We start from the raw sequence: 118,846 nt of genomic DNA, 5'->3' as shown, positions 1-118,846 counted from the left end.
TGATATGGGAGGAACTGGAAGTTTGGAACAGCCCAGGCTTTGAAGCCTTCTATTGTATTCACAAACAGTTCTCATCATATTTCACCAATTTCAAATTCCTTGGAGGTTACCAAACTCCCATTTTATAGATGAACTTCTGGCTTATTGAAGTTAAATAAACTTGCTGGAAAGTGCACAGTAAGTAGAAAAGCCAGGATTTGAGCCCACGCACTCTGACTCCAGAGTCTTCACTCTCAAACACTAAGTTACAGGGTTTCGTCTAAACTGTCAGAGTCCAGAAAAGAAACATATTGAACACTACATCACCTTTTCTATCATCTAACCAGCATATTAGAAGATGTTTATTTTTGTAATAGCCAGTGCTGAAAGAGCATCTAAAAGTGACAGACACATCTCTGTGGGTCAGAGAATAAAAATCCTTTTTTCCTATCTGTTCTAGAATAAGCAATAGTTAAAATAATCCCCAAGAAATTTCCAAAATGTTTTTGTAGGGAAGTAGTGTTATCGAAACATGAGAGAAAGTGGAAGAAACATTTGTTTCTGTAATGCTTATTACCCACTTTCTGTGCCCCAAGAGATGTAATTGGCATTCTAGGTAGGCTTGGGACCATAGGCTCCACTCTTTGTCCACTGGGAGTGACCAGGGCCCTGCTTTGGTCCCGGGCTTCCAGACAAGGGGGAATTGATGAAGGACCACAAACGGGAATTGTAGAGACAGGAAGGGACAGACTTGAGAGAACATGTTCTTGTTACCTGTGCCTTCCAAGGAAACTGGAGCCAAGCCTTAGTTATTTTAGGATAAGAAATCTGTGTAGTAGACAGTACATATGTTAATACTGTTTTTTGTTTAATTCCCCCTTAGTTTTGGCTTTATTTTATTGGTAATATTCCTTTAAAAATGTACAACTTTACTTTCTCTGAGCTAGGTGTCATCAAAGTCCACACCACCACCATCTTGTCTGTGCTGGTGAATTAGTTTCCATACTGGTTGACATTCTGTACTCTTACTTCCTGAGAAGCCATTCTCTGCAACCCCTCACCCAGAGCATCTTCTAAAAACTCCAGTCAGATACCCTCAACCCCTTCTAATGGCTTCCAATTTGCATATGGATTATTTCCTGCCTATCTCTCTGAGTGACCCTCCAGCCCTAGTGGCCTTCTTCCAGTTTTTTAAACATGCCTTGCTTATTCCTAATTTGGGGTCTTCTTATTCTTTTTCTTCCACCTGGAGACTTCTTTTCACAGTTCTAGGGGGCTGGCTCTCATCCTTTGGGATTTTACTAAAGTGTTGGATTTTCAAATCTCTTCCATGACCACCTGGTCTAAAGTGGTCTTTCACCCATCGTCCCTTCCAATGATGTTATTTTGTTTTGTTTTCTTCACGGTATTTATCTCTTTTTGATTGTGCATGTATTTATTTATGTCCTGTCTCTCATAATAGGTCCACCAGCTCCACCATGTATCATTTGAAAATAAGTTCCTTAAAGATAAGGACCTTTGTCTATTTTGTCCCTGCTGTATCCTAGATAGTGTCTGACTAGATCCCAAGAGATTACGAATCCAGGTGAAAATGGTAAGGGGAGCAGAAAGACCCACAGAACAGGAACAGCGGTGGGAAGAAGAGAGAGGTGAAAACCATGCCCAAGTGGTGCCTGAGGCCTGGAGTCTGTTGCTTAGCTCTCCTTTCTCCCTGAATTTGTCCCTTACAAGTTCTTTGTTTGGTGGTCAATGTTTGCAAGTGGAAAATACACAGGACAGAATTAAAGCCAAATGTGGGTGCAGCCGCTATGGAAAACATCATGGAGGTCCTCCCCAAAATTAAAAATAGAATTACCATAGGGTCCAGCAATTCCATTTCTGGGTATTTATCTGAAGAAAACAAAAACATGAATTTGAAAAGATATCTGTGCCCCTATGTTTGTTGTAGTGTTATTCATAATAGCCAAGGTATGGAAACAACCTAAGAGTTCATTGATGGATGAATAAATAAAGGAAACGTGGTGTGTGTGTGTGTGTGTGTGTGTGTGTGTATTTGTATGAATATTATTCAGCCATAAAAAATAAAATCTTGCCATTTGCTACAACATGAGTGGATCTTGGGGGAATTATGCTATGTGAAGCAAGTCTGAAAAAGTCAAATACCATATGATCTCACTTATATGTGGAATCTAAAAAAACAGAACAAAACAAAACACCACACACACACACACACACACACACACACAAGCACACAGAGAACACACTGGTGGTTGCCAGAGGTGGATGGTGGGCAAAATGGGGGCAGAGGGTCAAAAAGTACAAACTTCCAAATATAAAATAAATAAGTCGTGGAGATATAATGTACATACAGCATGGTGACTATTGTTAATAATATTGTATATTTGAAAGTTGCTAAGAGCAAATCTTAAAAGTTCTCACCATAAGAAGGGCACCTGGGTGGCTCAGTTGGTTAAGCGTTCAGCTCTTGATTTTGCCTCAGGTCATGATCTCGTGATTTGAGAGATGAAGCGTCATGTCACGCTCTGTGCTGACAGTGTAGACGGAGCCTGCTTGGGATTCTCTCTCCCTCTCTCTGTCCCTCCCCTGCTTGCACTGTCACTCTCACTCAAAATAAATAATCACACGTAAAATTTTTTTTAATTAAAAAAATTTTGTACAAGTTCTCATCACAAGAAAAAAATTTTGTAAGTATGTGTGGTGGCTGTTGTTAACTAGGCTTGTGGTGATAATTTTGCAATAAATATGAATTATGTTGTGTACCTGACACTACTATAATTATGATTTGGTTATAAAAACAAAAAACGGGTGCTTGGATGGCTCAGTTGGTTGAATGTCCGACTTCGGTTCAGGTCATGATCTCAGGGTTAATGGGTTTGAGCCCTGCTTCAGGCTCTGTGATGAGAACTCAGAGCTTGGAGCCTGCTTCAGATTCTGTGTCTCCCTCTTTCTCTGTCCCTCCCCAACTCGTGCTCTGTATCTGTCTCTCAAAAATAAATAAATGTTAAAAAAATAAATAAAATAAAAAAAAAAAAACAAATGTAGAATGTCTTCTGGGTCACATGTAGGCTCACTGAGCTAGGTGAATTTGGAGGAAGCATGGCTTGGAGAGGATGTTCTGGAAGGCTCCCAAATTCACTTATGTCCTTTTTTGATGAACAAAGCCAGAGACTGTTTTATATAGTTGTAGTTCATTTGAAAGTACAGTTTTAGGGGCACCTGGGTGGCTCAATCAGTTGAGCGTCAGACTTCGGCTTATGTCATAATCTTGTGGTTCATGAGTTTGAGCCCTGCATCGGGCTCGGTGCTGACAGCTAGGAGCCTGGAGCCTGTTTCAGGTTCTGTATCTCCCTGTCTCTCTGCCCCTCCCCTGCTTCTGTTCTCTCTCTCTCTCTCTCTCAAAAATAAACATTAAAAAAAGTTTAAGTACAGTTTTAGGGGTACTCTTGATTTCAGCTCAGGTCCTGGTCTCACAGTTTGTCTGTTCAAGCCTCATATCAGTCTCTGAGCTAACAGCGTGTGGAGCCTGCTTGGGATTGTCTCCCTCTCTGTCCCTCCCCTGCTTGCTCTCTGTCTCACTCAAAATAAATAAAAATAAACTTTAAAAATATTTCCAAATGAAAAAAAATAGTTGTATATTCTGATTTCTTCACACAGCATTGCCCGTACACATTTCCCTGCATCAGTATGATTTTTGTGTGTTTGTCTTCAGAGTGATGACTTTTGCTGCTTCAGTTAGAGCACTATGTAGTTGCCAGTCATTTATTTAAGTCACTCTCAATTTTAGGACTTTGCATTATTTCTAACTTTTCTCTGTTACACAAAGTGTAAACAGATGTGCACCAATTTACTCCTCCCCACTTGGGGTTATTTCTATTGAGCATATCTTATGGATATTATTGGAACTAGTGGATCACAAAGGGGGAGCCATTTTATAGCTCTTGTTATTGTCTGGTGAGCCAATATTTGGAGGGCAAGGGTCGTGAAACTCCCTTAAAATATTTCAGAGGTTGGGTGTGAAGAACAATTGGGTTTATTCTGTAGGGCTCACAGTGACTGGGCATCGGCAAATTGCTGCAGCGACAGAGATGTAGATTAGTTTCTATATAGGACAATTTAAAATATTTAGAGCTGCCAGAAAATGGCACAGGCTGTCTCCACAGGTAGTAGATTCCTCCTCTCTGGAAAATGTTAAACATAATGAGAGAGTTTTAAAAAAAAATTTTGTTTTATAAGCTTTCCAGATTTGCAATCTGTATATTTTCCTAGCCCCATTCCTTTGCTCTGAAAACAAGTTTTGTTAAACAAACACTTATTAAGATCTAACATGTGCCAGGTATACCTAGGGGCAGCCCGAACCCTCACTGGATGCCTCCCAGCAAAATCCTCCAGGGGCAGGCAATCTGGGAATTACAACAGCATGAAATCATCCGTCTACCCCACCCCCAACTTCAGAACTGCTAAGCCGGTGAGTGCAGATTTCTCTCCAGTTCCTTAACATCTCCTTTCCTGTGCTCATTGACTACTTGTAGGCCTCTGCCCATATTCTACCCATTCTTAAGAGCCCTTACTACAAAACTTTCTCTCTATGCCATGCCTCCAAACCCAGTACCTAACTGATTGATTCCAAGTAATTGCTACATTGTCTTTTTTTTTATTTCTGCCAAAAATATATCTGTATTTAAAATTGATATTTTTTTAAGAAATGGGGAGTTTTTGTCCCCACAGTATCTCTAATTGGTGGAATATAGCACGCTTGATTCCGCTCATATAACTTCACCTCATCACCCTGAACATGATGGGTATTTTTTACACATACAAACTCTCTCTCTCTTCCAGGCAAGCAGCCTGATATATTGATGGAGCCAGTTGCTTAACAATCTGTTGTTTTTTTTTTTTAAGTCCCCTACCTAGTAAAATGTAGTCTTAAAACTCCAAATTTGGCCAAGGAGGAAGAGCCCCAGTTGAGGATGAAGACTCAACCATAGTCTCTTGAGTGTTACTTTTTCTTGGAGATACTTTGCTGATGTCCTCTGCCAGCGCCACACTGGCCTCAGGGGAGTCCTGCTCCCCTTTCTCAGCTTCTCCGGAATGCAAGTCAGCCCAGTGAGCCAATGGGAGGCAGCGTGGGCAGAGGAGGGAGGGCACTGAGGAGAGATACAGTTCCAGGTTTTGTTCTGGTGCTGAAGCCGCCCGCTGTGGGTCTTGGGCCTGAGCCTGGGCCACTGCATCGTCAGTGACCAACCTCCCTTCGAAGTGTTCAGTAAGCCCAACAAACATGGGAACACCAGAAAACACAATTACCAAAGCTCACGGTTCACCGTATAGATGAAAACAGTGTAGAAAATGGACTGGTCCTATAGTGTCAATGTGAATTTTTAAAATGTCCTTTTGGTTCCTGGAAAGAAAAGATTCAGAGGGCTACTCTGGCTTTTAAAAATTTATGTTCCCTGATGCCTGGATGGCTCAGTCATTTAAGCGTCTGACTCTTGATTTCGGCTCAGGTCATGATCTCACGTTTTGTGAGATCAAGCCCCATGGTGGGCTCTGTGCTGACAGTGAAGAGCCTGCTTGGGGTTCTCTGTCTCCCCTCTTTCTCTGCCCCTCCCCTGCTCATGCTCTCTCTCTCTCTCTCTCTCTCTCTCTCTCTCAAAATAAGTAAACATTAAAAAAATAATCATAAAAGGGGGTGCTGGGGTGGTTCAGTCAGTTGAGCGACCGACTCCGTTTTGGCTCAGGTTATGATCTCATGGTTTGTGAGTTTGAGCCCTGCCTGCATCAGGCTCTATGCTGACAGTGCAGAGCCTGCTTGGGATTCTCTCTCTCTCCCCTCCTGTGTGAGCCAACTGTCTCTCTAAGTAAATAAATAAATAAACATTAAAAAATAATAATAAAAGAAAATTTATGTTCCTTATGTTAAAAATGCAAATCAGAAGCCCAGTTCTTCCTTAAGCTTTTATGTTTAATTTATAAACAAATATAATTTTTAAAAGGATTAAATTTTATTTATTTATTTATTTATTTGAGAAAGAGGGCTGGAGTGAGTGTGGGGGAGAGAGAATCCCACGAGGAGCAGAAAGAGAGAGAGGGAGAGAGAGAGATTCCCACTCAGGCTCTGTGCTGACAGTGTGGAGCAGGGCTTAATCTCATGAACCATGAAATCATGACCTGAGCTAAAATCAAAAGTTGGATGCTTAACCAACTGAGCCAGCCAGGTGCCCCACAAACATACATTTTGATAATCACTTCATATGCTTGTATTTGATGACTATTTGGTACTATTTATACATGTAGTTAATAAGACTACTTTAAACATTAAAAAATATATTTTACACATTTAAAATATTCCCTGTCCTTATAAAGTAATTCAGTCATCTGGCAAACCAACAAGGCATTCCTGAATCCCTAAAATCTAAACAATTTATAAATATGGTGATTCAATTTTGTTTCCTTCAATGTTCCAAAACTAATTTTATTTATTATTAATTTTTTTTAATGTTTATTTATTTGAAAGAGAGACAGAGAGACAGAGCATGAGCGGGGGAGGGGCAGAGAGAGAGGGAGACACAGAATGCAAAGCAGGCTCCAGGCTCTAATTGGTCAGCACAAAGCCTGATGCAGAGCTTGAACTCATGAACCATGAGATCATGACCTGAGCTGACGTCGGATCCCTAACTGACTGAGCCACCTAGGCACCCCTCCAAAACTAAATTTAAAGCAAAGTTCCACCTCAAATCACCCATCTAAACCAATTACACATTTTAAATTAGAATTGTAAGGCCAGTTTATTACTGTAATAGACTAAATTTTCTTAAATACTGCAAATACTTAAAATACCAAATATGCACAAATTACTTCATATAAACATATTAATGCTACGTGTTTGATTCTTTTAAATATTTCTATCCTTAATTTAAAAAGTTCTGCATGTTAAAACAAACTTACCTACTAAGAAGTAACTGTGTTGTCTTAGATGGCTGGGGAGCCCCTTCTCAAGTGACTTTTCGGAAACATGTTCTCAGTGGCCCAGCAGAGATTTTGTCCCAAGACTTTTGGGCAGCTTCTCAGGCCCCAAACTGCCCCTCTGAGCCCTCCTTCATGGATGCTGTGTCATTACACTCTGAATGGGCCAGTTTCACAGTCAAAGGCCCCCAAGGTTCAAGTTACACTTCATCTAATTCTTCAACCTACACACGGAAGTCAGAAACTCCCACCCAGGTTGCTGTACAACTTGTTTGGATATAATTAATCTATTGAAGGATTTATTCTTTTCTGAATTCTTTCCACACTCTCCAGCTTCTGAGGACTTCACTCTTATGGATACTGAATGGTCGAATTTCTCCTAGTGTTGCCTGACTCTGGTTATAGCCTCCGTGGTATCCCAGAAACATTTAACAGGGGGATTTGTATTTAACAGAGAATGGGTTTGCTTAGTTGGGATGAATGAGGGAAGTGGGAGAAAAATGTTATAGAATCTATTTGAGTCATTGTACTTTGTTATTGTTTGATGATGTTTCAAAGGTGGTGTTTTTATTTGCTTCTGAAGCTAGATAATGAATCCTTGATTGCAACAATTTATGTGTGTTTGTCTAACTCCAAATTACAGCTCCCCTCCAAAGCCATCGCATGTGTTGGGCACATGTTAGGAACCCAGGATATTTGGAAACAAACAAACAAACCAAGAGCTTTTGTGCCCTCTTAAGGCAGCACCTGGGATAAATGGTGAATTACCAGAGAAGGAAACAAGAATGAGTTGATACAGGTGTCTCTTAGATAAGGACCTTGAATGATTGAGTATGTTTCTACCAACCAAGACTGAGAGATTGCAGGAGGGGCAAGTTTGGAAGCCAGGAAGATCATGAGCTCAGTTCTGAGTGTTTTTCTTTTTCTTTTATTAAAAAAAATTTTTTTTAAATGTTTATTTAGTTTTGAGAGAGACAGAGACAGAATGAAAGTGGGTTAGGGGCAGAGAGAGGGAGACACAGAATCCAAAGCAGTCTCCATCCAGGTTCTGGGCTGTCAGCACAGAGCCTGACGCGGGGCTCAAACTCACGAGCTGTGTAATCATGACCTGAGCTGAAGTCAGACACTCAACCGACTGAGCCACCCAGGCACCCCCTGAGTGTTTTTCTTAAGATGCATACAGGACATTGAGGAGGCTAGTAACTGCAGCTAGACGGCTTTACGTGTCTGGAACTTGGGAGATCAGGGAGAGAGGTAAGATTTTGGGAACAGGTAAGTGGCAGTTGAAGCCCTGGATGTGCATCAAGTTACTCAAGAGAGTGTTGTTGTGAGAAGAAAAGAGAGCTAAGAATAGGACCCTGAAAAACACCATCATTTAAGGTGCAGACAGAGGAAGTGGAGCCTGCCCACGACACTGGGGAGATGCCAGATGGGTAGGAGAATGTTTTTCTCTCACTTCCAGTATGTCTTCCTTGGCCAAGAGCACAGGAGTGGCCAGATAGCGATGGTGATGGGCAGGGTACAGTATGGCAAGGCCATATTTGGGGTGCGCTAGCGTGGTGTGGTAGGTCACAGGGAGCTCTGCCTTAAATCTCTTTCTAGAAAGCAGGGAGGGGGGCTGGGAGTCAGAATCGTTGGATTCTCTTTCTCTGCCACTTCATGTTTCTCCAAACATCCTTTGCTTGTTCTGAGCCATAATCTGTGTAGGAAAGTCTCTTTCAAAATGTGAGAAGGAAGCAGAGTTGGTAGAGGGAGGGAGAGGGGTTGGTTGAGTGTTCATGTGTGTCGATGTATGTTTGTATATGTTGTCTACACACGTGCACATGTGTGAATGTGTCCCTGTGTATGTATATGTGTATGGATGTGTATGTCTTATATTAGTATTTATGTGTACATGTGTGTATAATATGTGTGTTTTTCTCCTGAAAACGGGAAAAGTATAGAAGAGGAAGCATCCAGAAACTCTTATGCCAATTCAATAGAGTGATTTTATGTTAATTGAATCTAATAATAAGAAATTTGGTTTTGTGTTTTCTTTTTTTTAAAGTTTAGTTATTTTGAGGGAGGGAGAGAGCGGGGGAGAGGCAGAGATAGAGGGAGAGAGAATCCCAGGCAGGCTTTTTGCTCTCAGTGAGGAGCCCGAGGCAGGGCTCAAACTCACAAACTGTGAGATCATGATCTGAGCCGAAGTCAGGAGTCAGATGCTGTTTTCTATATGTATATGTTCTATTTCATTTTTCTAGTAATTCACCTTATTGTATTTTACGAAAGCATGGGTCTGGCAGATTGCATACAAAACTGCTCCTTCATCACAGTTAGAAAAACACTAATTAGGACCAGATCAAGATTCTCGGAAGGTCCTGATTCTGAAATTCCCAAGGGAGAGAGACTCACTTCAGAAATCTGAGGTTCCTGCTCTGGGTCTTATTGGTGATCCATGAGGACGTACAAGGGGGTCAGACCTCAGACCTGACTGGCATCTGGGGGCATCACCTGCTCTTCCTCCCCTCCGTCTCCTTTACACGAGATGGGACCCCCAGGCAGGTCTCAGGTGGGTGGGAGACAGACCCTGCTGGACGTCCCAGCCCGAGCCTTCTCAGGATGCTGCCCTCCCTCCTGCCTGCAGAACAGGTACAGCTGATGCCTGAAAGATAAGGGTTTCCAAACCTCAATACTTTCCTGGGATAGTAACACACACTCGTGAGGAAGACCCGAATCTCTAATTGCAGCAAAACCAGGCACCTTTGTCCAATACAGGGAACCCGGTGAAGATTTTTCTGCCTTTTTTCCTTGGATAATCTCCCCTGCCTTGGTCCCTCTGAACTGTCCAAACACAGCCCTTCCAAGGCCCAAACTTGGTTAGCATTTGTAATTTTATATTCCTTTTCTTTAAAAGGGTCTTCAACATTATGTATGCCCTGGGCCCCACAAAACCTGGATCCGTCTTTGCTGAGGTCCTCTGTGCTTGACCCCTGAAGGGCCACACGGTATCACACGCAGGAAGATAAACAGCAGTGAAGGGCCAAAGACAATGACTTCTCTTTCTGCATCATTGGGAGCATCCATAAAATCCCCTATGCAATTAAGTGTGCGTGAAGTTGGGTGTGTGGGAGGGAAGTGGAATTTACAGAGGGTAAGGATTAGTAAAGAACTGGAGGGTGGAAATGTAGCAGCAATGTCCAGAGTCCGCAGAGCTTAGGGTGGGGCCTTGGGGGGTGGTGGACACCGGCTTTAGACAATATTATTGAAGTGCACAGTGACCAGTCGACATCAGCTGGAACCAGGCCGTCCTCCTGTTATGGAGAGACATGGGCCATGGTGCAAGGAGTGGCCAGTTGCTTCTCTCTGTACAGCAGTCTGGGTACCTCCCTGAAGTGAGCTCACATGTAGTTAAGGACACAGGCCCTTGGCTCAGGTGGCAGTTTTCACAGCCCTTCTTGCAGGCTACAGTGGGGGTCTGACAGGTGGCGGCCGATGAGGGAGCACGAGGCAGGCAGAGGGGCCAAAGCACAAGCTAACACCCAATCCCCTCCCCAGGTGGGATCTGTGTGATATTCCTTGGACAAGGAACAAGAACAAAGGAAAGGGGTTTAAGTGCTTGCCATGGTGATGTGGGAAACTAAGGCAAGTGGAAAATTAAATTCCCTTACTGCCTACAGCCCACCGACAAGTCCTTGAAACCGGCAGAATGACCTCCCTCTGGGAGCTCAGCTGCCTCAAGGATGACACTTTGCTGGGGCAAAAGAGAACCTTAGCTTAACATTATCCCAACCTTGAGGATCCTGTAAGTCTACTTCCTTTATCTCAACTGTCACAAGATATATGCTGGCAATCATACTCCAAGCTTATGCCCCCCCCCCCGCCATTATACATTGATATATCATACCGATGTACATAAAGGGTCTCATGACTGAGGTTTTACTAAACGGTAATAAATGGCATTTCCCTAGCAATAGCTAGTCCCTCGAGGTCCTGGAAACCTTGCTTCCAAATTTCTCAGGTCTATCCCTGACCCCCCTCCCAACCTGAAGATATATAATGAGTTACCATCAGGACCCCCAGTGCAGCTCTTCCTGCCCATGGGTCCTGTCCCCGTGCTTTAATAAAATCACCTTTTGCACCAAAGAAGTCTTCAAGAATTCTTTCTTGGCTGTCGGCTCTGGACCCCACGAACCCCCGTCACCCCAGAACTTCATCAGCAGCCACACTGGAGAGGCTTCACGCAGGAAAGTGTTGAGGTCTTTGCAGTGTTTTGTGTACTTGTCGATGTTGCCCATCGCGGTGTTGCACCCCTGCTGCATGTGCTGAGTTTCAAACCACCGAGCTGCAGTCATGTCGCTGGGCTTGGCACTGACTGGGACCTCAGCTGGCCACAGCCCCAGGAGCAGCTGCAGAGGGCATGATCCCCCTCTGGCTGCTGCCCTCTTTCTTAGGGGAGTAATGGCATGGAGGAGGAGGAGGAGGACGACACCATGCGGACAGCCCTGCTAGCCTTTCCAAGAATTTCATACCCCAGGGCAAGTATTGCAGACCTTCTACAGCAGACATTTAAGAACACCACTGGAATTTTATTGTTCAGTCTCCGCAGATAATGTGCCTTTTTATGCTCTCAATAAATACTGACATTGTTCACCCCTCTTAAGAGTTTTATGAGGCGAGTATGATTACTTTTTTAAATGTCTGAGAAAAGTTGAGAAAAATCGCCCATCATCACACAACTAAAGAGTGTCAGACATAAGATTTTAATCAACGCCTCTTGGTTTCCAATGCCCCTATTCCTTCCACGTGCCCATGTTTCTTCTTTGAAACTGAGACATCAGACCACAGGGGGAACCAATCTTGGAAGAAAAATGGGCTAAGTAAGGGTCCACACACCACTCTCCCAGGTTAGCTCAGGAGTTCCTGAAAGTCAGCATTAAGGCTGGGGAGTGAGGCTAATGCTTTTCTGTTCTTACAGAAGCTAGAAAAACAGTCATTTCCAGTAAGAGAATCACTGCTCCAGCCGGCCAAGCAACATGGTGAGTGGGGTTCTTTTGTGGCAGATATTTGCCCTGTTGGAGAGAGTCTTGGATAATAGAGGGTTAGAGCTGGAAGAGTCCTTAGAAATACCTCAATCAACTCCCTCTTGTACCAATGAAGGAGCTGGAGTTTGCGAAACATCAAGTGCCCTTCCCAAGGCCACCGAGTGAATGGCAGAGCCAGGGCCAGGAGCTTTCTGACTTTCAACCCACCCCTTTGGTGTGATGCCAGGCTGAAAAGGGAAGGAGAAAATGGTTCCCATGGAGGCAGAGCACAGTGAGTGTGTCTGTTTGTAGTCTTAGGTGGTGCATGAACATTGCCTTCAATAGTTCTCTTATGATCCCTGTGATAAAAATTTAGGAGGAAGTCTCGTATTAGAGCAGGGAGGTAAATAAATTGTTTGTTTCTCTCCTTTTCTAACAGAGACCACAGACTTCAGGCTGAGTCTTCAATAAAAAACATTATCTGGGTAGAATTTTTAAAAATTGGAGGACATTGGGGCACCTGGCTGGCTCAGTGGGTAGAACATAGGACTCTTGAACTCAGGGTAATGAGTTCAGGTCCCATGTTGGGTGTAGAGATTACTTAAAATATAATTTAAAAAAATCAACGGTGTTAAAAAAACCCTAAAAATTAGATGACATTCATTAAGCTTTTTTTTATTTACTAAAAAAATGTTTTTTTATGTTTATTTTTGGGAGAGAAAGAGAGACAGAGTGTGAGTGGGAGAAGGGCAGAGAGGGAGGAAGACACAGAATCCAAAGCAGGCTCCAGGCTCTGAGCTGTCAGCACAGAGCCCGACGTGGGGCTCCAACTCACGAACTGGGAGATCGTGACCTGAGCTGAAGTTGGACTCTCAACTGACTGAGCCACCCAGGCGCCTCTCATTAAACTTATTTTTACTTGTATTTATTGACACCAGTATTCCTTGAAATAAGGTGTTGCACAATTTCATTGAAAAAGGATTATCTGAGAGGCGCTCGGGTGGCTCAGTTTGTTATGTCCAGAATTCATGATCCCCAAAGACGACCAGAGAGCCAAGTCCCTGGTGCAAAAGCAAAGAGCCTTTATTCGAGCTAGCGGGAAGCTCAATCCCCTACCTGAACCAAGGCAGCGGTGAGATACCGGAAAGAGAGGGGGTTTCAAAAGCACAAAGGTTTTATAGGGATTATGGCCTTAGCCGATTGGCTGGGGAAGGGTCGTGGCGTCAGCCGATTGGCTGGGGAAGGATAGAACAATGGCTGCCAAGGTGTGGTCCCAGATCAGCAATTATCAGCGTCACCTGGAACTTGTTAAAAATGCAAATGTTGGGCCTGGTAGTCACAGACCTATTGAATCAGAAACTCTGGGGGTAGAGCTCAACAATCTGTGTTTGAACAAGTTTTCCAGGAGATTCTGATGCACCTGAACTTTAAGAACCACTGTGTCTGAGGATCTCTAACATGTATACAGAACATTTCTCACTGGTCACCCATTAACCATTGGCTGTCAGCCTTGCTGTGCTATATAAATACCTAGCACCAAACACCATCCCCAGAGACTCTGATTAATTGGTTTGGGGAGGGGTAAAATGCTCCCAGGTCATTCTAAGCCTGGACAGGGTTGAGGGCTCCTGCCTCTGGCCCCTACCTGAGAGAAGCCCTCCCTCTTCTACTCAAACTTTCCACGCCTCTCATATTCCCTTCCTCCCACTTTAGACTTCGGAAGAATGCATCAATCAGTAGCCTGCTTTCTTAGAAAACGTAAGTTACTCAAGGGGAGGAGGCGTGGTCTGAGGTTTGAGTGGGAACCTCTTTCTGCGGCCATGTCAGGGACATAGTCACTAGTTGGCCGGCCTACGTCTGCTTTTTCAAGTTGAGCATCTGACTTTGGCTTGGGTCATGATCTCCTGGTTCTTGAGCTCCACCAGAGTCAGGGTCTCTGCTGTCAGCGCAGAGCCAGCTTCAGATCCTACATCCCCCTCTTCCTGCCCCTCCCCGGCTCTCGCGCACACGTGCTCTCTCTCAAAAATAAATAAACATTAAAAAAAATAAAAAGAACTATTGGAGCTAAATGAGTACATATATATTCAGTAAATTATAATACTGACAGTAAGGGGATAGTGCAACAGTTGTCAAGGGACCGAGCAAATGACTGCAGTGGGGCGCTTGCTCTGGGCTTCTCAAGTCCGTGTTGCTGTGTTGGCTCTCACCCAGCATCTCAAGCTCTGGGATTTGTGTGACTTCACTGCCTTTGAGATAAAATGTTCCTCAAAGTTGCAAAAATCTCCAAGACTGCTAGGATCTGCATTGCCAGAGGCGAAACTTCTGAGACATCTGTCCCTCCGCCTCCCAGGTGGAGCCTGGTTGCCTTTTCCACAGCTGGGATCCCTTCAGGCGTTTCTCCCCACAAAGCTAACAAAACATTGATTTTTGTGCCCAGGAGAACATTATCCAGCAAACAGTTGACTTGGGCCCCAGGGAGCAAATATACATATATATAACTATATATATATATAGTTATATATATACATAGTTATATAGTTATTTATCCAGGAAGTCATTTCTCTTTTGCAGGCCCTCAGCTGAGCCTCTCTCATTGGGATGGGAGGATCACCAAGTGGTTATTCATCAACAGTCGCAGACTCAAGTGTCCTGGATGGGGATGGCAGCAGGACCCAAGTGCTGGCATTAACATTTTATGCTGACAGGGGCGCCCCGGGGGGCTCAGTCAGTTAAGCTTCCTCCTGATCTCATGGTTTGTGAGATCTCATGGTTCGTGAGATAAGACGGGCTCTGTGCTGACAGCTCAGAGCCTGGAGCCTGTTTCACATTCTGCATCTCTCTCTGCCCCTCCCCCATTTGTGCTCTGATTCTGTCTCTCAAAAATAAATAAATGTAAAAAAAATTAAAAAAATAAAACATTTCGTGCTGACAGAGATGGCTGACCACAGACTTTTCAAGCGCTGAATCCAATTAAGTTGCAAACATGCTTTCCCTCAGGTAGGTGCTGACCCTGCAGCTGGCCAGCCCCACTCAAGGAAGCCTGGGGAAGGGCTTCCTTTGTGTGTTTGATCCTAGTCATTCGTCATGTCTTTCCAACTGCCACAGTCTCAGGGCCCTTACGTCCATTAAGTGCTAGAGGCTCAGTGCCCAGGGTCTGGGAGGTTTCCAAGGGCCTACGCGTTCCAGACTGGGAAGAAAACTATATGGAGTATGGAAAGCGTCCACTGCAAAATCTCAGATTTAAAATGTGTACTTACCTGCTATCACAGGAACAAAGTCGACTTCATCTGTTTTGAAATTTGGCAGCTTTGGCAATTTTGGCAACTTTTTTGACAAAAAGTTGATCAGATTGCAAAAACAATCTTAGGTTAAATTTTCTCATCTTACAGGCATTCCCAGGTACAGCAATGGCAGAAGGAGCGGTGCCAGTTACAAATTATTTGCGGTCGATTTCAAAAATAAAGTTTTAAATATCATTTCAGATACATTTCTGCAAGAACGATGTTGAATGAGGGATATGTATATTAAATATATTCAACGTGATGCAGTGTTAAGGTGCCTAGGTTGGTATGGTGGCATGAAACACGGGCCTACTTAAGGGTCAGGTCAGCCCAGGGCTGACAACAGCAACAGAAGGAAAGGGATGGCATTAACCACCGTTTCGTGAAGGTCTACTGTGTGCTTGGCATAGTGCTGGGTACTTCGTGAAGAATGATAGCTATCATTTAAAAAAGTGTTTACTGGGGCACCTGGGTGGCTCAGTCGGTTAAACATCTGACTTGCGTTTTCGGCTCAGGTCATGATGTCGAGGTTCGTAGGTTCGAGCCCCATGTCGAGGCCTGGGTCGGGCTTCTCCTCCCTGCTTGAGTGGGAGTCTCTCTCCCCCTCTCTCTGCCCTTCCCCTGCGTATGCCCTCTCTCTCTCAAAATAAATAAATAAACTTAAAAAAAAATTAAAAAGTGTTTACTGTGTGCCAAAACATTGTGCTTTATATACAGTTTTATCTACAAAGCAATATTATGTGTTCCATGTTAATAGTCCCATTTTCCAGAAAAGGAAACTGAGGCTTGGAGAGGTTAAGATCACAGATTTAGTAAGTGGCAGATGTAGTAAGTGGGATTGAAAATGAGGTAAAGTCTGGCTCCAAAGTTACATTGTCTCTCTCTGTTGCACTGCCTTCCTGTTTATTGAATTTACCTAATGGGTTAAGGTTGGTGACCAAATTTCTATTCTAACAGACTGGTCTTCCTTTTGTCTTCTGAACATGTTTTGTTCTTTTTTGTTTCTTCCCTGAGAGCCCTTTGGTCAAATATTATCCATCTCGCAGAGCTCATCTTGATCGCCTATGTGAGCTTTCCTGAGGCCAATTAATCCCTCCTGAATCTAACCTTCTTCAATGATACTTCTGGTAGCACTCATTTGGGTACTTAGCTGTGTGCTACCTTGTTTTGTTATTTGATTCTTAGATTTGTATCCAGTCTTCCCAACTAAATGGAAGATGTCCTCTAGCTCTCCGCTGGCTCAGAGGGACACTCAGTGACTGCTGCCTCTCGGAATCCACATCATTTGTTTTTGTTTTTGTTTTTTAGTGTTTATTTTTATTAATTTTTTTAATCTTTATTTTTGAGAGAGACAGAGTTGAGAGGGGGAGGGGCAGAGAGAGAGGGAGACACAGAATCTGAAGCAGGCTCCAGGCTCCAAGCTGTCAGCACAGAGTCTGACTCAGGGCTCCATCCCATGAACCGCGAGTTCATGACCTAAGCCGATGTTGGATGCTCAACTGACTGAGCCACCCCAGGTGCCTCCCTCCTTTTTTTTTTTTTTTTTTTTTTTAATGTAATGCATTTTTTTTTAGTTTTTATTTTTGAGAGACAGAGAGAGACAGTGCATGAGCAGGGGAGGGCAGAGAGAGAGGGAGACACAGCATCCGAAGTAGGCTCCAGGCTCTGAGCTGTCAGCACAAAGCCCGATGGGGGCTTGAACTCAGCCCCAAGATCATGGCTGCAAGATGATGACCTGAGCCAAAGCTGAACACTTAACCAGCTGAGCCACCCAGGCGCCCCACTTTTTGTGGCCTTTGACTTACTACGAGCCTGTGTGCAGCATTTGGACCTCCCAGGGATGACAAAAACAACAGTGATAAAAATGATCATAGCTAATATTTATTGAGGGGTTTCTATGTTCCAGTCACTGTTCCAAATGCTCTATGTCTGTTTTCTTTTTCTCTTTCTTTCTCTTTTCCTTCCTTCCTTCATTTTCCTTCCTTCTTTCTTTCTTTCTTTCCTTCTTTCTTTCTTTCTTTCTTCCTCTTTCTTTTTTCTTTCTTTCACGCGTGAAGGACCTTCCTACTGCCCTTGCCCCATAACTATCTTATCTTCCTCATCTAGTTCTTGAAAAGAAATACTGGTCAGAGACTAAGGCCCACTGAGAGCAAGTTAAGGAAAATCCCATTAAGGCCAGTGTACTCCTACCCTTGACTGAATGCAGATGTATACCAGGTATACAAAGACACAACATAAATGTATTCTTTCCCAATTTTCCTGAAATTATTTTGGGGGGAGAGGAAGTAATTTAAAGCACTATTTTTACATAAAATAAAACTGTATGATGGAGTATGTTGAAAAATTCAAATAAATTACTGATTTTTTTCAATTTAAAATGTTTTTGCTTTGAAATAACTTCAAATTGGGGCGCCTGGGTGGCGCAGTCGGTTAAGCGTCCGACTTCAGCCAGGTCACGATCTCGCGGTCTGTGAGTTCGAGCCCCGCGTCAGGCTCTGGGCTGATGGCTTGGAGCCTGTTTCCGATTCTGTGTCTCCCTCTCTCTCTGCCCCTCCCCCGTTCATGCTCTGTGTCTCTCTGTCCCAAAAATAAATAAAAAACGTTGAAAAAAAAAAATTAAAAAAAAAAAAAAAAAAGAAATAACTTCAAATTTATATGTAAGTTTCAGAAAGAGTACACAGAACTCCCCTATACGCTCCAACCATATCCCCCAATTATTGACAATCCTGAACTATTGAGAATAGGTTACAGACATGATGCTCCATTACCCCTTCATACGAGAGTGAGTATTTCTCAGTTACAAATACCCTGGCCCACATAAACACAGCACAGCCATCAAAACCAGGAAATTAGCATTGATTACCCACAATGAAATTTTAAGATAACATATAAGACATTTATGCATACGTCTATTCTATGAATATTAGTTAAGTGAAAAAAGGAGGCTTCAGAGAAGGCTCTTGTTGCTAGGCACGACTTCAGGTGTTTTAATTAATTCTCCTCTGTCATTTCTAGCACATTTCTAGCAAAGTCTGAGAAACATTGCTCTGGGGGCTCTAGTTGACCATGAAAACCCAGCCCTGGGTATACCAACTTTGAAGGTAAGGAATGGTGACCCTTACCAAAGATAAAATATTTGGGGATGTCTCAGACCCACCTGGAGGTCCACCAAGTGGCATCTCTGCAATGTTTTCACCCTGGCCCCGAATAGCAGATAGGAAGTGAAGACCTTTGTTCCTGCTGCATGCCCTTACTTATGTGTCCAATAGCCAGTGACATGACCCAAGGACGTGCTTGACTAGTTTATAATCAAGTTCTTGGTACTATGTTTTTCCCCATCTCACTGACACAATATGAACATTCAGCTGAAGGGGATGTGGTCTGCGGGTGAGAGGCAGAAATGTAAACGTGTCAGGATTATGGACACTGAACACTCTTTGGGATGAACGTGCTTTTGTCTCAAGTCCAGGAATCTGCCCATTTGCAGATTCATTTGCCAATCCATGGATAGTGAATTTGACCTTGGAAAATGTCTGAGATCCATTTGGGACAATTAATTAGAATGTCAGTTTGTAAATATCACTGGACTGGTTGAAGATACCTGAGTACTTACTTAAATTAACACGTGATCTTGGACAAGGTGTTTAAGTCCTCTGGGTGTTACTTTTCTCATTTGCAAAATGGAGAAGGGTGAACTAGATGATGTCTGAGGTCAGTGGATACAATCTCTTGTAACATTATAATTTTATGAATATCTGCTGAAAGAGTCTAAAGCTATGAAGACATGTAGATCTGTCTTGTGCTAAATGCCATGGCCTGAGCAGGAATTTGTACTAATTTACACCAGGTCAGTTTACGTTTTAAATGTGTAAGCTCAACTAAGTTTCTATGTGAAGACCATAGAAAGTGACAGCTATGATGCTTTCCCACTGGAAGTCCATTGGAAAGCAGTGGAGGACGATGACCCATGGGCACTGGTGGCAGTTTTGAGTAATGGAAGACAAAGTATGAAAGGGAGCTGAATCGGAGAGTGGGAAAAATGTAAGAGGTCTTCCATGATGGAGGTGAGGGCATACCAAACTCACCTGAGGACTGGTTTAAATGTCTCAGGAGGGAAACTTGGAAATGTCACTAGAGTGCTTTCTCCATCAATTGCTGTGATACTTGAATCCTTTGGAGAGGAGCTGACATGGTGAATACCCTCAAAAGTTAGTGGCCCTAAATCCTATGCCTTCTTTTTTTATCTTTTGATTCACGGAAGGTAGAGTTGGGGGAAAGAAAAAAAAAACCCTTAAGTAAAGTAGTCTTAACAGAAATACTTGATAGCCACCTCCCCCCCCCCCCCTGCTTTTTTGGTCCCATTTGAAAGTATTGCTCCCTACCCCACCCCACTCCAAATTACTTTTCCTAGAGGGATGAATGCATATTGTCCTTTTTGTCTGACCTTGAGCCTTGCTTTATCCACTCTTGGCTAGGAACTACAATTGGCAAAGGAAGGGTGAGGAGGAGTTTGGCCTCTGTTGAAATCCTTTGTTCTTCTGTCACGGAAGTCACGCCTGCTCCATCCATCACAGATTTGGCCACCCAACATTTGACACCACTGTAATAAATATGATAACACCTCTTGAACTTTTCCTACATGCCAGCCACTGTACTAAGTACTTTAAACATATTGTCACATTTAATCTACCTGATACTCCCATGAAGTAGGTTACCTTTATATAGATAGGAAATTCCCATCTCCCTAAGTCAGGAGGATTTTCCATCAGAGTGTGTATTTCCTTTAGGGGTAGACATCTTTCCTTACCTCCCCTCTTGTGAACCAAGGGCTTCCTACAAGGCCCCGTTAGTGATGTGTTCTCATGCTCCTGTGGCTTCATGGATGCTCCTAGGCTTACTGGCTTTGGAGTCTTGCACAGGTAAGCATCCTGGCAAGAGCTGTATCTGCTCTTCTTTCTAACTTCCATGGTGGGATGGGGGTAGGAGGACACCTTTAAAAGACTGAGGATCTAAAGTCTTCAAAGTCCTTTTGGAAGCTGCAAGAGCATAAGAATGGGCCAAGGCTCTCTCAAAGGAACATCCCTGGATGTTATTGTCATTGGTGTATTTCTTGCCTTAGCACTAGAGTTATTCTCTTAGAGCCATAGATACTATGAAGAAAGCCATTGACACTATGAATCAGTGTGTGGAGAAGGGCCTCATCTCAAGGGCATTTCCTCTTACTACATTCTGCCCTTGAGATCAGGACCCTTCTTTTCACATTGACTCAGCTGGCCCTCTTTGTAATGTCTATGGGTCATTTACTTCAGTGTATGGAGACTTTGGGAAACCAGGGTGATGTAGAAAAGTTTCCTACCTAATATACCTCAGTTTTTACTTGTAGGAAAGTGAGTGAGCTCTAGAACCAGTTCTGGGGTTACTTTCTTTTCTTTTTGAGAAAGAGAGAGAGCAAGTAGGGGAGAGGGGCAGAGGGAGAGAGAGAATCTTCAGTAGGCTCCATGCTCAGCATGGAACCTGATGTAGGGCTTGATCCCATGACCCTGGGATCATGACCTGAGATGAAATCAAGAGTCATACACTCAACCAACTGAGCCACCCAGGTGCCCTTTGGGTTACTTTCTTTTCTGGATTCCATGTCTGCTCCATATTAGGTCTGGGTTGAAACAATTTTCTTTCTCTTTTTCTTTTTTATTTATTTTGAGAGAGAGAAAGAGAGAGAGCAAGCATGAGCAGGGGAGGGACAGAGAGAGAGAGGGAGAGAGAATCCTAAGCAGGCTCTGCTCTGACAGCACAGGGCTCAAACCCACAAACTGTGAGATCCTGACCTAAGCCAAAATCAAGAGCCAGATGCTTAACTGACTGAGCCACGCAGGAACCCTGAAACAATTTCCTTTAAAGCCACCTACACAAGGCTTGACAATGTTCCCCTACACAGTCTCCTACACACTCCCAGAAACAGCAATGTTATAACTAATCAGCCTCCTTTTCTCATCCTTCAGCCATCAGGTAGGACTGCATCAGGCTTCAGCTGGCCTTAGTAATTGGCCCAAACCTGTTATTCACTTTGGACCTCACCTTTGACCTTTGGAAAGTTGAATAGTCAAATGCTTATTTCAATATTATTCTTGGCATCTCTCAACTTGGCTGTGATCAAAGTCATGTGAAGGAATGGGTGACTGTCAAACCTAATCAGTTAAATCATCAGTGATGAGAACAAGCAAGTCATTTGGATTCATCGTTAATATCTGAATCACTTTCAAATATTAGTGGGCATTCTAGATGTAACTTACAGTGAAATTTTCCTTATGAATTTTTAAGTGTTGAAATTCTGTCAGTCAGTAGAAGTATAAATGCACACTTATTATTTTAAGAAAAATGCTGAATAATTAATGATTGTAAAAGATTATATTATATATAAAACAATGAAGAATTTTCACATAAAATAGGAAAATCAGTTGACAGTTAATATATGAGAAGAGATAGTGTATTAGCTGGACAACTTTAAGAAGAACCTCATAGGGGCGCCTGGGTGGCGCAGTCAGTTAGGCGTCCGACTTCAGCCAGGTCACGATCTTGCGGTCCGTGAGTTCGAGCCCCGCGTCAGGCTCTGGGCTGATGGCTCGGAGCCTGGAGCCTGTTTCCGATTCTGTGTCTCCCTCTCTCTCTGCCCCTCCCCCGTTCGTGCTCTGTCTCTCTCTGTCCCAAAAATAAATAAAAAACGTTGAAAAAAAAAAAATTAAAAAAAAAAAAAAAAAAAGAAGAACCTCATATACTTTTTGAGCCAAAGTATTTATAACAATTTAATAAATAGTATAAGTACTATTCAATTCAAAAAATAGTATAAAGCAGAGCAACAGAAATTCAACTAGATTATAATTCCATCTATGATTCCATTATATCATAATCTTTATAGAATTGATTGGTGTATTAGCATTTATCATGTTAAGTAAAATAATTGTTAAGAACTATACATTCAGAAGGATTTTTTATTGAGGTGTAATTTACATACAGTTAACTGTACAAATCTTAAGTGTACAACTCAATGGGTTTTCACAAAGTAAACATCCAGACCAAGAAAGAACATTTCCAGCTTACCTCTTACCCCTTGCCAGTTAGTATTCCCCAATATACCACTATTTTGAACTCCATCACCACAGATTACTTTTGAATTATGCTTGATTTTTAGTTACTTAGTACTATTTAGGTCATGAATCTTTTAAGAAAAAGTTTTATCTGGAAATTCTTTTCATTTTGAGAGGATGCACTAAAAGCATCATTATAGCCACTTCAAAATTTTGTGAGGAGGATGTCTTCAAAACCGTAATATCCATAAGAAAAAACATCAATACATATAATTTATATTTATATATGATATATATCAACTTATACAATTTATATTTATATGAATATATAAAGAGTTGTGAAAAAAAAGGGAAAAAGTCAATACCCCCAAGTATCTTGCTTTCTATGCACCTCATTGAAACCATCTATTTAAAGTGATAAATGGGGTGCCTGGGTGGCTCAGTTTGTTGAGCATCTGACTTCGGCTCAGGTCATGATCTCGGGGTTTGGTTCATGGTGAGTTCCAGTCCCTCATCTGGTTTGCCTCTGTCAGCACAGAACCTGCTTTGGATCCTCTGTCCCTCTCTCTCTGCTCCTCCCTTGCTTGTGCGTGTGCTCTCTCTCAAAAACAAATAACATTAAAAAAATAAAGTGATAAACGTAGAGTATAATGACCATAGGATATATAGATTTACACTTTGTAATTTGGAATCTGGCCACAATGTGTATTTAGTGCACCTCTACTTCCAAGACTCAGCAACGTAGTGCCCCACGTTCTGCTTGAATTGTTCAAAGTTCCACTCTTTCTTTTGACCGTCCCCTCCCTACCTTCCCTCCACCTCCTCTCCAAACACCAGCCCACCCAGCAGGACTCTGCAGACTTGTCCTCTAGCTACTCATGAACATCACTCTAGCAGAAGAAGGCCCTCAAGGAAAGTTGAGTGGGGCATTTGCCTTCTTCGGCATGTTTGCCACCATGGATTTGACTGGACAACTATTTGTAACTACTAGTGGTCATTATTAATTGCCTACCAGGGCTGAGGGCTGCTTAAGGCATCATAAATATCATTTCTAAATTTTCCTGCAATCCTATTGGGTAGGTGGTATCACTCCCATTTTGCTGTATGGAAGCACAGCTGCAGAGAGGTTCAGTAGTTTGCTCAAGGTCACTTGGCCAGGAACACTGAGCCAACCAAGATTTACACCCAATTTTATCCATCTCCAAAACTGACTCTGACTCTGGTAAGGAGTACAGGAGCATGGGTGGTGTCGGGCAGGGACAGGTAGGGAACAGACTCCCCAGCTGGGAAGGGAAAGTCTAACAAGGTAATTGGACAGTGAAGTAGGGTGGGCATGGGCATAGTCAGTTTAGGACTGAAATAGAGAATGTGCTGGTGATGGTTAGGGCTGCAGGCGATGTGGTGGTGGGGGGTGGGGGGCACTATCAGAACAGAGCCAGTGTAAAGCCACAGCTTCTCCAGTTCTGCTCACTAGAGAGGGAGAAGTGGTGTCTACACCTGGGGGGACAGGGAGATGGCATTTCCACATCTCAAGCCCTCCGGCCTGGGCAGACCGCCAGATTGGAGAGCCAGGGAAGCACCGAGGCAGGAGAGATCATTATCAGAGGAAGGAAGCTCTGGCAGCTCCCACCAGCCTGTTTGTGACCAGCAGGCTCTGGGCCACGGAAGTCCCTTGAGGTCAAGGGAAATGTGATCCTGGAGCAGGGGAATGAAGCTGGGACACTCCCCTGACCCTATGCCTTCAGGCCAAAGGGATCTAGCCACAGCCAGGCCCGGGGTGGGGGGGGTGGGGGGGCTGGGTCGGAAGAACAGTGGGCTGGAGAAGGGGGAGCCCGGTTAGAGAGGCAGAGAGAGAATGGATTAAGATCCCTGCAGCACCTCATAAACAGCTCTTGGCTAGAGACGTAGTGACCTTTATTGCAGCCAGCACAGGACAACTGGCTCTTCGGAGAGCTCTCAGGGGATATGGGTGAACTCTTACCTAGTTCTCTAGTCCCTGTAGAGGTCTCTCCTTTTTTGCACAATGGTCAAGTACAAAGTACACCGTATTTAGAATAAGGAGTCCTAAGTGCAAGTCCAGGTTCTGCCACTAACCAGTTTGACAAGCTTTTTAATGAATTACACTTTCTCAAATCTCAATTTCCTCCCCTAAAGAAGGCACATAATCCCTCTCAAGTCTATCTCACAAGGAACTCATGTGGCTCCACTATGAAAGCCTAAAATGCTACATAAATATGAAGTGGTACTTTGTTTTCTTTCTTCCCAGCTGCCTCTCCACACACAGGCCATGTCACTACCACGTTATCTGGGGAAGATTCCTAGTTTAGGAACTGGAGCAGCTCTGTCCATAAATCCCATACCCTCCTTGTCCATTTATTTCCCCCTCTTGTCATGCTGCCATGAAAAGAGGGGACAGGGGAGAGATGTACAAGGCACAGGCCAGGGAACCCATACTCTTAGCTTGCTCAGCCCCTCTCTTGAGGGTAAGCTTCCGGGAAAACAGCAACAAAAAGATGAAAGACCATCTCTTCTGGAGCTTAGCCCTCCAACCTGTCTACCTCAGCTCACCTTCAGCCTCTCAGAAGAGCTAGGAAGGGCCCTAAGAGATGAGAGGAAAAGAACATTCTGGACATATGAAGAGTGGCACAGAGGGGTGCCTGGGTGGCTCGGTCAGTTGAGCATCTGACTTTGGCTCAAGTCATGATTTCAGGGTTTGTGAGTTTGAGCTCTGCATTGGGCTCGCCTCTGTCAATGCAGAGACCACTTTGGATCCTCTGTCCCCCTCTCTCTCTGCCCCTCCCCCTCAGTGTCTCTCTCTCTCAAAAATAAATAAACATAAAAAAAAAAAAAGACTTGCACAGAGGCCTGGAGAGGGAATTAAGGTACAGCCCAACAGGGAGGAAGGCTGCATACCTAAAGGACCTAGTCCAAGTGCACAGGGACCAGCTTGAATTTCCCAGAGCCTCCTGCCTGGGGAGCGTCACAGGCTACAATGTAAGAAGCGACCAGTTGCTTCTTTTTGTACTTGCCGTTTGGATACTTCCCTGAGGTGAGCTTACATGTGCTCAGAGACACAGGCCTTTGGCTCTGGTGGCAGTTTTTACGGCCATTCTTGCAGGCTATGGTGGGGGTCTGACAGGCGGTGGCCACACTGGAGAAGGATTCATGCAGGAAGGTATTGAAGTCTTTGCAGCGTTTCGTGTATTTGTTGATGTTGTTCATTGCAGTGTCGCATCCCTGGGGTTTGGGCTGCACGTGCTGAGTTGCAAACCACTGAGCTGCGGTCATGTTGCTGGGCTTGGCACTGACTGGGACCTCAGCTAGCCACAGGCCCAGCAGCAGGAGCAGGAGCAGAGGGCTGAATCCTGCTCTGGCTGCTGCCATCTCTCTCAGGGGAACAGTCAGGATGGAGGGCTGGGTTTGCTGGGGACAGAGAACAAGAGGTGAGAAATTAGTCTTCCTGTATGTGCTCCTTCTATCACATCACCATTACCCTCCCCACTGCCTCCTTCTTCCCTCACCCAGGGGTCTCATCCCTTCCTCCCTGCTCTGGGTGCCCTTCTCACCCACTGTGACCCCATCCCCCTCACCTTGTATCCTGTCTTCCCTCATTCTGTCCTCCTACTCTTTGTTCTATCTCCTCTCCCTCAAGCCCCATCCTCTTTGTACCCTTATCCATTGGCTCTGTGTCTCATCTACTCCATGACACCCCCTGGCCCCCGTGTCCCCACTCTGTGCCTCCATCCTGGCATCACTCTCCTCTGTCCTGTGTGTGTGTCCTTATCCCTTCTTCCTTCCTCTATCTCATCCCTCACTCTCATCAGAGCCTGTCCCTTCTCTGTCCTCTCTCCTCACCGAGGTCCCTCCACAGGTCTCACCTCCTCACTGAGTTCTCGTGCTTCTGCAGCTGTAGCTTAGCCCCTGTTTAGGCTGCCCCTACCTGCCACTGGCCTCAGATCACTTGCCTTTTAACTCCTTAAGAGCTGGCCTGAGCTATGTTGCTTCTGTTTGAGGGCGGGCTGGGGAGCCATCCTGGATCAGGAAATGAATCAGGTTCATGCCTTTCCACCTACATGTCCCAAATAAGTGGATACCTATGGAGCTAATGTACCTGCCTAAACAGGTTTGGCAATGAGGAAGCTTCAAACCTCATGCTCAAAGAATAGATTTGGCCCCCAGCCACATGGTTTTAATGACTCTAATAAAGCACCTGACCCAGGTGTCAACCCCAAACGAATTTCAAGAGAGTTGCCATTTATCCCCCATATACACCTTTGGTTCATGATACTGGAAGAGCCAGTCCCTGCAGTGGTAAGGATGGCTTTTTCTCTGACCTGATGAGATGCAGAGAGAACAGCCTAGAATATTTGTATGATTTCTTGTCATCAGGACTTCCTGCTTATCTTTTGGAGGAGATGGAGGAGACAGGGAAGTGGATGATTCATCACAGTCACGATGCCCAGCACCACCCCAACTCAGCTATTCTGTGGTCGCTCACTCCTCTGGGCCCCTCAGTGCCAGGTGCTGAGCAGGGCCACCTGACTTTACCTGGAGAAGGCCCCCAACACCTTTCATCCCTCACTCTTTTCCTCCTTACTTTGTTAAAATTTTCAAAATTTAAACATCATCCAAATTTGAAAATGCCGTTGGGGGTGGCAGTTGCCTCATTCTGCCACAGGCCTTTATCTTGCAGGCCTTGTTCCTTGGGGTAGTTCTAGCTGTGTGGAAAGCCTGAGGTGGACGGGTCTGGGGGCTCTAGTGAGCTTGGCACAGGGCACTCAGGAGAACCGAGATGCTGAGGAATAGAATCATCACCATCTGTGGGTGGGAAGGCCTGGGAAACTGAGATGAACAAGAGTTTTGTTTTCAGGATTCACCTGTAAGTAGTAGTTGATCTCAGAATACTGAGTTCATGTTCATCCATGCAGTAAACACGTATGTATTGAGCGCTATGTGCTGAGGTGCATAGATCAGTGAATAAAAGAGACAAACATCCCTATCTGTGGTGGAGCTTACATTCCACTGGGAGAAAGATAGTAAAAAATAAACATATACTTTGCTTGAAGTGATAATTGCTAAGAAAAAAGGTAGAACAAGAGGGAAGTTGGTAGGCAGTGATTTTTTTTTCTTATTCAGCAAAGTGTATGCATTTCTTTTTAAATATTTAAATAATCTAAATCCAAGTTAGTTAACATATAGTTTAATAATGATTTCAAGAATAGAATTTAGTGATTCATCACCTAAATAAACACCCAGTGTTCATCCCAACAAGTGTCCTCCTTAATGCGCCTTACCCATTTAGCCCATCCCCACTCCCACAACCCTTCCAGCAACCCTCAGTTTGTTCTCTGTATTTAAGAGTCTCTTATAGTTTGTCTCCCTCTCTGTTTTTTTTTTTTTTAATTTTATTTTTGAGAGAGACAGAGATGGCGTGAGTGGGATAGGGGCAGAGAGAGATGGAGAGAGAGAGTCCCAAGCATGCTCCATGCCACCAGCACAGAGCCTGATGTGGGGCTTGAACCCTCAAACCGTAAGATGATGACCTGGGCCAAACCCAAGAGTCGGTCACCTAACCGCCTGAGCCACCCAGTCACCCTTCCCTCTCTGTTTTTATCTTATTTTTGCTTCCCTTCCCCTTTGTTCATCTGTTTTGTTTCTTAAATTCCACATATGAGTGAAATTAGATGTTTGTCATTCTCTGACTAAACTGACTTATTTCACTTAGCATAATACACTCTAGTTCCATCCACGTTATTGCAAATGGCAAGATTTCATTATTTTTGATCGCCAACTAATATTACATTGTATATATACCACATCTTCTTTATCCATTCATCTGTCGATGCACATTTGGGCTCTTTCCATACTTTGGCTATTGTTGATGGTGCTGCTATAAACATTGGGGTGCATGTGTCCCTTTGGCTCAGCATTTTTGTATCTTTGGATAAATATCTAGTAGTGAAATTTCTGGGTCGTAGAGTAGTTCTATTTTTAATTTTTTGAGGAACATCCATACTGTTGTCTAGAGTAGATGCACCAGTTTGCATTCCCACCAGCAGCGCAAAAGAGATCCTCTTTCTCCACATCCTCGCCAACATCCGTTGTTGCCTGAGCTGTTAATGTTAGCCATTCTGACAGATGTAAGGTGGTATCTCATTGTGGTTTTGATTTGTATTTCCCTGATGATGAGTGATGTTGAGCATTTTTTCATGTGTCTGTTAGCCATCTGGACGTCTCCTTTGAAAAAAACGTCTATTCATGTCTTTTGGTTAGGCAGTGATTTTTAAACAGGGACATTAAGGTAGGCGATGCTGGGACAAAGACCTGAAGATGAGAAAGTGAATTTGTGCTTATGTGGGGAACAGTGGTCCAAACAGAACAGCACTGCAAAGGCCCTAAAGCAGACAGATGCCTGGGTGTTGGAACAGCAAGGAAGCCAGCGTGGCTGGAGCAGGTGAAGGATGATCAGAGCAGGTGAAAGATGCGTCAGAGAGGGACAAGTGGCCAGATCATGGAAAGCCTCAGAGACCAGTAAAGGATTGTGACTTTTACTCTGCACACACTGGGGAGGCCCTGGGGTGGGGGTGTTCTAAGCAGAGGAAGTGAAAGGCCCTTGTTGTAGATTATAACTGTAGCGAAGCCATGTGAACGTTCTTGATTGTAAAGTTTGTGGTCTGGTCTAGAAGTCAGAATTTCAAGTCGAGAAGAGGAGGTTTTTGTTTTGAGGGCGGTGGAACATGATTTTAGTAGATGGAGTGACCTGCTGAGGGTCAGGATGATTTTTGGAAGAAAAGGTGGTGTTGGAGATGGGAAACACCACTAGATGGCGACAGAGAACCAGGAGCAAGTTCACACAGGTCTCTGGCTCCTGTGCTCTGCCCTCAGCGAGACCTTGGCTGTGGAACAGCATTCACTGCTTTGTTAAGGTGCCTGAATCTTTGCAGTTTGAACTTCTGGATAGAGAATTATGCCTCTGCTGCTGTAGAAATGCAAATGTTTGGAAATAAAATTCATGGCTTAAAGCAGACTGTGGACAGAATGTGGATCAGCACAAGCCTGTCCAGCCCTGGACTGGAGGCAGGCTGGGGGGGGGGGGGGGGGGTAGGTAGGGGGGGTGGGAAAGAGCTCATTTGAATTCCTAGCCAGGACTCCTCACTTCTCATTATTCTAGAGTGAGATGTTTCCAAACCACGACTTGCACTGCCCTGTGCTCTTGTGTTTTCCTGTCATTATAATTATCCTAGTTTGCTCTTCAAATCCATTATGCTGGGTTCTCCAGAAGGCCACCTTAGTGCTGCATGAAAGTAAAACACGGCCCTACTGTGTCTCAGGCCGAAAGGGAGAGACAGTAAAGGTTTAGGTTTGCACCCAAAAATTAAAGGGTTGAAACTACCATCTGTACAATTCAAGCTGAAACCCCTACTTTGCCTCAATTATTTGGAGAAGGCAGGTGATTTTGTTTATTTGCCCAAAGTATCCAGCTTCCAAGATCTGCTTCCCTTTGCAGTCAATGGGATAATTTTGCCAGTTCTCCTACACCACATGTAAGGGGCAAGAGAAAAAGATGGAGGAAGGGGGACAAGATTAGGGAGAACAAAAAGGGTCAGGTATCAGGCCAAGGACTGATCAGAGAGTCTGGCAGAAGGGAAAAGAGAAAAATTAGAAAGGGGTGAGCAAGAAGACAAAATAGTGGGAGAAGATGGGAGGGAAGAAAGCCCCTCACACAAGCAACCTCACCCCAGGGATATGAGGTAGCTACCCTCTGCTTTCTCATTCTATCACCGCAGCCACTGCTCTTTGCCCAACCACTCCCAGGCTAATGCCATGCTGCTGCGTGTGTGTGTGTGTGTGTGTGTGTGTGTGTATGTGTGTGTGTGTTTGTGTGTGAGTGTGTGTGTGTGTGTGTGTTTAAAGTCACTGGGGCGGGTGCTGTGAAAATCCCAGCAGTGCCAGGTGGACCTCTGCCTGTCTTCCCCACAGGACAACAGCTGCCACTTCCTCTCGCCTGGCTGAGAGGGGGTGAGGGGAGCTGGCTGGGAGGAGGGCCGGGTCTGGATTGGTGCCCACCCTTCAGAGCCCGGCCTCTCCCCCTTCCGGAGTTCCACACAGCTTCTGGATACCGATGGAAAGCCCGTGAGAGTTTCCCTACAAGCAGGAGCAGATCCAAGTTCTGTTACCCTAATTTTATTGCTCCTATAGGATAAATAAAGGTAATGGGCTCATTTCTGTAGACAGGGAAAGTGAAACAAACAGCAAGTTAGGGTCAGATGTGGGACTTGCTTTGGGTCTTTGAATTCTCATGACCTTTCCTGGAACAGCTGTGGATCTGGAGGCGGCACGGTACTGACAGAGGTTGGGATCTTTATAGCTCCCAAACCAATGCTTTTAGACAAGCTGGGATGTAGGAGAGGGAGACCTGCTCCGGGGTTGAGAGGCCTCATTAGGTCACTCTATCTCGGGAGCCACTGGCAGTTCCCCCTTTATCTGCAGAATAAGATTCAAATTCTGCAGCCTGATATTCAAGGCCTGCCACAATTTGGCAAACCCATCTTTCGAACTTTGTCTCTGACTTCTCTTCCACCGAGAGCCTCAATTCTAGCCAAGCTGGTTTTGTCTATTTTCTTAAACATACCTTTCATAATCTTCTTTATCTCGGTTTAATTATTGACTGTTCCTTGAGATGCATCCCAAGGTCCCAGGATGACCCTCCTCTCACACAGAAAATTTGCTCTGATCTTCCCAATTCAGAGGGATCTTTCTCACCTCTAAATTCCTACAGTTAGGGGCACCTGGGTGGCTCAGTCAGTTGAGCTTCCAACTTGGGCTCAGGTCACAGGCTCACAGTTTCATGAGTTTGAGCCCTGCATCAGGCTCTGCGTTGACAGTACGGGGACTGCTTCGGGTCCTCTGTCTCCATCTCTCTCTGCCCCCCACTCCCCGCCCGCCCCACTCTCTCAAAAAATAAGTAAACATTTAAAAATAAATTCCTACAGTTACTGTCTTCGAGATGTGTACTTTTCTGCCTTAAATCATTGGTTATTTCTTCACATTTATCATTTTCCTCCAGTTTAGACTATCAGTCTCCAGAAGACAAGGACCATCTGTTATACTTCTTTTGTACTTCTCACAGGGTGTAGCTTAGTGCCTTGCATATAAGTGATCTTAACTGATTTGATCTCTGGGTTAGAAGGCATTCATTCGGCCCCTGGATGACCCCAGTCATGCGTGGGACCCCCAGCAACCTGCAGCATTGGTTGGCAGATGGAGGAACTGACAAGGCAGCTCCTGGACTTCAACCCTGGGGCTGAGGTGAAGTAATGACAAGAAGGTTGAGATGCATGAAGTGATCCCTTTGGGTTCAAGGACAACCCAGGAAGTGCCCATGACCTGGTCTGCTTGTTGGAGGAATTTGGGTGGACAGGGCAAACAGTGACATTACTGAGATTGTGGTGAGCTCACTTTGGGCAGAATCTTGGGGTTCCTCTCATCCCAGGGAATCACCGTTGCACCTGCCACTCTAGCCAGCTGTTCTAGAAATGCTTACCACTAAGGAGAGGAGGTAGGAGAGAATGTGTAGAAGACTACAGGCAGAGAGTCACCTTGACAGGAAAAATGACTCAAAGTTATTTCAACGGTGAACTCTCAGTGCCCCTTTTGCTGGCAGAAAAACCCAGCACCACTAAAAGCAAAATCTAACAAAAACATTTCCAAGGTCTGCCTATTTACTGACCCTTTTCAATATATGAGGTATAAGTAATTCTGCCATTGTTAGAAAATCGGATTCACTCACTGGACCAGGGTTTTCTTTTCTATTTTTTTAAGTTTATTTTTTGAAAGTAATCTTTACACCCAACGTGGGTCTTGAACTCATGACCCCAAGATCAAGAGTCACATGCTCTTCTGACTGAGCCAGCCAGGTGCCCCAGACAAGGGTTTCTCAACCTCAGCACTATTTACATTTTGATCTTGATAATTCTTTGTTGTGGGAGCTGTCTTGTGCAACCACGGATGTTTAGAGGCATCCCCTGGCCTCTTACCCACTAGATGCCAGTAGCCCCTTCCGGTTGTGATGATCAAACATGTCCCCAGAAATGACCAAATTGCCTTCCCCTCGTTGAGAACTACTAAATTGGACATATGACTTTGAGCAAACTACTCTTTCTCTCTCAAACTTAGTTTCTTCATCTCTAGGGGAATTCTCGTGGATGTAAAGCCCGGAGTACTGAGGCAATGAATTCCACAAATCTCAGGCTGAGGGAGCAGATGAAACCATGACAAGGATGTCAGTGTGGAAACAGCAGGGCTATGGATCAGCACCTCGAGGACAGGATTTTAAAGACCGGGCCTCTAGAACTACAGTCTGGAACCTGAAGGCCCATCATACATTCACCCCCTTTCCGAGGCCTTTGTAACATATGCTTATATGTGTGTCTTTCCTGCTGCATTATAAATGTAATCTGGGCTGGAGCTGTTTTATTTACCTTTGTATTGCCCCAACGTTTGTCATAGTGCTTTTCAGAGGGTATTTAACAACTAAAAACTAAGTTCAAAAAATCTTAAGGTAATCCACACAGGGCCTGACTAATAATAGAAAGCTTCATGAAGATGAAGCTTAAGTCAGGTGTCAGAGGGGGCTCTACACTGGCAGAGTGGGGATGGGGGAGGTCACTTGGATCATTTGGGGAATATAAGGGGCTTTGCCAATATGGAGTTGGGGGAAAAGTGAGTCGGTGTAGAACCTAGGAGATAATATCCAGTTATAATTGTTTATACACTGTGTAATGGTTGAAAGTCATGTTCATGATGACCATCTCACTTTATTCTTGTAGTCTTATGAGGCAAGAAAGGTATTAGTCTCATTTTATAGATGAGGAGGCAGAAATTCCGTAGGTTATCTATATCAGGTACCGAAGTCTCTCCTCTACAATGTGCTGTTCCATTTCTGTAACTGTGTGTGCAGAGGTGAGTCGTGATAGGTGGGTAATGAATGAAGAAGAAGAAGACCAAGGGCCATGACAAGCCCTTTCCTCTTCTCAGGGAAGCTGCAGCCTTGAGCAAATAGGGAAGAGGAGGCACGCTTTGAGGTGGGGACCACAGCAGCAGACTTCCTCACAACAAAGATATGAGTCAGCCAGTCTCAGGAGCCACCCTGCATGGCTCCCACTTGGTGCTGGCTTGTAGACCCAGACTGAAGGATACAGGCGAGGCACCTGCCTGTGTAGGCTTTTCCTTCACTCGCTTGGCTGTGCACACTTCCCTGGTGAGGTCTTCCAAGCAGAGGCTTCTTAAACAGGAACTCTGGGTTGAGTCTTCACATGAGCTAGCTCAGTGGAGGTGATGGGGGCAAGAGTGGGAGGAGGAGAGGAACAGTATCAGGGGTAAAGGAGGTGGCATGCACAAGGACAAGGAGGTGGAGGGTGACACAAAGGGGGAAACAGATGGGGATGGGTATGCAGTAGGAGACATGGCAGGAGTCAGGTCATGGAGAGCCTTCTGTCTGTCCTATGAGATGCAGAGCCTTACTGGAGATGGAGAGCATGTGGTATCCAGGAAAGGGGGGAGCCTGAGGAGGGGCAGAGATAGGGATGGAAGGGACAGGTTCTTAGTGTTAGATAAGACTGTCAGGACTGTGGGATTGATGGACTCATGCTCATATTAAGTACTCACCATGTGCCAGGCACTGAGCTACAAGCTCTTGATATACATCTTAATGAATTCTAATACTGCCGTGAGGTATATAAAGTATTACCCCTATTAATAGATGAAAAATTGAAGCTGATAGTGTTTTAGCAAACTTAGATTGGGGATACACAGCCTGTAAGCAGCAAAGCAAGGATTCAGCCAGGATTTCTGGTCTGTTTTACTCAAAAGCCTTACTCTTACCCACCTTGCAACCACAGGTGGGGTCAGGGAGAATGAGGGGTCTAGGATCACCTGTGACAGAGGAAACAGAGACAGACAATACAGGAGGAGAAGCAAGTTGTGGGGAGGATGGGTTCAGTTTTGGACTTCAATTCATGCTTCCAGGAAGAGCAAGGCTAGGGGGAACATGAACAAACAATGCCAGTACCCCGACACCTCCAGTACTCTGCACCACCCCCAAATTACTCATTGGCCTTGGAACACTCAGGGGTCTGTGTTCTGACTCCTCCATCCCATTCTTCCTACTAGGAGGCCCACAACCCAGACAACATCCTACAGGGAGGCAAGGCTGAGAGGCATGTGGAAGTCAAGGACAGTGGCTGGCAGGCTTTAGAGGGCTCTTTAGTTCTGATGAAGGGGCAGGTATTGACGAAAAGAAGAGTCCGGCCCTTTCCCAGCATGACAAACTACATTGAGAGTCTGATTCTCTGGACTCAGATGGCCCATACTTCCTCAAGTCCAACTCAACCTGTGTAACCCAACTTGACAAGCCTGAGGCTTCAGGGTCAGTGTGCTTCAGTTTCCAGGAGTGCTCTGACTCTGACAGGGCCTGAAGTTACAGGTGAGGGAGCTGGTGTGACAGTGTGATTGTGACTGGTGGGAAGGTGATGATGGGGACTGTGGGGAGTCCACAACGAGGTCTCTGATTCTCAACCCAGCACTCTAGAGGGAGGCCCTTGAGTGCATGTGTGGCCTCCTGGGCCACGGTGAGTGGGATGAGTGGCAGACCCTCTGTTCTCTGAGGGTTAGGAACAAGCAGCACCTTGTTCCTCAGAAACACAACAGTGTTTTCCTCCTTACCTTTCCGCAGAGAGGGATCTATGGACCAGAGAAAACATCAAAGAAAGCCCAAGAACGTAGGGCCTTTTGGCAGGGAGCTGGAACTAAGTGTTCCGATGACAGCAGAAAGGAGGGGACCAGACAGCAATGTCCCTATCCTCCCACCCACCCAACCCCCTCAGTCCAGGGGCTCTTCAAACTCAGGGGACGTGCCCTCCTCCCAGACTGGTCTTTAGAAATTTCTGGCCTCTTCTCACCTTTGGGCTGTCTTTGGCTCCAGGCAAGAATTCCTGCTCCTGTCCCACTGGTCTTCCAGCTCCTGCCCTTTCTCCAGAGCAGTCAGAGAATTGTGCTTCAGCCTGTTCCTTCTGTCCCCTTTGCATTTTTTTTTACCGGAAAGGTTGACCAGAGCCAGGGATGATTGGGAAGAGTCACTCACCCAAGGACCAGTTGGACCTCTTCTTCTGTAAGTGTTACAGCTCATGGACTGGCTGAGGCTGAGACCCCAAGGTGGACCAAGGGAGTGGGGGGAATGGCTAATATAAGGTGGACAACCAGCAAGTGTCTCCTCTCTCTGGGGCATGAGGACTTGGGCTAGGTGATATCTGAGATACAGTACAGCTCTTAGGGTATAGGGGAAGGCTGCGGGGACACTGGAGACTGTGGGAAAGGGCAGACAGCCACTCTAGGCCCACCTCTGCCTCCAACCACCTTAACTCTACCAGCAGGAGGAATGGCAGTAGCTGTGGCCTGGCTTGTGTTTCTCCAGCTTGCTTTCGGGACAGCTCTGGTTGTGGACATCGAGATGCAGATTGCCATCAAGGACTTCCACATGTTACACGTCGATTATCCCAGGGTGCACTACCCAAAGGGCTTCCAGGGCTACTGTAATGGTCTCATGGCCTATGTACGGGGCAGAAAGCAGAAGAGCTGGTATTGCCCGCAAATCCATTATATGGTGCATGCCCCCTGGAGAGAAGTCCAGAAGTTCTGCAAGTACAGTGAGAGTTTCTGTGAGAATTACAACGAATACTGTACATTCACAGAGGACTCCTTCCCCATCACGATCTGTTCTCTGGCCCCTAATCAGCCGCCCACCAGCTGCCACTACAACAGCACCCTAACCAACCAAAGGCTCTACCTGCTCTGTTCCGGAAAGCGTGATGCGGAACCGATAGATATCATTGGTGTCTACTAGGAAAGGGAGGCTTTCGATTTGAACCACCCCCTACTGCCACCATACACCAGCCTGTTCCCATTCCCAAACCTCTGATTTCTGATACAAGGCTTCCTCCCTGACTTCAAAGGCAGGCAGGGCCCCCTCCCAAGAGACCAGGGAAGTAGGACCAATGTCCAGAGCTTCAGTCATCATGCAAATTCATACTGCCTTGTAGACCCTTTCCAACTTGTTTACCTCCTCTTTTCCCCCGTCATCTTCCTTCTCCCACAGACAGCCTTACCCACCCAAGAAGCTGACTGTGTCCAGTTGGCAGTGACGGTCCTTCCACTGGGCCAGATCCTGAATCCTGGATGGAGGCCCAGAGCCTCAGCTCACACCATGACAACAGGCACCCAGCTCCATGTCTCAACTCCCCATCCCCGCTACCCTTCTCTCCTCAGCTGTCTCCATCTCTCTTATGATTCTCTCCACTCACTCACCTACATGGTAGGTACCTCTAGCTAAAGGTCCTCCTCAAGACCCTTAGAGTCTTTCTAGCCTCACTTCTCCAGAATGGCCCTCAGTCCCCAGTCTGTTCCTCTCTACGAAATCATTGCTCTTCTCTCCATGTAACCTGTTCTTTCTTCTCTCCTTCTACCACAGAGCCCAGGGTAGTTTCTCCCCTACACTCCCCTCCTTTAGTCTCCCTGTATTCCTCTCTCTGACTTCTTTTCCTTCCATTATTCTCACTGTGGCTCACTGGAGTTTCAAATGATCTTCTCTGACCTGTTACCCCCAAGATGACTGCATCCCTTTCCTTCCCAAAGCTCTTCCTGACAACCCGCCCCCCCTCCAGTTACAGGATCTGCCACTGACAAGACAGGTGTGAGGTGAGCCTCGCTGTGGTCACAGAAGGTTTTAAAACCACACCTTGAGTTATAGAAGATATAACCACTGGATGAAACTGGGTGAAGGGTATGTGGGACCCCTCTGTACTATTTTTGCAAACTTCCTGTGAATCTATAATCATTCCAAAATAAAAATATAAAAATATATCTGAAGCCATTCTGATTTCATTCCTTTTTCTTCGGCACACAAGCACTCCTGCTCTGGGAGTCCTGGAGGCACTCACCTCTGGCCATCTTCCTGGGCTACCCTTAGCAGTCAGTGGGATTTTCTGTTCCATGTCTCCAACACCACCTGGGCTGCAACAGGGGAGGGAGGTGGAGGGACAGGGAGGGGTCTAACAAGTGGTGTCTGGGTCATACTAGGTCCAATCGAGAATTGCTACTTCCCTTTGGGAGATAAGAAGGGTGGATACCAGAAATGTATGAGTGCAAGGAGCAAATGCTTTTGTCTCCACATCTGGTTTATCTCTTATCCCCAAATATATTCCTCAGCTCTGTTCTTAGACGCAGTTGTAGAGGGGAATGCTAACCTAGGGCTGGGAGGCATGAGGTTAACTAGAGAAAGGGTGCAGAACTCAAAACCCTGACTCGTGGGGTCTTCTCTTCTCTCTCTCTGCACCAGTGGGTCTATCTATCCCTCTCCCTGAAGGAAAGACAGAGCTCATTGGCTGATGCACACACAGGTGTTTATTATTCCCTATGCTCCTCCGTGGTGTGTAAGATGCTGGGTCGAGGACTAACTGACCCTAGTTGTTGAGGCTACTTCTCATTTGCTGCTCTTCTTATCATAGGTGCCAGCACCCTTATAGCCACTCACATAGCCTGACTTGTCGGTCATCTCTTCCCGTCCTGCGATGCCTTTGCCTTTGCCACTCTCGTCAAAGCGCTCCTTGTGGGTGCCGGTGTACTTGCTGGTGTCTGTCAGCCGGCTCACTCCACCCACTGTTGTTGCCTTCTGCAAGCCAGAGGATGATGGGTCTGATCCTTCTCTCTTCCCCTTTGCTGTCACACCCCTTGTCTAAAGATGGACTTTGGTTCTGCTAGGACCCAGTGCTCTATTCTACTGTTGGCATGGGGCTGCTTTCTTTAGGGCCCAGATGCAGCCATGGGTAGGAACGTGGCAAGAGCCATCCACTCACGAGGGTGGAGGAGTCTGGTGTCTGGGAATGAATGGGGTGTGTATGGAGTTTTCTGCTTCCAGAGGAGCTATTTTGACCAGACTGCAGCCAGAGGACTTCAACCCCAGACCCAATACGCAAGGTCCCTCCAAGTGGGAGGGCCCTATTTGAAACCTAGAATAGAAGGGGCTTTAAATAGAGAGGGGACAGGGGGCACCTGGGTGGCTCAGTCCATTAAGCGTCCTATTTTGGCTCAGGTCATGATCTCACAGTTTGTGAGTTAGAGCCCTGCATTGGACTCTGTGCTGAGAGCTCAGAGCCTGGAGCCTGCTTTGGATTCTGTATGTCCCTCTCTCTGTGCCCCTCCCCTATCATAGTCTTTCTCTCTCTCTCTCTCTCTCTCTCTCTCTCTCTCTCTCTCTCTTTCAAAATCAAATAAACATAAACAGAGAGGGGACAAATAGAGAACAGACGGTGGGTGGGAGGCAGGAGGGCAGATATTACATCTTATACAAGAGTGGGAGGAGGAGTGGGGATCAGATACCAAGTCCTTTGCACTCAGTGTTCCCCCAGAGCCCTCTGGACACTTGGAAACAAGGCTTAACTTCATTATTAAAATAGATGTGGACCCTTCTCTCAGCCACAGTCTCTTCATCCCTGAAATTACTAGATGATCTCTAAAGTCTGTTCCAATCCCAACAGTGCCCCAGAGACTTTCTGCCTTGTCTCCCTACAGTATTACTAACGACAGAGGTTAGGGACATTGGAAGGGGGAAGGGAGATAGGAGCAGCAGGGATTTAGAGAAGTAGAGTCAAGGGTTAGGGATGAAGAATGTCACTCACAGTAACACCAGTGGTAGCTGGATCCTTGCCTTCCATGAGTTTATAAATGTTTTCCAGAGCTTCATCTGGCTTCTTGTCTTTGAATCGTTTCTGGCCCAGCTCCTTCACTGCTTCCTGGAACTGCTGAAATGTGATGGTTCGGACATTCTTGGCTCTGGTCAGTCAGACAGAAATCCAGGAACTCTGGAACATGAATTCATAACCTTCCAAGGCCCAACCCTTCCCTGACTGAGATTTGGTCTCTTGACACTGAGGGTCCTGGGACAGGGAACAGCACAGGACCAGGTACCCAGCAGGTGCTCAGTAGACCCATTATTGTGTCCTCCCACATGAACCTTTCTAGGTCCCACTGCCTTGTGTGCCTGGCCCCCATCTCTGGCCCCTTACTTGACTTTGCTGAATATGATGTCCACATCAGTGGAGGTGACTATCTTGCCATCCATGATGCCACAGTCTTTGCATAGCTTGGAGAAGTTCTTATTGTTCATTTCAGTGCCACTGCTTGATGATTCTCCAAAGACAGCAAACCGCTGGAACGTTTTCTCTGCTTCTGATGCCATGATCAACTGGAGGTGGGGGAGGGCCGCAGGGAGGAAGACTTGGGGGTGAGGGAGGAGGAGAAGGGACGACTGAGGAGTAATGAGGATGGGTGTTAGTCAACAAAATAAGAATCAGCAACAGGAACAAAGTCCCTCCTCCCTGTTCTTCTCTTTCCTTTCCCCCCATCGCTCCCATCCCCCCCTACTGTTCCCAGCACCAGGGATACTAGTATGGATCCTACATACTGAATAATCACCACTACCACCTATGTCTTCACCACTTTTGTGCACCTGAGAGTAGCCGGATGGTGTCTGCCCCTTCTCAGCCTTTGTTTATAAGTGTGTGCAGATATGTGGGAGCCAGCTGGTTGGGGAGACTATGTGGCAATGGGGAAACGGGAGGAGAGGGAAGCTTCTATGACCTCAGCAGTGTTTATGTGACATCAGCTTGAAGCTACAGCCTGTCTTGGGAGAGGGGTCCTTCATTTCCCCACTTTGCATTGAGCAAGTTGCCACCCTTCTGATCTTTCCAGCTGATCAAACTTCCCTCATCATTCCCCCCAGCCTGACACAGTCCTCTGGGTCCTGGTCAGATTGGTTTATGGTCTGTCGCACAGTGCTGAGAGGAGCCCAGGGAAGGGGTTAATGGAAACAGGTTGGCATCAGTCCAGCAGTGCCCTCCTTTCTAGTCTCAAGTCCAAGTTAGTGACCAACATGGAGAATCCCAGTGGCTTTGACACACCAACCTCAGTAGGAACTTTAATGTTTTTTTTAATGTTTATTTTTTGAGAGGTGGGGAGGGGCAGAGAGAGAGGGAGACACAGAATCTGAAGCAGGCTCCAGAGTCTGAGCTGTCAGCACAGAGCCCGACACGGGACTTGAACTCACAAACTGTGAGATCATGACCTGAACTGAAGTCAGACTCTTAACTGACTGAGCCACCCAGGCGCCCCCACAAAACTATTTTTTATACATTAATCCTGCTCAAGAATGCTCTAAGGATCTTCAGTGACAAGACAAAAAAAAAAAAAAAAAAAAAAACTGTCAAGGACTTTCACACTTGGCCCATGCTTTTATCAAACATCACCTATCTCTCATCAATATTATTCTTCATCTGGGGGCCATAATGACTTTAGAGGCTAGCTACCTCATGGTTGAAAGAGAATAGCCTTGGAGTGGGATGAATCTGGGTGGGGATTTGAGTCCTAGATTTGTCATTTACAGCACTGGTTGGTTGGCCTTGGGCAAATCACTGAAGCTTCTGTTTCAGAAATGTCTGAGCTGCGGTTCCTCACCTGTACTGTGTAACAATAAAACTTACCTTATAGTATTGTGGGATGATATATGGGAAGTACCTTGCACCTACTAGCTACTATTCAATTCTTCCGAGTAACTTGTGTATTTCTTCTCCCAAGCTTTCCCTCTTGCTCTTTTCTTCCTGGACAGAACGTTCCTTTCTCCCACTCAAATACCCTGTGGTTGTACTCCTCATGGGTGGTACACTCTAGGAAACAACAACAAAAACCCTTTTCCTCTGAATTATAGCAAAATAATGGTTCTTAGTCTGTGGGCTGCAGTCTCCTGGGGAGAGGATTTCTGATTTATTGCAAGGGACCCTGGGATTTATATGTACAGAAAATATTGTCAAGTGAATAAATAGCACACTTTGCACACGTAGATATCACTACATACATAGGTATTAGGAATATCAGAATTCCGTACAAACGGCGGAGCCTGCCTGGCTTGGTCTATGCAGCACGCATGTGACTCTTGATGTTGGGGTTGTAAGTTCTTTGTAGTTTGAGCCCCACATTCGGTGTAGAGGGTACTTAAAAATAAAATCTTAAAAAAACAACCTTATTTAAAAGTATTGTTGAGGGGCGCCTGGGTGGCTCAGTCGGTTGAGCGTCCGACTTCGGCTCAGGTCACGATCTCGTGGTCCGTGAGTTCGAGCCCCGCGTCAGGCTCTGGGCTGATGACTCAGAGCCTGGAGCCTGCTTCTGATTCTGTGTCTCCCTCTCTCTCTGCCCCTCCCCCATTCATGCTCTCTCTCTGTCACAAAAATAAATAAATGTTAAAAAAAAATTTATTTAAAAAAATAAAAGTATTGTTGAATTCATGGTTTGTCTCCGTCAAGGGATACTAAAACCATCAAGCGGTAATGGAAATCTCTCATCTCCCAATTGAGAAGAATGGGAAACACTTGGCACAGGATTTTTTGTCTAAACAATTAATCTTCTATAGACATCATTTTTCTTAACTTTCTGTCTTTATTCCTTCTCCCACCTACTTCATCATATGCTTCTAGAACGGATATGACCACCCTTCACACTTCTTTGAATTGCATCTATACAGTGGCTGGCACACAGCAGGCTCGCAAAACTGTTGCTTAACTGAAGGTACAGTTTGAAGCTGCTTCTGGCCCAAGAGAAGGGAGTTAGAGATTACTCTGGTTGGGCGACTTATGGCTGGGCTGGGACCTACCCTGACAAAGGGAACCCTACCTTAGGGCAGAACCAGCCTCATTTCTGCCTGCAGGAGCTGAGACCCCTAGGCCCCGGAAGCAAACAGATCCCAGTGGAAATTTCCCACCTCCTGCCCGCCCCACGCCCCTGCGTAGGCCCCTTATCAGGTTCCCCCTGAGTCATCCTGACCCAGAGACGAATTTAGATGCTGGAACCTCCAGGTCCTTCCCTCCCCCACTCCAAGACAGACTACTTTGTACACATCAGAGAACACTGCAGGCGGAAGCTCTAGGCATTCTTTCTTCCCCAGCTCCTGGGGGGTTGGTAAGACCTCTCTCCTGCCCTACACAGCTCTGTCTATGATCCTAAGGCCAGCAAGCTTTTCCTTGTCCAGGAGAGTGTTAAACTGGCGTTCAGAGGGGAGAGGGGACTAGGCAAGCTGCCAGGGTGCCCAGCCTCTGGGCCAGTTTCTGAGGGAAACAGTTATGAAGAGGGTGGGGGGAGGGAAATGAGGAAAACTTCGATGTTCCAAATTGGGAGAAGGTTCCGGGGTCCTTTAGATACGAGGTTGTTGAGACCCGGGGTTTGATCCTGACCAGTTCTCCTACTCTGGGTCACCTCCTCCCTCTTGGCCCCTCCTTCTTTCCAATAGACCCTGCCAAGTGGGGATGAAAGGGGCATTGATGTTCCTTGGATGGGAGGGGGTTGTGGGTGGTGAGGGGGGTGGGGGGGGGTGGTTCCCAGGCAGGAGGGGGGAGGGCAATTTGGGGGTCTTGGGGGGGGCAGCTTGTGCTGGTGTTGCGGTTGGCAGCTCCAGTTCCATTGGCCATTGTTCCCAACTGGCCTGCCGCCCAGCCCCCGAAATGGTAACTCAGGAACCAGGCTGAAGGAAGATGGGGTGAGAACCCTGGTGGGGTGGGGGTGGGGGTGGGGGCGCTGGAAGGGTGCAGGTGGGGAGGAATTCAATCTGGTTTCCTTTTGTCTAAGACAACTTAGGAACCCCTCGGCCACCCAACTATCCCATTCCAGGTGGCCTTCCTCTAGGGGCACAGGGAGGGTGCATCTAGGGTGGGGCTCGGATGGGGCTAGTGAGCAGTCTAAGACCGCAAACCCACCCCAGGCCCCGAAAGCGACACGCAGCAGTCTCTGAGAAAACACCGCCTGGGCACTGAGATACAGCCGGGCCGAGCCTGTCTCACCCTCCTCCTCTGGGCCGGACTAGGAGGGGTTACCGCCGAAGCCACAGGGTCTCTTGGGTTCCAGCCCGGGACACAGCGTCCTCCCCAAGCCCCTACTCCACCCCCGCAGAGTTAACTCCGCCCCCACGCCTGTTTACCCTAGAGTCAGAGCCCCTGGGGGTCCCTGGCCCCTCCTCCGTCCCCCCTTGGGGCCTTGACCCGAGAGTCCCCGTTGGCCATCCTCGCCCCCCCTCCTGCGATCTCCCTCTATTTATAGCGGCCCCCCGCATTCCCCGCCCCCCCTCCCTGCCTTGTTTTCCAACTTCTCAGCAGCCGAGAGCTGGCGTCGGGACGCAGCACAGAGAGGAGGTACCAGGACCCTGGGCACCCCGAAGTTGAAACTCCTGCGCCCTCGACGACCCCCACCCCCACCCGTCGGTGCTAGCACACCTGCCCCTCCCAGCGGGCGAGACCCTCGCCTCCTCCGCGGCGATCCCCGCCCACCTCCTCCTTCCTTAACCTAGCTCTGTTTACGGGCAAGCGGAGTCGAAATCGTGGGGTGTCAGCACCCTGGGTTCGTCTCCCCCCTACCCGTCCTCATACTGGGTCTGGGGGCGAAGGAAGGAACCACAGTGCGATAGGCAGATCCAGGTCACGGGTGGGGGCGGTGTGGAAGGCAGGAGTGAGGATCCCCTGCAGGACTAAGGGATCCCCGCACACCCCACAACCGCTCGGTTGCGGGGGGATGTCGTGGGGAGCGCGAGCAGAACGCGGAAGCACCCAGCAGTTTGCTTCCCTTAGGGTACCCCTCGGGTCCCCAGCCCAGCCCCTCCCTGAGCGGCAGACAGCCTGGGGCGGGATAAAGGGGGGGCGTGTTTACTGGGGGTCTGGGGCGGATCTGCAGGGAGCTGTCGGCCCGTGGGCGGGCTGGGGCGGGCCGGGGGCGGGTCTGTGGGGAGCCCGAGCCGGGCGGGCCGGAGAGTCAAAGGCAAGTGAAGGTGGAAGCGGCCGCGGCGGCAGCAGGTAGGGGGAGGGGCGGGCGAGGGGCCGCAGGGCCTGGATGGCGCCAGTCGGGCCGGTGGGCGGTTTGATCCCTATCCCTCGGAGCCAGCCGCTCGGGGGAAGGGGCCCGCAAGGAGGGGGCGCTGCGCTGCGGCGCACAAAGGCGGAGGCTCCGCGAGCGGCAGGGCGTGTTTGGGGCGTGCGCGAGGTTGTGTCCAGGGTCCCGGGCGCTCCGCGCCGGCCGCGCTAGGGTGTCGATCCCCACGCGGACGAGCAGCGTAGGTGCGGACGGGTGCAGGTCCGGGTCAGTCCCATCCTTCCTACCCATCCCTTCCCAGCTGGCGCTCGGCCCTTGCGGGTCGTCGGGGCGGGAGGGGCGGGGGGGGGGTGCTGGGAGGAGACTGTGGGGCCGCCCTCCCTTCCCTTCTCCGCTCGGGGCACCCACACCGAGACTGGGTGGAGGAGAGACTCGAAGGCACGAGGCTTTTTGAATTTCATTTTTAAACGTTTAAATGCGAAACAGTCATGCTCAGCTATCCTCATCTCACTTGAGAGCTGTCAAAAACCTTGAGGATCCCCTAGTTCCCCCTTGTAGTTTGCAAATAGGAAATTGAAGCCAAGAGAAGTAACTGAGTGGGCCAAGGTCACACCCTCAGCGACAGAGCCGGGACTAGAATCCAGAGGTTCCGACACAAGCCACGCTCTTTCCTCCACATCAGCACTTCCTTCTCTCCTCCCCCAGCCTGGGCTGATACCTGCTCTCCGTGTTGCCCCGCAGGCCCCTCCAGCCTGTATTGATTCTAGCTGAAGCCTAGAGAAGACATGTTCATTGGACTCAGGGGTACAGATTAGGGAGGGTTAGTGACCTGGGGAGGGTGGGTGACCCAGGTAGTCTAGATCTTGGCTGAGGCTTTCTGTCCCTAAAAGACCCAGCGTCTGTCTCCCGTGTCATTCACCTCATTGCCTTGTTTTCTCAGACCCCTGAGCCAGGAGGGGAGAGAACCCTGACCCCTGACCCCACTGCATCCAGCCAATAGGAGCCCAGTAAGTGACCCCACCCCCAGGCTGCACAGGTGTTCTGCTCCTCACCAGCCCCACTAATGTTGAATGTATGCTAATTTATTCACAATGGGGAGGGAGGGAGAGTCTTGGAAGGAAGGGAAACATTGGGTCAGTTGGATACAGGTGTCCCTTGTTCTTCTTTTCTTTCTTTCCCTCTCACCCTCTTGGTCTTGGTACTTGGGTCATTTTTAACCCCTTTCCCTTTGAGCTGCTGACCTTGAGGTTTAGTTGAAGGTCACAGTTAATTATGAACTCTCACTACTCTGTTCCTTAGTATCATTGGCGTACCCAGTCACTGAGCCATGAGGTTCATCCCTATCTAACTCTGGGAGTGTGGGGTGGCCCCTAAATATAGCACGGGAAACCAGAGCTACACTCCTGCCCCACCCTGGTATTTCTATGCATGACAGGAGAGGGGGGTCTGGAGGTGTGGGTGTTGAGGGGTAGCCAGAGGGATGGCCAGTCTGAAGAGAAGTGGTATCCTGAGTCCTCTGCCATTAGCCTGCCTTTCCAGCGGCCTGGACATGGAGCTGGGGGCGAGAAAGGCTTGATGTGTGCTCCCTCTCCTAGGGCCCTCTGCACCCTACACTGTCCTGGGCTGAGAGAGGGAGCCAGGTGTATGAGATGTGCAGGGGTGGAGGCAACCTCCCCAGTTTTGGTGTTTCTTCATCCTACCAGGCCACCATGGCAGAGCTGCAGGAGGTGCAGATCACAGAGGAGAAGCCGCTGTTGCCAGGGCAGACGCCCGAGGTGGCCAAGGTCAATAGAGACCCTCCGACTCCCAGACCCGAAGTCCAGGCCTGCGGGCATCCCCCTCGCCTCCTGCCTTCCCAAATCCATGATCTCTTTCTAACCCACACCCCTGTTTTCTCCACCTGTACCCATGTCTCTCCCCCATACACCACAATGGGAGTCAGGCCTTTGTCCTGTCACTGCACTAACCTTCATCCTCTCCATGTCTCTTTTTGTCATCTCTTTCTGTCTTTCGTCTCGGTTGGTCTCTTTGCCTTTCTTTATCTGTGCCTGTCTCTCCATCTATGACTCTACATGGCTGTGTGTGTCTGCGTGTGTCTGTCTGTGTGTGTCTCTCCAGGAGGCTGAGTTAGCTGCCGGAATCCTCCTGGACCAGGGACAGGTAACAGCTTGGGAGTAGTCCCAGGGTGGGAGGAGGGGTTCTCCTGTCTCCCAGTAGGGAGAGGACTGCTACCTGGCTCTTTCTCCCCTCTCTGCTCCCTTTCCTTCCATTCCAGTCCTTTCCCTTTCCCATCTCTCCCTTTCCTTCCTTTTTCCTCCTCCTCAGAGTTCCTTGGTGCTCTCCCAACTTTTAGGATTCTTTTCCACCCTCTGAATCATCTTCCACTGTTTTATTTACCTGAACCAAAGTCTTGCTGATCCTATTTCTAAATCTTTGTTCCTGTCTCCTCGCTTTGCCCCTCCCATACCTCAACTCCCCGACTTTTGACTTTGACTTTTGTGGGCGTCCTTCTCTTGCCTCTTTTTCCTCTCAGCCTGACTCCTCCTGATGGTGACCTGTTTTTCTGCAGACTCACTCTGTGGAGACACCTTATGGCTCTGTCACTTTTACTGTCTATGGCACCCCCAAACCCAAACGCCCAGCGATACTCACCTACCATGATGTGGGACTCAATTGTAAGGACCTCACCTTCCCCTCCCACTCCTTTCTGGGAAGAGGCTGGTGGGAAGGGTAAAACCCTAAGGGATGGGGAAGGGTCAGCACCCATGTGGCATGTCAAGGGGAGGTTCTGTCCTCTGACTATGGCATAAAAGAAAGAGGGCAGGTTCTGACTTCGGGTTGCTTTTCCCTGGCTGATTCTACCATCGGGGTGATGGGGATTCTCTTTAGATAAATCTTGCTTCCAGCCACTGTTTCAATTCGGAGATATGCAGGAAATCATTCAGAACTTCGTGCGAGTTCATGTGGATGCCCCTGGAATGGAAGAGGGGGCTCCTGTGTTCCCTTTGGGGTGAGAATTAGCTACCTCCCTCCTCACTGGGCTGTGAGGCACAGGGGGTGTGGGGAAGAGTGGACTCGGGAGGAGGAAACAGTGGAGATTCCGGGAAAGGATACATAGGACACCCTGAGGTGCGGGGCAGCGGGGACAGGTTGGTATTTTCCTTAACATTCTTCTTTTCCCCAGATATCAGTACCCATCTCTGGACCAGCTGGCGGATATGATCCCTTGCATCCTGCAGTACTTAAAGTGAGAAGCCTGGGTACCCCTCCAAACCGTAGTTCTCTGTCTGGCATAATGGGGCCCTTAGAACTCCTGTGTCCACCAGGGTTCCTAGACGGGTTGTGGTCTCTATCCTAGATATATCCTTCCTCCTCCATGCCTCCACCTGACTTTTGAGAGGAAGGGGTAGGTTTGGAAATGGACTTGAATCAGCTGAGTAGCCCTAATGGATAGAGGCAGGAAAGGGAGGGATTATATGTGGCCCTGCCTTAGGCTGAGGAGGGGCTTCTCTGATTCAGAAGGTCGGAGGAAGTGGAGGGGTGACATAATCTCAAGGAGCCAGATGGACTTGTCTTTCCCTCCTACTTCCCCTCCTCCACACACACACACCTGTGATCTGGAGCCCTCACACCCTGAGTATGAGGGAGAGAGGGAGAAGGAAGGGAAAGACAGGTGAGCCTCTGTGGTATGTATGCTGAGTGCGGAGGACTCCCGGCTTGGCTTTTCCTGGGCACCCGGGCCATGGGCAGCTCCGGTTTGCCTTGTTGGCTCTGTTTCCCCCATTGTCCCTGTTGTTCACTGAAGTTGTTTTTTTTTTTTTTAACATCTTGCTTCAAGTTCCCTTCTTCCCGGTTTCTCACGAGGAACCAGGAACTAAAACAGAACAAGTTGAACTAGCTCTTGAGAATTGAGAATGGACACAGAGCTATGTAGGAAAACAAGCGTCTGGTTGTTTGGGGGATGGGTGTTTCTTTTCAAGACCCTGGCTTCCCAAGAGAGCTGAAGATAGACTTCAGGGACCTACACTGATTACCAGTGTCAATTGTTAGCTCCCTGGCGCCTTCCCTTTTAGCACCCCTCAAGGGAAGATGGTGTTCTGTCCTTTGTGCATGTGGCCTTGGGAGAGAGGGTGAGGAGTTTGAAAAGCCAAAGTTTTGGACACCAGGGCCCATTAGACATGCATTTCTCTTTCACAGTTTTTCCACAATAATTGGAGTTGGTGTTGGAGCTGGGGCCTACATCCTGTCACGATATGCTGTAAGAAATAAAAACAAAAACAAAAACACAAAAGCAACCCAGACAAGGTTTAAGGCCCATGGCAGACTGATTAGGAGAGTGTGGTTTAATAGTGTGTGTTTGTGGGGAGGGGGTGGGGGGCAGGCCCCATGGGACCCTAAGACTGGCCGGAGCTCAGTGGGAAGGGATAAGGCCCTGCCCAGCCTCTGATTCCCTATCCGCCTGCTACTCCTCAGCTTACTCACCCGGATACAGTCGAAGGTCTTGTCCTCATCAACATTGATCCCAATGCCAAGGGCTGGATGGATTGGGCAGCCCACAAGGTTTGGAGGAGCCTGTGTGTTGATGTCTGGGGGGGCGGGGCTTGTGTAGGTCCAGTTAGGCTCTACTAGCATAACTGCTTGGCCTGTGAATGTCAAGAAAGGGGAGTGGAGCAGGGAAGATGTGTGTGTCACTTTGTAGCCTGGGTTTCTTCTCTTCGTGGTATCCTGAGCTTGCTCACCTGCCCTTTTTCCTCATAGCTAACAGGCCTCACCTCTTCCATTCCGGAGATGATCCTTGGACATCTCTTCAGCCAAGTAAGTGGTTGTGGAAGCTGGAGGAAGTAGAGGGGACCTTAGGGTCTTGAATGCTTGGGGTGACTCCCTTAACTGGGATGGGATCTGGGGAGGGAGGAAAGCTTGGCTCTTCTCATCCAGTAACTGTTGACTTCTTTTCTCAATCCTGATTTTTTTTCCTCTTCATTCCTTCAGGAGGAGTTGTCTGGAAATTCTGAGTTGATACAAAAGTACAGAAATATCATTACACATGCACCCAATCTGGAGAACATTGAACTGTACTGGAATAGCTACAACAAGTGAGTGGGTGGTGTGTGTGCGCACACGTGAAGCAAATGTAGAAGCAGCAGCTGGGGGTCGTGGGGAGGTGCAGAGAAGGAGAGCGAAGTCTGGGATGTACACAGTGCGAGGAGGGCAGGATTTGGTGTGCAGCTGGGGCAGCTGCGGGCCAGACCCCGTGGAATGAATTATATGGAGCCGTCCCCCTTTCTCCTGTTTACCTCCCTTGGATTTTTGGATTCCCAGAAGTGAGATAGATGGTCTCTTGTCCATGTGCCCTTCCTCCCCCTTCACTGACCTCTGGCCAGAGACCTGGGGCACAAATGACCATAGGGATTGTGTTTGAGGCCTGCCTGCCACCTTGCCCTTTGGTTCCCACTTTTTTTTTTTAACTTTATTTATTTTGAGAGAGAGAGAAAGAGAGCGAGAGCAAGAGAGAATCCCAAGCAGGCTCTGCGCTGTCAGTGCAGAGCCTAACGTGGGGCTTGAACTCATCAACTGTGACCTGGGCCAAAGTCAAGAGTCAGATGCTTAACCAACTGAGCAACCCAGATGCCCTTGTTTCTCACTTTTAATTATTAATATTTGACTGTAATTTCTGGGAGGAAGAGAGCTTCCTCAGGGAGGAGATGGCTTCCATCCGGATAGACAGCATTGTCTGCCTAACATTCCTGCTCCTCTTTGAACCCCTCTCTAGCCGCCGAGACCTGAACCTTGAGCGTGGAGGTGCTGTCACCCTCAAGTAAGACGTTAAGAGATAAAGCTTTGCCTCTCTCTCTGGATCTTCCCTAGGTGCTTATATTCTTTAGAAGGAGAGTCTTTTAACAGGGAGTTTTCTCATTACCTCCCACCCTGTCCTATGAAGCAAATCTCACTGTCTAGGTCCATCCCCCTTTGAATTGTCTTGGTAGGGTCAGAAGACCGTCTCCTCTTTGGAGTCAAACATTGTCTAACTGCTCTTCTGGGAAAAGGCAGGTGACAGAGCACCAGGGCCTTACCCTCTTCTCCCGACACTATGCCTCTAGGTGCCCTGTGATGCTGGTGGTAGGAGACCAAGCACCCCATGAAGATGCAGTGGTCAGTAGGGAATTTTGGGGTGGGTGAGGGAGGGTTGGAGATCCAGGGTGGTTGTTAGAGGGGTATCTTGCCAAGAGGCCAGCTCTGGAACAGGGAGAGTGACTGTGGGGCATAAGAGGTTGATTCCTGGTAAGAAGGAAATGGGTACGAGGCTAATGGGAAAGAAACTGGGATCTGGGTCCTTGGGTCCCTTCGAAGGGAGGGGCCACAGGGAGTATGACCTCATTCATTCAGCCTCCTGCTTACTCCAGGTGGAATGTAACTCAAAGCTGGACCCCACCCAGACCTCTTTTCTCAAGGTCAGTAACCCTACTCCATACCCCGCCTGACTCCTGGCCCCCTGTGCAGAGCCATAGATCCTTTCTAGATTCAGCTTCTAGGCCTTCCAGGTCCTGCATGGGAGCAAGTGGGGCAGATAAAGAAAGCAAACCCTGAGGGCCTGGAGTGGGGAGGCTAAGGAAAAGAGAACCTTTTCTATCTCTTGGCATGGCTCCGTTTATTTATGTCTTCTGGATGGTTGTCTCTGTCTCCTGCACAGATGGCTGACTCTGGAGGCCAGCCCCAGCTGACTCAGGTGAGTACCCCTGCCGTCCATGGGATGGGATATTAGTGGCTCTGAACCATACACTTTGTTGCTCATCCATTTGCCACTCATTCCACACCTAACCTGCCATGGCTTGGGGTTCCAGCTTGGCTTCTTTTTCTTTTTTAATGTTTATTTATTTATTTTGAGAGAGAGAGAGAGCTAGAGAGCAAGATCGTGAGCAGCAGAGGGGCAGAGAGAGAGGGAGAGAGAGAGAATCCCAAGCACTAACAGTGTGGAGCCTGGCGTGGGGCTCGATCTAACGACCCTGGGATTATGACCTGAGCTGAAATCAAGTCAGATGCTCAGTTGAGTCACCCAGGCAACCCTCCATCTCAGCTTCTAACCTCACCTCACTGTCCCCCTCTCCTCTTCTTACTTCCACAGCCAGGCAAGCTGACCGAGGCCTTCAAGTACTTCCTGCAAGGCATGGGCTACAGTGAGTATGGGAGTCAGAAGCTATCATGAGAACAGTGATTGCTGCACAGGAGCGGGGAAGGGATGGGCACTGGGGGGGTGGGGGGGGTGGGAGGGGGTGGGGGGAGGGAACCATTTCAGGCTAGTTCTGGAAGTTACCACCGTCTGCCAAATCATTGACCTCCCGCTCCAGCCCCATTTGTGACTCTCGGCTCACCCAAGCACCCCACTCTTGAGTTGCCAGCCTCTCTGTCTCACCTCCTTTATGCCTACCTGCTCATCCTTCTGTCTCCACAGTGGCCTCATCCTGCATGACTCGCCTGTCACGATCGCGCACAGCCTCCCTGACCAGCGCAGCATCCATTGACGGCAACCGGTCCCGCTCTCGCACCCTGTCCCAGAGCAGCGAGTCTGGAACTCTCCCTTCAGGGCCTCCAGGGCATACCATGGAGGTCTCCTGTTGAGTGACCTTTGTCGCCCTGGTGTAGGACCCAGCCCTCACCTCCCCCAGCACTAACCTGGGAGGTGCATAGGGCACTGGGCCAGAGTAAGGGAAGATGGGCAGATCATGTGGGGAGATGACCTTGATCTTTGATTGCTACCCTAACCTTGACCTCTAACCTGTGATTCCCCTCAGCTCCTGGGAGAGATGTCCCAATATCTCTTAGGGACCCAGACCCCTAAAGTATCCCTCTCCCTCATTGTGGTGTTAAGGTGATGAGGGCACATACCCCTCTCCCTAATCTAGGTGTCTGTTGATAAGGGACAGGAGGTTGTTGTGGTTGCCCATGTGCCTCCACCAGACTCTCCCTACTTATCCCATTGCAAGGGTGGGGGACTTGGGGCCAGGACTCCATTCACCAAATCTGATAGGGCTTCTCATGAACCCTTCAGATCTCTGACGGGTATGGACCTAACTGAATGTGTGTCAGGGGAGGCTTGCTGGTGGGTTAATGGTCCTCAGGATGGTATAGAAACACCCAGTGTGTGAAATGGAAGTTGGAATGGGAGGTGGTGGGCAATGAGCAAGTATGAGGGAAGGATCGGAGCTGGGGCAATAGGAAGGGGCCTGGGGCCATTGGCTGCACTAACTTTGGTAGCTGTCTAGACAGTGTGTGTCTAGAGTGGGAGGGGGAGGGAGCTAAGCTGGGGCAGGGCTGCTTGGGGCTTGTCATAGGGGTGGGAAGGGCTATCTTGGGGCTCTGACCACACTGTGTTATGTGTGGAGGGTGCCCTCCTGTGTCCCACAATTTCTGCTGTAACAATAAACTGTAGAGGAACTGAGTGCCATTCTTCCTTGTCTGAGTATGCCCGCATCATGCCCCTGTTCATGACTTCCCCCTGCCCAACCACATTCTCTTCTCAGATATGGCATGGACACTTCACAGAACGTGACTACATGGTCACTGGCCCCTATTCCAATAGGATGGTATTGTCCTTGATATTGATAGTATTTTCAAGTTTTGGGAGAGAGGAGCTACGTAGGTTTTATGGGACTTATTATTAGTTAGTTGATGTCACCAACATCATGATCTGAAGCAGGAAGTACAGAATACTGGCTGAAGTGTCCAAGGACATCTTGTGACCACCTTCCTGCAGGATCCTCCCTAGGGGTCACCTAAATTCTATTTTATTTTATTTTACTTTTAACTTTTAAAACTTCATTTTGAGAGAGAGAGAGAACTTGTGCAGGGAAGGGGCAGAGAGACAGGGAGAGAGAGAATCCCAAGCAGGCTCCACACTGTCAGTGTAGAGCCTGATACAGGGCTCAAACTCACAAACCATGAGGCCATGACCTGAGCCAAAATCAAGAATTGGACGCTTGGCCAACTGAGTCACCCAGGTGCCCCTAGATTCCACTTTAGATGGTTCAATAGAATCAGTAGACCAGGCCTCACGCAGTTACTACAGGGGTTGGGTTGGTCATAGTTGACCCCAATCTGAAGACTCCTTCAGGAGAGCGAGAGCACAAAGGATTTCCTCTCAGGAATCCTCCTCCCCCATGAATCCAAGAATTCAGGGAGTTTTAGACTGGTTCTCTGAGAAGTTTTTCAACAAGTATGAACAATACTCAGCAAAAGGACTTCAGATATTGTGGCTGTTGCAGGCTGATTCTTGGGCTCTTGGAGCACAAAAAGTAAAAAATGGGAAGGTACTTTACAGTGTTATTGTTAAGAGTGCTGTGGATGGACTATTACAAGGTCACTTGCTGGAGTACTTTCTAGAGTACTCCACACACAATTATGTGCTTTCCTCAATGCAACTGAGCTGAGGACTAATGCAGCTTGCTGTCTGGTGCTGACACACTGACATGGAAGGGAGGCATGGAGTATGTTACTGACTCTTGAGCATTTCGTCACTCTCTCAGGACTGAGACTGCTATAAATGCATGAGACCAGGACTGGAGGGGGCTGGGGTCTCAGGTGACTCGCAGGGTTATAGAGCTAGCTGTTGATGGCAAGTGTGTTGGGTGACCTCATGCCGGGCAGGTAGCAAAGAGTGCTTTAATGCCACCCTAAAGAAATAGCACAATTGGAATCACTGGACTGACTAGCTCCTAGGTAAACAAAACATGACAGAAAGGCAAAGAACTCCAACCAGCATCAGCCTTGCCTGGCAAAAGGTGCTATTGTGCATTATGGGAAGGAAGGCAGGTCTTCTCACACAGAGAACACCATTAGCAAGGTAATCTTCAGAAGAGGGAGGATACCATGTGTACACGTGTGAATGTGTGTGTATGTATCTGTCACGCAGGTGGTGTGTGACATGGTGGTGACTGTGTGTCCCTCTCCTATAGATGTGTCAGCATGAGAAACCCAAGAGTTAGGAAGAGGGAGAGATGCTCTCTGCTGGGAGCAAGGGAGAGGGGGTTTGCTGTCCTTGTCTGACCTCTTCACTTTGTTGGTCCTAGACATTCCAGGCTAACCCATGGGGATGCAGTGCCCTCCTGTGGTTGGCATGGTTCTTCCTAACTGCCCCCCCCCCCCCCCCCCCCCCCCCGTCTCGGTTTCCCTCCCAAATCTCCCAGTGTTCTTTGTGATTCTATGCAGTAGCTACATAGGGAAGCCATGGTCTGTGGCTCCTGCCTGTTCTGAAGGTCAGAGCTCAGGAGAGGTGAGGTGACTTCACAGAAGGCTGAATCACAAATTCCCTACTTTTTGTCTCTGCTTCAGGCTTAGGACTCCTGTTTCTCTCTTCCTCTCATTCTCAAGGGATGTGTTTCCCTGACTTCAGGGATGGAAGTCCAAGATAACTAAGAGAGGGTTTACTGGGAAAGAGAATAAAACTAGAAGACTACAGTGATGAGAATCTTGTGGGTCAGCTTGGAAAGTCTGGAACTCATGAAGAGATTTGAAAGAGTGAGTCTCTGAAAGTACACACAAAACTGACCCTGCAGTAGGAGGGAGAGATGTGAAACTTCAGAGAGCACTCCTTTACAGAGTTAGGGCAATGCCAGAGTGGGAGACGCCACCTTTCTAGAGATTTTGGTACTAAATGGAAAGTGAGAATCAGTTGTCACTGGAGGCCAGGGGTGTGGTCAAGGTAAATGGTGCCCAGAGCAATTACGTTGTTTGCATCGTCTCTCCTTGCCAACATCAGAATTTCCCCCAAACTGGGTAAATAGTAAAGGTAGGATGCATTCTATATTTGACATTCAATACATCTAAAGATAGTAATTCTGAACAAAATTCAAATAAAAAGGAAGTAGTCAGCAACTGGCCTCTTTAAGCATCCCTGCAGACTGGGGCCTGGGGGTGTACCACCTGTCTACACACCCCTTTTGCTTCACCTTTGCAAGTGGCCACGGGCTCCTCCCTCAGGTGCGGGGGCGGGGAACATGAGGGTGCCTGACCAGCTGGCGCACATACACTCACACATAACCAACCCATTCTGATTCTGGCAACCATTCTTTGTACTCTAAAGCCGGGAGAAAGGGACCATTTCCTATGGGCACTGTCTCCTGTGAGGGAGGCAAGACACTGGCAAAGGGGTGAAGTGGAACGGACTGTCTCACAGGAGTTAGCCTGGAGCTCTCTGGTTTTGTTCCTGGGGCATCTTGTTCACAGGTGCCCGTCTTTGGCTGACCTCCCATCTTGCCCCAGGATATTCACTAACCTCCATTCTCTTTGATGCTGTGCCCCATCTCCTCTCCTTTTCTTCACCACTGTCAGCTTACAACTGTAAAAACCCAAGCCTTGGCCTGTATGCAAATGAAAGGTGGGGGAGCTCCCAAGGGTTACTTCAGGGAACCATTTATTGTTGCAAAAGTGGAAAGTTGGTTCTAGGTGGGAGGGCAGTTGGAGGTCTCATTCTTCCGGCTTTTTTTGTTTTTTCCTGTTTAAATATATAAAAAATACATGTGTGGGGATGGAAAATAAGGGATGGGGAAAGGGCACAGGGGTTCAGGAGACTTGAAAACACTTCCACATAAATTCTTTGGTGACTATTGCAACTATCTTCTTCTCTATCCTTTTTCCCAACCTGTATCTTTCCTGTATTTTTTAAAAACTCTCATGATTCTAAGGTTTTTCGGTTACAACCTGTCTGTCAAGGCTGAATGAAGTGTGTCAAGGTTTACTCCTGAATCTGGCTTCCAGTTGCCAGGACTCAGCTACCTCTGCTCTCCCTCCTTCCCCATGGCTCTCTTACCTGTTCTCACTCCACCCTTCCTCACTGCAAGCTCATTTAAAGTCACCTTCATCTGCTCCTTTATAGCCCTCTCTGACTCCTTGCTGGGGATTCATAGGTTTTGGAAATGATCCGATTGTTCCTTTTTCTGATCCTGATGTTCTCTCTAGGGAGCCATCCTCGAGCTTTATTCCAGCTCTTGATACGATATGGTTCCAGCTAAAGATGGTTCCTGTCCTGGTTAGTAGGTCTTGGGAAAGGAAAGGCGATGGTCGTGGGAAGGAAAGAGAGTGCTGATGGCTGAAAGCACAGGTGGCTGAAAGGGAATGTAAGGGCTCCTGGGCTGGGAGGAGGCAAAACGTGCATGACTCACCCTTGCTTGAGATCTCCCAACCTCTGCTCATTTCCCTCAGATGCTGATAGCATCAGTGACCCAGAAACATATGAGGAGCCCAGGGTCCCATGTCCTCAAGTCTCCTTTCTGTAGTCCTGCAAATCCTTTCCACCTGAAGTAGCTACCGTCCATAAAATTGTGTCCCTCCCAATTCAGCCTTGAAAAGGCCTGGCAAGACCACTCAGGTTGAAAGTAGCAGACAGTCGATGGCATGTTGGATATGAGCCTCCAGACTTATGTGCCTCACAAGACTGATATGCCTGCAATGCACCAACAGGCAATTTTGTCCTTTGGCTTCTTCGCTTTGGGCATGAGCAAAAAGAGACCCTGGCAGTAGATCACAGAGTAGAAGTGGAGTGAGGGTGGGAGGGTGCTCCTCTAGTGTCCTCCTGGTCGGATCCCTGCAAGCTGGTTGTATCCCTCCTCTGAGGCCACAGCTCTTACTGGACGCCCCTTTCTCATTTCTGCTAACTGCTCCCTTCTCTTCAGCCGGGGTAGCAACATTGTTTTTGCTCACCCTCCAGCAGACATTTGCACCACCAAGCACAGCAGTGTTCTTTCTCAGCCCCAGGGGATTGCACCATCCACTCCTTACTCTGTCCAAACCCTGCCCACACCTTCCTATATACTCCCTTTATTAAACTTGCCTCAATTACCCATGTGCTCTCTGCTTTCTTCTGAGACCCTAACACATAGGATGGGAGGTAAAGGGAAGGAAAGGGAAGGAAGAAGAGAATCTATATAGTTGAGTTTTTCTTAAAATCAGAGAAACATGGGTTGGAAGCCCACCTAGCTATGTGATCAGGTATTTAACTGTTCTGCATGTGTCTCCCTCAACTTACAGCGGGGATAATACCTACTTGGCAGGGTCAGGAAGGTGAGATCATACTTGTGAATGCAGTAGCACAGTGCCTGGCACATAGCAGGTGCTCTGTGTGGAGACTCTATTATTATTACTACATCTGAGGCTCTGTTCTGAGTACATATTACATTACCTAATACTGATGGGAAAACAGAATAGGATGGTATTTCAGGGAAATGGTTTCCTGTATCAGACATTTTTATTTAGTTGTACCTGAACCTTGCCTTCTCACTCATCCCTGGGTGCGTAAGCTGGGCTTCTGAGGAGGTTTGTGTATCATAGTTTGTGGGGAGGGGAATGGGATGGACAGGAGACAACTCTGGCAAGAAGGAAACTCAGGAGACCTTGTCAATGTGAAGGTGACTTGGCTTCTGCAACTGTCAACATCACAAGGGGCAAAGTGGGGAGAGTGAGTTCACAGGGTACACCTTCTCTCTTCCTTTTTTTAAATGTTTATTTATTAACTTTGAGAGAGAGAGAGAGACAGAGACAGAGACAGAGAGAGAATGAATGGGAGAGGGGCATAGTGAGAATCCCAAGCAGGCTCTGCGCTATCAGCCCAGAATCTGATGTGGGGCTCGATTCCACAAACCAGGAGATGAAATCAAGAGTCAGACACTCAACCAACTGAGCCACACAGGCGCCCCTCTTCCTCCTTCTCCACTAAGTCTGCAATACTCCTCCAATTCATGGGTGAAGGGGCTGGGTAACAGGCAGATAATCAGCTCCGTATTTGTCCTTGGTAGTTTTTAAGAGATGTAACACAGTGTAGGGGCTACTTGAACTGAAAGACAGACGGCCTAGTTGGGAGGGGCTGGAGGCAGAGGGGCAGGTAGAGCAGGCAGAAGGAAAGCCACTAAGTTGTGGCAAAGCCAAGTAATCACCCTAGGCATTTATCTGGCGCCTCTCTCTCCCTCTCTAAACACTGCTTCTTAATCCCGCAGCTCAAGGCAGCTAGCTGGATGGAGACAGGGGCTCAAAGGAGAGCAATAGCATCCTCGAGGCCACACAGGGCTCAGTGTGAAAAATAAAAGCCAGATGAAAGGAGGCTCTATTTAGCCTGATCTCAAGAGTCTGTTGGACACACTGTAGTTGACTGATAATAGGTACTGGGAGTGACGTGGGTGTGGTTTCTGTTTTTACACCTCTTCTCTCTAAATGCTGGGAACTCTGGCTCAGTTTCTCAACACCTGTGGGGAAGACAGGAGCAGGTTGTTGGAATTTCAGCAATGCTGCCATGTTTGGAGGGCATGGTCTGCAATTGACAGAATGGCTAGGGGCCCGGATTCCAGAAGAAAATACCCCATCCAGTGTTCATTCACCCTTTCCACTCCTCATTCCACCACTTCCTGTACTGGGCAGCTCCTAGGCAACCTAAAGAAATGATGTATAGCATGGCTGAAGGGGAAGGGTAAAATGGACATTTTATTGTTCACAGTAGCATAAATGGGACGGGAGTCAAATCTAGAGTGATTGTGTTTATATCAATTCTCCAATTTATAGGCACTCAACTTAAACATCTTTCTCTCAGTCCTGGATGAGAAATGGGATCTCATGTAGGGAAAAGCTGGGGTCCAGTTCATGTGGACGATGCCTAGTGAATGTCACTTAGTCTCAGTAGATAAATATCTGAGGGCCAAAGCTGTCTGGGAAGTGTCTCCCAGGGGCAGGAAGGCCATTGTAGATAGGTCCATCAGAAGAATCAGGAATCTCTCAGGCCCACAAAGCAATAATGGCCATGAAGGCAAAACCGGCGGCTACACAGCCCCACTTGGCCAGAGGGGCCTCGGGGCCAGCTAGCTCCCGGGGCAGAATTTCTAGGAAGGTGACATACAGAAAGGTGCCGGCTGCCACACCTTCTAACACAGCCTGGGTTAAGCCACGCCCCCCTTTAGAGTCCCCCTGAGTCACAGCCAGTCCCAGGACCAGGCCCAGGGGGGACATGAGAGCCAGTGACAGGATGGACAGCGTGGCCCATCGCGAGCCAGTGCCTATCTGCACCAGCCGCAGTCCTACACCAAACACTATGAGCCCCTTGTGAGCCAGGACTGCAAGACAGAGCTGCACGGTAGCTGCTACTGTTGGCTGCAGCCCCACAGCCAGACCTTCAAACACTGAGTGGAAGGAGAGGGAGAGCAAGAGGACAAGGGCTCGGAGGGGACCCTTTGAGGGGGAGGGGAGAGGTCCATGGCTGTGGAGTCCAAGGACGTGAGCCCCGTCCCACTCCTCCTGCACTGTGACCCCTTCAGGAGCCCCAGGATAGCACTGCAATGCCAGCGACTCCAAAAGGAAGACAAAGAAGAAGCCCAGGGAGATGATGAGCTCTCCATAGGGATACTCCATCTAGGAACAGAAAGAGGGCTGTGAGGTGGGAAGGGAAGACAAGAAAGTACACTGGGTGGCCATGGGAGTGGGAAACCAAGGAGAACGGGAAATGTGGGGCTGTGCCCAATTAGTAAAATCTGGCTGCCTGTTTGCCCGGCCGGCTCTCACTCTGGCCAGTGGCCTTATTACCATCTGCTTCAAATGCTTCCAGATTGATGTGGCCTATGGTGCAGAAAGAAGGGCAGGGGAATGAAGCCAAGAGCAGGTATGGACAGTGACAACCACCACCCTTGAGGGACTAGGGGACACAAAAGTGATAGGGTTAGAAAAATGGGAAAAGAATGTGAGGCATGTGAAAGGGTCCAGAGAAAGAATGAAAGAGTAAAGCAGAGTTTTTTTAGGGCGTCCACAAACCCAAAAGGATTGGGTGGGCTCCTCTTTGGTCTGTGATGTCTGAGCTGAGGAGCAGAGGGGATTTCTGTTTCTCCTCACATACTTCCCTCAAAAGGGTCTGGGTGGGAAAGGAGTTTCGGCTCCCCTCCCGCTCCGGGGAGGGACTGGCGGGAGATACTTACCTGTGCTGAATCGGCATCATCAGAAACACTTCCCTCCCTTCTTGTCCTGTTCTAGGGAGAAAAAAGCAGCAATCAATGGAGGATGGAGCTCAGCTTCCTGTCCTGCCCCTTCAGCTCCACTGCTTTCCTTAAAGTCCAACCTGTTTTCACCATGCCACAGGAGAGCTGTCTTCTTCCCTGTCCCTCCCTGCTGGTCCTCAACTCTGTCACCTTTCTCCCTTCCTCCCTTGGTTCTGCTCATCATTCTGGCCTCCCGGCTCTGCAGCTCAGCATTTCTGCTGCTCACCTGCATCATAAACTTCTGGATCTCTGATTCAATTCCCTCCAGGGCATCAGCAGTCATGTGCATGAACCCCGCTCCCAGGAAAACACCTGCAGAAGTGCAGCCCAGGAGGCTGAGGACCCGGCGGTGACGACCTAAAAATGGGGAAAGTTACAATCTAGTTGGCAGTGAGATAGAAAAGGTGACAAGAGAGAGACAGTGGCACGCAATACCCCAAGCTTGGGGATGATGAGAGAATCAGAGCAAGGCATCAGGACGGGGTGACGGGGTTGTTGTCAGGATTAGGTTATGGGGACATGTGCTGCAGGGCCATACCTGTGGCTGCATCCAGCTGGAACCATTTGAAGCAGATGGGAATAAGGCCGCAGATCAGAGTGAGAACCAGCAGGGCAAACAGGCAGCCAATTTTTACTCCCAGTAGTGGTTCCATCCTTGGGGTGCAGGGTGAGCAGAGGCCTCGGGATGGCAAATGGAGTTACAATCTTCAGAGGAGTGCTGTCTTAGGTGGTCAGAGCTGGAGTAGCTCCTCTCCTGAGTTTCAGGAGGCTGTTGGGATCCTCCTCTTGTCCGGTGTTGCCTCTGCTTGCGCAGCCTTGCATAGCTGACTGGGGCCTTGCCCCAGATTCCCGCCCTCCCCCTACAAGGAGGCCCCTCCCCTGGCTCATGCCTTCCAGAACTTGGAAACCAGAAACTCCAGACTCCCTGCCAGGCACAGCCTGTGCTGTAGGTCCTCTTCTCTTCGCTGCCATGACTAATCCAAATGCTGTGGACAGTCTTAGTTCATGCCTGGGGCTGGTCTAATCCAAAATGGGAGTTTGGGGAGGGCCTTCCCAGCTGTTTTGTACTGGGGACACCTGGTCCTGCCTTATTCAAGACACTTCATCTAAGACTTCCATACCCTCTCCACCCCACCCCACTCCCTGTCTCATGGGTTATGCTGATATCTGAACCCTCCCCTTTCAGAGGGGATTTGGGGCCACTTTCAGGTAAGGAGGTGGGGCTGAGAGGTGGTGCTGCCGCCCACCATTCTGTGGAAACTAGATGAGTGGACTCCCCTTTCCTGTAACCCCAGAAAAATAGCTCTGGACATGATAATGTCTAGTGGGGAAGTTGAGATTTCTAGTATTACAACACTGATGCTGTTCCAGCTTTTGACTGTGCCTATTTTCGGATGTATGCAGATCTTCCTCAATGTACGACGGGGCTACATACTTAAGCCTCCTAAGCTGACAATGCATTTAGTACACCTCAGCTACCAGTCATAGCCTAGCCTACCTAACTGTGCTCAGAACATTTCTATTAGCCCACAGATGGGCAAAATCATCTAACCAAAGTCTATTTTATGACAAAGTGTTGAAATTCCTTATAATTTACCAAATACTGTACTGAGAGCAAAAACCAGAATGGTTCTAAGGGTACCGTTTACAGTCGCTATCGCGTGACTGCCTGGGAGCAGGCAGTTGCCTGCCAGCAACACGAGATGATCATACCACATATCGCTAACCTGAGAGAAGATCCAAATTCAAAATCCAAAGTACAGCTTCTACTGGATGTGCATTGCTTTCATATCATCTTAAAGTTGAAAACTTGAAAATCAAGCCATGGTAAGTAAGTCAGGGATTGTGTGTATCGGGGGAGAGGGGTGAGAATTTTAAGACAAGGAAAGTTGCTCTAGCTCTGAAACAGGAAGGTCTCAGGGAACGCTGAGAAATGAACCAAGCAAACTGAAGGGTCCTGCCTGGATCTGCGGTGGGGGAAGATGGAAAATTCAGTCTTGACGAGGACTGACACTTGAGGAAAATATATCCAGCAAACTGGGGAGCTGATGGACCCTGAGAGAGACACAAGGAAAGGAGGGAGAAAAACACAGAGGTGAGGCAGCTGCTGGCCCCCTGTTCAGGTGGCCACCTAACAACCGTGACATCTGCTGAGCCAGTGCTCAGAGAGCTGAGGGCAGCTCTCCCCATCTCTCTGCCTCGGGTGACTTCCCTGGGCAGCCCTGGTCTCTGGCAGGAGGGAACAGTACTCTTACGGGAGAAGGTGAGCTTGAGATCTGTATGGGAAACAGGCACTGAACATCTGAGGATTCTCTTCGTCCCAGGATAGGCCATGACAACTGACCTCTGTACCTTTTAAGAATCACAAGATCCATTTCTACTTTTTGCAAACTTTTTATTATTAACACCTCAAACGGATACATAGGGCTGTGACCACTCCCATCCTGGATACCAGGTACCTTCACCCTTGGCAGGCCTGTGTAAGCAAATACTTGTTATGCATCCTCGTCAACTTCCAGGGGGATCTTTAGCAGGGGACGGAGGAAGCTCCGACTCTGAAGGTGTGATCACAGGTAAAAGATCTCCCCAAGAGCTGACACGAGCACAGCGATACAAATCCCTATGGAAAAGGGAAGTCAGTGTGGGCTGCAGGGTCTTGCCTCCTCCCCCTAATTCTGGTCACAACCTTTATACCTGCCATGCCGGTGGGCTGTGATCACAGCATGCTGCATATGCCCATCTGGACAGCACAGGTGACAATGCACATGGCGTGGCCGTTTGAGGACAGGCTGAGTGATACGGGGCCAACGATTAGCCTCTTCTGGAGACCCCCGGGCAAGAATTACCATGGAGAACTTTTCCTCTTTTAGATTCTTCTTATTCTAAGATAAGGACATAGAGACTATTTGGAGGAAAAAGAGATGGGAAAAAAACAGCCCCCCCCCGCCCCCGCCATCCCTGCAGCCTTTTCATAAGCCATGCACATTCAGGCTTGAAAATCTCCAGGCTCTTCTCTGACTTCTCCAACTCTTTCCACCTCTGACTCTTTTTTATGCTGTTCCCCCAGGCTATTTCACCCTGTTGCAACATTCTCAGGATACATACCCAACTGAAGGGGATGGAGTGGTAAGCCTGAGAAAAGCTACAGGCCAGGGGCTTAGAGGCTGTCAACTGGGGACAAGGAAGTTCATGTGGACACTGTGAACACACACAAAAGACATGAGGTAAGACAAACGAACCACAGAGATCATACAACTGAAAAACTCAGAATGATAGAGTCAAGAAGGGCTAGGGATATGGGAGCACAGGAGCAGGAGGCAGGGAGGGCCAGGGGAACAACTAAGAAAGAAACTGGATAGGGACACAAAATAGCACAGGGTGGCTTAGCTTTACCCTCTCACTTTTCCTGGCCATAGCTGAGTTCAGATCTTTGCATGGTGGGAAAGGCAGAAATAATACTCACTGGAGCAAAGACAAAGCCAGGTCGAGGGTCTGAAGGTGACTTCTCTTTGCCCTAAAACCAAAAAAATTAAGCTGGTGAGGGCGTGCCTGGTGGCTCAGTGGGTTAAGTGTCTGACTCTTGATCTCAGCTTAGGTCTTGATCTCAGGGTTGTGAGTTCAAGCCCCGTGTTGGGCTCCATGCTGGGAGTGGAGCCTACCTAAAAAAAATATTAAGTCTGAGGGGTCTATTCTCATAACTCAATCTCTGCACTCAGTAAATTGAGGACTCCTTTAACGTTCAATTCTGGTAATTATTAACTATGTTCCTTGAGTTAAGCTGGCTGCTTCTCTAATACTCCAAACAAAGAACTTTCTCTTTGTAGCAGGAGAAAGGCAGGAACTTGGCACATAGTGTGGTGCTCTCCCTTGTCAGCAACCTCCACTCTCAAAAAGAACCCACTCCAGGACGATTAAATTTATGATTATACACTGGATCATACTGTCCCCAAAAGATAAGGTTCTTGGCTTAGTGATGCCCTAGATCAGGGGTTGGCACACTTTTTCTTTTTTAAAAGCCCAGAGAACAGGTAAAATCTGTTTTTGTCCCAACTATTTCAATTCTGCTATTTATAGTGTGAAAGCAGCCACAGACAACACACACACCAATAAGCATGGTTCCTATAAAAACAGGTGGCAGGCTGGATTTGATCCACAGGTCCTAATTTGCTAATCCCTATAACATGTCGTAATGACTTCATATGCCTAATATCCTGAGAGTCACCCCTACCATTGTACAACAGAGTCTCTTCAGTTTTTAAGGGAGTAGCAATAACTGGTGACAGATTGGGGGTGGTTATGAAAGAAGGAGAATCTTACCTTCAGGACCAGGTCCCTGGCATCCATGAGAAGGGAGTGCCCAGCTTTTGTTCCATTCTCTACCAATACCTGTTCACAAAAAAGGAAAATAAGCACAAGCCCTGAATTACATGAAAACATAAATGTTAGCAGCTCTGTAAGAACATTCACAGATGGGAGAAGGGGGCCCTAAAAGAAAGGGCCTGCCCCATATAAGATGGGGATGAGACCCTAAAAGAGGGATGAAGGGATCTATGCATGAGAAAATTGGTTAAGAATGAACACAAGTTCCAGCGGAGAGAAGGAAATACGTGAAACCAATGAAGCTGCTTTAAACTTAAAGGGAGGGGTGCCTGGGTGGCTCAGTCAGTTAACATCTGACTCTTGATTTCAGTTCAGGTCATGATCTCACAGTTTGGGAGTTCGAGTCCCCTGTTGGGCTCTGCACTGACAATGTACAGCCTGCTTGGGATTCTCTCTCTCCCTCTCTGTCTGCCCCACCCCTGCTCTCTCTCTCTTTCTCTCAAAATAAATAAACTTAAAAAAAAAAAAAAAAAAAAAAAAAAAAAAAAAAAACAACTTGAAGGGAAAAAGCAATTTCAACTCACCAGAAAATGACTTGTCTTGCGCCATAAGGTGTGGATTACCTCAGTGCGGTCAGCCTTGCTGGGCAGTTCACTTAGGGAAAAGGCTGATACCACCACATCGAATTGTACCTGAGAACCAAGATAAGAAACATGAATAGACCTGACATTCCCCCTGGCTCCCCTTCCAAGACTGTAACAAAGTTCTACCCTCTGATATTTCTTCTGTTCTCTTTTATCTTCTATCACTCGGTGCTGGGTAGCAGAGCTGAAGCTACAGTTTTCTGTCTGCCAAATTCCACATTTAGCATACTCTAAACGTTGTCACTTGCCTTGGGTGATACAGGTAGAAACTGTCTGAAAAAGACACCTGGAACATAAGGCTCCCCAGATTCTGAGCCACCTATGGAGTAAAACAGAGACGTGGCAACTAGGAGTGTATAGGTATACACTGAAGGGATCTCTCGATAAGAAACATGGTCCTAAGAATAAAGAAAAGCACTAGGTGAGGGTGAGATGCAATAGGGTAAGAAAATATTGGGTCACCTGCCCTGTTAATCTTACCCAAACCATCCACAATCCAGCAAAGGCCTCCACCAGCCTCTGCTTGACCATAACACTGGAAAGAAATCAGACTCATTTTTAACTTTGAGCCCTCCTCTACTCCCCAGTAAAACACTCTTTCTAGTTCTCTGCCTAACTCCTTCAACTTTGAAAAAGTCCTTCCTTATACTTTCTTCTCACCTTTCAGTAGCTTCTCCGCCAAATCCAACATAGCAGCTGAGCTGTCCACACACATATATTCTCGTAGGCTCTGGCCCCAAGTACTGTGAGCAGCCCTAAGATGGCAAAATATAAATGGCCAATTTTCATGATAAAGAGTCATCCCTACAGGACACCCCTCTGCCACCAACCCCACCCCTGGGAAACAGAGTATTATTTTACAACAGTTGGAAAAACTACCAATGTTATTTTCTTATTTCATTTATAACTCTTTAAAAAGGGGGCAGACACATAAAAACTATTTGTAGGCCAAAAAAAAAAAAAAAATCTTGGTGATATGCCCTAGACTAATTCCTTTCCTTTTTTATCTTTCTAAATATGGGTCTTTTTTCACTTGAAGTTTCTTTAAGTTCTGGCCCTAATCCATATACCTTCTTATGCCATACTGAATCTCAGGGAAGAAACATTCTAGTTCCCAACTTTCCTATTCTCCCTCTGGTTTCCCAGTCTCTTGGAATGTTGTACACATGGCTCTCTAGAGCCAGAATTGACAGAGACAGAAAGATACTTACCAAGTGACAGAACCAGTACCTGAACCAAAGTCCAGTAAGGTTTGGGGCTGGAACTCTGGAACTCGAGCCTGGATCTGAAGAAATATACAACACCCCACAGTAGCGTAAGTGGACACTTATTTAGGGCCTTGGTAAATATGAATTAGGGGATCTCGGCAGTGATGAGATGTGAATGTTTTTTGAGATTCAATGTAAATACTTTATAGAATGGAACCTCCTAAAACAATGATTTTAAACCTTTCTTGGGTCACAAAATCCTTTCAGAGGATAAAGAGAGCCTCTTTAAAAAAAAAAAAAAAAAATCACACGCCAAGTCCCAAGAACCCTACCCCGGAAGACTATTTTATGAATAAAGGAACTGATGGTAAAAGGATTCAGGTTGGAAGCTGATGGGCTTTCACCTCACGGAATGCCCTGGAGACTGCTGCGAAGCCACCATCCAGTCTTGCTGCCATATACACCAGGCTCAGTTTCTCATTGTAGCTGTCAAAAAAACAAAAACAAAAACAAACCAGAGAGTCATACTGACAGCGAAATAACCTCCATGGCCTCGCTAACCTTTAGATTTTTAGGAAATGAAATCTTTGAAAAGAGCTCTTCCAGTTCAGCACTTTCAGTCCTCAAAGGGAAGAGTCTTGAGCTATGAACCAGGTAGCCTTTTCTAACATGAATTGTATAATTGTACTTCCCCAGTCTCCTTCTAAAGATTTTTTTTCTTCTGTAGCTCTTCTAATCCTCCTTACCTCAGTTCTTGCCAATGGTATGTAGTTTTGCGTAGGGCACGCAGCACCGTTTCACGAAGTTTCTCCTCTGACTGAGATAAATCTGGGGTGAGAACGAGAACTGGGAGTGAGGACCTAGGAAGAACATGGCTCAGATCCAATAGCTGAATATACTGCCTGTCCATTCCTCTGCAACTCCCGTCGGAGGCAAAACCTCAAAGCTTAAGAGAGAAGCCAAACCTAGAGAAAACTTTCAGGTAAGAATAACAGCAACCACCATCATCACCACCAGAATGTACCCGATAGTATTTTGCCTCTAACAGCAGTTTATGCAATTCAACCAGCCCTATCCCACAGTTTTGTTCTCTTTTAAAGAGAAGTGTTTGGCGCCTGGCTCAGACGGAGGAACATGTGAATCTAGATCTCAGGGTTGTGAGTTCGAGCCCATGTTGGGTGTAGAGGTCACTAAAAAAAATTAATACACTTAAAAATAAACAAAATAAAGGTAAGCGTCAGGAAGAGTGATAGGATAAGGACAATATTTTGTAGATTTTCTTCACTTCTCCAAAACTTAAGATTGTAACATCTCCAATGTTTTTGTAGGTTACAAAGGGGCCTGAAAATCTTAAGTCTCATGATTGTGTTTAGCTCAGTACTGATTTACCTACTGAGCACCTACTGAACCAGGTACTGTGGGGAAGTGCAGGGATACCTAATGAATACATGGCAGGTCGGTAATATTAAGGAACTCACAATCATGAAAATAACCCGAGGAATAATATTCATTCTCTTATCCCCGAAGAAGGCTTTTGTACTGGACAGGGAGCCATACGGGGATTTTATTTCACTTAAATAAAAACTTAGTCCGAATCCAGTGGATTTAGAGGAAAAAACCCAAAGATCTAGATTTTGACAAAATACCGAAGCACCTCACTGACCTTTACCAAAGCCCCAAGACCAACCTCTGAAACAGTCTATCTTCTAGTGAGGCATCATTGTAACAACTGCTCTGGCCAGAAAGTGAAACAAGAAACCACAGTATCAATTTGAGACAGTAAAATTATTTCTTGCTCTTCATTTCCCACCAATATTTCAATTTGGTCTACTCTTTATTCTCAAGCCCTACCTGGGTTTTCCAAGAATTTTTCCTCAAGGTACACAGCCCGTCTTTGCAACTCCTCCGGCCCTACAGGTAAATGCCGGCTCCAGAGATAATTCGTCAGTGCCCGCACCTGCTTCTCCACATTGGGCATCGCGCTCTCTATGGGCCAAAGATGAAAGGCGACATCACTTGCATGCACACCCGCTTTCCGCTACTTCTCGGGCCTCCCCTTCCCACCGACACTCACGGAGCAGGAGGAGCTGCGCGGCGGCAGCCAGTGCTTGCGGCAGCTCTACGCATGGCAGCTGCAGGATGCCGGGGTGCCGGCGATGGGGCCTCTTCCTCAGAAAATCGGAGCTGTTATCCACCTGAGATACGCCGGGCACAAGGGCGGCGAGCGCCTGCAGGCCGGGAAAAACGTGCTGATTGCGGGGCAGAAAGGAAGCTTATGGCGTTTGCTAAGGGAGGAGCTCCCAAGAGCGCTATTCCTCCGAGCGGAGCTATTTTCGAGATCCAGGGTCTCTCCGAGGGCAGGGAAAGTAGGCACTCACGCGGGACTGGGGAACTTCTCTACGGCCGAGACGCCATCTGCTTGAAGACTGCAGAAGTCTCACTGCCCTCGCGGTCGCCATGGCACCGGAGGCGAGCCGGAAACGGAAATGCTGTTGCCTGTGACCCGCACATCCTCCGCGCAGCTTCGGCACGGCGCAGTGTCAGCCAATGAGGAGAGCGAGTGCTTCCAGTAGCCAATAAAAATCGATATGTAAATCACCTCGGAGAGTTGGTGTACGCTGATGGGACCAGGACCTTGGTGCCTGGGTAACGAGCTGGAGGCGAGGTGATCTGGAGGTAGCTTTGAGACTGGTCTCTGAGTCCCGAAGTCGAGGGGCAGGGGTGGGCCATTTCCTAGGGCCTCCAGAAAAGCGCGCTAGACAGGGAACGGTATTTCTGGATGTATTAACTACCTGCGTTCCTTGTTTTTCTCTCTGGAGAACTCTGAAGTTTTGGGATTTTTTTTCCCCTCTGTGTGAGAACGGGAGAATGCAGTAAGGGAAAGATAAGAAAAATCAACTTTAGGCAACCGAAGATAACAAATTAATGGTTAATAGATTTAATGTTTTTTACATATTAGTTTCTCTCCATATTAAGCAGTCTTCTTAGATAAATACTAAATTCTAACACTTAGAACATTGGGTACCCGACACTGTGGCAAGCACATTGACTCTATTACTGCATTTCGTCCCTGCTAAGAGATAGATTCTGTTAACCCCATTTTGCAGTTGAAGAAAGTGAGTATTTAGATGGTTAACTATCACGCACAAGATCACAAAGCTTGTTAGATGACAGCTAGATATAAAACTGGGCAGCCTAAGTCCCAGCCTCACCTTTAAACATATGCTCTATCGCATATTGTTGGCACTTGGAATGCAAGTTAGCAAGTTACTTAAGAACAATATGCTAAATGTCCTGAAGTGCTAACTTAACATGTAGCATTAAAACGGACTCACTGTGTTGTGTGCCCTCTTGATTGCGTTAGCAAACATTAGTCACCTATGGAATATCTTAACGTTTTGATCTCTGGTGACTGGATGGGTGAAATTCTTGCCTTTGCTGCAACTGCAAGAGTCCAAATATGGTAATTATGGGGTAAAATATGGGAACTAAATCAGTCAGAACTGTCTGGTTTGCATTTAGGTTAAGCTTTGATTCTTTTTTTTTTAATTTTTTTTTTTAACGTTTATTTTACTTTTGAGACAGAGACAGAGCATGAACGGGGGAGGGTCAGAGAGAGAGGGAGACACAGAATGGGAAGCAGGCTCCAGGCCATCAGCCCAGAGCCTGACGCAGGGCTCAAACTCACGGACCGTGAGATCGTGACCTGGGCTGAAGTCGGACGCTTAACCGACTGAGCCATCCAGGCGTCCCTTAAGCTTTGATTCTAATAAGGGAGAGTTTGGCTTTATAATCTGAATGCTCTGGAAGGAGTCTTGAGAGTTGCTTAAGACAGGTGTAAATCCAGCAGTCACTGCTCTCCTTCCTTTTGGGTTCACCTTCTTCCCTCCTCCGTCACTTTGAGTCACAGGGACACACTTTGCCTCATCTCTTGTGACAATTTGCTTTTACTTTATTTTCTTTTTAAAAACTTTTGAGGTTTATTTTTGAGACAGAGTGCACAAGAGAGTGAGCACAAGCGGGCAAGGGGCAGTGAGAAAGAGGGAGATGCAGAGTCTGCAGCAGGTTCCTGGCTCTGAGCTGTCAGCACAGAGCCTGACTTAGGGCTTGAACTCACAAACCACGAGATCATGACCTGAGCTGAAGTTGGATGCTCCACCAACTGAGCCACCCAGGTGGCCCAGTTTGCTTTCACTTTAAATTGTTGGCTCAAGTATTAGCAAAATAAAAATATCCTCATCACTATAGGTTAGATTTAACATAAATTGGCTTTATTATTTTTGTCGTAGGAAGGTAACAGAACATAGGGATAAAATGCTTGCCATCTGGAATCTGGCAGTCTGAATTTGAATTATAGAAAAGTGAGATAGTAATGGCTGCTACCTCACAGGGTTATTGGGGTGAGCGTTTAATGACATAATGTCTGGTCCAAGTAAACTCCCAGTATGCTGATGATATTATTATCATATGTGTTACTGTATGTATTTTGGGAACTTGAAGGGACATAATCACATTTTAATTTTTATTATAATTTCATGTTGTATTTCAAAAACAGACTTGAAAGGGGGGATATTTGGGACAAAGTATGACTGAGCTCTAGAGAATTTGAAATAAGGAACAGAACTTGGTGGTACTTCTGAATGTCCCTCCTGTTTTTCCTATTAACTGCCAACATACAGGTCGTTTCCTTTATTTTGACACTGACGTAATTGGGATTGTTCTCTTCCTTCAGTAATACATCTCCAAAGCTGACTTAGACATAAATTTATCTGTCTTTGTTCTTAATCCAAAGTATTGTTCATGAAAACAAAACAAAATGAAAACCTCCACACCACCCTTCTTATGGATTAAGGATGTCCTTAAGACATCTAAAACAGTGAACACAATTCTTTATTCATTGAAAATGCTTAATCAATATTTGTCGATGATGTTGATAATGTGACCACTCTTTGTTTTCATGCTTGGAAACACTTAACAGGGTAGACTGGGTTGAGGATCTGAGTCTAATCATTTGACTGGGTCACAATCCCTCCCAAAGCATAGATGAGCCTGTTTCATAACTAATCTATTAATTCTGCTATATTAATTCTGGTTGCATACCTTGGATGGAGTAGTATTTCCAGTTAGAAAATACTACTCCAGAGTTAGAAACTCTGAATTACCTTTAAAAAGACAGACATACATGTGGAAAAATTAGGCAACATTAAAAAGAAATACCCCCCACCTCCCACTCCCAAAGTAAGTAAAGGGAAAAAAGTTCTCCGAGGAAGGTTTGGATAATTCAGTTAGAGAGGCATGATGTTCAGCTGGTTTTCTTCACAAGTTTATGAAAGAGGGAAATGGCTAACAATTAGGTTGAGAGAAACAATGAAGGTATGAAGCAACTGAAACAAATTTCTTGGTAAATTAAAGAAATTCTGCCATCAAAGATCCCAAATAGTATGATTTTTTTATCTCTTTCATTTCTTTGTATAAAGTTTTGCCTCTAAAAATATTCTTTACTATTCTTTATTATGTTTATTTTCTTTATTATTATGTTTATTTGCATTTGTGTCTTCTAGATTAGTCTTTATCTTTTAAATGATTTTTACTTTTATTATGTAACTTTTCCTGAATTTGTCACCTTTTTTTCCTGAAAATTTTTTCTAATTTTGATGCATGTTGTTTTTTCATGTCTTGGATTTTTTAAAAAAAAATCATAGGTTGCAGTTTTATTTTTTATTTTTTTAAAGTTTATTTATTTATTTTGAGGGGGGGCATGAGTGGGGGAGGGGCATAGAGAGAGGAGAGAGAGAGAGAATCACAAGCAGTCTCTCTGCTGTCAGCTCCGAGCCCAACACGGAGCTTGAACCCACGAACCGTGAGATCAAGATTCGGATGCTTTAACCAACTGAACCACCCAGATGCCCCTTTAAGATTTTAAGTAATCTGTACATCCAACGTGGAGATTGAACTCACAACCCCGAGGTCACACGCTCTACTAACTGAACCAGCTAGGTGCTCCTCGTAACTGCTCTTATCTGCTGGTCCCTGGACCCAACAAATCCAGTGTCCTGGCAGCAGCTGTAGTTTGTAGTTCAGTGGCACCTTTGATGTATCACTTGGCAAAAGAGCATCCACTTTGGGGACCTGAACCTTTGGCCCCACCGAGCCCAGAGTTACAGAGGAAAGTACAAAATTTCTCAATGGGTCAATGGGAGCGGTGATAGGTGGAGCCATTCCTGCTTCTACTCTTTGGTTGCTGGAACCATGTATTCTTCCTGTTAGAGACACAGTATCATTTAGAGGTCTCTGGTTTAACAAATACACTGTATCCTGAAGAATGGTACCCATCCTTTCAGAATGTTGCCTCTGAGTTGTTGCTTTAGCTATGCCTTTAGAAAACCAGTCTCCCTGCTCTTTCTTCCCTTCCTCCTTCTCTCTCTCTGTCTCTCTCCTTCTTTCCTTCTCCCTTCACTCCCCCTCCACCTCTCTCCCTTGGAGCTATAGTGGCCCCTGTCTTTTTTTTTCTGAAGTAAACACCAATCCACTCTTCCCATTAGTCCTCTACTTTCTTCCAAAGTTAAGTGATATTATTGAAGTATCTTCAGCAGAAATTAGGGGAGCTGTTCTGAACTGTGATTAAATAGCATGTCATACTTAATTCTTCTTGGTTATAGTCCTGTATGACTTTGATTTGACTTACTGAGCTGGTAGAGCCATCTGCTGATGACCTGCACTACTTTTCCATCTTTTTAATTTTTTTTGGTAAATGTTTATTTATTTTTGAGAGAGAGAGAGAACACAAGCAAGGGAGGGGCAGAGACAGGACACAAAATCTGAAGCAGGCTCCAGGCTTTGAGCTGTCAGCAGTTCGATCCCTCGAACTGCGAGATCATGACCCGAGCTGAAGTCGGACACTTAACCGACTGAGCCACGAGACGCCCCTACTTTTCCATCTTTGATATTTGCCTTTTATCTTTCCAAGATTTTAAAAAATTTTATTTTTTAGAGAGAGCTGGTTGGTAGAGAGGGAGGGAGGGAGAGAGAGAGAGAGAGAGAGAGAGAGAATGAGAATCTTAAACAGGCTCCAGGATCAGCTCGGAGCCTGACCCAGGGCTTGATCCCACAGCCCTGGGGTCATGACCTGAGCCAAAATCAAGAGTCGGCCACTCAACTGACTGAGCCACCCAGGTGCTCCATATCTTTCCCAGATTTAATGATTTGTCCTCACTTGATCCACTGATGCAAGGCACACAGAGATCCCAAGCCATAGTCTTGGTGCCCAGTGTGCAATGTCCCTGGTTATGATGGGCTCTTACTGAGGATAATTAACTGCTACAATAGAAAGATTTTTCTCTTCTTAGTTAAAATATACACCTTGGAGCTCGTTTGAGAACTATCCAATCCTTATTTTTGAGGGAGAGAGAGAGAGAGAGAGAGAGCAAGCGACAGCATATGTGGGGAAGGGGCAGGGAGAGAGGGAGACAGAGGAACCACCCAGATGCCCCTCTATCTATTTCTTTTCTTTTAAAAAAAATTTTTTTTTTAAGGTTTATTTCTGAGATGGAGAGAGACAGAGCATGAACAGGGGAGGGGCAGAGAGCAGGAAACACAGAATCTGATGCAGGCTCCAGGCTCCGAGCTGTCAGCACAGAGCCCAATGCAAAGCTCTAACTCACAAACCATGAGATCATGACCTGAGCCGGAGTCGGTTGCTCAACTGACTGAGCCACCCAAGCGCCCCCCCCCCCACCCATCTATTTCTAAAACCAGCCCCACCTTCTGCCAAAGAATGTCTCTTCTATTTTTGATTATTGATTCTGTGTCTTGTGTTCTAAGTTCATTTTTGGAATCTTGGTGTATTGTAGGTTGATTTCTCTGGGAATCAAGTGAGATGCATTGTCCTTTTTTCCCCCCTTGTAATTAAGGGGAAAAAATGTCATTATCAACCAAATCACCAAACTCATTCTAATGTTAGGTGTTTAGGTACCTGACATTTGACTGAGCTTTGTAAGCTATACTTGGTACAATGTAGAAATAAGGAATTATAAAGACATTAATATATTCCCAAAGAGGGATTTTGTGCCCTTTTAGGTTAGTAGGTCCTGTTAATAATTTTGGGGACTGAGCTACATATTCAACAGGTGGACATTGTGTATTTCTACCAGCTGGACTTCTTTGTGACTGAAATGCAATTAAACATGACCCTGGTCTCAGGGTGATGGTTGTCCAAGAGAGGAGGATGAGGCCAGGAAAATTCTCTTAGAGTGACAAAGACTCATTAAATTGACAATGCTGAGTAACAATAGGTTGCTCTTATCACTCTTAGAGCTTTCAAAGATTCAGCAGGTCAAAAACTACAAAAAGAAAGGATACATGTTTTATTTTGAGTAATAACTTAAGGTTACACGTAAAATCTTTGGTTCATGATTTCAAAATGTAGGCAGTACTGACAGAAAATATTCAGGATATATATCCACACACTTGATTAATACAACATTGACATTTATTTCTGTCAAGTAGCTAAGCAGCGAGCAAGTGAATGTGTAGGGTAGGACAGTAGGGAGACACACGAACTTATGTAGGAACAATCAGTGTCTCAGTGCCAGGCTGCTGATGATGCCAGAAACTGATGTTAATCAATGACCTCCACCTGCAAGATATTCTTCCTCATTTTTGCACAAGGAGGCTGGAGTAGCCTTAAAAACTGGGCTTCATGGTCTGCAAAAATCCTATGCAACTTTCCCCATTAAGTGCAGAAGGGACACCTGGCAGGTTCAGAGAAGCATGTGACTCTTGATCTCAGGGTTGTGAGTTCTAGCCCCCATTGGGTGTAGAGATTACTCAAAAATAAATAAGTAAAATAAAAAATAAAATAAATTCTCTTAAAAACAAGTTTAAGGCATCTGGGCGGCTCAGTCGATTAAGAACCCAACTCTTGATCTCAGCTCAGCTCAGTTCCTGATCTCATGGTCATAAGATTGAGCCCCACATCAGCTCCATGCTGGTCCTGGAGCCTGCTTGGGATTTTTCTCTCTCCCTCTTCTTCTGCTCCTCTCCCTCCTTTCAATAAATAAATAAATAAATAAATAAATAAATATAAAAAACAAGTTTAAAAAGATTACATAAACATGTTTATGAGATTTCTTTCTGTCTTTTCTTTTTAAAGATTGTATTATTTTTTAGGTAATCCCTACACCCAACGTGGGGCTTGAGCTCACAACCTGGAGATCAAGAGTAGCATGCTCCACCAACTGAGCCAGCCAGGCAACCCTATCTATGAGATTTCTTAAGAACAATATAATTTTGTAATTTGACAAGGTAAGGTGAAAACCTTTTGTCAAAACAAGCTCACTTCAGTGGAGATGGGGCATCTATTAAAAATACTTAAACAAATCACATGATTTATGTGGGAAGTGAGATGATTCACTTTCAAATACCAAATAAAAGCTGTGCTGTCTAGTTAACAGTAGGTTTACTGAAACTATGTATGAAACTATGTATTGAAACTATGTATGAACACTGCCCCCCTCACCCCGCCCAGCCCGACAATGGAGTCCCAAACCCTTAGACACTTCACTTCCTGGTTCTTCTCTTATCCATTTTGAGGGCTTATTTTTTTGCGGGCTTTGCAGTAAGCATGTGCCAAAGAACTGAAGTCTCTGCATCACCCCAAGGATTCGTTCCAATCAGACTACTTTTTGGCTTCACATGGGCATAGGCAACTTCTGGGTGAAGGCTGTAACCTCTGTAGTACTCAGCCAATAAGGGCCCAGGGGAGGGACTTGCATGATAGGAGTTAAGTTGTCTGCTGTAACCACCCGGAGTGTGCCTGTCCATCAGACACCTGCTCTTACAAGAATGTTGATTAAAGCCTCCCTTCACTGTGCTCCTAGTCTCCTTGTCCCTCCTTTGACTGGGGCAGTGAGCTTATTTCTCACAATTTACAATACGTGTCCAATATTAGTTGACTGACATCCTTCTGATTTGTCTCTATGTATCTTAGAGCTATAAGCAATCTCTTCTTGTTACTCACCTTCCATTGTTGAAGAAAAAAAATCCAACTGAGTAAATTAGAAGGTCTCATTGAGATAGGGGAAACTGAAAGGACCCCATGAAAAAAAGCTGTTTTATTTTTCTCCTTCTCTTGTTTCTATTCTTGCTAGGACCTGCACCTCTACCTTATGCATGCTTTAGTGTATGTCTTCCTGATAAGGGACAAGGAGTTAATGATTTCTTTGGAGTCTTCCAGCAGAGTAGATAACATCTAAGGAGTGACCAGGCAAGAATGAGCAGGTGAGGCCACATGTGTGTATTCTAGACCATTGGCACTGGACATCTGGGTGCCTAAACCCCCTGCCTCCAGGGAATAAGTGACATGATGGATACCTGGCCCCTGTCCTTGTTCTGACCAGTTCCTGGATGCCTGAGAGGGCATGTGCACCAGAGCACAATTGTCAGTAAAAACCTCATACTCCAAACAAAGACAAAACTTTCTCTCCTTTCCTTTCTGAGTGTCCCAGATGCTCTGTCTGTATCTGTCTGCACTCTATGTCTTCAATAAACTCTGCTTTTACTTCCTGCCTGCTCACTCATGTTTGATTTCTTTCTATCCTGTATGAAGCTGGGGATCCTCTTGGCTGGTCCTGTGGAACCCCTCTGGGTCCTCAAACTTGGCCAGGCTGCATCATAATTGGCTGTATTAATCAATGCATGAATCAGAAAGCATGCTCTCTAGCAAATAGAGGGGAGCTCCTAGGAATTGTACAAAATAGAAGGTTTTTCTAAGAAGGTTGGGACAAGAAGTTATTAGCAAAAGAGAAGAAAGGATTGTTTCAGGCCAGGAAGTCTTTTGTGGGGAGAGGGGCAGAAACACAGGGTTTTCATCCTACAGATTACTGCAGTAGTGATCAGGAGATTTCAGATTGACTGTTTAAAAGTCCTGTTACTGAGATAGAGTGAAACTAATTGAGTCTTTCTTGGCTGTTGTGGAGGGCAAATGACTCTATTTTGGGCCTTTTTTTTTTTTTTTTTTTAACACCATCAGTTTAGGGCTGCAACCTGGGGTGGCCAGATTCCTTTGAGGGAACTGAGTTTCCATCACTGGCTCCTTGTCATTAACCTAAAGGAAACCTGAGTGATGGAAAGTGCATGGCTTAAGGCAGAGCTTCCCCATAGGAGGAAAAGAACGCAGAGAACTCCCTTCTGCCTCAACCTGTAACAACATCTCTATGCCACGGGATGCCACTTACTGAGTCAAGCTGTGCTGTCATCTCTGCATTTGGGCAGAAAGTGAAAAATAATGACAATTTTTATAACATTCTGGAAACAGGAAAATTCTGGAACAGTCATCCATTTTGTTTTATGCTCACTTTGGGAAAAATTGTAGAAGAATGAGACTAGAAGTGGGTGAAGTCAAGCCAGTACATCCTAAGTCTTTTGGTTTTTTTGTTTTGTCTTCTTTTGTTTGTTTGTTTTTGTCTGTAAGATACCTACAGCCATAGGTAGGTATGGCCCAGGTATCCTTCCATTGATTAGAAGAGCATGCATTTTTGTTTTGCCAGAAGTGAGGTATGTTGTTAATGTTGTTAAAAAAGAAAGAAATCCAAAATGGAGTCATTTGTCCCTGACAACAGCAAAGAAAGATCGAATTAGTTTCAATCTGTTCCACGAATGCAGTCTTTTAACAGTCAATCTGAAATGTCCTGATCAGCACCAGTGTGGTAACCTGTATGATAAAAACCCTGCATTCCCCTCCCTGCTTCCTCAAAAAATGTCCTGGCCTGAAACAATCTTTTCTTTTCTTCTGCTAATAACTTCTTGTCCCACCTCCTTCCTAGGAAAATTTTCCATTTTGTAGAATTCCTAGGAGCTCCCCTCCACTTACTAGATAGGATGCTTTCTCATGCATTGATTAATAAAGCCAACCAGATATTCAGATTTACTTGGTTGAATTTTGTCTTATAACACCACTCTAAAATGAAACAAAGAACAAGAACTTCAAGGAGAACAGGTCCCCACCCTGGTAATCGCATGCATTTGAAACAGCCTGTGGGGAGCTGCCACCACTGAGGCAAAATTTCATACTCAGCTCTCAGGCTGTTGTCCTGAGTAGGGAAAATAAACAAAGTGCTCAGCAATAAGAGAAAGAATAAATAAGTGATGACACCAATTGAGGATGGAAAACAATGCTGCCACTAATAAAATACACCCCAGGAGAAAGCTTATGGAAATGGGGAAACATTCCCTTTATATTGTTAAGGGGAAACAAAAAAAGCACAACATAAAATACTATGTATCTTATGACATATTTTAGTTTTAAATATAACCAGAAAAAATACTGATTGGAAATTTATAAAGATGAAGAGTGTTTATCTTTGGTTTATGAGATTACAGATAGACTGTTACTTTCTTTCTTTCTTTTCTTTTCTTTTCTTTTTTTTTTTTTTTTGATTTGTAGTTTTTTTTTCTGGTTTTATAACATTTCTGTATTGAATATGTGTTACTTCCCTAGTAAGGAAAAAAAATGAAGGTGTTATTTAAAATATTGGCTCCTTAAATCAGACATTCTGAGGTTCTTTACAGACTCACCAAAATCCTCTTCTTGCTATGGTGGGGACTGCACACTCACTCAGACTTTTGGACTCCTCCTCCAGGTGGGTGATACTTATACAGGAAGAATGTTTGGAATTCTAGAGTTGCTCAGAGAATTTTTGACTGCTTTTTATGAGGCCAATCCACTTCTTTCTCCTCAAGAACACTTCAAAAAAAATGGTTTCACCCTCTGGCTAACTGCAATTTTCTCTTTGTTGTCTTTCAGAAGGCTGATTGGTAACACACATCATCCAGGGAACCTATGTTTTGATACAAGGGAACCTATATTTTGATACAAGAATATTTTTCTCTAAGATGAATCATGATTGACTTCTTCTTTGATCTTCTACCCTTCTTTCTTACGAAGGCAAAGTTTGGTGTCAAGAAGAACATATGAACTTAGTATGAGGAAAGGTAGGATATCACAAAAGCCCTGACTAAAAAATTGAATGTTTGACATACAGCATTGTGTAAATTTAAGATGTACAATGTGCTAACTTGATATATTTATATATTGTGATACGATTGCCTTTATAGCTATATTTAGCACCTTTAACACATTATATAATTGTCCTTTCCCTTTAGTATTTGGGATAATTACATTTTAGTCTCTTAGCAATTTTGATAATTGTAGTACAACATTATTATCGTATTCACTATACTGTGCATTAGATCTCTATGACTTATTTACTACTCATTTCAAGTTTGTACCCTTAAGCAACATCAGTCTTATTCCCTCACCCCCTGTCCCCTGGTAACCACCATTTTACTCTCTGGTTTTTACAAGTTTGAATTTTTTAGATTCCACTTATAAGTGATATCATACAATACTTGTCTTTTTCTGTCTGACTTATCTCACTTAGCATAATGTGCTCAAGTTCCATACATTTTGTCACAAACGTCAGAATATTCTCCTTTCTCATGGCTGAATAACCCATTGTGTGGATTATTTTTTTTTTTTAAGTTTACTTATTTATTTTGAGACAGAGAGAGTGCAAGTAGGGGTGGGGCAGAGAGAGAGAGAGAGAGAGAGAGAGAGAGAATAAGAGAGAGAGAATCCCAAGAAGGCTCCACACTGTCAGTGTAGAGCCCAATGTGGGGCTCAAATCCATGAACCATGAAATCATGACCTGAGCCAAAGTTAGATGCTTAACTGACTGAGCCACCCAGGTGCCCGGATTATTATTATTTTTTAATCCATTTACCCATATATGGGCATTTAATCTGCTTCCATATCTGTTTTTTCCTTTAAACATTTTTTTTTTAATTTTAGAGAGAGAGAGTATGTGTGCAAGAGGAGGAGAGGGGCGGAGGGAGGGCGGGGAGAGAGAGAGAGAGAGAGAGAGAGAGAGAGAGAGAGAGAGAGAGAGAGAATATCTTAAGCAGGCTACTCTCTCAGTGTGGAGCCTGACTCAGGGCTTGATTGTACAACCATGATATCATGACCTGAGCCAAAATCAAGAGTTGGATGCCCAACCCACCGAGCCACCCAGGTACCCCAAGGCTGCTTCCATATCTTAAAGCCCTGATATTTTTAAGCTGAGGGAAAGGCAAAGAACTCCAACCTGCATCGGCCTTGCCTGACAAGAGGTGCTCTTGTGCATTATGGAAAGGAAGGCAGGCCTTCTCTGCTCATTTGCTACACAGAGAACACTGTTAGCAAGGTAATCTTCAGAAGAGGGAGGGTACCATGTGTACACGTGTGAGTGCGTGTGTATGTATCTGTCACGCAGGCGGTGTGCGACATGGTGGTGACTGTGTGTCCCTCTCCTATAGATGTGTCAGCATGAGAAACCCAAGAGTTAGGAAGAGGGAGAGATGCTTTCTGCTGGGAGCAAGGGAGAGGGGGTTCGCTGTCCTTGTCTGACTTCTTCACTTTGTTGGTCCTAGACATTCCAGGCTAGCCCACGGGGACGCAGTGCCCTCCTGTGGTTGGCATGGTTCTTCTTAACTTTCCCCAGGTCTCACTTCCCTTCCTAAGTTACTCCTGAATCTGGCTTCCAGTTGCCAGGGTCCAGCTACCTCAGCTCTCCCTCTGTCCTCAGCTCCGTCCCTCTGCCCTTTCTTACTCCATCCTTCCTCACTGCAAGCTCATTTAAAGTCACTTTCATCTGCTCCTTTATAGCCCTCTCTGACTCCTCGCTGGGGATTCATAGGTTTTGGAAATGATCTGATTGTTCCTTTTTCTGATCCTGATGTTCTCTCTAGGGAGCCATCCTCGAGCTTTATTCCAGCTCTTGATACGATATGGTTCCAGCTAAAGATGGTTCCTGTCCTGGTTAGTAGGTCTTGGGAAAGGAAAGGCGATGGTCGTGGGAAGGAAAGAGAGTGCTGATGGCTGAAAGCACAGGTGGCTGAAAGGGAATGTAAGGGCTCCTGGGCTGGGAGGAGGCAAAACGTGCATGACTCACCCTTGCTTGAAATCTCCCAACCTCTGCTCATTTCCCTCAGATGCTGATAGCATCAGTGACCCAGAAACATATGAGGAGCCCAGGGTCCCATGTCCTCAAGTCTCCTTTCTGTAGTCCTGCAAATCCCTTCCACCTGAAGTAGCTACCATCCATACAATTGTGTCCATACAACCCTCTTGTTGAAAGCAGCATACAAGTCGATGATGTGTTGGATGTCTTCTGTTTGAAGGAAGGAAGGCAGATAGATTGGCCTAAAGGCACAGCTGAAATTTATTGTTTTTGCCTCCATTTCAGCAATATCAGTGGTTTTTACAGTCTAGATTTTTACACAATTTATGTTCCTCTGACAGTAATGGATATCCAATTAGCTAATCTTTCTTGGATCGTTGTAAGCTATTACTTTTTATTTATATTATTTTATTTTTAATTTTTTTTTTAAGTAGGCTTTACACCCAGTGTGGAGTGCAGTGTGGGGCTTGAAGTCACAGCCCTGAGATCAAGACCTGAGCTGAGATTAAGAGTTGAATGCTAAATGACTGAGCCATCCAGGTACCCTGTAAGTTATTCGTTTTTAAAAATTAATTTCTGTTTGAAGATATTTTGCAAGGTGATCGTGATTAGTGTTGTCAATACCATTCTTAAAGCAATACTTTAAGAAATGAGTTGTGAGTTTTACAATGTTGTAACATTGAAATGGGGTTGCATATGTTAAATTAAGATGATCACACTGTTATGGATTACTTTCATTTTATTATATGAAGTTCTGCAACTTCTATTGTGATTTTTCCCACTTCTTACAGCAATATCTGGATAGATAGAGCCTTGTAAAGAATTAGTAAGAAGAGTCACACTACATATGTACAAACTTAAAAGAGTAAAGAAATTGTTGAATATTGCAAAACATTCCTCAGTTGCCATGTACAACCGTTGGGGGAAATTGTGCTAATTTGTGAGTACCTTCAGAACTGTGCCTTGGAACATGAAGCAAAAGAAGGAAAGAGATGCTTGGCACCAAGATACATCACAATATAAAAATGTGCTTCATTCATGCCACCTGAAGGGAAGAATTTGACAAGTCAGTGTTTTCTTTTACTGACATGCTTCTGCTGCTCAGATTCTTCCAGAACTTGGAAGCAGTGTTTGTCTCCTATTCTGGCAGAGGCACAATCTGTAAGCAGTGTCATTACTCAGACATAGCCCTGTTTTAAGGATCTTGGACAAGAGAAGTGTAGAGGTTAAGGGTTATTGGTCACATTGGGCCTCAAGCCACAGAAGCACCTCTGTGTTCTGTAATAAATTTATTATTTTATATAAAATAATAGTGTTAGTTACCTGTGGGCCTTTCTTAAATGTGAGGCCCAGGGAAGGGTCTTGGCCCAAGGGTAGTTCTGGCTGTATCTTCAGCACTGAGGCAAAGTCAAGTACAAAGTAATAGGTGATTCCTAATAATTCCTGATCAAATAATTTTTCAGTGAATGGGATGAGCGCCTGAAAGAGATGTGTTCCTGGCCTTCTGGATGCCCTATAGTTAATGAATTTTAAGAGTTTCTTTAGAGTACAGATAAGGGAGAGAAGGCCTTCGGGGCAGGAGGAGTTTAGAATTGCTGGCCATAAAGAGATTAGTTTAGAAATGTTCTCCAAACAAAATACAGATAAACTCTTGAGCTGGCTTTGTATGGACAAGTGAGGAGAGCAGTTTCTCTTTGAGTCATGAGGGCCCTAAGTTCAGATGGAAAGAACCTGCTTCTTCTAAGATCAAGGGATAAATGGCCCTGGCCTAAAATGGGGACTGGGAGTACAGGACTTTGAAATAAACTGGAGCAGGCTCCAAAGTCTGAAGAGTGGGTGAGATTGGGCCAAACCATTTGTCTGGCATGAGATAGTAGCTATAAATCTTCCCTAACACTATCTAGTATGTACTGTGGAAAGTCATTGTTACCCTGGTAAAATAATATTTGTTCATTATGTAAATGTCAATGAGAGGAAACAGAGGGAGGTCCATACGAGGGAGGTATAAGGATAGACTAAAATCTCAGGCTACACTTTTTGAAGAAAAAGACTTTGTATTTCAAATTTGTATCACAACAACTTAACCACTGATCACACAGCTGGCTAAAAAGTTCTCAGTGTGGACTTGTCCTTGAGCTATGCTCTGTCAATACCACCTGTAGCCCACTTCTGCTTTCCCTCTCCATTTAGAGGTTTAAGGGGAGAAGTTCTAGAGAACAGACTTGGCAGGTTTTTGTTTGTTTTGTTTTTGCTTTTTTGTTTTTATTTTTTTAATGCTTATTTATTTTTGAGGGAGAGAGAGAGAGAGAGAGAGAGAGAGAGAATCCGAAGCAGGCTCCAAGCTCTGAGCTGTCAGCACAGAACCTGATGTGGGGCTTGAACTCGTGAACGTGAGGACATGACCTGAGCCCAAGTCAGAAGTCCAATGAACTGAGCCACCCAGGCACCCCCAGACTTGGCAAGTTTTAAAGGATAGGAAGGAAGGACCATTTTCATATACTTGCATTTTCCCAGAAGTTTTAGCAATCTGCTGAAAACTGTGAGACTATATTTCTTTTTTTTTTTAAAGTTTATTTATTAATTTTTGAGAGATCACAAGCAGGGGAGGGGCAGAGACAGAGGGGGACAGGGGATCCGAAGTGGGATTCGTGCTGACAGCAGAGAGCCTGATGTGGGGCTCTAACCCATGAACTGTGAGATCATGACCTGAACTAAAGTTGGGCGCCTAACTGACTGAGCCACCCAGGAGATTATTTCTTACCTGAAGCTCATCCCGAGAAAAGAGTCCATAATGCAGAGAATCCTAACTGCCCTAGGCCTTGTAGCAAACTATTTTGTAAGCTGCCTTCTGGGGCACACTGATACGGATCTACATAGTTTAGGAAAAGTCCTCCATTTAAGGTTGGGCCTGTGGCTTCTTGCGTAGGGAGAGAAAGAAATTGAGCTATAGTCTTGGCAAACTTTGAGAAAAGGATTACTGGGATATAAAGAGACAATTCACAATAGAGGATTATGATTAGTAAAGTGAACGTTGGAGAAGATATCTAACCTCACTAGTAAAGAAAGACATGTCAAAATATTAGGACACAGTGGGGTGCCTGGGTGGCTCAATTGGTTGAGCATCTGGCTTTGGCTCAGGTTGTGATCTCACAGTTTGAATTCGAGCCCCTGCTTCAGGTTTGCTGCTGTCAGCACAGAGGCCACTTCAGATCCTCTGTCCCCTACCACACCTCCCTGCTTTCTCTGTCCCTCCCCTACTTGTGCTCTTTCAAAAATAGATAAACATTAAAAAAACACATTAAGACACAGTTTCTCCTAATAAAATAGGTTGCAGTGAAATCTATACTCTGTGCATAGCAGATGGTATTGTAAATAGGTGCAAATGTTTTGGAGGGCAGTTTGCAATATGTTTGAAGCCAAAAAGATGTCCTGTGATCCACTGATCCCAAACTGGTTATACTGTAAACATTTATAGAGTCCCTTCCATATGACAGATAACATTCCGGGCAGAGACATCAGAGACTGATGTTGTAGACTGTTCCCTTCAGGAACGGACATTCTGCAGGGGGAAAGCACACCTATAAAAACCTTCCTTTCAGCTGACTTTGAGGGGCTCCTTTCTCACTGGGAACAAGATGGGTCAAGTAGAAGAGGGTGTGACCAAGTGTGTTTCTGAGATGGTGCAGAAAAGGCAGTGTAGGTAGGGGTGCCTGGGTGTCTCAGTGGGTTAAGTGTTGGACCCTTTGTTTCGGCTCCGGTCATGATCTCATAGTTCATGAGTTTGAGCCCTGCATCGGGCTCTGTGCTGGCAGTGCAGAGCCTGCTTGGGATTCTCTCTTTCTCTCTCTCTCTCTCTCTCTCTCTCTCTCTTTCTGCCCCTCACCTACTTGTGCTTTCTCTGTCTCTCTCAAAAATAAAATAAAGCATTAAAAAACATGTTTTAAAAAAATAAAAAAAGAAAAGGCAGTGTAGAAAAACGTGGAGGGGAGGGAATTTGCAACACTACATTTCCTGATGAGGAAAGGGGGAAGACACTGTGTCTCAGGCAGGGTCTGAGGAGTCTGAGGTCTCATCCTCATCTCAGGATGAGGCAGGTCTCATCAGGTCTGATGCTTCCTTCATGTCTTTCTCAGAAACCATGATTCTGACGTGGACTCTTCTGCTTCTGCTGCTAGATCAGACTGTTTTCTCCCAGGCCTAGGACTTCTATGGTGGAATCAGAGCTCCTGGAGGTCCAGTTCACCATGGGGGTCTAGTTGATATGGCCAGTTGAGGAAGCAGCTCAGGGGAATGGTCTCCAGGTCTGCAAGTCCATCATTACCTTCACTCACTAGAGCTTCTGAAGGATAAATGACATATGCAGTGCCCTACCTGCAAGGTTCTGGGATCCTGCAGTGGACAACTAACTTACCTCTGAAAACCCAAGGTCACTGAGTGTGTGGTCTTCCAGGGGTCCTAGCCCCATGACTATCCTTACAGATCTAGGATCTGGTCCCCGAGCAGGCCTGTGTGCAGAGCTAGCCGGTTCATCTGGAGGGCTAGACTCCAGGACCACTGTGGGCGGTTTGGGGAGTTCAGCACCACCGTGCCCAAGTAGGACTGCCTTCTGTGGTCCTCCCCTTCACTCGGCTTCCCAGAAGCTGCACACCTCACTGACCCCTGCCTGCCAGCTTTCTCGGGCTCCTCAAGTTCAGGGGTTGGGAAGAGGAATCATGGGTGGACAACAGGAGAAGGGCCACTCACTTTGTCTCCTCTGTGGGTAAATGCCCCTTCTGGCCAGATATGACATCCTAGGCTGACACTTGCCTTTTTTCCAAGTTTTCTCGGCTCCCCTTTCACCCGGAGAATCTTTGCTGGGTGCATAGTGTGAGGGGTGGGAGTGGGGGAAGCATCTACTTCAGGAAGCCTTGATCCCACCCTAAGGTGATGCTCTCTGAGTCTTGGGGCTAGTTTGTTCAAGAGCTGCTCTAATAACACTCCTGCAGGTGCTGATCCTGATCCCCACTGGCAGCTTCTCTCTTCTGGCGGCTGCACCCCCTTCCCTCACAGAGGCGCTATTGCCTTGCTCCCCGATAGCCAAGAGGGGAACTTCTTTTCCTCTTGGTTCTGTGAGCAAAGGCTGAGACCAGCTTTAGCTTTTAAAAGGCTTTTTGAGGGATGCCTGGGTGGCTTAGTCGGTTGAGCGTCCAACTTCGGCTCAGGTCATGATCTCGCAGTTCATGAATTCAAGTCCCGCATCAGGCTTTGTGCTGACAGCTCAGAGCCTGGAGCCTGCTTTGGATTCTGTGTCTCCCTCTCTCTCTGCCCCCCACCCCCACCCCCATCCCTCCTCGTCCACTCTCTCTCTCTCTCAAAAATAAATAAACATAAAAAAAAAAAAAAAAAAAAAGAAAGGCTTTTTGAGCCCTGTGGAAGACGATGGAGAAACAGACACATAGGATTTAAATATCTCAGAGCAGATTGGCTTCCAAAGCATAAAGGGTTTTTTTAAATTATTTTTTAAACTTTTTAAATGTTTATTATTTTTGAGAGAGAGAGAGAGAGACAGAGAGCAAGCAGGCGAGGGGCAGAGAGAGAGGGAGACACAGAATTGGAAGCAGGCTCCAGGCTCTGAGCTGTCAGCGCAGAGCCTGACACGGGGCTTGAACTCACAGACTATGATATCATGACCTAAGCTGAAGTCAGCCGCTTAACTGACTGAGCCACCCAGGCACCCCCAAAGCATAAAGTTTTAACCCTTCTTCTGTGAACTGGCCCCCAGGCTCTGTCTCGTTCTACCTGTTGCCTTGGGACAGTCACACTTTCCAAAGAGAGAAGGCCAGCAACAGACACATCTAATGAGCATCCATTGTGTGCCATGAGCCTCCAACAGCAGGGTGAGGATGGAGGGGGAGCTGGGCTGGAAAGAGAATATCAGCAGAGCTCTTGGCTCTTCTGTTCTAGTCCCCAGTTTCTTTTCTTTTTTTTTATTTTAGAGAGAGAGAGAGAGGTGCAGAGGGGGAGAGAGAGAGAATCCCAAGCAGATCCCACACTCCGCATGGAGCCCAGTGAGGGGCATCATTCCATGACCCTGAGATTATGACCTGAGCTGAAACCAAGAGTCGGCTGCTCAGCCAACTGAGCCACCCAGGCGACCCTCCCCGCCCCCGAGTTTCTTTTCTAAAAGCAGCAAGTATTCACTTTCTTTGTGTCATTTCACATATGTTATGTGTACATAATATATAAGCCTGTACGCATACATAAACTTATTGGTGTGCATTTAGGTTTGTGTGTGTTTGTGTGTCTCTCCCCCATTTTACCCCACATATAGTAGCATCCTATACACAGTGTTCCGCACCTTATTTTTTTGGTCACTAACAATATATTTGGCAAAGGATGTACCTCACTCTAGTTAATGGCTGAATAATATTCTCCTGGTTTCCTTAATCAGTTATTCAGGGTGTACACTTTGTTTACGACTATAAAGCTGGAATATATATCCTGGAACAAAACAGCAACAAGCCCTGTGTATTTAGCTACTGACAAGCTCACTCCTATGTACACTGTCAGTGTTCCGAGGACCTGGCGTGGGATCCTGCGCAGTGTGGGGCAGAGGGACCTGTGGGTTGGCAACACCCAATCTTCCAGATGCCCGTGTATATCATTGGCTCCAAGGAATTCTGGGAAGTATTATTTTTCAGAATATAACAACATTACCAGCAAAATGTTTTCCTTGTAATGAGAGCCCAGTAACGTCTGTACATAGAAGTCAGCACTATTGTTTCAACGTTCTGATCTTTTAATCCTGGAGAGAGTGAAAGCAATACCAGTTTATATGTGTGAGATAAACTTGGTTACAAGGGCAACTAATTTAGTTTCTAATCACATACAGAAAATTTTTGACAAAATCGTAGGCTCTCATTTTCATGCAACTTCTATACGATAAGCACTGTACTTAAATTGACTCATTTAAAACATCCAACAAATTGACCCTCAAAAACAAAATTGACCCTCAAAACATCCCACAAAATAGATACTATTATTTCCATTTTATTTTTTTATTTTTTTATTTTTTTCAACGTTTTTTATTTATTTTTGGGACAGAGAGAGACAGAGCATGAACGGGGGAGGGGCAGAGAGAGAGGGAGACACAGAATCGGAAACAGGCTCCAGGCTCCGAGCCATCAGCCCAGAGCCTGACGCGGGGCTCGAACTCACGGACCGCGAGATCGTGACCTGGCTGAAGTCGGACGCTTAACCGACTGCGCCACCCAGGCGCCCCTATTATTTCCATTTTAAACATGAGCAGACAGAGGCCCACATAGTTAAAAGACAGTAGTGACAGAACCAAGAGTGTTTCCCTCAAAGCCAGAGTGTTCCCATTTTTTCTGGGCTGTCTCTTAGAGGGATCGAGGGTATACAGTCTCTTTAGGGTAAATCCTTTCTTCTTGTCTCAGTTTCTTTGTCTCTAAAATAGGGACAATCATTCAGGATAACTTATCTGTATTATCCTGTTTATTTTCTAGGTAATAATGTTGTTGCCATAATAAAATATGCATTCTAGGATGTAAGGGGGGGGGGTCTCCATTCTGGTGGTCCTCACCCTTTTTATCCCCCAGGACCTGTGTCATTATCCCTGCCTGTGAAACACATGTCTTTAGAACATACTTAGTAAACTGGTATGTTTTGGGGGCCGTTTTTTTTAGTGATCAGCTACATATATAGTTGTCAAGCAGTACTTCTGATTACCTGATTTAAATGGTATTATCTCTGGGTGCCTGGGTGGCTCAGTCGGTTAAGCAGCCGACTCTTGATTTCGGCTCAGGTCATGATCTCACGTTTTGTGAGTTCAGGCCCCGCATCAGGCTCTGCACTGACTGATAGCAAGGAGCCTGCTTGGGCTTCTCTCCCTCTCTCTCTGCCCTTCTCCCGCTCACTCTCAAGTATGGATATGTGCTCTCTCTCTCAAAATAAGTAAATTAATTAAAGAAATAATTAGTATTAGCTCTACAAAAACACTTCACATTCAAATGCTTTGTTAGCTCATCCTATTCATGTGTAATGTGAGTAAATGTGTTTTCATTAGGGCTTTGGATATATCATGCACTAGTTTTATCAAGTGTAGCATACTTAGGCAGAGGGGAAGGAGTTGTTTCACACTGGCATGTCTTACATTGAATTTGTATCATCCCTACGGCTGCTTCTCTGCCCCACCATTCTTTGAAGCTAAAGATATAAATGTGGTTACCCATGATCAGGCTAATATCCAAGGCAAGGGCAGGAGGATGTTAACTGGAGGTGAGCCAAACATCTGGGTTTGGTCACTCAATCAGTGGCTTTTCCTAGATGTGCAAAAGAGCAGTTATTGCATTAAAGAGTCAAATAAAGTAGGATTCCAGGAGGATTTTTGTTTTTGTTCTTTTGAGTATTTATTAAGATGCCTAAGAAGACCTTAAGCCTATGTGCTGATCACTAATATATAATCCTTGTGTTCCCCTGATTCATAAAGAGTCCCATATTAAGTGATTTTTGCCTTTTCTTGTATTGCATTTGGGAAATTGCAGAATTTGGAAGCATTGGAAGTATTTTTGTTGCTCTGCCCTCAACAAAGATGAAAACCAACTGTCTTTATAAAGCCCTTCATTACTGGAGAGCCCACAGGGATGGAGAGGCTCTGGAGGTCAAGAGATCATGAGGAGAAGAGTTTCATTGTCCAGCCATTCTAGTGAGGGGACTAGTCTAGCCTTCACCATTTCTTCAGCTTGGTGCATAAGCCCTGTGTTGACTTGGAAAGTCAGCAGGCCCAGAATGGCTGCCAGAAAGAGCTTATAAACCTGCTCCATTTGGGGATGGAGGCTGCAGTGATCACAGAAACCCTGATGGAACCTGAGGTGGGAGGTCTTGGTGAGCTACGCATGGTTGGGGCTGTGGTAGGAATTTATGCTTTTGCTCTGTAGTAGAATATTACAGAATGGCCCCTGGTCTATCATACTACATATATGACCTTGTATAATCCTCTCCTACATTCATTCTAAGCTGCTTTGACTGATGGAAGGTGGCCATGTACATCTTCCAAGTTTGGATCTTGTGACCTCTGTGCTCACTCTTATGGAGCTCTGAGCATCTCTTTCTAGAGAACCATGTGGAGAGGGGGGGGTCTTAGAGGGTGAATGAACATGAGGAGACAAAGGCCCAACATCCAGTCATCCCATCTGGGGGAACTCAATATGTGAGTGAAGTCACCTTAAATGACAACCACAAGAGCCAGCCCAGTTGACACCAGAGTTGTCCAGAGATGAGCTAACCTAGCTGAGTTCAGGCAATTTACATAATAATGAAAATTAATAAATAATTGCTGTTTTAAGTCACTCAGTGATTTGCTATACAGCAAATATATGCATCATATATTTACAAATATATAAGAAATATATAGTAAATCTCTTTCTATATGTATATAGGATATATGTGTGTATGTATATGCCTGACACAAAATAGGTGTTTAAAAGTGTTACTGGTTTCTTTCTATATTTCTGTGCCTTCTTAGATAGCCATAGGAATGATAAATGAAGGATGCTGAGGGGGTCTCAGCTATATATCACAACTCATCACCCAGGACATCCTCCTAGAGTTAAAGATATTTTGCCCTTTTGCTTTCTATTGGGCTAGAGGTAGTTGAGGGCAGGAAGAAAAAGACTTCCTGGGGCACCTGGGTGGCTCAGTGTGTGAAGCGGCCAACTATAGATTTCTGCTCAGGTCATGGTCCCCTGGTTCATGAGTTTGAGCCCTGCATCTGGCTCCATGCAGACAGTGGAGCCTGCTTGGGATTCTTTCTCCTCTCTCTATGCCTTTCCCTTCTTCTTCTCTCTCTCTCAAAATAAATAAATAAACATTAAAAAAAAGGGAAGACTTCCTGCTCTAGAGATATCTGAGGAGTGAAACTGTTAGATTAATACTTACTGATGGATTGTTCTCTCCAGGCTGTTGGCAAATCCACTAACCCAGATGGTCTCAGAAGTTGTTACTACTGAGATCACCCCTCACTCTTTTGTGTTAATCTTTTATCTTGCTCAAATGCAAAGGTTGTTCTGTATATTTTATATAATAATACAATATAATATAATAATATAATAATGTAATGTAATATAATATAATATAATATAATATAATATAATATAATATATAAATTTGAGTTTTTACATGCAGGGGCTCATGTTTATAATGCACCATCCAAATAAAATTATTTGATTTAATTTAATTATGCATGTAAACCAAATTTACATGCACACAGGCCATTGTTGGGTGTCCCAATTAGGTGGGTGTTGGTGGTGTGGGTGGTGAAAGAATTTGCCCAAAGTAGACCAAAAGAGATAGAAGGGATGCCTGGGTGGCTCAGTCGGTTGAGCATCTGACTTTGGCTCCGGTCAGGATCTCACAGTTTGTGAGTTCAAGCCCCATATAGGGCTCTCTGCTGTCAGTGCACAGCCCTCTTTGGATCTTCTGTCCCCCTCTCTCTGCTTCTCCCCTGCTTGTGCTCTCTCAAAAATAAATAAAAACATTTAAAAAAGTAATTTAAATAAAGAACAAAAGAGATAGAGATTTACTGACTACACTGCAAGGGAGCAGTAGGCAGGACAGTAGAGGAGAGACTGTCCGTGATGAGGCGGTAGTGAGGCAGAGGGAGTATGGGGATGTATGAACTTTTCCCCTTTTTTGTAATCTTAGGAACTGTGCCTGGTTGTAATTGGTCAGTTAGGGCCTATGGCTATTTTGAGGTGAGTCGCTTAATGGGACTGTTTGCATTCAGCTCAGTGGCAAGGGCCCTTGCCTTGCTCTATAACCATTTTGCAAGTGAAGAAAGGAAGGGAATATCTACTAAGATTCTACAGTCAACTAATGGAAGAAGATCTGGACCAAATCCCACATCCTGTTTCCCTCAGACTTCTACTCACATAGTTGAGACCATGTCGTGACCCCAAGTGTCACTATCAAAATTATGGGCGCACACTGTGCTTTGTGAAATGAGTCCAAAGAAATCCCCAGATCTTACTTGCTGTCATCAGGGCCAACCACCCAGGGACTATTCAGGGGCTTTCCCCAGTGTCTGTGCTCCAGGAGAGGAGAGGAGAGGAGAGGAGAGGAGAGGAGAGGAGAGACACAGGTTTCACCTCAGCTCGTAGTGTATGCATCCAGGGGAACAGCACCTGCAGTGTGACTTGTCTGAGATTCTCAGTCATTGTTGGTTCCCCTGCAGCAGTAGGAGCCATCTTGACTTTGTCCCCTTATTCCCAGTGCCTCCCACTGTATTACTGGTTGCAGTAGTTGCTCAGTGTTTGCCCAAGTGATGGTGTCTTATCTATGGCTGTCTGTGAGGCTCAGGGCACACTCCCTTTCCTCTGCTTGGGCCACCAGAAGGACAGAGGATGTTGAAGTGTTCCCTTTTTTTTTTTTTTAAATAATTTTTAAAAAAGTATTTATTTATTTTGAGAGAGAGAGAGATAGAAACAAGAGTGAGCAAGTGGGGGAGGGGCAGAGAGAGAGAGAATCCCAAGCAGACTTCACACTGTCAGAGTGGAGCCCGAACTCATGAACCATGAGATCACGACCTGAACCGAAATCAAGAGCAGGACGCCTAACAGACTGAGTCACCCAGGCGCCCCGAAGTGTTCCATTTTTGTTCTTGGTCTCCTGTCTCTTGCTGCTTTCTTTTATATTTCTTTTTTTCTATTTTATTGTTTTATTTTCCTCCCTCCTTCCCTACCTGCCTCCCTCCCTTCACCTTCTTTTTACAACACAAGATACCTTTGAATGTAAATTTTATTATTAATTTAAAAAAGAAAACTGACAAGCAAATCAGATGGAACCAATCACATTTGTTTTCTCCTTACTCTCCGGGGCTTATTTATCTCTTGGGTGGTAGATACCAGGTGGGGAAGCCTCAGTCTCTCAGCCTAAGGCAGGGAGAGGCACAAGTCAGATCTGCATCTTGATGCATAAGTCCCAACTATGAGGCAATCCCATGGATGGTATGGGTCTCCTTGCTTTGTGATTAGCTGATTAACTCATGCTTAAGGGCAGCATTGTTGCTGCTGCTATTGAAACTAGTCCAATTACAAAGCATCCTGCTACAGGGCAGAGATTTGACAATTGGATCTGGCTGCCTCAGCAAAAACCTATGTTGAAGAGAGCATGATGGTTCCAGAGGTCATTTGTTGTTGTTGAAAATTTGTTTTTTTTTGCTTTAAAAAAAATTTTTAAAGTAATCTCCATGCCCAACATGGGCTCGAACCCACAACCCTGAGATCAAGATCAATGTGCTCTACTGACTAAGCCAACCAAGTGCCCCAGGATCATAGATTTTTTAAACTCTGGCTGGGGTGGGCCCAGTCAGGGCTCTCTACAGATACATGACAGAGGAGCACCAGTCCACATGGCATCACAGAGCAGTGCTGGTCTCTGCATGGGATAGCATGAATGGAACCCTGACATCCTTAGAACATGAGTCATGTTCATGTAGAAACTTCTTAGGGGTAGGGTGTGGATTCTAGTTCATGGATAAGCTCTTAGAGGAAAAGCCAAGGACTGGGCAGGAACTGGGAATCTCCCATGTCTCTCTCTTTTTTAAAAAATGTTTATTTATTTTTGAGAGAGAGTGAGGGGTGGGGAGGGGCAGAGAGAGAGGGAGACAGAGGATCCAAAGTGGGTTCTGCACTGATAGCAGGGAGCCCAAAGTGGGGTTCGAATTCGTGAACCCAGAGATCATGACATGAGCTGAAGTTGGACATTTAACCAACTGAGCCACCCAGGCACCCCTCCCATGTCTCTCTTGATGGACTGGGACTTTGACATGGGTGCCAGAATGGCTATGGCAATCAGGGGATGTAGACATCCTCTTGCTTTTAGTTCATGACTGAAGAAAATCTTAAAATTATCCTATCGTAGTGGTCTGGGTCAGGGCACCCATTGTCCAAGAATGAATTTAGCAGTTTCTAGTCCAGATTCAGGAGAGGAATTCCAAGAAGGAAACTTGGATTTATCATTAACTTACTAACTCTTCCATGCCTTCTAGAAATACTGTTTCTAATATATTATCTTGCAACAAGGACCAATTCAAGAGAGAACTTTTTGGAAGGATATGTCAGTGTTTTTGAGAATCACTGGGAATGGCCAGCACAGCTATCCAGCCCAAGAAGTTGTCTAGAAAATGAAGAAGAAGAAGAAGGAGGAGGAGAAGCAAGAGGAGGAGGAGGAGGAGGAGAAGGAGAAGAGAAAAGAAAATGAAGAAGAAATATAAGAAGAAAGGGATTAAGAAAGAGAAAAGAAGGAGGAGAGAAAGGTGTATAATAAGAAAAAATATTTATTTATAATATGGAAATGATTTTTCATTTCTGAGTTAGTGGGATTCTTTACTGACTGCATTAGATGTCCTGAACTCTGTGTTAGGGGCTAAAACCAGGAGAGGAGTGGAATGTATTATGGGAAGAGCTCTCTTATTTTTCTTGTACAATTCTTGTTCCAAATTTACATTTTGATCTTGGTAAGATGCCTTTATCCAAGCTCTGAAGGCGCTATGGGCATCAGACATTAATAAAATATCCCAAGATTCTACAGGCCAGGTCAGTCTCACCCACTCCCCTTCTTTTTAATTCTACTCCAGCCCACCAAAGGGCCACATTACATAGAGGCTTAATACTTAGAAAAAATAGAGCAAGAGAGGGCCATTTGCAAAGAGGAACCCATGTTACTTTTTGTTTTTAGTAATACCCCATTTTTTCTTCACACAAACATTCTCCATCTCATCACCTCCTGATGCTGGAAACTCGAGGCTGTGAATTTTTTGCTGTTCATAAATCTGCAGAAGTTTAAAGCCTTTTAAGTTCTTCTTGGGTTTTTTTTCCTCTGCTCCACTTGCAGTGGATTACTTTATCTAATTTTTAGCCTTGACCTAATTTTTGCCTCTAGTCTATGTCAACTAACAACCTGAAAAAACACAGAGGTCTTCCTGTGAAATCTGGAAGAGAATGAGTGTTGTGTAAGATACTAACCTAGGTTTCTAGAATCTTTCATGACTTCACATATGTGCTGTTTTCTACATACCTGTCATTTATATTTCCAGTGCTTGTATTTCATTATGTAAAGTGGGAATTTTATCTTTATTTGAAACTAGCTATTTGTGGACTGTGCTCTCTGTTTCTGAAACTGTTAATCACAGGGCATATTAAGATACATGACCTCTAAGTAGCTTATGGGAAATTAGAGAAACTAAACGCGTGATAGAAGTAATAATACTTGTATGAACATGGTTTTATCGGAGTTTAGGAGATGGAGTTATTTTCCCTCTTTGATCCAGGAAAGCTTCCAAGAGGAAGCTCCATCTGAGCAGGGCCAAGAGGACGAGCAGGGGTTTGCTGGGTAATACAGAAAGGATGAGCATTCTAGACTGATGGGTTGGTGTGGAAAAATGCACAAAGGTGGGGAAGGTCTGAGTGCTAAGAGATAGATGTTCAATAGATATCCGGATTTTAGGTAAGAAAAATTGGAATCAGACTCTTGAATTGGTATAATATCATGACAAAGTGAATCCATATAATTTTTTACTAGTTTTCTATATTCTTGTTATCTGAAAATGCATTCATGTGACCGTTGATGTCCTTATGTAAATATGGACACAAACTGTGGCCTGGACAGGACTCAATGCAGAGCTAATAGCACTCGGCTGTGTCAACTTGTTCTGTCGGATTCCTTAATTCCTCTGATTATTAAGAAAGTTTATTCATATACCTGGTGTGCGAAGCATTTTTATAGGTGATGAGGATGTAAAAGTGAATTAAGTGTGGTGTAATGCTGTAATGCTTATAATCTCTGTAATGCTGATAGTAATGCTTATGGTCTTTTTTTTTAATGTTTATTTATTTTTGAGAGAGAGAAACAGAGTGTGAACGGACAAGGGGCAGAGAGCAAGGGAGACACATGAACTGAAGCATACTCTGGGCTCTGAGCTGTCAGCACAGAGCCCAGAGCAGGGCTTGAACCCACGAACTCTGAGATCATGACCTGAGCTGGTCAGATGCTTAGCCAACTGAGCCACCCAGGCACCCCTAATGCTTACAGTCTTAATGGATAAAGAGCTGCACTCAAGTGTTTATAACAGGAGGCAAAACCCACACACTGTAGTCAAAGTGGGTATATCTGGCTCAAGAGCTGCTCTGATTTGCCTATTCAATAGGTTTTTTTGTTGTTGCTTGTTTTTAAAATAGGATTTTTGAAGTTGGTGGTAAGATATCCAAATGAGAATTTTCATGTAGAAAATTTGGATTTCTGGTTTGCCTTAATGTAGTCAAGTAGGTGGCCATCGTTACCTCAGTGTAACCATCAGCTAGAGACCCTTGCTAAAACTGAGACACAAAGAATCAGCTTTTAACATACTACTTTGCTTGTGCAATCAGAGCAAATAGAAATAAAGTGTCATAAGAATTACTTCTTTTATTAACTCCATGAAGAATATGAGCAACAGCTCTGTGAGCAATTAGAAACACTTGCAGAATGATGAGAATATAGAGGCTGCTTGGTTTTGAACAGAATTGGATAAATATGACAAAATCTTTGAACTTGGGCTTCATTTTTTCTATTGTCCTTGGGTCTTTTATTCTTTTATTTTTAAAGCCTTTTTCTTTATTTTGAGAGAGAGAGAGAGAGAGAGAGAGAGTGCGTGAGCGCACACCGTGTGCAGGGTCTGGGGTGGAGCAGAGAGAGATAATTCCAGGCAGGTTCCCTGCTGTCAGTGCAGAGCCTGAGTTGGGGCTTGATCTCATCTCAGGTGAGATCATGACCTGAGCCAAAATCAAGATTTGGATGCTTAACCGACTGAGCTGCCGAGGCGCCCCAGGTCTTTTATTCTTCTGTGAAAACGTTTTCCAGGTACATATTTTTGAGTTGAAGCTTGAAATAAAGCTGTTGGTAGAAGTATGAAATGTGAACAACTGGTGGGAAGTGAGGTGATTGATGGAAGGCAGGATGCATAAATAGCTAAAACCTTCATTGTCATGTGTTCACTCTAATGCAAATGAATAATCAATACACGACATCTCTGGTTTCATATGTATTGTTGCTTAGAACAACACTGTGTGAAAAAGTGAGTTGAAAAAGGAAATGTTAATTAATAATAGGGATGGGCTGGAGCTCTGGTGCTGGGTGCCTGACATCTGGGAAACTCTGAGATAAACAGGCTTATGTGGGTCAACGCCCTAGTTGTCTGGCTTCTCAGTTTGAACTTGTTTCCCAACAGTGTTGTTTTCCAAGAATAGTCATTACTGCTGATATATTTAGTAGCTGGGTCTTTCCCTTGAATTGTTGGCCTCTTTACTGTTAAGGTATGTTCTTCCTCCAAACCCAGGGTATCTTCCTGCATGGAGTGTCATGCCCTACTCTGTCTCAGTCTTCTACTTGCCTCATACCTTTCCCTTAAGAGGGACAAGCCTGGTTTTCTGCTAAAGTGCATGGGCTTTTTAAAAAGACAGATCAGAGTTTGACTCACAGCTCTGCTATTCACCTACCACGTGACTTCAGACAAGGCTCTTGTCTTCCTTTTTCTGCCAGGGAAACAGTAAAATTCTTTCCAGATACACAGACATACTAAGTCTGGTGGTGGGCTACTCTAGATTCTGAACACAGGTAAAAACACTAGGAAGTGCTGAGAGTGTGACCTCCCAGACAGCATTTGTGTGAGGTTTAATCCCAATCGCCTTGTATGAAATAGGTGCACCAAAGAGGTGGTGGTTTCCTTGTTTATTTCCAACATTCCACGAGGCATACAAATCATGAATGATGCTGAGATATTTAGGCTATATAGCACCCATCAAAGCTTCCTCTTGGGTTTAATGAGTTTTAGTCCTTTTTTGTTTTTCTTAGAGCAGTGTTTGAACCTTCTTGGAGTTAGCTAAGGGCAGGAACTACTTCACTGATATTTGTTGACTAACCAACTGGTATCCCCCAGGGCGTTAGCCAGTTACCACACTTCATACCTGGACAGTCTTGGTGGTGTAAGATCACTCTGTAGTCTTCTGTGTTGAACTGTTTTCTTGCTCAATTCTCTTGCTCAACTGAACAACAGCTCTGAGGGGTAGGGATTTGCATGTTGCCTTCAATGTAATAGTGAATGCTTTTCTTAATAATCTTAAAGCATCAACAACAAATATACATGTTGCATTAGTCAGGTTTCTCCAGAGAAACAGAGCCAATAGAATATACATAAAGAGATTTATTATAAGGAATTGGTTCATGCAATTATGAAGGCTGGCAAGTTCCAAGATCTCCAGGGTGAGTCGGCAAGCTGAAGACCAGGAGAGCTGATGGCGTAGTTCCAGTCTGAAGGCAGGCAGGCTTGAGACCCAGGAAAAGCTGATGTTTCAGTTTGAGTCAGAAGGCAGAAGAAAGCTGATGTCCCAGTTGAAGGCCATCAGGCCAGAGAATTCTCTTTCATTTGGGGGAAGGGTCTACGTTTTTGTTCTATTCAGACCTTTAACTAATTGGATGAGGCTCACCCACATTAGAGAGAGCACTCTGCTTTACTGAGTCTATCAATTTAAATATTAGTCTCACCTTAAACCATCCTCACAGAAATATCCAGAATAATGTTTGATTGAATATCCAGGTGTCGTAGACTCTAAGTCTAAAGATCTCTCTTGTCTAGCAAAAGAGCGGATACAGGATTGAAGTGAGAGATGGCTAATGTCTGGGAAAAGACAAGAGCCCTGAATAAGGGTCCTTGCCCCGTATTTATTCAGATCAGAAGGCTTACAAATGTGGCAGGCATACACAAAGAGACAAAGAAACTGTGAACATTAACCTGAGGACATGAGGGGGAAAAGGGGATTTTGAAGATATACAGTGTTTGGGGTTTGGGCAATATAAAACAAAATCCAGGCGCCAGGCAGATGGGTGGATGGTAGTTAACAGCAGACAGGAGGTGCCGTGCCTGTTTATCTTTGCCAGCCTAGGGGATGAGACAGATAGGGGGAATCACCTCAGGGTTAACAAGACACCTTTTCTTTTGTTAACCATCTCAGCTCCGGCCTGCTTTGCCTGCAACACAGTGGTCCAAAGTCCAATTCACCAATTTACCTAACCTGGCCCTATTCTCCTATGAAAGCAGCTTTCTGCTATAGTACTAAATTTGGGGTGCTTTCACCCTGAATATCTAATCTTGTTATTCCTATATATTGGGCACTTTTGCACTGTTTCTATTTCAGGCCTTTGCCTCTCCCTTTCTATTTTTAGGGGCTCAGCAGCCCCTCCCTATTTTGGGGTGCCTTTGCACCTCCCCATTCCTGGCACCTTTGTGCCTCCCTATTCTCGGGTGTCTTTGCACCCCCCTATTCTTCGAGTGCCAATCTGGTTTACCCAAACTCAGGTGTGAGCATTTTATTGACTTTGTAGTTCTTTATGCCTTGTTAACCCATTGGTGTAAGCCCAGGGGATTCCTAAGCTTATCCCCCACATCCTGTGGCCCACTCAAGTTGACACATAAAATTAAACATCACATATATACATATATGTATTTATAATAGAATAGGTTTTATTTCAGGTAGTCTATTTTTTCTGGATTTAGGCATAATCATTTAAGAAAATCAGGTTTACATAGTAGAAAAATTCAGAAATGTCAATTGCATTTTCTGTAAATGTTCTTCTACACGCCCACATACCTACTCCTTTATTTTGTTGGGGATTCAGAGAACTACAGAGAATCTGAGCTGGAAGGAATTTGTTAGGTCTTTCATTCCAAGTCTTTCATTTAGCAACTGGGGACCAGAATGGTGGGGTGATTTGTCTCTCTGACACAGAAAATTTGTCTAGCTGACAGAACTGGGAATTAAATAAATGGCTCCTTGATACAAGGATTCCATTAGGACTCTGTGGCAATTTAACAAATGAGATGGGTCTGTGGGCAACCTGTAGAGAATCTCCAGGTAGTGGGATGGAGGGAAGGAAGGAGGCAGGAGCTGGGACTGGGTGTGCAAGAAGAAGGAGGATCTGACAAGGTGAGCTCCTCAGCTGAGTACTTAGAGTGAGGAGACAGGAGAAAGGGAGGGAATGTGAAGTGCTGAGGGTCTTGGGGTCAGGGGAAGGAGGGACTGGTAAACCAGGGGAAGTGAGACACGGATGCCCTACTCTCTGTCTCTTCATTCCCTCTTTTGGGACAGAAAACACGACCCACATGTGGATCCTCTTCCCACTCACTCCTGGACAAGACTGTCTCCTTCTAGGCCAAGCTTTGTAATCAACTCCCCAGACTCCTCCACTCTACCACTGGGGATATGGATGTGAAGTAAGACCTTCCCTCTCCAGACACGGTTGATTCTCTCTGCTCATCATCACAGTTGATCACTCCTCCTCCTTGGTGAGGCTGATCTGGGGAATGCAGCTTCTTATGACAGAGGCAAGGATAGAAACCACTGTGAGATCAGTCCTTGTACCCTCAAGGCAGATAGTCATTTCAAGTTTCAGGCTGGTCTCCAGGACATTCCTGTCTCCTGGCTCTTCCATGACTGCACAGGGCATCTGTTCTCAGCCTCTCTACAAGTTCTGCCTCTTCTTCCTGGTACTTGGATTTTGGAAAGCCCCATGGTCAGTGTGTGTCCTTCGTCATCTACACAGTCTATTATCTTATATGGTCTCAAGGCTTTAAATGCCATTGGCATTGATATTCTAAAATTCCTAGATTTATATCTTTAGTCTAGCTCTCTCTTCTGAACTTCAGACTCATATATCCAAGTGTCCACATGGCATCATCACTGGATGTTTAATAGACATGTTAAACTTACCATGTCTCAAAGGGAGAGATTTCTCTTCTTCTCCTACCCTAAAACTGCTCCTCTGTTAACATCTCCCTTCTCAGTCGAAGGTAATATCATCCTTTCCACTTTGAGGCCAATAACTTTGGTGTTGTTCTTGATTCCTTTCTTTTTCTTTTGTCCCCCCTTCCAACCTCTCAGTAAAGTCAGTTGTTTTCACCTTCAAAACACATTCAGCCCTCTCTCACTGCCTCCACTGCTACCACCTGGTCTGAGAGACCATGTTTTTTCCCACCAGGATCATTACACAAGTCTGGGACCTGGACTCCCTGCTTCTACCCTTAACTTCACACACAGAAACCTGAGTAGTCTTTCAGAATATAACTCAGATCATACAACTCTGCTCAGAATCCTCTAATGCCTCATTTAACTCTTGAGTAAAAACTAAAATCCTTACAAAAGTCCTTACACTCTTAAGCAATCTCTCCTCTTACACCCTTACTTTTCAGAACAATTCCCCTACTATTTATCTTCCCTCTCAATTCACTCTTCTCCAATGTCTGGTCTGTTTGCTGTTCGTGAAAGACAGACATATTCTCTTTAAGAAATCACCTCCTCTCCCCCAGATATATGTAAGGCTAACTACCATACCACCTCTAAGTCTGTGCTTCAATGTCACCTTATCAAGGGCCCTTAACTACCCTACTTAAAAATGCTATTCAGGAAGACCGGGTGGCTCAGTTGGTTGAAGCCTCCCACTCTTGGTTTCTGCTCAAGTCATGATCTCACAGTTTGTGATTTAGAGCCATGCATTGGGCTCCGTGTTGTCCATTAGAAGCCTGCTTGGGATTCTCTCTCCCTCTGTCTCTGTCCCTCCCCTGCTTACACACACACACACACACACACACACACACACACACTCTAAATAAATAAATAAATAAACTTAAAAAAAAACAGCTTTAAAAATTCTATTCATAGCTGCCCTTCATTCTCCTTCCTCTTCTATTTTCTTCCTCTCTTCTGTAAGATCCCATGGATCTTATCACCTTAACCGTCTGCATAATTTACATTCTTCTTATATTTACTCTCTGTCTCTCTGTCTTTTTGGTCTGCTGTATTCTTAGATGACTCCCACAAAGTCTGCACATAAGTGTCTAGCAAATAAGTACTCAAGACATGATTGCTGAATAAGGCTCCCCAATGAAAGGCCCAACTGCCACTACACAATATTGCTGAGATGTCAAGGTCACGGACTGATTTGGGCTCCAGGCCAGCTCTTACCAGCTTCTCGCTCAACTGCATCTGCACTCTGGTCATCCATGAGGCCTAATTTGGGCGGGGGAGGTGGGGGGAGCTGATGCAGACAACCCCTTTCCCTATCTGGTAAGTGCTGGTGATCTAACCCCTCTTTATCCGTGGGGAACTTCAATCCTTCCTTCTAACGCTTCCTCCCCGGAATCCGCACCCCTCATAGACCCCAGCCCGCTGCCTCTCTCACAGAGTCTCCAATGGCTGAGGCCCTTGACTGCAAAGCGGGTGGGCGCTGGCCGCCCTGGGTGAGTCTCCCTGACCGCGGGTGTAAATGCGCCTTCCCGCCAGCAGTGGGCAGGAGCCGCCGCGCAATCCAGTGCTGGACGCTCGCCAAGCTCCGGCCTGGCCCATTTCTCCGCGGGTTCCCCGCTCTGTCCCCAAATCCCGCCTTCTTCCAGGGCGGTGGTGACGCGGTGCTGGGCGTCTATTCCGGAAAGCCATGCTCCCACCCTGGGATGCTGTGCTTCGGCTCCCGGGGCGCTCAAACAGCACTCCTGTCCACAGGGGCTGTAGTGATAACACGGTGTGGGTTAATTTAATTTCAGTGAATGGAATAAGATTGTAATTAACCTAGATTCAAAAGACATTTGGTTGCTAGGCTTTTCATGGTCTTTTGGTCAGCAAGGTGGCCCCAGGCCTGCCTTCTTGTACAGAAGCTTTTATTTTTTTTTTTTTTTTCAACGTTTTTTTTTTTTTTTTTTTTTTTTTTTTTTTTTTTTTATTTTTGGGACAGAGAGAGACAGAGCATGAACCGGGGAGGGGCAGAGAGAGAGGGAGACACAGAATCGGAAACAGGCTCCAGGCTCCGAGCCATCAGCCCAGAGCCTGACGCGGGGCTCGTTGTACAGAAGCTTTTAAATGTGTCTTCCAAACACCATTGAACAAAAGCATTGAACCCTTTGATAAAGTTTCTGGAATGACAAATGAAAGGACCGAGCCTTTCTTCTTTTCCTCTACTATAACAAGTTCTTTCCTTACCCGGAGAGTGGACAAAGAGTGCTCAGATGGAATTATGGAGAGGCATGTCTGAAGAGGGATGATACTTAGTGTTTTCCTAAGAAATTGAAAAATTGTATTCAGGTGAAGTTTACCCATTGCATATTGAGCACATGGAGGCATTAACTGAGATCTAAAGGCTCACAGGGAACTAATTATGTAAACAGGTTCTGTAAATGAAATTACTATACAGGTTTTGTAGTACAGTGATGAAGAGTGTAGATTTTGAACAGCCTTGTCCAGGTACCAGTCCTGACTCCTTCTATACAATACTTATCATAAGAGTTGGTCAGAGGCACCTGGGTGGCTCAGTCAATTAAGTGCCTGATTCTTGGTTTCAACTCAGGTCATGATCTCACAGTTTGTGGGTTTGAGCCCTGTGTCAGGCTCTGTGCTGCCAGCACTGAGTCTGCTTGAGATTCCCTTTCTCTCCCTCTCTTTGCCCTCCCCAGCTCTTGTTCTCTCTCTCTCTCTCAAAATAAATAAATAAACTTCAAAAGAAAGGGTTGGTCAGTTACTTATGCCTATGTCATCTAATCTGGAAAATATTGATAGCAATAATATACACATAACAGGTTTGCAGGGGAAATTTAATATGGTAAAATGTGTGTGTGTGTGCGTGTGTGTAAAATATGTAGCAGAAAACATTACAAGGTAAAAGATGATCTTACTAAGGAACATCAGTCCTATTTATGAGGGTAGCAATGTGGTATCCAGTACTGCTGTGACCCTTCTGTGATGCTTACAATGAGAGAGAACATGCTCGTTTGTTTTCCTTACTCCCAAAGGCATTCGAACTGGGACTCAGGGTTTCATGTCTTTTTGAGTAAGTCCTGCATAGATGGACGGCAGCTCCTACGGATGAGGCCTTATTTCTCAGAGACACTTACCCAAACTGAAATAGAGGAAATCACCTTTTAACATCTTGCTTTACTCATCAGAGCAAAGAGACATAGGTGATCACAAGAATTACATCTGGTATCAGGTCAGTGGTGAATCTGAGGAAGTGTCTCTGCAAACAATTAGAGCACCTTTTCCTAATGGTTACAAATCAGGACGTGCATGATTTAGTATCTCTTTTGTATAGAATTTGATAAATATGGCCAAACTATTGACCTTGGGCTTCATTATTTTCTACTGTCCTTGGGTCCTTTACTCTTCTCTGTAAGCATTTTTCAAGGTATTTATTTACTATTTGCTTATATATTTATGTATGTATGTATTTATTTATTTTTAAAATTTTTTAATGTTTTTATTCATTTTTGAGAGATAGAGAGAGACAGATCACTAGTGGGGTAAGGGCAGAGAGAGGAAGGCACAGAATCCAAAGCAGGCTCCAGACTCTGAGCTGTCAGCACAGAGCCCAACACGGGGCTCGAATCCACAAACCGTGAGTTCATGACCTGAGCCAAAATTGGACGTTTAACCGACTGAGCCACCCAGGCACCCCTCAAGGTGGAGTTTTTAAAATGACAACTCTGGATATGGCTGTACTGTATGTGTACACATTGAAATGTGTACAACAGATGGGAAATGAGCTGATTGATGTTAGTAGGTAAATATAAAAGTATTCACTGTCATGTATTATGTAATTAACACACACTTTCATGATATACTAATAATTATATACACATAATTTCATGTATACTATTGCTTAGGGCCAAGTTGTGTAAAAGCATGAGTTCATAAAATGGATAATGTTAATTAGTAGTACAGGTGGAATGGAGCTGTGGCCGGGTGCCTGATGTCTAGAGAACCCTGAGATAAGCAGTTGGGCTTGTGTAAGTCGATACTCTACTTGCTTGAATTTCTCAGTTTGTGCTAATCCACTTATTTCATTACTGCTGAAATTTTTAGGAAATGAGGCTTTTCCTTCAGAGGGAGACTTGGCTTCTTACCCTGTTCTTCCTCCGAAGCCAAGATAATTTCCTGCACAAAGCATCATTCCTTCTTCCATCTCTGTCTACTCATCTCACATCCATAAGAGGGACAACCTTGGTTGTCTATTAAAGTACATAGGCTTTTTAAAAAGTGTAGAATTTGTTTCCTGAATTCCACATATGAGTGAAATTATATGGTATTTGTCTTTCTCTGATTGACTTATTTCGCTTAGCATAGTACACACTAGCTTCATCCACGTTGGTGCACGTGGCAAGATTTCATTCTTTTATATGACTGAGAGATATTCCATTGTGTATATGTGTATATATATATATATATATATATATATATATATACACACATGCACACATATACACATATATACACACATATATATGTGTATATGTATATATATACACACATGTATGTATATATGTGTATATATACACACATATATGTGTGTGTGTATATATATACATATATATGTGTATATATATATACATATATACATATATATACCACTTTTTCTTTATAAAAGAAAACAAATGAACACGGTGTGGGGGAAGAGAGGCAAACCAAGAAACAGACTCTTAACAACAGAGAACAAACTGAGGGTTACTGAAGGGGAGGTGGGTAGGGGGATGGGGGAAATAAGGGGTGGGTATTAAGGAAGTCACTCGCTGTGATGAGCACTGGGTGTTGTATGTAAGTGATACTACATATGAAACTAATTGCACTGTATGTTAACTAGTTGGAATTTAAGTAAAAACTTGGGCGGGAAAAGATTAGAGTTTGACTCAAAGCTTTGCTATTCACCAACCTCATGACCTCAGACAGGAGCTCACTCTTTCTTTTCTACCAGGAAAACAGTAAAATTCTTTATGATACAGACATAATAAATTTGATGGTAGGTCAACCTGGATTCTGAGCAGGTAAAAGGTAAAAAGGTAAAAAAAGGTAAAAGGCAAAAGGTAAAAGTCAATATCATCTCTAGAAAAGTGGAGGAGGGGGTTACCGACAGGACAGCGTTGTTGTAAGGCTTGATAAAAATGTCTAGAATGGAATAGGCATACCCATATGGTGTTGGGTTCCTTCATTTCCAATGCTTAATGGGAAATTATGCTGTGTATAAATGATGAATGAAGCCAAGATATGTTAGGATATATAGTACCTGTCAAAGTTTCCTCCTGGGTGTAATGTTCTGGGTTTCTTCGTTGCCTATTAGACCAAAGGTAGGTGAAGGGAAGAAACTTTATCAGAGACAGCTGAGGACAGAAACTACTGCATTCACGTCTGCTGACTGAGAGGCATCTCCGGTGCATTCGCTGGCTGGTCTCAGAGGTTTGGCAACATCCTGTAGTCTTTTGTGCTGATCTTTTCTCTTGTTCAATTAAATGACAGTTCTGAGTGACAGGCCTTGGCATCTTCTCTGTAATAAAATCAACTTAAAAATGGTTTGCATCATCTTAAAATAATGATGTGATCTGTATATAAGAATAATTTTGTTTCAAATAACCATACCTTTTCTGCACAAATTCATAACGATTCTGGAAAATCAGATTTACACAGACAAATAGTGCACATCTACCAAATTTCCCATACGCCTTCTCCTACGTGCGCGCGCGCACACACACATACACACCAGACTTCTTAATCAGAGTATTCAATTTCTTTTCTTACTTAAAAAGATTTTTTTTTTACATTTATTTATTTTTTGAGAGACATAGACAGAGCACAAGTTTGGGAGGGGCAGAGAGAGAAGGAGACACAGAATCCAAAGCAGGCTCCAGGCTCCGAGCTGTCAGCACAGAGCCCGGAGCCCGAAGAGGGGCTTGAACTCACAAACCGTGAGATCATGACCTGAGTGGAAGTCAGAAGCTCAACCGACTGAGCCACACAGGCGCCCCTCTTTTTTTTTTTTTAAGTTTATTTACTCATTTTGAGAGAGAGAAAGAGAAAGGCAGAGAGAAAGGGAGAGAAAGAATCCCAAGCAGGCCCTGTGCTGTCAGCTTAATCTCACGAACTGTGAGATCATGACCTGAGCCAAAATCAAGAGACTGAGCCTCCCAGGCACCCTTCTCCCTCTCCCTCTCCCTCTCCCTCTCCCTCTCCCTCTCCCTCTCCCTCTCCCTCTCCTTCTCCCTCTTCTTTTTCTTCTTTGACAGAGAGAGAGAGAGAGAGAGAGCGAGCAAGCGAGAGTGAGCGCACCAGCAGGGGAGAAGGCCAGAGGAAGAGAGAGAATCTCCACACTGAGTGTGGAGCCTGATGTAGGGCTTGATCCCACAACCCTGGGATCATGACCATCCAGGTGCCCCTGGAGTATTTAATTTCTAAATAAAGTCTGAACTGAAAAGAACTCCTAAAGACATTCGTACCAAATCTCTCAGTTTCCAGCTGAGGAGCAGCAAAGGTAGAGTGATATGTCAAGCTCATTAAAAAAAAAATTAATGATAGAACTGGTTATTTAAAAACATGTTTTCTTGCTCTGAGGATCTATTAGTACTATGTGGCAATCCCTAAATGGATGGGTCTATCTAATCTGTATAGATCTCTGAGAGAACCCGCAAGGCCAGGGAAGTGAGTTGGAGGGAAAAAAGAAGGGGGAGATAGAGATGGATGTGTGACCAGGCAGGAGGACCTCATGGAATAAGTTGCTCCTATAAGTGTTTGGAGGGGTGAGGAGAGATGGAGACAGGTGTGGGGAATGGGAAGTGCTGAGGGCCTGGGGTCTGGTCAAGGAGAGAAGAGTATCTTGGGAAACAAATGCAGGTGCCCTACTCTCTGTGTCCTCCCTCCCTCTTCTGGGACAGAGACATGAGGCAGATAAGCAAACATATTAACCTTACTTCCTGTTAATGTTTGTTTTTTTGAGAGAGAGAGAGCAAGCAGTGGAGGGGAAGAGAGAGAGAGAGAGAGAGAGAGAGAGAGAGAGAGAGAGAGAGAATCTCTGTACTGGTGGCGCAGAGCCTGATGTGGGGCTTGAACTCACAAAATGCAAGGTCATGACCTGAGCCAAGAGTCAGATGCTCAACTAACTGAGCCACCCAGGTGTCCTGCAAACATATTTACCTTGAACTAAATCTCCTTATAAATTTTTGTTGATTAAGCTAAGTGTTGTCCAGTGACTGCCACTACTAATCACAGCTACTAATTTTAGGTAATGTGCTTTTTCCTCTTGGGTGTCTTCCGAGGGCTAGGTTAGTCTCACGCTACAAAGGCAACTTTCTTCTCAGTATGAAGACAAGTGTTTTCATGGAGAACAAATCTCTAAACATTTCCTTGTCCTGCTGCCTGGTGCATATCCTCTTCAGAAAGTTAAGGTCAGATAAAGGACACTGGTTTGAGTCAAAGCTCTACTACTTCTGAATAATGAGACCCTGTACATACAATTTAGCCAAGTGGAACACACCAGAAGATTGGACACTTTAAGCCCAATGGCCAGATATGCAGGGCCACGAACACACCAAATTGTGAGAGCTGTAAATAAGAACTGTTGTGCAACTTAAACAAAAGTAACTGAGCAAATTAAAGTTCAAAAAGAGGAAGTGCTCTGTTCTTGGCCATGATAAAGTAGATAGAAGTTAAAGGATGTTGAAATCTAGGCATTCCATCTCAACTCAAGTTTGTCAGATTGCCTAATTGCTTTTGTCCTGTTGCCTAATTGCACAAAAGGCTTTTGAGACCCATCTGCCTGGGAAACCTATTAAGAGCCATGAAACCTGCTTACACTATAACTTGTTGATTGACTGTATGTGCACCTCCTGCCACCTTCATTAGCAAGGTCCCTAAACTAGCTAGTTTTGGAGTTCTGGGAAGTCATATGTACTAATTCCATCCTTTGTCTTACTGAAATGCAGACCCAAGTCTCAGGCAGCTTCTTCTGTAATGAGAACACTCACCATTTTAACTGTGGGGACAAAAACAATGCAATCTTTACATAAAAGTGACTAATATATATTTTTTGCCTGAATAAACTAACAATCACTTTTAAGAACAGTTAGCCTTAATTAGATGAACAGTTCTCAAATGGAAACCCGATTTGCAAACAAAATATTTCTCCTTACCTGAACATATATAAACTAATATGCACACACACAAATCCCACGTGGGCTGATGCACACAAGTAATGCTCAATTAGGGAGTGAAAGAATGGCAGAGTGGAAAATCTTTAGTCTATAACCTTCATTTTAGAGCTTACAAGTGGAGGATGAGGTGATTTGCCTACCTCCCATAGCAAGCTTGTGACAGACAGGCACCAAACAGCAGGTTCCTCTCTTCATGCTTGTGATGTCATAGGCACTCTGTCTGATGCTGGTAAACATTCTAGATGCGAAGTAGTAAACGTGAAATTAGTCCATCTAGGCAATGTGTTTAAGATCATTACAGACTTTTTCCATGTGGCCTTCATCCTGAGGTCTGGGAAGAAAATATCTACAATGTCATTTCTTCAGGATTAGAGGAAAGAGGCGGTGGAGGTTCCATTTTTGCTAGGCATATCCACTCTTGAGAGGGACATGTCTATTTCTGTAGATGTCATCTGCTTGGCAAAAACTCTTCCCTGGGACTCCCAGCTATGAAAAAAAGGAGTTAGAATATTAGACTCAGAGACAGGAACCTGACACCCAGGCAGTGCTCAGAAACCCTGAACATCGTTGGAAAGTTTCCTGATGATGGACCCTATCCAAGGAAGAGTTGGGGATCCTTATTTTGAGGCAAAGAAATATGTGGGGGAAACATGAAGTCTACTCCCTTAGAATTGAAATGCTCACATTTTCTTTTTTTTGTTTAAGTTTATTTTATTTATTTTGAGAGAGGGAGAGAGAGAATCCCAAAGGTTCCACACTGTCAGCTCAGAGACTGATGTGGGGCTTGAACTCACGAACCATGAGATTCTGACCTGAACAGAAACTTAAGAGTTGGTTGCTTAACTGACTGAGCCACTCAGATGCCCCACATTTTCTTTTCAATAGCATTTAAAACAGGCATGTGTAGGGGTGCCTGGGTGGCTCAGTAGGTTAAGCGTCCAACTCTTGGTTTCAGCTTAGGTCATGACCTCATGATCCATTGGATGGAGTCCTGAGCTGGGCTCTGTGGCTGACAGTGTGGAGCCTGCTTGGGATTCTCTCTCACTCTCTCTCTGCGCTTTCACACCCTGCACACACTCTCTCTTTCTCAAAATAAATAAACATTAAAAAAATAAAACAGGCATATATATTTAAAGAAGTGTGTGTGTGTGTGTGTGTGTGTGTGTGTGTGTGTGTGTGTGTGTGTATTTCAGGAAGTGTAAACATTTTTTATGAATGCAAGGCATATGGTTTGTCAATTCCGTTCTGAGTTAGCAGGGAGACCCACTTCCCTCACAGGCTAGGAATCATGTGGCTGATAGATGCAAACACTTTAGAGATGTAAAATTTCAGGTTAACTGGACTGCTCAATTAAGGAGCAAGAATCTACTTTGGGGTTGGGAAATAACCTTGTATGACAGTCCCATACAGGGGTGAGTAGATGGTAGGCACCTCCTTTATTGACAAGTCCTTCTCTCTCCTTGTCTCTTACCCAGAGAAATGAAGGGATGTGAGGTAGAAGGAGGATGTGAGGACAGTAGTTGCTGTGAGTACAAGAAGAGTGAGTGTAGATAGGTCAGGAGAAGAGAATTTATGACATTAAGTATTTGGGGCAAGGAATTCTTAGAAATAGGTACTTAGGAGGAAGGGTACCATGGCCCACTCTCTGACCCCACTCTTCTTGACCTGTTTTCACAGGGAGCATGAATCTGATGTGGACCTTCCTCCACCTTCTCTTCCTGGAGCAAACTCTTCACCCCAGGCCTGCTCTCCTCTACAAAACATACAGACAACACCAGGTCCTGGGTCCCTGGAGGACACCACCGATACTGTGAGGTGATGGTGAGGTGATGGTGGCTGATGCACAGGGGTAAATGCAAGACGATCAACACCTTCATTCATGAGGATGTGGCCACGTTGGCATATTTCTGCAGAATTCCACCTCTGCCCTCTACCAACAGCTGCTGCGTGCACAACGGTCACAAAGGTACTCACGATGTCAGTGTGCTTTGCCGCATAGGAACCAGACCCCTGCACTGCTTTACCACCTTAGGCCCATCCCTGTAGGCTGTGAGGACGGGGCACCTGTTCACCTGGATGGCTAGATGACTCCTGCACCTCACACAGGAAGCTAAGTGACTTGCACCCCACACCTCCAAACGTTTGAGGCCCTGGCCAAAGACTTCCCTGTAATGCTTCTCCCCTCGTATAGGGATCTCTCATTGTAACCATTCATGTGCACTTCCTGCATCTCTCTCCCAGCCTCTGCCCCCAAATCACCACTCCACTGGACACGCCGGCCACGGTGTCAATTTTTTTTGGTGCAAGACAAAATGGGGGTGGAGGAGTTGGGGAGAGCCTGGGTAATGGGCATCTACTGTGGAAAAGCCTTGCTCTCACTGAGTGGCTACACAGGCCCGGCTGGCCGGGCAGATTTGCCCACAAGGTGCTCTGGTAACAACTCGCAGTGGCACTGGCCCTAGGCAGCCCTGAGTGGTCCGGCTCACAGGGTCTTTCTTCCCCACCTTCAGCTCCCTTCTCCCCAGCGGGCTCCTGCGGAGGGGATTAGGGACAACATCCAACGGGGGAAGCCCGCTGCCTTTCCAGAAACAAAGCCCTGAAGCTGGGAAACAGCACTGGAAGGAGCCGCTACCTGGAGGAGAGAAGTGGTGAAGCAGGGACTCTGGCAGGTGCTCGCGGCCGCCTCATTGGCCTGCAGGGGGCGCTGCGCCACCTGAATCCGTTGGCCAAGCAGAGACCAGAAATTTTTCCTGGGTTGATGGGTTGGAAGTTTTGTGGTTACCAACACACGGCTGGGGGGTAACAGGTGAAGAAGCAGAAAATTCAGCCGATATGATTACAGTCTAACTTTCAAAGAACAGATTTCTGAATTTTATCATAACTTTCATGCTCTCATGCTCTTTAGTATTGAATTTACCACCTTCAGATTTACATTCCAGCACTGTAGATATGAAGGAAAGAAAAGATTAAGTACAGAGCAGCTACTTATGCTATAAGCTTTACAGTTTCACTGTACTGGAAAAGAGTTTGTTTCATTTTTTTTTTAAATTTTTAATGTTCATTTATTTTTGACAGAGAGACAGAGAGCAAGTAGGAGAGGGGCAGAGAGAGAGGGAGACACAGAGTCCGAAGCAGGCTTCAGGCTCTAAGCTCTAAGCTCTAACCCACAAATCATGACCTGACCCCGTCAGGGTCATGACCTGACACGAAGTCAGATGCCCAACAAACCGAGTCACCCAGGCGCCCCAGTTTGTTTAATCTTGTAATCCATTGTATACACACTTCATTTCTTTTCTTTGTTTTTCTTTTTTTAAAAGTGCGCACCATGCCCAAAGACCCCTGAGATCAAGAGTTGCATGCTTTATCCTTGGAGCCGTCCAGGTGCCCCTACACAATCCATTTCTGAAGGCAGTTTTTCTACCCACAAGAGGGAGAATCTGTAGGTGACTTTCTTCTCTACCCTGTGACTCCACCAAAATCGTGTCAAGGCTTTAAGTCAAAGGAAGGCACCTGACTCTAGGGCAGCCATCCATGGACTGACAGGCTGGGTGCCCATGAAAGAAACTGGTCTGGAGATTTTACTGTCCTGGAATAAGGTTGACAAAACTGGATACTCTTATTTTCATTTCCCCCCATAATTCCAGGAGCTGTGATTGTATTGTCTTCGTTTGTGACCTTTAGCACGTAGCCTATTGCTTGCTATAAGAGAGCTTTCAATAAATCTTTAATGGGCCATTGTAATAGGTCCTGCTGGTGCTAAGGATTTTTTGCAGATTCTGTTTTCAGAATGGGAAAGTTCCCTTCCCTTCTGCTCTCCGTTGCCACCTGTAAATGGATTGTGAATTTTGTTGAATAATTTTTCTTCATCTGATGACACAGTCATATACTATTTCCGTCCTAATCAGTTAATGGAGTGGAATTGAATAAAATTTCTGGACATAAGCAACTCCATTTTGAAGCTCTATTTTCCTTGTCAACTAATGAACTCTTGGACTGGGCCAGAAGCCACAATGGTTTTACAAGCAGTTCCTCATAAAATTTCTTTTTTTTTTTTTTTTTAATTTTTTTAATGTTTATTTTTGAGACAGAGACAGAGCATGAACGGGGGAGGGGCAGAGAGAGGGAGACACAGAATCGGAAGCAGGCTCCAGGCTCTGAGCTGTCAGCACAGAGTCTGACGCGGGGCTCAAACTCACGGACCGCGAGATCATGACCTGAGCTGAAGTCGGACACTTAACCGACTGAGCCACCCAGGCGCCCCCCTCATAAAATTTCAAATGAGCAACTGGCATTAGGATCATGTGAGGACAGGAGAGTTAATTAATACATACCAGTGACCGTTTCATTTGATAGCACCAATAAAGTAATCAGTAAGATAGTAATCAGAAGCGGTTCAATCAATTAGCACCAAATTGCCTGTTTTTTTCTTCCTTCTCTTATCTAAAGCATGTAATTACCCCTTCCTTCTTTCTCATAAAAAACCCCCAGTTTTCCCCACCTGAGGGGGCACTTTTCTGGTTACCCTTAAATCTAGTCCCACATTGTAACTCTGAGACCCCAAATAAAAGCCTTTGCTCTTCTTCTTTTTCTTTTAAAATTTATTTATTTGAGAGAGAAAGAGAAAAAGAGAACGGGGTAGGGGCAAAGAGAGAGGAGAGAGAGAATCTCAAGCAGGATCTGCATTGTCAGGGAAGAGCCTGATTCCAGGCTCTATCCCACAAACCACAAAATCATGACCTGAGCAGAAATCAAGAGTCAGATGTTCAATGGACTGAGCCACCTGGGTGCCCCACCTTTGTTCTTTTTCACTTCTGCCTTATTTTCTTGGTTAATTCTGGGTGAATTGCATTAGTTGATTTTAGACTATTAGACCAGCTTTGAGATGAATCCATTTTGGTTATGCTAAACTGTCTTTTTATATATAAATGAATTTACTTTGCTAATATTTAAGGATTTTATTTTGCATTTATGGTCATGAATGAAATTGGTATGTATTATTATTATTATTATTATTATTATTTGTATTATCTTGTCTGATTTTAGTATCCAGGTTGTATGTTAGCCTTCAGAAATGAGTTGAAGAGTATACCTTCTTTTTCTATTTCCTATAATTGGAATTGTGTGTTATTTTACTATTTACAGAACTCATCTGTAAGGCTGTCTGGTCCTGGCATTTTCTATGTGACTGTTTTTTAACTTATGTTTCAATCTCTTTATATTGTTATGTAGATACTGAGGTTTCTGTTCTTTTTTTTTTTTTTTTGAAGTTTATTTATTTATTTTGAGAGACAGAGAGAGAGCGAGTTTGAGGCAGAGAGAGGGGTGTAGAGAGAGAATCCCAAGCAGGCTCCACACTGTCAGTGTAGACCCTGACATGGGGCTCAAACTCATGAACTGTGAGGTCATGACCTGAGCGTAAATCAAGAGTTGGATGCTTAACTGAGCCACCCAGGTGGCCCTCTATTTCTTCTTGAGATAGCTTTATCAGGTTGTATTTTTATCTAGAAATTTATCCATTTCATCTAAAGTATTTAAATATATCAGCATAACCGGATGATGTATGAAGTGATAGTATACCTGGAACTAAAGTTATACTGTATGTAAATAAAAAATTTTTAAACATATATATCAACACAAAGCTATTCATAAGCTATTTAATATTTGCAGCATCTGTTTTTACATCTTATTTCTGTTATGACATTTTATTTGTACCCTTTATATTGATAAACCTATGAGATGTGTCTCTGTTATTAGGCTTATTAAACAAATACTTTTTTTTTAAGTAGGCTCCATGGGCATGGAGCTTGAACTAACAACCCTGAGATCAAGACCTGGTGCTCAATGGACTGAGTCATGCAGGAGCCCCAAACAGTGACTTAAAAAAAAATTTTTTTTTAATGTTTATTTATTTCTGAGAGAGAGAGAGAGACAGAGAGTGATCAGGGGGAGGGGCAGAGAGAGAGGGAGACACAGAGAATTTGAAGCAGCTCCAGGCTCTGAGCTGTCAGCACAGAGCCCAACATGGGGCTTGAACCCACAAACCATGAGATCATGACCTGAGCCAAAGTCACACGCTTTACCGACTGAGCCACCCAGGGACCCCCCCAAATGGTGACTTTTCCTTAAGGTTTATTTATTTTGAGAGAGAGAGAGAGAGAGAGAGAGAGAGAGAGAGAGAGAGAGAATGAGTAGTGGAGGGGCAGAGAGAGAGGGAGAGAAAGAATCCCAAGCAGGCTCCATGCTGTCAGCCCAGAGCCTCAAGTGGGGGCTCGAACTCATGAACCATGAGATCATGAACGGAGCTGAAACCAAGAGTCACACGCTTAACTGACTGAGCCATCCAGGCGACACCCCCCTAAATAATGACTTTTTCAGACATACCAAAGCTAAAAGAGTTCATTGCCTGAAAGAAGTCTTTCAGATAGAGAAAAAATGACAGCAGGTGAAAATAGGAATCTACACAAGGAATGAAAGACATTGGAAATTGTAGCTATATGACAATATGAACAATTGCTGGGAATAATGCATGGGAATAGTTTGGAAAGTTTTGATTTACAATGCTAAACTATGGGATTTTGTTCTCCATGAAGGAATGTGCTTATTTTCTAAAGGAAAACCTCTGATAATATAATTTTATTTAGCCTTCCAATAAGTGTCAAACACAGTAAACCTGTCTCCAAATTAAAAAGAAAAAGTCTTTACAAGAATTTTAAGGAGAACAGGTCCCCACCCTGGTAATCACATGCACTTGAAACAGCTGTGGCAGGGGGAAGGCCGCCACCACTGAGGCAAAATTTCAAACACAGTTCTCAGTTCTCAGGCTGTTGTCCTGAGTAGGGAAAATAACTGAAGTACTCTGCAATAAGAGAAAGGATAAAAAGTGATGGAGGGGCGCCTGGCTGGCTCAGTCGGTTGAGCCGGTTGTTCTTGACCTCGGTCATGAGTTTGTTCCTCATGTTAGGTGTAGAGATTACTTAAATAAACAAACTATGGAAAAAAATAAATGAAGGGAATCTAGGATGGAAAACAATGCTGCCACTATAAAAAACACCCTAGGAGAAAGCTTATAGGAATGGGAAAATATTCCCTATATGTTGTTAAGCAAAAAACAAACAAAAGAACACAACAACAAAGAACACCAAAAGAAGAAAAGAAGAAAAAAAGCAGAACATAAAATAGTATGTATCCTATCACACATTTTAGTTTTAAATTTAACCAGACACAAAATAATAGTTGGACATTTGTGAATATGAAGAGTATCTTCAACTGGTGAGATCACAGCTAACTTGTTTTTGTTTTTTTAAGATTTGTGATTTTCTCAAATTTCCCAATGTTTCTGTATTGAAAATGTGTTACTTCTCCAATAAGGAAAAAAAATGAAGATGTTATTTAAAATATTGGCTCCTTAAATCAGACATTCTGAGGTTTCTTTACAGACTCACCAAAACCCACTTCTTGCTGCATTGGGGACTGCACACTCAGCTAAACTTTTGGACTCGTCCTCCAGGTGGGTGATACTTATAGAGGAAGAATGTTTGGAATTCTAGAGTTGCTCAGAGGATTTTTTGACTGCTTTTTATGAAGCCAATCCACTTCTTCTCCCCAAGAACACTTCAAGAAAAATGCATCACCCCCTGGGTAACTGCAATTTTCTCTTTGTTGTCTTTCAGAAGGCTGATTGGTAATACACATACAGGGAATCCCTATTTTGATACAAAAATGTTTTTCATTGAGAAGAATCATCATGGACTTCTCCCTTGGTCTCCTACCATTTTCTTTTCTTTTCTTTTTTTAATTTTATTTTTTAAATTTACATCCAAATTACCATACAATGCAATGATGATTTCAGGAGTAGATTCCTTAATGCCCCTTACCCATTTAACCCATTCCCCCTCCCACAACCCCTCCAGTAACCCTCTGTTTGTTCTCCATATTTAAGAGTCTCTTATGTTGTGTCCCCCTCCCTGTTTTTATATTATTTTTGTTTCCCTTCCCTTATGTTCATCTGTTCCGTGTCTTAAAGTCCTCATGAGTGAAGTTATATGTTATTTGTCTTTCTCTGACTAATTTCACTTAGCATAATATCCTCCAGTTCCACCCATGTAATTGCAAATGGCAAGATTTCATTCTTTTTGATTGCTGAATAATACTCCATTGTATGTGTGTGTGTGTGTGTGTGTGTGTGTGTGTGTGTGTGTGTGTATGTATATATATATATATATATATATATATATATATATATATACCACATCTTATTTATCCATTCATCCATCGATGGGCATTTGGGCTCTTGCCATACTTTGGCTATTGTTGATACTGCTGCTATAAACATGGGGGTGCATGTGTCCCTTCGAAACAGCACACCTGTATCCCTTGGATAAATGCCTAGTAGTGCAATTGCTGGGTCATAGGGTAGTTCTATTTTTAGTTTTTTGAGGAACCTCCATACTGTTAAACAGAGTGGCTGCACCAGCTTGCATTCCCACTAGCAATGCAGAAGAGGTCCTCTTTCTCCGCATCCTCGCCAACATCTGTTGTTGCCTGAGTTGTTAATGTTAGCCATTCTGACAGTTGTAAGGTGGTATCTCATTGTGGTTTTGATTTGTATTTCCCTGATGATGAGTGACGTTGAACATTTTTTCATGTGTCAGTTGGCCATCTGGATGTCTTCTTTGGTGAATTGTCTATTCATGTCTTTTGTCCATTTCTTCACTGGATTATTTGTTTTTTGGGTGTTGAGTTTGATCAGTTCTTTGTAGATTTTGGATACTAACCCTTTATCTGATATGTCATTTGCAAATATCTTCTCCCATTCTGTCAGTTGCCTTTTAGTTTTTCTGATTGTTTCCTTCACTATGCAGAAGCTTTTTATTTTGATGAGGTCCCAGTAGTTCATTTTTGCTTTTGTTTCCCTTGCCTCTGGAGACGTGTTGAGTAAGAAGTTGCTGTCGCCAAGATCAAAGAGGTTTTTGCCTGCTTTCTCCTTGGGGATTTTGATGGCTTCCTGTCTTACATTGAGGTCTTTCATCCATTTTGAGTTTATTTTTGTGTCTGGTGTAAGAAAGTGGTCCAGGTTCATTCTTCGGCATGTCGCTGTCCAGTTTCCCCAGCACCACTTGCTGAAGAGACTGTCTTTATTCCATTGGATATTCTTTCCTGCTTTGTGAAAGATTAGGTGGCCATACGTTTGTGGGTCCATTTCTGGGTTCTCTATTCTGTTTCATTGATCTGAGTGTTTGTTTTTGTGCCAGTAGCATACTGTCTTGTTGATTACAGCTTTGTAGTACAGCTTGAAGTCCTGGATTGTGATGCCTCCTGCTTTGGTTTTCTTTTTCAAGATTGCTTTGGCTATTCGGGTCTTTTCTGG

At 45.2% G+C, this 118,846-nt stretch overlaps 6 protein-coding genes and 2 long non-coding RNA genes across 19 annotated transcripts; 4 read left to right on the top strand and 4 right to left on the bottom strand.

The window, feature by feature from the left end:
* Window positions 1-11,914: 11,914 nt before the first annotated feature.
* On the top strand, window positions 11,915-14,835 carry LOC144616543 (uncharacterized). The gene is made up of 3 exons (XR_013555904.2): window positions 11,915-11,978; window positions 12,403-12,448; window positions 14,535-14,835. It is a non-coding gene; the product is annotated as an uncharacterized LOC144616543 (long non-coding RNA).
* Window positions 14,836-25,248: 10,413 nt separating this feature from the next.
* On the bottom strand, window positions 25,249-26,244 carry LOC132668422 (ribonuclease 7-like). The gene has a single exon (XM_060617397.3). It carries the CDS (start codon window positions 25,708-25,710, stop codon window positions 25,249-25,251), a length of 462 nt encoding a protein of 153 aa, XP_060473380.3. The 5' UTR covers window positions 25,711-26,244.
* Window positions 26,245-35,761: 9,517 nt separating this feature from the next.
* Window positions 35,762-36,360, top strand: RNASE13 (ribonuclease A family member 13 (inactive)). Its single transcript, XM_060619133.3, has one exon. It carries the CDS (start codon window positions 35,762-35,764, stop codon window positions 36,224-36,226), a length of 465 nt encoding a protein of 154 aa, XP_060475116.1. The 3' UTR covers window positions 36,227-36,360.
* Window positions 36,361-37,764: 1,404 nt separating this feature from the next.
* TPPP2 (tubulin polymerization promoting protein family member 2) lies at window positions 37,765-44,081 on the bottom strand. 5 transcript variants are annotated; one of them, XM_060619132.3, is made up of 4 exons: window positions 39,887-39,996; window positions 39,444-39,685; window positions 39,057-39,210; window positions 37,765-38,050 (listed from the first exon to the last, which is right to left on the bottom strand). In XM_060619132.3, exons 2-4 carry the CDS (start codon window positions 39,614-39,616, stop codon window positions 37,862-37,864), a joined length of 516 nt encoding a protein of 171 aa, XP_060475115.1. In that variant the 5' UTR covers window positions 39,617-39,685; window positions 39,887-39,996; the 3' UTR covers window positions 37,765-37,861. The 5 variants fall into 5 exon arrangements, with proteins under 5 accessions (XP_060475115.1, XP_081652022.1, XP_060475112.2 ...); XM_081795896.1 differs by lacking the exons at window positions 37,765-38,050; window positions 39,887-39,996 and adding exons at window positions 38,073-38,387; window positions 43,842-44,081; XM_060619129.3 differs by lacking the exons at window positions 37,765-38,050; window positions 39,887-39,996 and adding exons at window positions 38,073-38,387; window positions 40,917-40,941.
* NDRG2 (NDRG family member 2) lies at window positions 42,321-52,711 on the top strand. Of its 5 annotated transcripts, none has more exons than XM_060619121.2 (17): window positions 42,321-42,384; window positions 45,218-45,284; window positions 45,981-46,061; window positions 46,396-46,437; window positions 46,847-46,952; window positions 47,167-47,287; window positions 47,462-47,524; window positions 48,475-48,535; window positions 48,751-48,837; window positions 49,036-49,092; window positions 49,267-49,370; window positions 50,048-50,092; window positions 50,376-50,427; window positions 50,679-50,726; window positions 50,966-51,001; window positions 51,398-51,449; window positions 51,725-52,711. In XM_060619121.2, exons 3-17 carry the CDS (start codon window positions 45,987-45,989, stop codon window positions 51,889-51,891), a joined length of 1,116 nt encoding a protein of 371 aa, XP_060475104.1. In that variant the 5' UTR covers window positions 42,321-42,384; window positions 45,218-45,284; window positions 45,981-45,986; the 3' UTR covers window positions 51,892-52,711. The 5 variants fall into 5 exon arrangements, with proteins under 5 accessions (XP_060475104.1, XP_060475103.1, XP_060475102.1 ...); XM_060619120.2 differs by lacking the exon at window positions 42,321-42,384 and adding an exon at window positions 43,499-43,607; XM_060619119.2 differs by lacking the exon at window positions 42,321-42,384 and adding an exon at window positions 44,147-44,261.
* Window positions 52,712-55,655: 2,944 nt separating this feature from the next.
* On the bottom strand, window positions 55,656-62,527 carry SLC39A2 (solute carrier family 39 member 2). Of its 2 annotated transcripts, none has more exons than XM_060619124.3 (4): window positions 60,811-62,527; window positions 60,499-60,629; window positions 60,213-60,263; window positions 55,656-59,655 (listed from the first exon to the last, which is right to left on the bottom strand). In XM_060619124.3, the coding sequence occupies exons 1-4, from the start codon at window positions 60,923-60,925 to the stop codon at window positions 59,026-59,028; spliced, it is 927 nt and encodes a 308-aa protein (XP_060475107.1). In that variant the 5' UTR covers window positions 60,926-62,527; the 3' UTR covers window positions 55,656-59,025. The 2 variants fall into 2 exon arrangements, with proteins under 2 accessions (XP_060475107.1, XP_060475108.1); XM_060619125.3 differs by having other exon boundaries at window positions 59,547-59,655; window positions 60,213-60,258.
* A 119-nt stretch (window positions 62,528-62,646) lies between these two features.
* METTL17 (methyltransferase like 17) lies at window positions 62,647-68,948 on the bottom strand. The gene is made up of 14 exons (XM_060619117.3): window positions 68,823-68,948; window positions 68,519-68,672; window positions 68,296-68,430; window positions 67,191-67,272; window positions 66,849-66,930; window positions 66,448-66,521; window positions 65,897-65,991; window positions 65,485-65,555; window positions 65,177-65,284; window positions 64,590-64,658; window positions 63,736-63,786; window positions 63,378-63,470; window positions 62,967-63,154; window positions 62,647-62,892 (listed from the first exon to the last, which is right to left on the bottom strand). The coding sequence occupies exons 1-14, from the start codon at window positions 68,901-68,903 to the stop codon at window positions 62,781-62,783; spliced, it is 1,395 nt and encodes a 464-aa protein (XP_060475100.1). The 5' UTR covers window positions 68,904-68,948; the 3' UTR covers window positions 62,647-62,780.
* Window positions 68,949-69,006: 58 nt separating this feature from the next.
* Window positions 69,007-113,515, top strand: LOC132669365 (uncharacterized). 3 transcript variants are annotated; one of them, XR_013556229.2, is made up of 7 exons: window positions 69,007-69,120; window positions 75,613-75,747; window positions 76,593-76,722; window positions 79,247-79,434; window positions 81,875-81,987; window positions 111,157-111,445; window positions 112,797-113,515. It is a non-coding gene; the product is annotated as an uncharacterized LOC132669365 (long non-coding RNA). The 3 variants fall into 3 exon arrangements; XR_009606092.3 differs by having other exon boundaries at window positions 111,157-113,515; XR_013556228.2 differs by having other exon boundaries at window positions 81,872-81,987; window positions 111,157-113,515.
* The last annotated feature ends 5,331 nt before the right edge of the window (window positions 113,516-118,846 follow it).

Source organism: Panthera onca, chromosome B3, assembly GCF_046562875.1.
Source record: "Panthera onca isolate mPanOnc1 chromosome B3, mPanOnc1 haplotype 2, whole genome shotgun sequence".
NCBI lineage: Eukaryota > Metazoa > Chordata > Mammalia > Carnivora > Felidae > Panthera > Panthera onca.
Note: the sequence above shows the minus strand (reverse complement) of the source record. Positions and strands in the feature narration are given on the sequence as shown.

Coding starts and splice junctions, on each gene's coding strand:
- LOC132668422 (XM_060617397.3), bottom strand. CDS start 25,710: ATGGCAGCAGCCAGAGCAGGATTCAGCCCTCTGCTCCTGCTCCTGCTG.
- RNASE13 (XM_060619133.3), top strand. CDS start 35,762: ATGGCAGTAGCTGTGGCCTGGCTTGTGTTTCTCCAGCTTGCTTTCGGG.
- TPPP2 (XM_081795896.1), bottom strand. CDS start 39,616: ATGGCATCAGAAGCAGAGAAAACGTTCCAGCGGTTTGCTGTCTTTGGA. Junction 39,211..39,443: donor ATCATATTCAGCAAAGTCAA/GTAAGGGGCCAG, acceptor CTGACTGACCAG/AGCCAAGAATGTCCGAACCA. Junction 38,388..39,056: donor CAGCTACCACTGGTGTTACT/GTGAGTGACATT, acceptor CTTCTATTCTAG/GTTTCAAATAGGGCCCTCCC.
- NDRG2 (XM_060619121.2), top strand. CDS start 45,987: ATGGCAGAGCTGCAGGAGGTGCAGATCACAGAGGAGAAGCCGCTGTTG. Junction 50,093..50,375: donor GGAGGTGCTGTCACCCTCAA/GTAAGACGTTAA, acceptor CTATGCCTCTAG/GTGCCCTGTGATGCTGGTGG. Junction 50,428..50,678: donor CACCCCATGAAGATGCAGTG/GTCAGTAGGGAA, acceptor TGCTTACTCCAG/GTGGAATGTAACTCAAAGCT.
- SLC39A2 (XM_060619124.3), bottom strand. CDS start 60,925: ATGGAACCACTACTGGGAGTAAAAATTGGCTGCCTGTTTGCCCTGCTG. Junction 60,630..60,810: donor CCAGCTGGATGCAGCCACAG/GTATGGCCCTGC, acceptor CCCCATTTTTAG/GTCGTCACCGCCGGGTCCTC. Junction 59,656..60,212: donor ATGATGCCGATTCAGCACAG/GTAAGTATCTCC, acceptor TTCTGTTCCTAG/ATGGAGTATCCCTATGGAGA.
- METTL17 (XM_060619117.3), bottom strand. CDS start 68,903: ATGGCGACCGCGAGGGCAGTGAGACTTCTGCAGTCTTCAAGCAGATGG. Junction 65,556..65,896: donor GGCGGAGAAGCTACTGAAAG/GTGAGAAGAAAG, acceptor TTTACTCCATAG/GTGGCTCAGAATCTGGGGAG. Junction 65,285..65,484: donor TTCTACCTGTATCACCCAAG/GCAAGTGACAAC, acceptor CTTGGTTCTCAG/GTACAATTCGATGTGGTGGT.